The following is a 144,179-nucleotide window of genomic DNA, read 5'->3' as shown; positions in this document are numbered from 1 at the left end:
CAGCTGTTCCTGCTGCGGCCCGGCGCCTCCATACCGCTGCACGTCCACCCGGACATGAATGGGGATCCGCACATACTGCCAGCACATCCAGCTGGCCCGCCGCATCCGCGGACACAGAGCTTAAACTGCTGCTGATCCACTGACTATGTAATTCAATTCAATGTGGAATAATCCAAGTATTCAGAATATGTTACTCAGATTAGTTAATGTAACGGAATACGTTACAGATTACATTTTTTGGCATGTATCCTGCATTCTGTAACAGAATAAGTTTTGAAAGTATCCTTCCCAACACTGGAAATGTTACTGACTTGAGAGCAGTAAGACACCTATATTTAAAAAAAAAAAATTGTCAAGATAGTAAATTTGCACACACTTTTTAAAAAGTGCATGCCTCGTGTTTATACTTACAATGACTTTGACAAATAACTTAAATGCACACCGATTTGTTATTCTGGTTTCAGCAGTTAAATAAAAATGTCGGAAAGAATGTTGTACAGTATCTAATATTGTGTTGGTCATATTTAAATCATTCATTACGTTTTTTTGGGGGGGAAAGAGAGGATAAAATAAAAGAATCGCATATTAAATCTTAATCGCAGTATTTGGGGGGGGAGATCGCAATTAGATTATTTCCCCGTATCGTTCAGCCCTATTCAAAAGTCATAATGACTGGTTTTGTTATTTTCACTTTACATTTACACTTACAGTTTAGTGCAGTGTAATGATTTCCCGTGATAATTAAATGCCAGTGTGACTATAAATGACAATTTAAAACCATACAAACTGTCATGTTTTACTGTACATAATAGAGGAGGTTTTCTTAAAAAGAATATGATCTGCCACACAAAAGCTGTCAGTCATGGCTGCTTTTTAACAGCGGTCCCTCGATAGGGAATGAGGTATCTGTTTCCTCTTCTGAGCCTATGGAGGTCACGTGGAAAAGGATCCAAAGACTCGTACCCGGCAGATGAACGAATCGTTCACCTCACGACCGTGTCTTCGGATCAGTGATTCGTTCATCTGCCGGATACGAGTCTTTGGATCATTTTCCATGTGACCTGCAGCAGCCTATGCAACAGTCCCGATGCGCGGCCACGAGAAAATGAACGAATCACTCTTTGAGAGGAGTCGTTACTCCCGAGTCCTTGTATCGTTGACGGACGACACATCACTAGAACAGAGCACACAGCGACGGTCACATGCCGGTCTCAGTCAATTCCAGAACATGCTGAATACATTACAAAAAGATTTCACATTTTAAACATAAATAAAAATATAAATATAATAACAAGAATCCTATACAACAAAACATACCTGTTCAGAATACAGCAGAACAGAGCACAGCGTCGGTCACATGCCTAACATAAAGAAGTACACAGTTTAACAGGCATTCTTTAAGCTACAAAATGGCAAACACCTACGCACTTAAACAGAAACTTAATACATGTTTGCTAGCTTGCTGTAACACTCACAAATGAAAATTAACCATAAAAGAACAAACTTTACACATTAGTGTCGCGCTGTAAACCATACGTACCGGTCTCAGCCAATTCCAGAACCTTCTGAAGAACATTCTGCTGAGGACCACGAAAGTAAATATATATATATATATAAATATAATGACCACCCGCAACCTACAGAGGGCGCCAAACACACAAAACACCCGATACAAAATCATTAATTAACAAAAACAGAAGGATTTCTGGTGGAATGAAATAAAACTTTAATATCTGCTACAAATACATTTCATACAGGGAAGGTTTGAAATGTGTAGCTGAGTAGAAGTGCATTCTAATGATTGCATATATATGGATATATATATATACACATACACACACAACAAAATATACCTGTAGCATCAGGCACTGTTATATATTTGTCAAGAAATAGTAATTTTTGTTATTAACATTTCATACTTTTGGAAAACAAATTAAAACTCACATTTTCAGTTTCAACTCCTCACAGACATTCCTGATGGCGTCCTCCCCTTTTTCTCGAATGATCCGTTTGATTCCCTCCACAGCCATGTATGTTGAGCCGTGGAGAGACGGCTCGTTTGCAGGAGACAAATGCGGTGACTCGGTTGATCTCAAGTTACTTACAAGTTCTGCTTTCAGAAATATTTCAGTAAAGTAGATTATATACAAGTCCATATCACTATAGATAGAACACAACTCGCCATGTATTTAAATAATAGTTTGCTTTTAATACAATATTATACAATGTTTGAAATAAAATCAAAGTTCTTTGTCTTAACAGGAGAAATCGACACAAGGTTTTCCTTCTGTGCTGTGGCAACACTGGCACTACTGGTATGTAAATTACTTGTTCTCATTTGGTGCATACACAATACAACAATAAACCTTTAACACAATAACACTCCTCTGTTCATTCTCAGGGCAAGATGGACAAAATAAATGTGGACAAAGCCGTTGAGTTCATCTTACAGTTTTTCACAATTGTTAACACACAAAAAGCAAAAATTCGGCACAATTTTCACAACCTTCACTTCATGTACCAATCGCTCGACCCAATTTGGCACTACTTCACACTCCCTTATCTGCATTTGACTCTGACTTTCATTCTTTACACTCTGATGTCAATTACACATCACCTTGTTGTCAAAACACTACACACAATGTTCAGTTGTTGCACACACTTCTCAAGCAAAATCTCAAAGCATCAACCTACAACACACAAATACTCAAATCTCTAAACATTCAGGTCTGTTGAGGAGTTTCACCACATCAACACAGCCCAACAGGAGACTGAAATTGTAGATATGGTTCGTGAGAACAACTCTATCACACTCAGACAAATAAAAACTAGGATCCTGGCTGACCATGCTACATTTAGAAACGTCCAGACCGTCAGCCTCTCTACATTGGAGCGTATTCTTCATAGGACTGCCATGTGGAGGAAACAAGTGTTCAGGGTCCCATTTGAACGGAACACAGGCATGAAGGAGTTACAGTGAGAGTTTGTGCTTGTAAGTACCAACATTCAGCTCTGACACATGCATGTATTGTACCTGTAATCCAATATTGTTCCTTTTCTACAGTGTCTCACTGTAGCCCACTGTGTTGACCTCTCTGTGTCCACACTGTAACCTGCATTCTCATGCTGTCTGTGTCAGCGGATCCAGGAGCATGACTCAGCTGATGAGTTGTACCAGTACATCTTTATTGAAGAGGTGGGATTCAACCTGGTGAAGAGGAGGCGACGGGGCAGAAACCTCATTGGCCAGCGGGCCATTGATGAGGTCCCCGGCCAGCGTGGTGGGAACATCACAATGTGTGCTGCAATGAATCACCATGGGGTCTTGCACCGTCATGCCCACCTAGGGTTCTATAACGCTGCCCGTCTCCTCGTCTTCCTGGATGGCCTGCATGACCTGCTGGTACCAACTGGCCCGGTAGATGACCCACAGCAGATCGATCACCTTATTCTCCTTTCCTGAATCCCATTGAGGAATTCTTTTCAGCTTGGAGGTGGAAGGTGTATGAACGGAACCCACAGAACCGGGTCCCACTGCTCCAGGCCATGAAGGAGGCTTGTGGCGACGTGAGTGTCGAGGCCTGTCAGCATTTTGTGTGTGAGGTTTTCAGTTTTCTGTGTGCAGTTTTGAGAAAGCCTTTATTGTTTTGAAAAACGTGTGTTAACAATTGTGAAAAACTGTAATTTTTGTGAAGGCCGGTTTACAGTACTGTACTGTTCTCTGTGTGTACCGAAATAAAAATTTTATGCTGTATATTTGTGTGCTGTTTTATGTTTGACTATGAAAAAAGTGAGCCTACAACTGAGACATTTTACAAAAGGAGAAATGGCTCATTCTCCAGAGTCACCGTCATTCATGTGGTGTGTTCCATTTTGATGATTGTGTTTTCAGTTTTGCACTTCAGTGTGCTGTAAATGCTTGGTAGTGTGCAAACAAATGCTTAGTTGCGTGTACTCAATGAATGGTATGTGTGTGTCATTTGAAAAAATGGCTGTGTGTACCAAATGAAAAGACGAGTTCCATTTTGTGAACAGGTAAGAGACTTGATGGCAAAGAGTCATCTTGCAAAGGGAGTCTCAGGTTTAGCATTTTGTGTGTGAGGTTTTCAGTTTTCTGTGTGCAGTTTTGAGAAAGCCGTTTTTGTTTTGAAAAACGTGTTTTAACAATTGTGAAAAACTGTAAGCTGTATGAACTTTGATGGAGGTTTCGGCTGCAGACCTGGTTCAGAGTCTCACGCTGGTCAGGTGAGTCATGCAGGGGGACACAGGACAGAGACAGATTTACTGTCTCAGCTCTTTTTAAACACAAGGACCAAGTTTAAAATAAAAAGAAAATGCTGCTGATTCCTCATAGTGTCAGTTTTATGAGTTATTATTCACAAATATGAGGCTGCAGCTCGGACTCGATGGAGTCTGACTCCACTCAGAGTAAATCCCCAACAGCAACAGGCAGATATGTTCTCACTCTGGAATGTGGCTGGTTTTACATTTCCCCTCCTCCTGAGTGGATTGTTGTCAAATCAAATGTGTGTTGTTGTCCCTTGTGTGTGTCAGATTTACTGCTGCACCGGCTTCCTGTCGCTCACCGGGCAGCTGCACCAGGTGAAGGCCGACCTGCTGGGCTGGTGGCTCTGCGAGAGGCAGCTGAAGTCCGGAGGCCTTAACGGACGACCTGAGAAGGTCTGTGCTGCACAGATGTCGGTGCCTCATGTTTTACTAGAACAGCAGCGTTCAGGTTCCTGATTACCTTTGACTGCTTTGATGCGTCTCGAGTTTTGGGAATTATTTTTGGAAGCATGTGGTCACAGGGGAAATTAAGCCTTTTGAAATAGGACAAGTATTTTCCTTTCACCATCCTTCACAGTTCAAGTTGGGTTTTCTGTTGTGTTTTGGATTAAAGGCGTCATCTCTTCTTCCCCAGGACAACCTGTTCCTAATTAAATAACCTGGGCAAACTATTAACTTTCTTCTCCTTATCGTAGAGCAGTCAAATTAACAATGTGCTCCAGGTTGTAATGGATTCTCCCTTGAGTCTGTCCCCTCACCACAGAATCTCACAGAAACCAGCTCAGTAGACTTTGAGTCATCCTGTCATAGCAGAGATAATCACGCGTCTCACAGCTGGAAGTACAAAAACGGGACATGTTGCAAATAACAACAGTTCTGTTAATGTCACTGTGATTTTAATAAGAAACTCTACGGAACAGAGAGATTGTTATCTAGGAAAGCATTGGAGGAGGGAGACAGGAGGAGCTGGAACACATGATGGTGTCTCATCATGGGATCGTTTAATGTCTTATCCACAGGCTCAGCTGAATTAAATCCACGTGGATCAGTGCCGGGTTGTGTTGCCACTGTGGGCAGAGGGCTGCGTTTGTCTTCACTCTGTGTGTAGAGGATTTCCAGTCTTATGTTTTGAAATATTTAACATTTATGAGCTTTGTCAAACTTGTTGATTTGCACTCGGACGTCCCTGTTGTTGCGAACAGGAAGTGAATCCGATATTAAAGCTTCAGTTCCACTATTTAACATTTCTCAGCCTTGTGTAAACATTGAATTCATGATTTAATCACATTATGAGGTTGTGGGTTTATACATTAACACCAATCAGAGGAGGTTTACTGGATAATAAATGACAACACAGTGAAACACTGGTGTAATAACATGAAATGTCTTCATAGAAGTAATACATGTTGTGTTTATGACTAACAATCATACATCTAAAGTGTTATAAACTAATTGTTAAACGCCTGATAAATATTATTGTGTTTTTTCGTTGCTATGCAGATTTGACACATGTCCAATGATCTTGGATTTGTGGGCTGCTATGATTGTATTCATGTTTGTTTATATTTTATTTAATTTATAGATATGGAGACTTTAAAGGATTACAAAAATGAGAATCTAATGATTAATAAAATTGAGTCTAATACAAAAATACAGCCATTTAATTTATAAATGAGAAGTAAAAATGTGAAATTTTATAAAAATATATCAATTTAACTATTAAAACCTATTGTTTAAAAATAATTCAACCAAATCTGATGAAGTATAACCATATAGTAATTACAAAGCATGTATAAATATGAAAAAAATGAATTTCTAATTTCTTTATGTAGGTATTTGCTAATGCTACCATTTGTTTTTCATATTATTTCCATACATCTTTACATGTATATATACATATCTTGGAGAGAGAAGCATCCTTCAGGTTAATTGTAATTGAATATGAAGATAATGTAGATCTTTGAATCCTGAAACTATCTCTGATACATTTTGATAGGATGTCTGTCTGGAGCTGGAGTTCTTCACCAGATACTGGAAATACCTGTCAAACAATTATATACAGTCATATTTAACAGTGCAAGATTATTGCTTGGACATAACCTAAATAATTGCCAATAAACTGAATCATCAGTAGATCACATGTCTCCGGTATCCATGTTCACAGTGGGTGTGTTTTTGGCGACCTGGTGGTCACGTGACCACATTATGCCAGACGACACCTCAAACATGTCATAGCTTCATAAACACACAACCTAGATACACACATATCAAAAGATGCTACAAATAAGAACTATATGAGGCCACAAGCTGCTGATACACTTTCAACGACACGGTGCTGTTTGATTGTTTGGGCTTCGACCACTAAACAGACCAAACGAGTTGAACCTGAGTCGTTGATCCTGAGGCGATGGCAGCTCATCGCTCAGCTGCTCCTCCTGATCTGATCACACAGGTCTTCTGACGATAATATGGGAACTTCCAACACAACTGTCTCAGTTCATCACACATACACACACACATACACTGAGTCCTATCCCCTATAAGCACCAAACCATGGAAAGAACAAATCATGAGAACAAGCTTTTTTTAAATACTTTTTATTGACTTTTTAAAAGAAAAGGTAAGAAAAAAGAAAACTATTCCAGATGTCTTCCTGCTGTAAGGAGGAGTTCTGCTCGGCCCTGTCCCCCGGGGGTCTCCCCTCCTCAATTTCCATGGGGCTCCGCCTCCCGCAGCCAGGTGAAGAAGGCTGTGACGGTCTGAAGGGCCACGCCTTTACCCAGCTGCTCCTGGTCTTTGCCTGTCCCAGACTTGATGCACGAGTCCTCAGAACTGACGTCCTCGTCACACATGCAGGTGAAGAACATTCGGAGAAGGTCTGGAGAACAGATACAAGTCAGTCATCGTTTCAGCTGTGACCAAATGGAAATAAATCACAGTTTTCTGTGAAGTGAGACCAATTCCTAATCTTATCAATTCAATTAATGAGATTTGTATCTAGATAGGAAACAAACAATTTATGGTTTAGAAATGACTGAAGACGGCATTGTGTTTTGCAAAACTGAATTGGAGTCGTAGTGATGTTCCTCAAATGACCAAATCAAGTTAATGTCAGTGGAGAACACATTTGAGATTCAAACTTTTAATCCAAATTGTTCCAAATGTCCTTAAAGTGCTTAAGAAATATGAAAATCTACAATTCCATATAACAAGGCGACGTTTCTTCTACTGATGAGAATCATGTGACAAGAAGCAAAGCTCCAGAGAAGCTACTAAATGGACCTTGGAGTGAACTCTGAAGCAGAACTTACTTGGGGGCCCATCGAGGGTGACAATAAGCTCCTGAAGATCTTTAAGAGCTTTCATCTGTAGCTCCTTCTCCGAGTGCCGGTCCTCCAGGACCACAGGCAGTCCCTTCTGCAGGAGGGCGGCGTGCACAGGACAGCTGGTGTTTTCTGCACAGTGAAGAAGCAGGAGGCAGAGTAAATTCATCCGCTCTGCAGAGAGTACATATTGTAATCAGCGGTGCGATTGGAGCAGAGCAGAGGAGTCTCTGCTCCGGCTGGTGGGGAGCTTACCTTTCACTGCTGCCTGACACACAGCCGTCATCAACTCCGTCAGGTAGGGAGACGAGGTCTTAGACGATGGACGGGGGGCTGAGAGAGGCGGGGAGGGGAAGCTCCGGTTCTGTAGGGGGAGTAGTGGCCTGAGCTTCCCCACTCTCACCGGGGGCTCCAGGCAGCACAAGCCCAGGTGAGGCAGACCTCAGACCAGCTGTCTGCAGCTGGTTATTGGGCTTCCTGCGCCTCCTCCGCTTCTTGCTTGAACCCGTTCAACTGTTGGGGGACAAATAAACAAAGAGTCAGGAAGGATGTCAGTGTAAATGAGAAACTCTGATCATCAAGCTTTTCACCCAATTTGGAACTTCTACAAATTATTATCACTGACCTAAACAGAAGTGAAACAAAACCCTAATAACTTAACTCATTTCTTTTTAAGTCAATGCAAACTAGTTAATCAGAGTTATAAATATCCTGCTAACATGAGAGATACATATCAGAATCACAGAGACACTCTCCTCATGTTTCAGAGAAACCTAACACAGAGAGGATCCTTAAAATCAGACAGCGTTATCATCTCATACCTTTCCAGAGTTCCCCTGGCTTCAGAGCCTTGGTTCTGTTGAGGAGTGGGAACCTGTGCAGGACTAGAGGCCTGGGGCTGGAGTGCAGCCACGGGGGCTTCAGGCAGCACAAGCCCAGGGGAGGCAGACCTCAGACCAACGGGCTGCAGTGTTGGAGCATCATCTGGAAGAAGGAAAAGTACAGATGAAAACATGTCTTCAGAATTCAATCAGCAAAAGGTAATATTTGTATCAAGAACTACACTTTACAGTTCTTCACATATAAGTAATGTAATAAAAAAATATAAAACTGTTTACAAGCTGTGACATTTTGTGACTGTGACAGCTTCAAGTTCAACAAGCCTCATCATTAATGGAGATGTGGGGTTTCCAAGTTTATAATTTAGGGGTTCTCTGACTTTGACTGGTCATATCAGATTCTAAACCTTAAAGAGGATTTAGACTGCAGGCCCTTACTTGGCTGTATCTTGGTGTCCTCGGAGAGCAGTGGCTGCTGCACGCTCCTTGGCTCCTCCTGATCCTCAATCGTTGCCTCGTTGTGGATCTGCTGAACGGGTTTTGGATCCTGCCATGTTCCTGGTCATCAAACAGATCGGTGAAATAAATCTCTGTGGTAAAATCCATCTTACTTTGAAGAATTTGAATGTTGGACTCTTTACAATTGTGCAAATGAAAGGAAAATCAAGACCCACTCACCGAAACCAGGTCTATAGTATCCTGCAACATATACCGTATCCGAGGGGACGTCTTCCCCTCTGTGACGATATCTTCCATAGAGTTGAAATAGTGATCCATCTGAGAGAGGTGAGACACAGAGGGAGAAAGACGTTTAATTGGAGACATGAAGGTCATGTTCAGCTTGACTCCATTCAATCCATCAGACAGCAGGTTGCAGAATCACCTCTTAAATCAATTATCTGACACGTTCAGAAGAAAACATCTTGGTGGGATGAAAGCAGAGACATGAACTGATCTTCACTGCACTAATGTCAAAAACACTGCTGACAAAAAGTTCACATCACATCTTCATCCCTGCAAACAACGCATTTCTCTGAATATATAATTTTGGAAATGGAAACCAGCCGCATATAATCCTGTAGATTATATTCAAAGACAGCGGCTTATCAGCAGCTTGCGAAAGTTCACTGTCTTTTGTGGTTTGTCAGGGGTGGGCACTGTGAGCTGCATGTGAACAGTAAGTGGAATGAAGTCAATAGAGAACATAAGCATTCAGATAATATAAATAATTTGTTTTTATATATCAACAAATTAACATTTTCGTATCTGGATTATTTTGATTTTACTGACTAATATATGTAAGTGTAACCGGTCTCTCTCTGGTGGTGATTTTCTCTGCGTTGTGTCTAAAAATGGATGACCAGGACTTGTTCTTTCCTTAACACAGGACTTTTATTTCTGTTCAGAGGTTCAGCAAAAGAACAGAAATCATTCATCATTTGGTCACATGTCGATCTCAGCCAGATCTAGAACATTCTCGTGTATAATAAAAACAAAAAGACCTATATAAGAAATAATAAGTTCCAATTTAGTCAAAGTATTCATAAAAATAAATATAAAAAACTATAATTTACAATTACCTTTGAATGTCTCACATTCAATCAAACACATCATTCAAATAATCAAATCTTATATTTCCAAAATCAACACGAGTCTTATGCAACAAAACATACCTGTTCAGAGGTTCAGCAAAAGAACAGAAAACATTCATCATTTGGTCACATGCCTAAAAAAAGAAATACACAGTTCAGAAGGCATTCTTCAGGACACAAAATGACGGACACCTACGCACTTACACAAGCAAGCTAGCAAACTTAATACATGTATGCTAGCTTGCTGTAACACTCTGAACTAACTCAAAAATGAAAATAAACCATAAAAGAATTAAGCAACTCGACTAATATGATCGTATGAAACACATGACACATTTTAAACAACTTACAGATTACCTAAATTACAAACTTTACACATTAGTGTCGCGCTGTAAATGATACGTACGATCTCAGCCAGATCTAGAACATTCTGGTGAAAACCGGGAGGATAAATACAATAGCGACTCGCGACCAACAGAGGGCGCCAAACACATGTGAAACACAGTACAAAATCATTAATTAACAAAAACAGAAGGATTTCTGGCGGAATTAAATAATACTTTTAATACATGCTACATTAGGTTATGTTATCAAATGATGGCAGAGAGAAAATGTAATAGTTTTCCAGAACTCTTGTTAATAGAGTTCATAATTAAGGATATGCACGTTTAATAAATTGTGTTTTTTTCATTATTTGTGACAGATTTTCAAACTCCTTAATAAATAGTGGGTGTCGTCTGGTGTAGACTCTAGAGGCATCAAAACAATAATACCTCATCATCTCACTGTACTGAATTGTGTTGCTTTTCACAGCATTATTCTGCATGAAGGCAGAGCTGAATATGAACCAATTGATCCATTTGCTGCATAAACATTTAGCAAGTTGTTGACTGCATATTGACACACTTCGTGCACACCCCTCCGATAGATGTTTAAAAGATTACACCTAATTCCTCCATCGTTTTTTGCATCTGATGAATTTAGAGTTTAGGAGAAAGCTATATTTATGTACTTCTCCAAACCCAATTCAAACAATTACATTACAAACACAAGACTCTCGTTCCAAAGTCGACACACTTCTCTTCTCAGCTAAGCGATCTGCTTACCGTGGCGAGGCAGTTGCATATCTTCGCGTAGGCCACCAATGAGCTGGTCTCGTCCATGGCTTTCTCAAACAGGAGGTCCACGACTCCTTTGAGCTGCTCCTCCGTGTCGATGGGCGAGTCCTTCACCTGCTTCACCAGCTGGAGGAACTTCTGAGGCGTCTGCCTGTTCAGGATACTGCGGACCTCCTTGAACAGGTCCTGAGGGGAATGAGGGGAATGAGGGGATATAACAGGTGTTATATCTGACTCTGGTTCCGCTGGGAGGCTTACCCTCTTCATAACTGGTTTGCAGGCATTCCCTGAATTCTTTGGCTGAACATCAGGTGGCACAAGCCCAGGTGAGGAAGACCTCAGACCAACGGGCTGCAGTTTTGGCTCATCATCTGGAAGAAGGAAAAGTACAGATGAATACAGGTCTTCAGTATTAAATCAGCAAAAGGTAATATTTGTACCACAAACTACACTTAACAGTTCTTCACATATAAGTAATGTGATAATTATTCTGTTTAAAAACTGTGACATGTTGTGACTGTGACAGCTTCAGGTTCAACAAGCCAACCAGGGACTTTTTTTTTACGGCAAAATTTGTGTGTGAAACCGCCGCAGGAAGACCGATAACATAACGTACTATAAAAGGTTCCTTCTAAGTTCAAGGAGCCCTGCTGACATCACACTTTGTAGATAAGTAGTGTGTAGTGATCGTAGCAAATTGCTCTTTTGGGTTATTTCCAATATTTGTTATCTGTAAGTCTTTAACTAGATAATGTCCTGAGCGACAGCCAACAGACATGTAACAGTTTGGAGTCATGGTGTTCTTCTTATGAGAAAGTGAGACGTGTAAATGACACAGGCGCTGTGCCCTGTCTGCCACACACATGGTGAAGAGCTGGCTGGTTGGGCAATCGTGAGAGAGAGAGAGAGAGATATAGATAGAGAGAGAGAGAGAGAGAGAGAGAGCCTGACCTGTTGTTGGGTGGGGCGAGAGGAGCGGTGACCTCCAGGAGGAGATGAATACCTGCTCCCTTGACCCTCTGCCATGATCTCCTCTGGGTCGTCCCTGCCACGCTGATCAGGGTCCAGGTTACGGATCTGGGAGGACAATGACACAATGTGTGTGAGCCGTCAGCTGTGTTTCACACTGCTAAGAACTTATACATGATGTATCAAATCCACTAACCATGGACATGAACTATAAATTGAAATAAAACATAAATACAAGAAAATATATAGAAATTGTATTATCGTTTTTCCATTTTTCATTCTGTAAAATAAAAGCAATATTGATATGTCTATGAAAGGCTCTTATCAGCTGACATCATAAGCAAAACAATAAATGTTTCTATAGAGATAAGATGTTAATATATTCAACTTAACATCTGAACTCAACCTAAATGAACCATTGAGCTCAGCTGAACCATTTGACCCAACTGACCTCAATTCTAATCTATTTAACTCGAATCGAGTTGACGACTGAACTGAACTGAACTTAGGAATGTAGTTCCTGGAGCGGCCAACAGGATCTCCTAAGATACTCACCCATCTCTCCGCAGTCCGGGATGATGGATATTGTTCTGGGTAGTGAGGGTGCCTCCCCTCTGGCCCAGGACGAGGTTCGTAGGTGCGATGGTCCTGATACTGCTGAGGACGTCGCACATAGGGTTTTCTGTCGCGATACTGCAAGTTAAGAGGAGAAGGAGAAACTTATTATCAACAAAAAAAAAATGAGCACATTTCCCACATATTCCACTATTAACAAGTATATATACATTAACATGATGATAAATGAATTGCAGAGTTCCCAACCATTTTCAGTTTCCAATCTGCATCCACACCCGTTTTACCAGACAGCTGATTAGTTCCTCCACAAAGGAGGTTATGTTTTATTGTTACAGTTTCACGTTCAAGAATCTAGATGTTTAGAGTGGTAATTTCCATAAACTGGTGAAATCTAGTGTGGATCCAGATTTTGTGAATCAAATTAACTATTTTTAGGGAGGTGTCATCCCTCAGTTATATCAGAGAATGGTTATTTTGCCTGTGTTTAATGTGAGTCGTCCTTACTACTTATGTGTGAGTCGTCCTAGTACTTACCATCTTAACGTAGACTACACTGGTTGAACTATATGAGATTGACATTACAAATCAAATTTATAACTTATAACATATAAAATATCTACAGTCAGCACAGAAACCCTCCATTACGGACAAAGTCCCAACTCTCAACAACGGTTATCATAACAATCATAACAGCTGGTTGCTCTGAGGTGGGTGAGCTGTAAATGAAACACCGGAGGGACACTCGCCGGGCGACTGTGGCTGTGCATTTATTGGCTGTGTCTGGGGAGAGTCCACTAGAAAGGGGGAGTCAGCATTTTGTCCCGGGTTGTAGGAAGACTGTGAAGAGAGGAGATGGACAGAGGGAGACGGCTTGTTAAACACAAACCAGGAGCTGTGCTGCAACCTGTCACTCCTCATTTATTCTACACAAGTCACACTTTACAAGAAGACATTATGCACATACTCAAGTTCATAATGTTACATTACATTATTACATTACTTTACATTTCATTTAGCTGACGCTTTTATCCAAAGCGACTTACAATAAGTGCATCAACCCCGAGGGTACAGACACAGAACAACAAGAATCAAGAAAGTACAATTTCTTCCAATAAAACAAAATTACAAAGTGCTATAATTAAGTGCCATTTAAGTGCTACTAAAAGTGTTAGTTTCAAAGAGTTGTTAGTGTTGTTAGACACATTGCATCTATGGAAGCTAAGACTTCTGATGGAAGAAATGACCCATGACAAGGGTTTAAATATGTTAACATACGTCTGATGTAAGGGTTTAAAAGGACTAACTCTAACATAGCCTAACAAAACTTTTTTCCCAACTAATTGAGGGATGTAAACCTTTCCCTCAATGGCTAGCCTCGATTTACCAGCTGGTCTTCTGTATTTAGTTATTTCCCCATCCAACCTGCATCATATATGGAGGCCATTGTGGTTACAAGCAGAGAAGACAGTTGCCTTTAGTGTAAACTAACCAAACCTCTACCATTTATGGATTTGAGATCTTGTTTAAATTCAACCGAGAGCTTCTGCTCTTATAGTCCAGGCAAAGTAGAACGGCGGGGGCCTAGAGGCCAGGCTTAAAGCAGCTGTGCCATTACCCATTGGCAGAAGAATGATTGAATGGAGATTGGGCCGATGTATTTGTCATTCATATGAATGGTGTTACTACCTATGCAAATTGGGACATATTCAATAAGTGTGGAGCACATATGCATATTAAAATGTATTTTCGAAGAAACTTGTAATACAAACAAATTTACTTTTCATGGGTACTTTCATTGTGTAAAGTTTCATTTTGATAGGAGTAAAGGAAAAGATTAGCCCCAATGGGGTGTATTGTTAGCTAAACTAGGAAGTCACCAAATTGACTGAATTGTAGCTCAAATACAATATTTTCTAAAATGTAATTTACCTTTTTTATTTGTGTTGCCTTGTGTAGCTAGCAGATACAGCTGCTTAATGATTTGGATATGTTTTTGTTGCGCACAGGGTCATGGATGTGGCTGGATGAAACCATCTTGGACTACACCAACTGGGCTGAAGCTGAGCCCACTTCTTTGTTTGGGAACCTCAGATGGGTGGTACCAAATGGGATGAGCAACCATACATCTGTAACACTCCTAAAGGTATGATCATCACACCCACACAGTTTAAAACATTTTTTTTTAATAATTACGTTACATAAGCCAATGCAGTAAGACAAAACAATAGAAAACACTAGCAAAAAGCTAATAAAAAACATATTTTAGATTTTAGGAGATATTTGCTTTTTAGCCGATATTTGAGGATATTTATTTCTGAGCACAGGGGATGTGTCAAGGTCACGCCTGAATTTATAGGTGCAGAGCCTCACTACTTTGCCCATCATCATGGAAAAAAAAGACCTGGATGTAGGGGTGGAATAGATAAAAATTACAAATATTCCGTGAGAGATTCATTATGTAACCATTCCTCTCCTCTTCCCCGTCAGTGATGCCCACTGATCCAGGCTCAAAACCTGGTAAGTTACACATGATCCCCCTTAATTGAGTTTCAGCTGAGTTGACGATGACTAACCTCATGGAACAGAATTTAGGCTCTAGGATGTCTCAATGGGAATAATTAGTATTTTACTTTTTCTTTTTTGATGTATGACTGAATGTATAGGAATGTCACGTTATGCTTATGCCCACTAGATGCTGGTCATTGCTTTTAATTTGAAATCTCTAAGCCTGTTACTGTTAAAATGAACATTAAACTTGGCAAAAAACAATAAATCTTCAGTTGTTGCGTTATTTCTTACTCATTTCTTATCAGGCAATCAATGAATTCACTTTGGCTAATGGTTACTGACTGGTAGGTACTAGCATTTCAATAAAACCTCCGCTAGCTCAGGTGTACAGATACAAATCTAAGACATTAACCATTAACCAAATCTGACTCACGTTATTTAAAGTCAAAGTCTATCCTCTCCTTCCTCCATTTGGCCTCCATGTCATAGAAGCTCCTGGTGTAATTCAAGCTGTGTTGTTGACAAATCCCCTGTCAGACTCCATCATTAGCATCTCAGCAAGCTAAGCTAATGTTAACTCATCCGGTAATTTAGCGAAATGTGAGTTGTTAATTTTGTAAACTTTGTTGTGAGGCCATCGTGTTTCCTTCGGCCATAGACAGTAGTTGGTAAAGGTGCAGTACCGTTTTTGTCCACACAGGCTGGCTGCGGAGAGTTACCTTGGGGGCGCTGTTTGACCCGTTTACATGAAAGGGCAGTTATATTGTTTTCCGTCCTTGGTTTGTTTTATGATTATTATTATACTACAAAATTTGCGGTTTGAATAGTAAAAATCAAGGCAGGTGCTGTTATCATCAAATAAATGTCATTATGGTCTGAATAATAAGTGACGTAGGTGCAATTATCCCAAAATAAATGTCATTAAACACATTGTCTTTAATACTCATTTATTTTTCTGAATACTATTGACTGTGGCAGGTGCTTTTATCTTAAAATAAAATAAAACTTAACACATTCTTCGTTTAACATATTTAATAATTTGCACCAACAGAATGCATATTTGTCAAAATCAAGGTCTGAATGCCGTACAAAACACACAAACAAGCAAACAGAACATAAATATTTTACTGAAATGAACTCAAGTTTAGACCAGACAGGGCAGCCAGCTCTCTGCTTCTCCCTATACTTACCTAACAAGGCAAATAATAAAGTATGTAGAAATGCATAGAGATTGAATTCAAGCACTTTATTTTATCACAATTAGATGCATAGAGGATCCAGCATATAACACAGGTCAGTGTCCCCAAAAGTTTATTCATGCTTCCAGACACAGAAAATGCAAGTCAATAAATATGATCGAACACCAGTTTTAAAAAGTAGGAAGCAAAGAACGACTTCCCTTTGGAATCAAGTGGAAAAATAGTTGGACTTTCAGTACCAATGTTAAACATAAACAATTCACTTCTGAAGATATGCATCTGGTAATAAATAAACACACAAGTCAATCTCACATATGTGACTTTCTAGATATAAAAATCATAAAATCAATGTATGGAATGTAAGAACAGACTGAATGATTTAACTCTGTCATGTGATTTAATTATTTGATGACCTTTTTTAACATTAGTTTCTCTGTGCTGAAACTAATGTTAATAACATAAATGATAGAAAATGTCAAAAAATTCTGAAACGGTACACATTGCATGATGTGTGGGACCGACAGTCCTAAAACAAAGTTAAAGCACTTTCTAATGTTAAGCATTTGTGCTCGAAAAAAATCTATAATAGGCAATCATTTTTATTATTATAGTAATTTATCAGCCTCTTCAGCCAGTTATTGACTATGGAGGACCATACATGACTTAATTAAAAATAAATAAATGTATAAATAAATACAGAAATAAATAAATAAAAAAGGAAATAAATAAATTAATACAGAAATAAATAAATAAATATGTTAATACCAAAAGAAATGTCTTAAATATTTTTGCACATTTATTTATTCCCTGATACATTTCCTTTTCATTTGCAGTGTCCTTATGCTAATGAGAAAGGCGGGCCTAACCGCAGTCTCATGCAGGATTGGTCACAAGAGTGTAATGATCCAGCCCTACTACTTCTGCCTCTCAATGCTGACTGGTGTCCAGTAGCTGTTTGCAGCGTTGAGCCAGTTCACACTTAAAATGAACTAGTTCCAGTTCAGATGGTGAGTTAAGGTTATTTTTTATTGGGATGATTCAGGTGTCAGTAGTCCTGACTGTGAGCGTCACGTCTCGTGTTGTTCTGAGTACAAGGAGCGAGCAGAGAGGAGAAGGAGGAAACAGAAACTCCAGCTCGGTACAAACCACCTGCAGCTTCTGCTCTGATCATGAAGCTGCTGATCTCTGAGCAGATGTGACCAGAGAAGCTCTGTGTTTCCACTGTTTCCACTGTTCTACAAAGTCACTAACAGGCTGTTTCATGGTGAAGAGCTCAAGTCTCAGTCACTGCCCGTGTCTCTCAGCGAGTGTGTGGCGCAGCGCAGGGGCTGTGTGTGTAGCTCAGGTGACCAATCCTGCTCGAGACTGAGGTTAGGCCCGCCTTTCTCATTAGCATAAGGACACTGAAATCGAAAAATAAAAGTTGGAATAAATGTGGAAATAAATAAATAAATGTGGAAATAAATGCAGAATTTAATGAATCAATGTCTTAAACTTATTTCCACATTTATTTATTTATTTCCACAATTAATCCAACTTTTATTTATTCCGTGATATATTTCATTTTCATTTTCAGTGTCCTTATGCTAATGAGAAAGGCGGGCCTAACCTCAGTCTCGAGCAGGATTGGTCAACTGAGCTACACACACAGCCCCTGCGCTGCGCCACACACTCGCGCAGAGACACGGGCAGTGACTGAGACTTGAGCTCTTCACCGTGAAACAGCCAGTTAGTGACTCTGTGGAACAGTGGAAACAGTGGAAACACAGAGCTTCTCTGGTCACATCTGCTCAGAGATCAGCAGCTTCATGATCAGAGCAGAAGCTGCAGGTGGTTTGTACCGAGCTGGAGTTTCTGTTTCCTCCTTCTCCTCTCGGCTCGCTCCTTGTACTCAGTACAACACGAGACGTGACGCTCACAGTCAGGACTACTGATTCCTGAATCATCCCAATAAAAAAATAACCTTAACTCACCATCTGAAATGGAACTAGTTCATTTTAAGTGTGAACTGGCTGAACGCTGCAAACAGCTACTGGACACCAGTCAGCATTGAGAGGCAGAAGTAGTAGGGCTGGATCATTACACTCTTGTGACCAATCCTGCATGAGACTGCGGTTAGGCCCGCCTTTCTCATTAGCAGAAGGACACTGCAAATGAAAAGGAAATGTATCAGGGAATAAATAAATGTGCAAATATATTTAAGACATTTCTTTTGACATTTCTTTTGGTATTAACATATTTATTTATTTATTTCTGTATTTATCTATTTATCTATCCTTTTTTATTTATACGTTTTTTTTTATTTTTTGTTTTTACTTAAGTCATGTATGGTCCTCCATAGTTGACAGTGATTGTGGTGTTGGCCAACGCAGCTCTGACTTGGGAAGGCAGCTGACGCAGGAAAACTTGGATGAAAAGAAATCCGATCTGTGCTCATCTAGGAGATCCAGCATATGGTGGCTTGTTGTGTCGCTTCCTGCCCTTCCTGCCCCTTTTGTCAGAACTGCTAGGACTGGTGGGGGACGAATAAACAAAGAGTCAGGAAGGACGTCAGTGTAAATGAGAAACTTTGAATATCAAGCTTTTCACCTAATTTGGAACCTACTGCAAATTATTTTCACTGACCTAAACAGGAATGAAACAAAACCCTAATAACAAAACTAATTTATTTTTAAGTCAATGGAAACTAGTTAATCAGAGTAATAAATATCCTGCTGACAGGAGAGATAAATGTAAGAATCACAGAGACATTCTCCTCATGTTTCAGAGAAACCTAACACCAAGAGGATCCTTAAAATCAGAGAGCATTGTCATCTCATACCTTTTCAGAGTTAACGGGGCCTCAGAGTTTGGGCACTGTGGAGGAGTGGGATCCTGTGGCCTCATGTCATGGCCTGCTGTCTCCAGCTCAGTCCTGGTCTCTGCCAGGCTGTTCAAAGCCTCAGGGGCTGCTACAGACAAGGCAGTGCTTGGTTCGTCTAAGAGAGGCTCCTCTTTGGTGGGAGGGTTAGGTGGTGCCAAAGAGGGTGTCACAAGCCCAGGTGAGCTAGACCTCCGACCAACTTGATGCAGTTTTGGCCCATCAACTGGAAGATGTAAAAGTACAGATGAAAACATGTCTTTAGAATTAAATTAGCAAAAGTTGATATCTGTATCACAAACTACACTTAACAGTTCTTCACATATAAGTTATGTAATAGAAAAATATAAATCTGTTTACAAGCTGTGACATTTTGTGACTGTGATGGCTTCAAGTTCAACAAGCCTCCTAATTAAAGGAGATATGGGCTTTCCAGGTTTATTATTAAGGGGTACCCTGACTTTGACTGGTCATATCAGATTCTAAGCCTTAAAGAGGATTTAGACTGCAGGCCTGACCTGGCTCCTTCTGCTCTTCATGTGCTTCCTTCTTGTGGACCTCCTGAATGGGTTTTGGACCCTGCTCAGCTTTTCGAGACACCAGGGTTGGCTGAAGGAAAAATAATGTACAGAACCACAATGACTTCAAACCTGAATCAGACAGATTCTGTAGTGTAAAAAAGATTTCTTTGCTCTTTATCTTTGACAGATCAGAGAATTTAGGAGCATGTGTGGGTTTTATCACACAGTGCTAGATTCATTTAGGCATAAACAAAGGAATCAGTCAATCATGGGGGAATATTCTATGGGGACACAATGATGAATTCATTAAAGATCAATAGTTATCACGTCTTCCTTTTTTCCCTGTTCAACGTTTCTATGGAATTTTCTTACATTTCTTTGCCATGATCTATGTATCTATCTATATCAGTCCTTCTAAAAAGCGTTAGAACTCCTTAACAACAGCAGTGTAGATATTCATTAAACAAAATATGACCAGAATATCCAGTATCATGTTCCTGGTCATCAGACAGATCGGTGAAATAAATCTTTGTGGTAAAATCCATCTTACTTTGAAGAATTTGAATGTTGGACTCTTTACAATTGTGCAAATGAAAGAAAAATCGAGACCCACTCACCGAAACCAGGTCTATTGTGTCCTGCAACATATAGCGTATGCGAGGGGACGTCTTCCCCTCTGTGATGATATCTTCCATGGAATTGAAATAGTGATCCATCTGAGAGAGGTGAGACACAGAGGGAGAAAGACGTTTAATTGGAGACATGAACGCATTTCTTTTAATATTTAATTTCGGATATGGAAACCAGCCGCAAATTATCCTGAAGATTATCATGAAGAAATTTAAGATTTATGTAAAATGTACGACCACCAGCTCACCTTGGTCTCATCACAATTATGGCCCTTGCTGATGGTGTTGAGCAGGATGCATAGACATTCTAAAGCCACTTCGTTGTTGTTCCTGAGCAGCTTCTCCAAGCAGTCATGTACGATGAAGGCATTAAGCATCTTGTGCTTGAACAGTTCACAGAGTAACTTGATGTTACCAATGAAACGTTTCTGGGTAATGTCCTTGGCTTCCTCGGGCTCTGCCTTGAGTCGGTCACGCTTCATCTAATGGGACCAAGGAAACAAACCTCTTGAACACAGTTGAAACAGAAACTAAAAGAAGTTTTGGTAAAGATCCGCGACACACTTACCAATGCAGCAGAGTAAAGCATCTTCGGCTTCGTCTCAAATGCCACATCATCCACCTTTTCTTTCTGAAATTCCTTCTGACAGCGTCTCAGCAGGAGCTTGTGAAAGTTCACTTTCGCTAGGGAATTCTCAGCTGTGGGCACTATGAGCTGCACATGAACAGTAAGTGTAATTAATTCAATAGAGAACATAAGCATTCAAATAAAATAAATAAATTGTTTTAATATATCAACAAATTAGCATCTTCAATTCTGGATTATTTTGATTTGAATGACTAATATATGTAAGGTTATGTTATCAAATGATGGCAGACGGAAAATGTAATAGTTTCTCTAGAGCTCTTGTTAATAGAGTCTAAAATTAAGGATATGCACGTTTAATAAATTGTGTTTTAAAGGATTATTTGTGACTGATTTTCAACCTCTTTAATAAAAAGTGTGTGTTGTCTGGTGTAGACTCTAGAGGCATCAAAACAATGAACACCATTATTCTGCATGAAGGCAGAGCTGAATATGAACCAATTGCTCCACTCGCTGCATAAACATTTAGCAAGTTGTTGACTGCATATTGACAAACTGTGTGCACACCCCTCCAATAGATGGTTAAAAGAATACACTTAATTCCTCCATTGTTTTTTTGCATCTGATGAATTTACAGTTTACAAAAAAGTAAACTCTCCAAATCCAATTCTATCCAATTCAAACAATTACATTACGAACACAAGACTCTCTCGTTCCAAAGTCGACACACTTCTCTGCTAAACTAAGCGTCCTGCTTACCGTGGCGAGGCAGCCGCACATCTTTGCGTAGGTCACCAAGAACCTTGGCTCGTTGATGGCTCTCTCATACAGCAGATCCACGACTCCTTTTAGCCGTTCTTCCGTATTGATGGTCAAGTCCAACAACTGATTCCTCAGCTGGAAGTACTTCTGAGGCGTCAGCTTGTTTAAGATGCCGCGGACCTTCCTGAACAGGTCCTGAGGTTAATAAATCACAACATGTACTTAAACTCTGAGGTCATCAAGCAGTTAATTATGTTAATTATGAGAAAAGTCTGTATAGGAAATTACTATACATGTCCAGTGCTTTGTGGATTTTAGTTTGTGTATATTTGGTCGTACCTGTGTTATATATGATTCTTTTTCCGCTGGGACGATTTGCCTCCTCATAGCTGGTTTCCAGGCATTCCCTGATTTCTTCACAAGCCCAGGTGAGGAAGACCTCTGTGCAGCTTGCTTCAGTTTTGGCACATCAACTGGAAGAAGGAAAAGTACAAATGAATACATGTCTTCAGTATTCAATCAGCAATAGGTAATATTTGTGCCACAAATTGGCATTGGAGTCAATGACACAGCAGTACAACTTATTCTAGAGGGATCTAATGTTACATTTTTACAATTGAGTCTGTGATATGCCAAATTTGACATATCACAGATCATAATTAATGGAGATTTGGTCTTTCCACCTTTATTATTTAGGGGTTTGACATCATATCTCCATTAACATGAGCAATATTTCTCATATCATGTTAAAAGCTCTGGAGTTAAAACTGCTGTTAGATTGTTAAGAGTGGCACTCCTTCCTCTTAGGACTGTAGAAATAGTTTAAAAGAATGTTGAGAGTGTTGGGTCAGACCTGGCCCTGGTTTGGTGTCGGAGGCCCCTTTTTTGTTCATCAAGATAGGCTGAGTAGTGGGGTCGACGGCTTTAGGAGTCGGTTTGCCAGGCCGTTTGGAGTGCTTGAGACAAAAGAGACAAAAGAGCCACAGTGCAGGTTTAAAGGAGAGAAGTGAATGAGAATGCCGGACCCGAGTGGATTCCGTAGAAGCATACACACAGTAAATAGGACATCTACTGTAAGAGACAGCGAGTGATAAGAAACAGTGACAGGAAGGAAGAAAGTATCAAATGAAACACAGTACATTGAATTTACTGTACAGCTATAAGGAAAAAGAAAGTGAGAAGTGCTTTTTCAAAAGTCATGGCCTCTACCTACAACTTGTTATCAGTAAGTCCTTAATTAGTTAATTTCTTGAGCGACAGCCAACAGACATGTCACAGTTTGGAGTCATGGTGATCTTCTTATGAGAAAGTGAGACGTGTAAATGACACAGGCGCTGTGCCCTGTCTGCCACACACATGGTGGAGAGCAGAAAGGATTAGAGCGGAGCGCTCACACTGCTACCAGGCAACAATCTCTCCATCCCTCAGCTAAAGATCCAGGCTGATGAGCTGCCGCTCACTCTACACTACCTCTAACTACTTTTGGTGAGATATTTGGGCAAAGGTGAGCGTGTGAGAGAGAGAGAGAGAGAGAGAGAGAGAGAGAGAGAGAGCCTCACCTGTTGTGGGCTGAGGTTAGAGGAGCGGTGACGTCCAGGAGGCGTTGAATCCCGGCTCTCTCGAACCTCTGACATGACCTCCTCTGGGTCGTCCCTGCCACGCTGATCAGGGTACCGGTCATGGACCTGGGAGGACAATGACACAATGTGTGTGAACCGTCAGCTGTGTTACACACTGTGAAGAACTTATACATGATGTATCAAATCGATTACCATGGACATGAACTTTAAATTGAAATAAAACATAAATACAAGAAAATATGGAGAAATTATATTATCTTCTTTACATTTTTTCATTCTGTAAAATAAAACCAATACTGATATGTCTATGAAAGGCTCTTATCAGCTGACACCATTAGCAAAACAATAAATTATTCTATAGCTTTGTGTAAGAATATGTAGATTTTGCGTTGTATTCATAACATTTTGTGTCAATTAAATCATAAAGTTAAACCACATCTATTCAACTAAACATCTGATCTCATCTGAAATGAACCATTGAGCTCAGCTGAACCATTTGACTCAAGTGACCTCAATTAGAATCTATTCAGCTGGACTCGAGTCAACGATTGAACTGAACTGAACTCAGGGATGTAGTTCCTGCAGCGGCCAACAGGAACTCCTAAGATACTCACCATTCTGTTCGCACCGGAGTACACTGGCCGTTCTGGGTAGTGAGGGTGCCTGCCCTCTGGTCCAGGACGAGGTTCGTAGCTGCGATGTTCATAATACTGCTGAGTAGGCCTCACATAGGGTTGCCTGTGGTGATACTGCAAGTTAAGAGTAGAAGGAGAAACTTATTATCAACAAAAACAAAGTGAGGGAAATACAAACATTATACAGAAATGGTGCACTTTTACAATCAGTGGTATGATTTTATCTTATAACATAAAAATTAAATTGTATTCATTTAATTTAGCACATTTACCACACATTCAACTATTAACGAGAATATATATACATTAACATGATGATAAATGAATTGCAGAGTTCCCTAACATTTAAAGTTTCCAATTTGCATCCACATCCGTTTTACCAGACAGCTGATTAGTTCCTCCACAAAGGAGGTTATTTTTTATTGTTACAGTTTCACGTTCAAAAGATTAGAGTGGTAATTTCCATAAACAGGTGAAATCTAGTGTGGATCCAGATTTTGTGAATCAAGGATTAGAGCGGAGCCCTCACTCTGCTACCAGGCAACAATCTCTCCATCCCTCAGCTAAAGATCCAGGTTGATGAGCTGAAGCTAACTCTACACTACCTCTAACTACTGTGGGTGAGACATTGGGCAAAGGTGAGTGTGTGAGCGCTTGAGAGAGACAGAGAGAGAGAGAGAGCCTCACCTGTTGTGGGCTGAGGTTAGAGGAGCGGTGACCTCCAGGAGGAGATGAATCCTTGCTCTCTCGACCCTCTGCCATGACCTCCTCTGGGTCGTCCCTGCCACGCTGTTCAGGGTACCGGTCATGGACCTGGGAGGACAATGACACGATGTGTGTGAACGGTCAGCTGTGTTACACACTGTGAAGAACTTATACATGATGTATCAAATCTATTAACCATGGACATGAACTATAAATTGAAATAAAACATAAATACAAGAAAATATATAGAAATTGTATTATCTTGTTTACATTTTTTTCATTCTGTATAATAAAACCAATACTGATATGTCTATGAAAGGCTCTTATCAGCTGACATCATAAGTAAAACAATCAATGTTTCTATAGAGATCAGATGTTAATATATTCAACTTAACATCTGAACTCAACCTAAATGAACCATTGAGCTCAGCTGAACCATTTGACCCAACTGACCTCAATTCTAATCTATTTAACTCGAGTCGAGTTGACGATTGAACTGAACTGAACTTAGGAATGTAGTTCCTGGAGCGGCCAACAGGATCTCCTAAGATACTCACCCATCTCTCCGCAGTCCGGGATGATGGATATTGTTTTGGGTAGTGAGGGTGCCTCCCCTCTGGCCCAGGACGAGGTTCGTAGGTGCGATGGTCCTGATACTGCTGAGGACGTCGCACATAGGGTTTTCTGTCGCGATACTGCAAGTTAAGAGGAGAAGGAGAAACTTATTATCAACAACAAAAAGGGAGGGAAATACAAACATTGTACAGAAATGGTAAACGTTTACAATCAGTGGTATGGTATTATCTAATAACATCTCAGTTAAATTGTATGCATTTAATTTTAGCACATTTCCCACACATTAAACTATTAACAAGTATATATACATTAACATGATAATAAATGAATTGCAGAGTTCCCTAACATTTAAAGTTTCCAAATTGCATCCACACCCGTTTAACCAGACAGCTGATTAGTTCCTCCACAAAGGACATTATGTTTAATTGTTACAGTTTCACTTTCAAGGAATCTAGATGTTTAGAGTGGTAATTTCCATAAACTGGTGAAATCTAGTGTGGATCCAGATTTTGTGAATCAAGGATTAGAGCGGAGCGCTCACTCTGCTACCAGGCAACAATCTCTCCATCCCTCAGCTAAAGATCCAGGCTGATGAGCTGAAGCTAACTCTACACTACCTCGAACTACTGTGGGTGAGACATTGGTTAAGCGTGAGCATGAGATAGTGTGAGAGAGAGAGAGAGAGAGAGAGAGAGAGCCTCACCTGTTGTTGGGTGGGGCGAGAGGAGCGGTGACCTCCAGGAGGAGATGAATCCTTGCTCTCTCGACCCTCTGCCATGATCTCCTCTGGGTCGTCCCTGCCACGCTGATCGGGGGACCGGTCACGGATCTGGGAGGACAATGACACAATGTGTGTGAGCCATCAGCTGTGTTGCACACTGCTAAGAACTTATACATGATGTATCAAATCCACTAACCATGGACATGAACTTTAAATTGAAATAAAACATAAATACAAGAAAATATATAGAAATTATAATGTCTTGTTTTCATTCTGTTTTCATTCTGTAATATAAAACCAATACTGATATGTCTATGAAAGGCTATTATCAGCTGACATCATTAGCTAAACAATAAAATATTCTATAAGTTTGTGATAGAAAATTAAGTTTTTGCTTTGTATTCATAACATTTTGGAGCAGTCAAATCTTAAAGTTAAACCAAATCTATTCAACTTAACATCTGATCTCATCTGAAATGAACCATTGAGCTCAGCTGAACCATTTGACTCAAGCGACCTCAATTAGAATCTATTCAGCTGGACTCGAGTCAACGATTGAACTGAACTGAACTCAGGGATGTAGTTCCTGCAGCGGCCAACAGGAACTCCTAAGATACTCACCATTCTGTTCGCACCGGAGTACACTGGCCGTTCTGGGTAGTGAGGGTGCCTCCCCTCTGGCCCAGGACGAGGTTCGTAGCTGCGATGTTCATAATACTGCTGAGTAGGCCTCACATAGGGTTGCCTGTGGTGATACTGCAAGTTAAGAGTAGAAGGAGAAACTTATTATCAACAAAAACAAAGTGAGGGAAATACAAACATTATACAGAAATGGTGCACTTTTACAATCAGTGGTATGATTTTATCTTATAACATAAAAATTAAATTGTATGCATTTAATTTAGCACATTTACCACACATTCAACTATTAACGAGAATATATTTACATTAACATGATGATAAATGAATTGCAGAGTTCCTAAACATTTTCAGTTTCCAATTTGCATCCGCAACCATTTAACCAGACAGCTGATTAGTTCCTCCACAAAGGAGGTTATGTTTTATTGTTACAGTTTCACATTCAAAAGATTAGAGTGGTAATTTCCATAAACAGGTGAAATCTAGTGTGGATCCAGATTTTGTGAATCAAGGATTAGAGCGGAGCGCTCACACTGCTACCAGGCAACAATCTCTCCATCCCTCAGCTAAAGATCCAGGCTGATGAGCTGAAGCTAACTCTACACTACCTCTAACTACTGTGGGTGAGACATTGGGCAAAGGTGAGTGTGTGAGAGAGAGACAGAGAGAGAGAGAGACTCACCTGTTGTGGGCTGAGGTTAGAGGAGCGGTGACGTCCAGGAGGCGTTGAATCCCGGCTCTCTCGACCCTCTGCCATGACCTCCTCTGGGTCGTCCCTGCCACGCTGATCGGGGTACCGGTCATGGACCTGGGAGGACAATGACACAATGTGTGTGAGCCGTCAGCTGTGTTACACACTGTGAAGAACTTATACATGATGGATCAAATCTATTAACCATGGACATGAACTATAAATTGAAATAAAACATAAATACAAGAAAATATATAGAAATTGTATCATCTTGTTTACATTTTTTTCATTCTGTAAAATAAAACCAATGCTGATATGTCTATGAAAGGCTCTTATCAGCTGACATCATAAGCAAAACAATCAATGTTTCTATAGAGATCAGATGTTAATATATTCAACTTAACATCTGAACTCAACCTAAATGAACCATTGAGCTCAGCTGAACCATTTGACCCAACTGACCTCAATTCTAATCTATTTAACTCGAATCGAGTTGACGACTGAACTGAACTGAACTTAGGAATGTAGTTCCTGGAGCGGCCAACAGGAACTCCTAAGATACTCACCCATCTCTCCGCAGTCCGGGATGATGGATATTGTTCTGGGTAGTGAGGGTGCCTCCCCTCTGGCCCAGGACGAGGTTCGTAGGTGCGATGGTCCTGATACTGCTGAGGACGTCGCACATAGGGTTTTCTGTCGCGATACTGCAAGTTAAAAGGAGAAGGAGAAACTTATTATCAACAAAAAAAGGGAGGGAAATACAAACATTGTACAGAAATGGTAAACGTTTACAATCAGTGGTATGGTATTATCTAATAACATCTCAGTTAAATTGTATGCCTTTAATTTTAGCACATTTCCCACACATTAAACTATTAACAAGTATATATACATTAACATGATAATAAATGAATTGCAGAGTTCCCTAACATTTAAAGTTTCCAAATTGCATCCACACCCGTTTAACCAGACAGCTGATTAGTTCCTCCACAAAGGACATTATGTTTAATTGTTACAGTTTCACTTTCAAGGAATCTAGATGTTTAGAGTGGTAATTTCCATAAACTGGTGAAATCTAGTGTGGATCCAGATTTTGTGAATCAAGGATTAGAGCGGAGTGCTCACTCTGCTACCAGGCAACAATCTCTCCATCCCTCAGCTAAAGATCCAGGCTGATGAGCTGAAGCTAACTCTACAATACCTCTAACTACTGCGGGTGAGACATTGGGCAAGCGTGAGCGTGAGATAGTGTGTGAGAGAGAGAGAGAGAGAGAGCCTCACCTGTTGTTGGGTGGGGCGAGAGGAGCGGTGACCTCCAGGAGGAGATGAATCCTTGCTCCCTTTGCCCTCTGCCATGACCTCCTCTGGGTCGTCCCTGCCACGCTGATCGGGGGAGCGGTCACGGATCTGGGAGGACAATGACACAATGTGTGTGAGTCGTCAGCTGTGTTACACACTGCTAAGAACTTATACATGATGTATCAAATCCACTAACCATGGACATGAACTTTAAATTGAAATAAAACATAAATACAAGAAAATATATAGAAATTATACTATCTTCTTTTCATTCTGTTTTCATTCTGTTTTCATTCTGTAATATAAAACCAATACTGATATGTCTGTGAAAGGCTATTATCAGCTGACATCATTAGCTAAACAATACATTATTCTATAACTTTGTGATAGAAAATTAAGTTTTTGCTTTGTATTCATAACATTTTGGAGCAGTCAAATCTTAAAGTTAAACCAAATCTATTCAACTTAACATCTGATCTCATCTGAAATGAACCATTGAGCTCAGCTGAACCATTTGACTCAAGTGACCTCAATTAGAATCTATTCAGCTGGACTCGAGTCAACGATTGAACTGAACTGAACTCAGGGATGTAGTTCCTGCAGCGGCCAACAGGAACTCCTAAGATACTCACCATTCTGTTCGCACCGGAGTACACTGGCCGTTCTGGGTAGTGAGGGTGCCTCCCCTCTGGTCCAGGACGAGGTTCGTAGCTGCGATGTTCATAATACTGCTGAGTAGGCCTCACATAGGGTTGCCTGTGGTGATACTGCAAGTTAAGAGGAGAAGGAGAACTTATTATCAACAAAAACAAAGGGAGGGAAATACAAACATTGAACAAAAATGGTGCACTTTTACAATCAGTGGTATGATTTTATCTTATAGCATGCAAATTAAATTGTATGCATTTAATTTAGCACATTTACCACGCATTCAACTCTTAACGAGAATATATATACATTAACATGATGATAAATGAATTTCAGAGTTCCTAAACATTTTCAGTTTCCAATTTGCATCCACATCCGTTTTACCAGACAGCTGATTAGTTCCTCCACAAAGGAGGTTATGTTTTATTGTTACAGTTTCACATTCAAAAGATTAGAGTGGTAATTTCCATAAACAGGTGAAATCTAGTGTGGATCCAGATTTTGTGAATCAAGGATTAGAGCGGAGCCCTCACTCTGCTACCAGGCAACAATCTCTCCATCCCTCAGCTAAAGATCCAGGTTGATGAGCTGAAGCTAACTCTACACTACCTCTAACTACTGTGGGTGAGACATTGGGCAAAGGTGAGTGTGTGAGCGCTTGAGAGAGACAGAGAGAGAGAGAGAGAGACTCACCTGTTGTGGGCTGAGGTTAGAGGAGCGGTGACCTCCAGCAGGAGATGAATCCTTGCTCTCTCGACCCTCTGCCATGACCTCCTCTGGGTCGTCCCTGCCACGCTGTTCAGGGTACCGGTCATGGACCTGGGAGGACAATGACACAATGTGTGTGAACCGTCAGCTGTGTTACACACTGTGAAGAACTTATACATGATGGATCAAATCTATTAACAATGGACATGAACTATAAATTGAAATAAAACATAAATACAAGAAAATATATAGAAATTGTATCATCTTGTTTACATTATTTTCATTCTGTAAAATAAAACCAATGCTGATATGTCTATGAAAAGCTCTTATCATCTGACATCATAAGTAAAACAATAAATGTTTCTATAGAGATCAGATGTTAATATATTCAACTTAACATCTGAACTCAACCTAAATGAACCATTGAGCTCAGCTGAACCATTTGACCCAACTGACCTCAATTCTAATCTATTTAACTCGAATCGAGTTGACGACTGAACTGAACTGAACTTAGGAATGTAGTTCCTGGAGCGGCCAACAGGATCTCCTAAGATACTCACCCATCTCTCCGCAGTCCGGGATGATGGATATTGTTCTGGGTAGTGAGGGTGCCTCCCCTCTGGCCCAGGACGAGGTTCGTAGGTGCGATGGTCCTGATACTGCTGAGGACGTCGCACATAGGGTTGTCTGCCGCGATACTGCAAGTTAAGAGGAGAAGGAGAAACTTATTATCAACAAAAAAAAAACATCAGCGAGGGAAATACAAACATAGTACAGAAATGGTGAACTTTTATGATCAGTGGTATGGTATTATATAATAACATCCCATTTAAATTGTATGCATTTAACTTTAGCACATTTCCTACACATTAAACTATTAACAAGTATATATACATTAACATGATAATAAATGAATTACAGAGTTCCCAAACATTTTCCGTTTCCAAATTGCATCCACACCCGTTTTACCAGACAGCTGATTAGTTCCTCCACAAAGGAGGTTATGTTTTATTGTTACAGTTTCACTTTCAAGGAATCTAGATGTTTAGAGTGGTAATTTCCATAAACTGGTGAAATCTAGAGTGGATCCAGATTTTGTGAATCAAGGATTAGAGCGGAGCGCTCACTCTGCTACCAGGCAACAATCTCTCCATCCCTCAGCTAAAGATCCAGGCTGATGAGCTGAAGCTAACTCTACACTACCTCTACTGCGGGTGAGACATTGGGCAAGCGTGAGCGTGTGAGAGTGTGTGAGAGAGAGACTCACCTGTTGTTGGGTTGGGCGAGAGGAGCGGTGATCTCCAGCAGGAGATGAATCCTTGCTCCCTTGACCCTTTGCCATGACCTCCTCTGGGATGTCCCTGCCACGCTGATCAGGGTACCGGTCATGGACCTGGGAGGACAATGACACAATGTGTGTGAACCGTCAGCTGTGTTACACACTGCTAAGAACTTATACATGATGGATCAAATCCATTAACCATGGACACCAACTATAAATTGAAATAAAACATAAATACAAGAAAAAATATAGAAATTGTATCATCCTTTTTACATCTCCATTCTGTAAAATAAAACCAATTCTGATATGTCTATGAAAGGCTCTTATCCGCTGAGATCATTATTCCAATTAAATTGTATACATTCAACTTTAGCACATTTCCTACACATTAAACTATTTACAAGTATATATACATTGACATAATGATAAATGAATTGCAGAGTTCCCAAACATTTTCAGTTTCCAAATTGCATCCACACCCGTTTTACCAGACAGCTGATTAGTTCCTCCATAAAGGAGGTTATGTTTTATTGTTACAGTTTCACTTTCAAAGAATCTAGATGTTTAGAGTGGTAATTTCCATAAACTGGTGAAATCTAGTGTGGATCCAGATTTTGTGAATCAAGGATTAGAGCGGAGCGCTCACTCTGCTACCAGGCAACAATCTCTCCATCCCTCAGCTAAAGATCCAGGCTGATGAGCTGAAGCTAACTCTACACTACCTCTAACTACTGTGGGTGAGACATTGGGCAAGCGTGAGCGTGTGAGAGTGTGTGAGAGAGAGACTCACCTGTTGTTGGGTTGGGCGAGAGGAGCGGTGATATCCAGCAGGAGATGAATCCTTGCTCCCTCGACCCTCTGCCATGATCTCCTCTGGGATGTCCCTGCCACGCTGATCAGGGTCCAGGTTACGGACCTGGGAGGACAATGACACAATGTGTGTGAACCGTCAGCTGTGTTACACACTGTGAAGAACTTATACATGATGTATCAAATCCACTAACCATGGACATAATCTATAAATTAAAATAAAACATAAATACAAGAAAAAATATAGAAAAATTGTATCATCCTTTTTACATCTTCATTCTGTAAAATAAAACCAATTCTGATGTCTATGAAAGGCTCTTATCAGCTGACATCATCATTTTAATTAAATTGTATGCATTTAACTATAGCACATTTCCTACACATTAAACTATTAACAAGTATATATACATTGACATAATGATAAATTAATTGCAGAGTTCGCAAACATTTTCAGTTTCCAAATTGCATCCACACCCGTTTTACCAGACAGCTGATTAGTTCCTCCACAAAGGAGGTTATGTTTTATTGTTACAGTTTCACTTTCAAAGAATCTAGATGTTTAGAGTGGTAATTTCCATAAACTGGTGAAATCTAGTGTGGATCCAGATTTTTTGAATCAAGGATTAGAGCGGAGCGCTCACACTGCTACCAGGCAACAATCTCTCCATCCCTCAGCTAAAGATCCAGGCTGATGAGCTGAAGCTAACTCTACACTACCTCTACTGCGGGTGAGACATTGGGCAAGCGTGAGCGTGTGAGAGTGTGTGAGAGAGAGACTCACCTGTTGTTGGGTTGGGCGAGAGGAGCGGTGATCTCCAGCAGGAGATGAATCCTTGCTCCCTTGACCCTTTGCCATGATCTCCTCTGGGATGTCCCTGCCACGCCTGTCAGGGTCCAGGTTACGGACCTGGGAGGACAATGACACAATGTGTGTGAACCGTCAGCTGTGTTACACACTGTGAAGAACTTATACATGATGTATCAAATCAACTAACCATGGACATGAACTATCAATTGAAATTAAACATAAATACAAGAAAATATATAGAAATTGTTTTATCTTGTTTACATTTTTTCAAACTGTAAAATAAAACCAATTCTGACATGTCTATGAAAGGCTCTTATCAGCTGACATCATCATTTTAATTAAATTGTATGCATTTAACTATAGCACATTTCCTACACATTAAACTATTAACAAGTATATATACATTAACATGATGATAAATAAATTGCAGAGTTCCCAAACATTTTCCTTTTCCAAATTGCATCCACACCCGTTTAACCAGACAGTTGATTAGTTCCTCCACAAAGGAGGTTATGTTTTATTGTTACAGTTTCACTTTCAAGAATCTAGATGTTTAGAGTGGTAATTACCATAAACTGGTGAAATCTAGTGTGGATCCAGATTTTGTGAATCAAGGATTAGAGCGGAGCGCTCACACTGCTACCAGGCAACAATCTCTCCATCCCTCAGCTAAAGATCCAGGCTGATGAGCTGAAGCTAACTCTACACTACCTCTACTGCGGGTGAGACATTGGGCAAGCGTGAGCGTGTGAGAGTGTGTGAGAGAGAGACTCACCTGTTGTTGGGTTGGGCGAGAGGAGCGGTGATCTCCAGCAGGAGATGAATCCTTGATCCCTTGACCCTTTGCCATGACCTCCTCTGGGATGTCCCTGCCACGCTGATCAGGGTACCGGTCATGGACCTGGGAGGACAATGACACAATGTGTGTGAACCGTCAGCTGTGTTACACACTGCTAAGAACTTATACATGATGGATCAAATCCATTAACCATGGACACCAACTATAAATTGAAATAAAACATAAATACAAGAAAAAATATAGAAATTGTATCATCCTTTTTACATCTCCATTCTGTAAAATAAAACCAATTCTGATATGTCTATGAAAGGCTCTTATCCGCTGAGATCATTATTCCAATTAAATTGTATACATTCAACTTTAGCACATTTCCTACACATTAAACTATTAACAAGTATATATACATTGACATAATGATAAATGAATTGCAGAGTTCCCATACATTTTCAGTTTCCAAATTGCATCCACACCCGTTTTACCAGACAGCTGATTAGTTCCTCCACAAAGGAGGTTATGTTTTATTGTTACAGTTTCACTTTCAAAGAATCTAGATGTTTAGAGTGGTAATTTCCATAAACTGGTGAAATCTAGTGTGGATCCAGATTTTGTGAATCAAGGATTAGAGCGGAGTGCTCACTCTGCTACCAGGCAACAATCTCTCCATCCCTCAGCTAAAGATCCAGGCTGATGAGCTGAAGCTAACTCTACAATACCTCTAACTACTGTGGGTGAGACATTGGGCAAGCGTGAGCGTGTGAGAGTGTGTGAGAGAGAGAGAGAGAGAGAGAGAGAGAGAGAGAGAGAGAGAGAGAGAGAGAGAAAGACTCACCTGTGGTGAGCTGAAGATAGAGGAGGGGTAAGTACGAGGAGGTGAAAAACACCAGCGCTCTCGACCCCCTTCCATGATGTCCTGTACGACGTCCCTGCCAGCCTGATTGGGGTTCAGGCTATGGATCTGGGAGGACAATGACACAATGTGTGTGAGCCGTCAGCTGTGTTACACACTGCTAAGAACTTATACATGATGTATCAAATCCACTAACCATGGACATGAACTATAAATTGAAATAAAACATAAATACAAGAAAATATTTAGAAATTGTATCATAATTTTTGTATCTTCATTCTGTAAAATAAAACTAAATTAAATTGTATGCATTAACTTATAGCACATTTCCCACACATTAAACTATTAACAAGTATATACACGTTAACATGATTATAAATGAATTGCAGAGTTCCCAAACATTTTCAGTTTCCAAATCGCATCCACACCCGTTTTACCAGACAGCTGATTAGTTCCTCCACAAAGGAGGTTATGTTTTATTGTTACTATGGTTGCAAAGGGGCGATTTTTTTAACTTTCCCAAAACTTTCCATGGTAATATTCAGCTCGGGAATTTTGAAAAAAAACACACAAATTAAACGCAGAGCAACAATAACATCATTCAAAACTCTTTTTTAAAGATGTATGGAATGCAGCACACACTGCACGTTGAATTTCAACCCTGCACTGTGCATTTCTCCATCACATGTGCAAATAATTCTCAGCATCCTTCACACTACAGCAGGGCTATTGAGACCTGCTGTAGTGTGCAGGACTAGTCAGGTAAGTTTCGATGTTATTACTGGGGAAAATATATTAGCGTGCTGATTGAGGATTGTTCATCTAGCCTATTTCTATTCATTTATCAATCAATTGTAAAATATTTTTAAATATGATTCCAATTGGCCAACTATTTATATCTCTGACATTGCTTTAGTGTTTTTTTACAAGTTTTTTTCTCATCTTATTCTACAGAGGAATGCCAAGTGTACTATCTCATGGGTGGAGACATTTCACCCCAGCCAATGTAGAAGGAAAGGCTGTGGACATTTGCAAATACTGTGCAAAGACCTATGTTAAGAATGACACAAAGAAGCAGAAGCATATAGTCAAGTGCCCAAAGTTTCCTCAGGGCTCAAATCAGCCTATGACAAAACAAAATGTGTATAGTTATGTCTGTATATGACAAGGTAAATACAGTTAGTATAAATTATCCACACAATTTCCTGTTAATTCCTGTTGATTCCTGTTAACTCCTGTATATTCCGGTATATTCCCATTAATTTCCATGGAAAGTATCCAGCTTTGAATATTCACGGAATTTTGCAACCCTAATTGTTACAGTTTCACTTTCAATGGATCTTGATGTTTAGTGGTAGATTCCATAAACAGGTGAAATCTATTGTGGATCCAGATTTTGTGAGTCAAAATAAGTATTTTTAGGGAGGTGTCATCATTCGGTTATATCAGAGAATGGGTATTTTACCTGTGTTTAATGTGAGCCGTCTGCAGAACATATTTGAGTACATGCTACTTATCCTAAATATGCAATATAGTGATAACATGGAAAAAGGGTTCCCCTACCCCTGAAAGAGAGCAAACATTAACTGTGAACAGGTCAGTGTGTTTTCTTTCACCTGTGGGAAGTTGCTCTTTGCAGCCTTCTTGGAACGGCAAGGCTTGGGCTTTCTGGAAGGCATATTCGTGGGTTAGACGGATGTAAGGAATCTGTGAGTATGGAGGTTGTGTTTGTCACGATGTAGGGCCTAGCAGTCTGTATCTGAGTCCTCTGGAATTACTGTAGGTAAGATGGGAGAGAAACACTTGATTAATTTCTGATCTCTTTTTTTGCATGCAGGTACCAGCAAACTGATATGATGGTGAAAGAACAGAAGCAGGAGGGAATTTACAGTTGGGTAAATTACCTGAATATGGGTCAGTCGAGGTTCTGTAGCAAACTGCTTGGTTGTGAGGAGATGTCCAGAGTGACCCTGACATAACTGTGTGTTTAGAGACAGTTCAACAAAGGAAAATGCCTATAGTCACTACATTTAAAGGCAGATTTAAAATCTGCCCTAAATCTTAAGCAACAATATAGGAAAAGGACTCTGATGACATAGATCATCACTCAGGATCAAAAATCTGCCTATAATCTTAAAAAAAAAGCTGATGCGACATTTATTGTGATAATTCTTGATATATCAACCAGCCCTTGGACAATGTTTATAATTCCAAATTGTCAATAAGTGATAAACAGATATAAAAAAAAAAACAATTCCTGCATGAGTGAGGGTTCTGACTCAGGTCTTGTTAGTCTTGCTCTCTTGATTGAAAGGAACCAATCAATATTAAGTGTAATTAAACCAAGAATGTTGGAAAATATTATATTTGGATACTTCTTACTAGGCTTGTTGCTTTGGGAGATTTTGCACAAAAGGTCTTAATGTGTTACTAGTACTACCCATCTTAACTTAGACTACACTGATTACACTACACAACTACAACTACATGAGATTTACATTAAAAATAAAATTCATAACTTATTACATATAAAATATCTACAGCCAGCACAGAAACCCTCCATTACGGACAAAGTCCCAACTCTCAACAACGGTAATCAATGCAATCACCACAGCTGGTTGCTATAAGGTGGGGGAGCTGTAAATGAAACACCGGAGGGACACTCACCGGCCGACTCTGTGGCTGTGCATTTATTGGCTGTGTCTGGGGAGAGTCCACTAGAGAGGGGGAGTCAGCATTTTGTCCCGGGTTGTATGAAGACTGTGAAGAGAGGAGATGGAAAGTGGGAGACGGCTTGTTAAACACTAACCATTGTGGTTACAAGCAGAGAAGACAGTTGCCTTTAGTTTAAACTAACCAAACGTCTACCATCTACGGATTTGAGATCTTGTTTAAATTCAACCGAGAGTTTCTGCTCTTATAGTCCAGGCAAAGTAGAATGGTGGGGGTTATACCCCTGGCAGGTACCACCAAGCCAGGCAGTTTTCAGGTTAGAGGCCAGGCTAAAAGCAGCTTTGCCATCACCTATTGGCAGTGGCATGATTGGATTAAGATTGGGCCAGTGCATTTGTCCTTCATATGAATGGTGTTTCTACCTATGGCAATTAGGACATATTCAATAAGTGTGGAGCTCATAGGCATATTACAATTCATTTTCGAAGAAACTTGTAACACAAAAAAAGGTATTTTTCATGGGTACTTTCATTGTGTCAAGTTTATTTAGATAGGAGTAAAGGAAAAAATTAGCCCCCTTTGGGTGTTTGGTTGCCTGGCCTTATGGCTCACATTGATGAGAATTAAACATATTTCCTCACCTAGGATTTCTTAGGACTTTTGATATCTTGTTCTGGACACCTCATAAAAATGATCTATGCCTAAAAAAATTATTTTACAATTACAATTAGTTCGATTTTTGGCTCCAAAACGAAAGACTTTGCCTGGACTGTTAACTCAGATGGGATCCAGGATTTCACACCCACAACTCCTTTATTTACAACTTTCTATTTTTAAAGAGCTTCAACACAAAGAGTAAAGGTCTGACCATGAAGCGGCAATGCTTAAACATGTTAGGTTAATAATGTTGACGCTTTTGTTTTAAACCTCTTTCCCTCTGAAGCCTTACAGTGTGTTTAACAGACCAATGTGATCTGATCTGAGGTTGAGCTACATCATGACCTCATGGTGAAGTAGCTGTCGTGCAGAGTAGAACAGAATATACAGAAGATGTATGTTGATGGTGCAGTATTCAGAAGTTGTTCTAGATTTTGAAACAAAAACACGATCATTTTGAATTTTAAAAAAGGGTAAAAATTCCTACATTGTCAAGTTTTGGTTAAATACAAGTTCTCATTCATTCACACGTTTAAACAAGTGAAACAATATATGATTTGAGTCAATTAGGAAACAATAAGTTGAGGTAATAAAGTGACGCCCAGACCTAACACAGGTCAAACAAACAAAGGAGGAAAACTGACAGATAGAGGATGAATATGCAGAGAGGACGACACAGTGACTGTCTCACCACCTCTCCTTGTTTGGTAATAAAGGTTTGATTTCCTCTGCAACCTGATTCTCTTTGCAGTAACGGGTTAAAGAGCGTTGACAAACAATAACTAAACCTATTTATTATATATTTTATTGTGTTGATTGATGCATATTTATGTTTTTGTTCAAAGTTGCTTTGTGGCCTTGGAAATTCAAAGAAAAGGCGAAACTAGCACTAGATGGCAGCGTTACCCTTTAAAATACAATCCACCTTCATTTAAAAGAAAAAAAACTGATCATAATGAAGTTGAGTGTTTATGGGATTGAAAGAAAAATAGGGATAAATGGAAAATATTGTCAAGTCAAGATGACAAGTGAACTGAATTTAAGGCATATTTTTTTTAATCTAATCACTTGATGATTTATTAATTTAATATTCTCTGTATTTTACATATCGTTTGTTATTTAAACAGTTTGTGGTCTGAAAAAGGGAAACACTAAACTCTTGTGTGTATTGTCAGAACTTAAACATCACATCTGCATTGACTCCTGCCTCGGAGGCTGAGGTAATAATCCCGCCACGCTCCCCAGAAACGCCACGACTGATGGCGAGTGAGAAACGACGTGTCATGGCTGCGGCAGACTGTAATAACACCGCCGCCTGAAGATGGATGCCTTCTGTCTGAGTAATTAGAGGCAGATTATTCTCCTCTACCTGTTTTCCCTGCATGTAATAAAGATAAGGACTTTCTCTACAGCACAGCCTGATAAGAGAACGACACTCTATTTGGAACAACTTGAACAACTGCTTTTCATAAAGTGTCAGACTCGTGGTGACGTGATAATAACGTGGAACATTATTATCTCTGCACTAATTACTGCTTCATGACAGTGGAGGCCCTTTGAGTTCCTCTGGGTGGGTTGAGACACTTTTAGAAAGACAACAGGCAAGTTTTTAATACAAAATAAAGTGTTTTGTTTATTTGTGGCAATAAAATGAGAACAAAAAAACAGTTACCATCCATTTAAAAATAATACCAATAGATAGCTGCTGTTTGGACCTGCACACATCAGCCTGCAGGCATGGAGGGAGTCTGAGACTGTGGGATTCCACCTCTCCTTCACAGGAGCAAGACGCCCAGAGGCTAAAAGAGACGCACAACTGCAAATGATGCAGGTGTCTGTGTGTTCGCTTTGCTGCTTTGTCGTTGTTTTCGCACCGATTCATCCTTATGCATCTGTTTGGGGTCTTTTCTGTGTCTGTTTGTCATCATTTAGCATCTTTGAGTTGTCGTCTAAGTCTTTTTGCAGTTGTTTGTGGTCACTTTGCTTCTTTCTGCATCTTTTTGTCTCTTTCAGGAGTTGTTTAGGTCATTTTGTGTGTCCTTGGATTAGTTTTTATCTTTGTCATCATTCCACGTGTCCTTGTGATCATCTTGTCTCTTTCTAGTCTTTTAATTGACAGCAGCTCAGGGGCCTGTGCTCCTGTTGATGCATCCGTGATAGAAACAAAGCCACCGCCTTCAGATAGCGGTTAATGGGTGAGGTGGGCAGGGGCGTAGGCAAAGCAGGTAATTGCCTTCGGGCTGAGCTGAGAAAAGGCCCCCCCAAGAACACCTGATTACATTCGTCTGCCCGCTGAGAAACCCCACCGGCTCTCATTAGTGAGGAAGATGACGAGGAGGACAGAAGATGGAAGTGAGGAAGAAAAACAAAGGTGTGAACGAGAAAACCATAAAGACAAATAGAAGCCGAGAGACAGACGGAGAGATTCACAGCTTCCACCCCTCAGTCCTGTTTGTTTGTGAGGAAAAGCCTCAACCCATTTCTCCTCCTCCTCTTCCTCCTCTTCCTCTCCTCCTTCCTGTCACCCTCTTGTTATCTCTCAACACAGAACACAGGGGATCAGTCCTGGCCAAAGGGGGCTGCAGCCAAACCACAGGCAGACCATCACTTAATAAATGTTTCACCCAACCACTGCAGGGCCGGGTGAGAATGTGGAGATTACTCATGAGTTTGGTGGGAAGTTTTTTTTTTTTTTTTATAAAAGTTCATGGAACAGATCCATGTTCAACGTTTTACCCGGTTTGTGGTTATTATTAGTTTTTTTTATTTTTCACCTTCTGCAGCCGCGGTGGAGATTTTTCAGCCCAACTCTGGTTTTGGAGAAAAGTTTGTTTCCAGGGAATTCACCATCTACCTCCCGTCAGCGTGGAGACGGTTTCATCCATCAGCTTCTCCACTTTCTGCTGACGGGGCGGAGGCTGCTGGTCAGATGTCTGATTAACTCTGACAAACCTGGCACAAAGAAAATATCGATTTTTTTTCAAGTCGATTTATTTATTTAAAACAGACGACTGAGCAAAGTGCTGCACGGTGAAAAAAAAATAAAGTATAAGAAAAGAGTCAAATAATACAACATGATTGAATTCAAACCCAACATGAACTCAATCAAGTAAATGTGAAGACACAAAGGCTTAATTGTCGTATTTAGAACGTTATCAAGGAAATAAAATTCTATATAATAAATTTCCTTATGTTATCTCGTTCTGTCAATACATATCTAAATGTGAAAATATAAAATTAGAGTGAAGTAAATAAGGAATACAAATATATACTGGGGTCGTAAACCTCACAATCCAACTATATAAATATTTAAATACTATATAAAAAGTTCTAGCAATAGTTTATAGCTGAGTAACAGCAAACCCTGCATTTAAAGGATAAGTTACACATTCCAACTCTATTCCCCTTAAAATATTCACCTTTTTTTATTAAATAAAAAAGTGACACCTGATCATGTGACACAGGGCGGCTGTGGTTTAGGGGTAGAGTGGTCGTCATCCAACCTGACGGTCGGCAGTTCGATCCCCAGTCTGACCCATCTGCATGCTGAAGTGTCATTGGGCGAGATGCTGAACCCTGAATGCCCCCCCCATAGAATAACAAAGTGCTGCGAATATATGCACTGTATAAATGTGTGTGTGAATGGGTGAATGTAAAACTGTACTGTAAAGCGCTTTGAGTGGACATCAAGACTAGAAAATCACTTTATAAATACAAAACCATTTACTAAACCATTCTTTGTCTCCCATCAACTCTGTGATAATCACTGAAATGTATTAAAGCACAAGTTCTGTCAGAAAGAGAGAATCAAATGACCTCAAAGCTCCCTGAGGGCAAATGAAAGAGGAAAATTAGATTCTTAACCCGAGGACCGACACTCCGGCAGATTACATATGTCAGTCATAGTTCAACTTACAACATGAATATAAATGAATCGTGAGTTTTAACACGACCCCTTACATGCATTAAAAAAATGACACCACGTCCAAGGACACGTGGTAATTAGATTTTCATTTACGCTTCCTCTCAGCAGCAGGGGAGACACATCTGTCACATGGAGTCGGATGATTCATCCTCGTGAGCCTCCCTGGGAAGCAGAGAGGATCATGGGACAGGAGCTCAGCCGCTGCTTCTGTAGCTGGAGGCCATGGGATGTGACCAGTGCAGTGAGAGGATACCTGTGTCCCAGCAACACTGTTTCCACAGCTAAACCCTGAATGATTCTTTAACAGATGATCATTGAATTTATTAACAGGAGTCACATTCAAATAATCTGTGGGTTACACTTTTATATATGATTCCTGCAGGTTTATCTAAGATTGACGTACAGTTCACTGGTTGTTTGAGATCTATATGGACGCCGTTTGAACTGGTATTAATTGTTTTAACTCCTCCCACTGTCATCACATCACATCTCACTCATCTTTTTGAGAGAGAAAAGTTAAACGTTTGAATTCACGTGTGAAATAACGTCATGTGCTGAAGCAGATTGTGAGCTGCTTCCGACAGCTCCACACAAACTCTCCCAGCTCCCTCAGGACCAAACCTTCAAGCCATGAGGACAGTGTGCTGCTGCCCTCATCATTAAGGACTCCATCACTGCACCGCACCCTCAACTCGTGACTGTGACATCTGAAGTTTCCCGAGGCCGGTAATGGTGCACACTGCTCAAACGGCCAAGTGACACAGATGTTAAGGTTCATATTGCATATTAAAGGTGCAGGGTGTGGGATTTAGTGACATCTAGTGGTGAATAGGTAACCTTCCCTTTTCATAAAAACTCAAAAGGTGTTTAGTTTGTCCAGGACGTACTCCCAGTGTAAATATAAAGTATTTAAATATAACGGGTAAAGAAAACATGATTCTTATAAATTCAGATGAATATATTCCCCCCCATCTTCACGGACAATGAGAAGCCACGTTCCTCCGTCAGCTGGGAGCCTTCACCGGCGTCTCTGTGTCGGCGTCTCACAGCGGAGGAGCACTGTTTCAGGGAGCAGAGAGGACATCATGTCTCAGGCCTCTGAACCAGACCAATGCTGACCTTCAAACAAAAGGCGCCCAGCTGCTCTGAACCTGGAGTCAGAGCCCTGCCTCTCTGCGTGGCGCCCAGGGTTTCTACACAAAGGCTCAGAGGTAAAAACGTCTGAGCTGAATCCTCACTGCTCTGCACTGTTCTCTATCAAACGCTGTGATAAATGAGGTGAGCCTGAAAATCCGTGCTCCTCCGAGCAGCCTTATGTATTATAAAAAGTCTCTGTGTTTCTGTCCTCACTCACATTGTTAACATCTACAAAAAGACACGGCAGTTGTAAAAAAAAAATGCAATTACAGTTTGAACCTTTGGTCTTTGAGCTATTTCGTTTTCACACTTTTCATCGGAGAGGGATAAAACATTTCCAAGGGAACGTTTCTTCCTCCGCACTGTGTTCAGATCCTGGTCTCTCATCTCTGCAGGTAATTATTCATCAGTCGTTCAGCGGCGGCTCGGTGAAACGACAAAGCAGAGACACTTCTGATGAGTTCATTTGCTCGTCCCGTGAAGGTTCTTCTGGGTTTTGAAGAAGTGTCGACAAAACCGTCTCAAAGTGTACGTGTGAAGAAGGGACTGTGGATTATTAAGTGTTTTAGCTGCTCCAGATTTTAATGGAAATAGAAATATCTCAGTCTTACTGCTAATCCATAAATAAAAATCATCAATCAACGCATATGAAATTCCATGCAGACATTCATTGTCCCCTGAGGATAAATCTCTGTTATTTTATCCATATTTTAATGAATAAGCACTTTGAGCTGCATTTCTTGTGCAAAAGTTGCTTTGCAAATACAGTGTATTTTTCTGTAGCGCCACCTGCAGGTCAAAGTTGTCTCATCTTTGTATCTAATGGACACTAAAGATTTTACACTTTTTGGTGTCGACATTAGTTTTGTGAAGTTGCTCGTGACGATTCAAGGTGAATGATCCACAGGCAGCGGCACAATGAAAAAGTAATTTACAGGTTTTAATTGAAGTGGACACATTGGGTGGAGAGGACAGAAGAAAGGATGTGGAGAGGACGGCTGAAGGTGAAGGAAGTCGTCTGATTGGCTGCTCCGTGCGGAAGATGAAGGCAGATTCAGTGCGATGGAAACGTCTCAGATGTGAGTCCAGGGCCCCGGACGGCACCTGGTGAGACATGATGGATGTTTGCACCGAGGGATGAAGGAGGAGATAGAGGGGGGGATGAGGAAGATGAGAGGATGAAGAGAGGATCAAAAAACCACATGTGATCAGGGGTGTGGTCATGTCGTTTCCCTGCTCCCAAATCTATAAGTTAACTAGTTAACCCTAATTAAATACTAGTATAAAGTATATATTGTATATCGTTAACCTACAGTAGTTAAATACTAGTATAAAGTATATATTGTATATCATAAGTTTTTAGTATAAATCTTGTTTTGAGATTGGCGTCTGATTTTTGAAGAACACGCTCAAATTCTGTTGATTGATGGATGCACCTGATGTAAACCTGTCTGTCATTAGATCTTCCATCTGACACAGGAACGAGAATCGTGTTTTATCTCACAGGCGTCGTGTTTCCTTCTTCTTCTCTCCTCAGGATTTCACCTTATCAGATTCCAACAGGTTAGAGAGTCTCATCCACAGGCTCTTCATCTTCCTAAGGTCGTTCCAGATGCACGCTATGCAGACGACCTCGACTTTCAATGCTCCACCGAGAGTTTAATCCCTGCTGTGGCAAACTCAGAGTTTGAGGATTACTCTTTTTTTCTTCTGAAAAGCTTTTAAAGAAGAGAGTCTAAGGGAGGGCGAGAGAGAAAGAGGGAGAATTTGGTGATAACCCCAAAAAGAGCCATTTATTTGTCGAGAGGACCCGTTTCCCAAATCAATGAGCCGACAGCTAATCAGAAGGAGTGAGGCGTGCCAGCTGCCTGTGGTCACTTGTTTACTGTGTGTGTGTGTGTGTGTGTGTGTGTGTGCCTCTCCTCCACCAGCACATGTTAGCACCTCATTGGATTCAAGCTTGTTTGTGTCTCAGTAATTACAGTTGGTGTACCTCAAATATTTTTGGAATATGAAAAATTCAGATTGGTTTCTTTCATTTGCAAACACGACTGACGTCTTGGAAAATTCCTTTTGACACAAGGTGCCGTGTCATCTGGCTGCAGCTGAACTTAATCACAGCTCCTCGCTCCGGCAGCACAGACACAAAGGCAGCGCCGGAAAAATGACAAGAACACAAACGGGATGTTTGCACATTTTCTTTTTCTCATAAGTTTCTGTAGAAATACTGTAGAATTACAATAAATATCATAAACTAAATCATTCCTCCAAATACCTGCGATAGAAGCAGGTCAAAGTGAAATACAACGTGTGGTTGTGTATGTGGCCGGACTCAGGCTGTTGTGTACTTGTCTCACACATTTGAATCGATTTCTCATCGGACTTCTTCCACTGTGTTCTTCTTCCCACTGGGGTCCAAGAGTCAAAGTCTAGTCCTCTGTTCACAATCACTTTCAATCTAATTTACTTGAGTGGTGAGATTCAGAGCTAGAGGTGGTGAAGAATGGATGAATGTATGTTTGGATGTATTGATGTATTTTTAGATGGATGGATGAATGTGTATTTGGATGGATGGATGAATGTTTATTTGGATGGATGGATGTATTGATGTATATTTAGATGGATGGAAGGATGGAAACATATAAATCTGCTTCATAGAGTTCACTTCCCTTTGTCAATGTAGAACTAGTTGAACTCTATGTGCAATAGCTTTTAATGCAACTGCAACATGGGATTTGACCAATAAACTCAGAAAATAATAAGGACCAGGTCTCTTCATATTTCATCGGCTAATTGAATGTGCTGCAGCTCCTCTGTATTAAGATGTGTATCATAAGAATAAGATTGAAAATGTATTTTAAATCATGTTTTTGTGTAAAAAATGTCATGCAGACGCTTGTTATTGCTTAGAAAAATAACATTTGCAGACCTGTTATGAATCGTGGAGAGAAACTACACCAAGCTGCAGTAAAGCAGATAGTAAAGGCACAATATGGGATCTGTAGTATTCTCTTCAGGACCGTTATGGGAATATTATACGAGGGGCGATAAAATATTATAAAGTACAAGAAAGTCATTAAAACTCAGCTCACAGCGGCTCCACGGTTTGCTCCACACTTTAACGCTTCTCTGAACCTGATCCTCTCCCCTGGATTCTCCCTGTGTCGTGCTTGGACGTCCAAACTGCGACGGCTCCAGTTTCCTCCGGCTGCTCTAGTTTCTGACACAATCCAAGGACACACGGTGTAAAAGGTGGATTGGATTCAGTCGTCAGAATGAGATTTCCCCCGCAGAGCGTGAGACAGCGGCTGAATCCCTGCTCTCACCCTGAAGGTGGCCTCTAGTCCGAGGCTCGTATTCATCAAGCGTCTGAGAATCACACTGAGGAGACGCAGCAGCTAAACTAATGGAAGAGTAGAAAAGTATTTCACTGAGTGGGAACAGTAAACTTTATTTACTCCTTCTTTTCAGGTGAGATAATAGATTAATTTGAATTACTTTGAATTTCTGGAAAAAGCAGGTGAAATAAACAACAATCTGATAATAACATAAGAATCACATTTATATATTCATTAGTACTCAAAAATATAAAAGTAGGGATTGAATGATATGCAACCCTGTGTTGGTGGATGAGCTGAATTAAAGCAAACTATGTGAATGTGTAATTTAACACAACGCTGAAAAGGCAATAAAAAAATCAATCTCATATTTATTCTTGTTTATTTACGCCACAGATAAATGTTATTATCCTCACGTGCGTTCAAATTAAGAATAATAGACTAAAACTGCTCTATTGTTGATTTAAGTACTTCAGCTAATGTAGTATTGGTATTTGGCTTTTTTACTTTACTGAACAGAAAAACATATCCTTATGCAGCATATGAGATCAGATTGAGCAAATTTGTATTGATTTATTTTTAAATTAAACCTAAACCAGTTTGAAAAACACAGTATAGGGCCAGATATGAAAGAAACAATAAAACAATAAATGTGTAGACTGATAGAAATAACTAATTAGGCTCATTTCATCATTCAATATAGTTTCACAATTCCAGCCCAGAATTCAACTCTTAGAGTCACAACATTATTTTTCTGTTCTGTCCACTCTCTGTATTCAGGTGACTCCAGCACTGGGTGGAATCAGACAGTAAATCTGAGCCGAACTCATATCTCTGCACACCGTCTCCCCACAGGAGAAGATAACATCAATATTCTCCAACAGGATTCATTAATAAAAACAGAGCTGACGTCCCGCAAGCACAGAAGAAAAGTATTATACTGAGAGAAAAGATGGCCAAACAGCGATTGTGACTTTTATGGATTTATAAGGTTACTTCACTGGTACTATATGGTTATGTTGGGTTATGGGGTTGTTGTTTTATTTGTGGTCTGCACAAACATTGCGGATGATTTAGAGATGTATAAAAACAGGAGCATTCAGCTGCTCAAGAGCTTTTTACTCCCTCAGGAGTTGGTAGAGACCAAAAACGGAGCAAAAAGAGACTGAATGTTGTATCAGAGCAAACTCATCTCCAGATGAAGAACAAAGTTGTTCTATTAATACAGAATGAGTGAGTTTGAGAAACATAAACTCAAAAGCTCATATGTGAACTTTTGTTTATTATTTGTATTTGGAACATTTACGTGCTTATGACCAATAGCAGAGTGGCACAGTGAGCAACCAGCTAATGTTAACATCTCCTTCAGGAGTTGGTGGAGACCAAACATTGAGCTAAAGAAAGTAATAAGTTCATCAGATGGCTACACTACCACACTATCATCTTTTCAAAATAAAAGATAATGCTGCTCAGCTATGCAGAGACTGTGAGTTAGCAAAAAGAAAGTCCACAATCTATTTTGATTTTGATTATTGTGTTTTAAAGTTTTTTTCGTGCCCAAAAAAGTACTTTATTGTAACAAAAATATCAACTGTTGAATTTTGTCTGAGGAGTTTACATGAGCAAAATTATTTTCATCTTATTTCTTAGGAGAAGTCTTTATAAAAAAGTTTTTACCATGTTATGTCTAATGATTTTACTTGTATCATTATCATTATTATCATTATCATTGTTTGAGTTTCATACTGTTTGTTGTTACGCATTTTCTTACTTGTATTGAAAAGTGCCATACCAATATAGTTATGATGAAGATGATGATGATGAACACTATTATAATAATATCAATATTTGTAAACCTTCTCAACTGAAGAGCTTCAGATTCCTTCCTGTTCACTTTCCACACTGTAACTTCAATAAACCAGTAGAACACAGATGAAGCACGTTGTGTTGATGAACCATCTCCAACTCGCTGACGTGATGAAGAGGCTGGAGCTAGGAGGAAACCAGCGGCGGTCATGTGACTGGGAGGGGGCGGGACTGAGCCCTGTGCCGGCCAGTAGCGTTGCAGCGTCGCTCCTGGTCCCGGCTTCTCCACCCGAGGAGAAAAAAAAAAAAATCCCGAGAGAGGCGACGAATAACGGGACTCACCGACATCCATGGAGCCGATCACCGCATCTCCGCTGCCCGCATCCGCGTGTCTTCCTGCGGGGCGCGCATGACTCCGTGCGTGAGGAGACGGACGCGGTGATCGGTGTGGTTTTCTCGGGGTGGTGGTGGTGGTGCTGCTGGTGGGGGGAGAAGCTGAGGAACCCACAGCGGTCCACCATTGTTTGCATAGAAATAAGAATGGCCTGGTTGTGGAAGGTGAGTGGATCTCTCTCTCTCTCTCTCTGTGTCTAACCCTCATGTGTGTGGACAACGGGAGGAGAACAGGAGGAGGAGAGGAGGAGGAGAGGAGGTGTTGACGTGGTCAGACTGAGACAGATGTGAGGAGGAGAAGCAGACAGAAGCGGAGCAGCTGGATGATGCTGCTGCTCCTGGAGGAAACCAACCCTCCCTCTGCTTCTCTGGCTGTTCTCCTGCTTTCACCCTGATTGTGTGGTTTAATGTGTGTGTCTGTGCAGAGGAGATGTCAGACAGGGGGAGCTGGGCCTGGTGTGTGCTGTGCATTCAGCCCATGTTTGTGTTTGCAGATGCAGGCCAGCATCCTTCATGACGTGTTCAGGTGTTGATATGGTGTCAGGAGTTTTAACAATCCTGCAGAGGCGTGTTCACAGATGAGGAGAAAGTTACTGAAGAGTCCCTCACACCGACTCCCTCTCTCCTCCTCTTTGCTTTGGCTAATGTACAGATTTACAGATGTGGGCGTACACACATTCTGCCAGATGTGCCCTACATTAAACACACAATGTTGGATTAGCTGCAGCTGCAACTAACAACTACCTTTATGATCAGTTTATTTGTTGAATAATTTATGGATTTCCAAGATTAAATGTCATAACATAGTGAAGGAATGTCTCCGGAATTCCATTAGGTTCAAGTTCAATGTTCAAATAGTTTGTTTCATCTGATCAACAGAAACAAAACATAAGAGTAGAAAAAAGTGTCTGAGAAACAGTTTTGTCTCTAAAACCAAAAAATAATGATGATGTAATAATCTTTTCTATGAATTAAATGATTTCAATGTACTTTCTTACTTCACTGTGTGTGTTCACACATGAGGAGAAAGTTAATGAAAAGTTCCTCAGTTGTGTAGCTCATCACCAGCTGCAACTATTTCCTACATCTGTCGAATAATCCGTCACTTCTTTTTCATTAATAATGTCAAAAAAGGGAAAAGTTGAAATCTTCAGATAGTTTGTTATGTCTGATCGACATTACAAAAACAAATGTATTAGATTTAAAGTGATACGAGAGGAGCAGCACTGTTTCAAACTGAGAAACTGAAAATCAGCTGAAGATGATATAATAGAACGATTTTAAATTACTTTCTTGTTTCACTGTGTGTGTTCACACATGAGGAGAAAGTTAATGTGAAGTTCCTCATGCTGACTCCCACCCTCCTCCTCTTCCTCTCTCTGTTTTCACTTCATTTAATTGAGGTATTTTACAGATCAACAGATGTTGACATCCACACACGCTGCCAAAGCCAGATGTGCAGTTTATTATACGTGACACAAAACACTCCATCGTCATTATCCATTAATCTGTCGAACGATTTCTCAATTACATGTCAGTAAATTGTTAAACAGGTCTCCTGGGTACAAACAGTTTGTCTGTCACTGTATAAAAACAAGTATATAACATTTATAGTGATACAAAACAGAGGAAAGCAGCTTAATTTCAAAATGAGAAACTGGTTTGTTGCTCAAACTACTGAAAAAAATACTTAGCTAAAGACTTTGAAGTTTCCATCTGAGCTGCTGAGAGTCTCTCAGGTTCCTTCAGAACACGTGAGGTGAGCCGGTGTCGAGGATGAACAGATCACAGTGTGACTGGACTTTCAGGTTCTGCCTCGTTTCAACGTTTCACTTTGACAGGATGATTTTTTTAAACTTGTGAAGCTGCTTTCTTTTTCCCCCTTTGGGCCAAAAATAATGCTGGATTGTTGAGGATAAAAGTTATTTTTATCTGCAGATATCATGAATATATTCTTTACATATGCAAATCATAAACTGAACTTTCTTTTGATCGGTGACCTTTATATTTAGATTATTTCAGCTACAGAGTTGAGCTCTGTAGTGAAAGGGACATCTCAATGTGGAAAAGCTGTCTTGTGTTTCTGGTTCTTCCTTGTGGACAAAACCACGGAATCGTTAGCATTTCAGTCACATCGCTGTGGTTTCTCTTCTGCATCTTCTAGATTCTTGTCAGCTGGAATAAGTCTCTGTACCAGTAATGAATTGTTAAAGTATGTGCTGATGACTTTGACTTTACTCTTCATCCCCCAACTCAAGGCACAATTTATAAACTGCTCCCTGAACTAACTTAAATCATTATGTGTTTCAAACACTGAACTTTGGCATCAGGGATTTTCTTTTATTCACAAAGTTGTATTTTCTCTGACTTAATCTCAATATTTATCAGTTATATGAGAAGTTATTCAGTTCTATGAACTCACCAACCTGCTTTTGTATAATTCACGACACTGAGAGAAGCTTTGCTCGATCTCTGCCTCTGAGTCTGACGTCTTTAATTGGAGAGATAGAGGCCAGCAGAGGGATGCCCGACTTGCAGGTTCCCCCTGTTTGTTAGCTTGTGTTTTAATTGGCGGCTGCTCGTGCGTTAGGATCTGAGCTCGAGCTGGAAAAGGCTGCGGCCGGCGTCATTGTTCAGGATGAGCTCCTCCATCGCTTCTCATCATAAGTCTGTTTCTCCCGTAACCACACATGGCAGAACAAGGCCAGAGTCTCTGTGCCGGGTTCACACAGGTTCACAGGAGCAGAGAGCGCACACAACACAAACTCATACACACAAAGAGGATTTCTGATTAATTCATGCATGTTTACCCAAAGACACAGTCATTCCTGAGGGTCGGTCACGGCTATGGGGGAATGCGGTGAGTGTCCCGGTTGTTTAGAGTCCCGGGGATGAATGGCACCTCTTTGAATACCTCGTTGTTCCCTGTGATTGTGTTACAGCAGAAGAGCCACTGATAAAAAGTGCCCTGCCACAGTTTTAGAGAAAGCACGGACAGGATGTTGAATAAGCTGGTTTTCATCACATCCCCTCTCAGATTTCCCTTTGTGCCCCTTTATCTGTTTGACCCTGTTCACCGAGGTTTACATGAGAAATGAGAGAATCCATAGTTTTAAAGTCTCAAAAGAGTTTTAAGATTTTTTTTACAAAGTTACTGTGCAGGAGTGAGGAATAGAGGTCTGTATCGAGTCTAAAGCCCAAATTCCTGCTTCTATGTTAAAGCTACATCATAGGTGTGCACAGGGCGAGCATTCACAGTTGTGCGCAGGTGTGTGTGTGTGTGTGAGACGTGCTGCAATTACACTAATAAAACACTAGTGGTGGTAGAGTTTCGTTGTTGGTGTTGTTTGTCTTTTGGTTTCTGGCTCATTCCAAACTCTCTGGCTTCTCTGTTTACTTCAGAACAATGGTGAGTGTTGCATAGCGGAGCATGTTGGAGGTGGAGCTGATGGATGTTGATTAACACATCGAGGTGTGTGTTGCATCATTGGGCCAGTGAACTGTCAAAAAATCCAGAAAGTTTTTACCAACCCTGTAGGTCTCTTTACCGACCATTTCTGTGTTCCTGTTGCTCAGGATGTCAATCACATCCAAGGTTCAAAGACGAAGGCCACATCTACAAAGTAAACTAAATACTACTACTTTGTACGACTTGAGTAACACAACCAAATAACTGAGTCGTGCTTGAGGACAAATTACCTCTATGGTTTTCAAGTTGGAGTTTTGTTGCTTTGGCCATTTGGGGGCAGTAGAAGCAAGTTGATGTATTATTCCCCACTGTGTTCTCCAGCTGGTTGCTAACTGTTTGTGTGTCGGCTGTGTGGTTGCACAGTATGTAGTGTACACTGGGTATTTATGGCTCTTTTGCTGGAAGCAGCCGCAGATGAAAACAATGCTAAGAAAGTCTTTGTCTTTTGCTCGGCTGCGGCGATCAATTCTTTAAAGCCTCTGAGCCAACAGGGTACCATTTGAGCGTGCAGCTGCTTTGTCATGGTAATGTAACCTACATCTGTTGTGTAGCCACATTCACACACAAGCTTGTGCGAAGGGTTAGTGTATTTATAGTGGTAACCAGGGCTGATAACCTCCCTTCAGATCTGGCATTAATCCACCGTGGAGGTAGGAACTGGGCCAGAGGGCTGACCCCTTCAGTCACACTGGGAATGTGGTCAACATCTGGGAGGACTTAAGGCTGGACTTGATCCCACGATGTGTTTTAGGTTGGATTGTTCAGGTGCTCACTAATCCTGGTTGGTTGGATCATGTGCTCGCGGCCTGTCAACTGTTTGGACCCCGATTTGGACAAAATACAAAGTAGAGACAAACCAGAGTTTAATGAAAGAGCTGATATGGCAACCTACAAATTAAGCTCCACTCTGTAATTGCAGTCCTGGTCAGCGGAATCAAATTACATGTCAGCGGCCACAAATAAACAACTGGGGAAATTGCTCTTATTTTTTTTACTGTACTGTCGCATTCCAACAAGATCTTTTTATAGCGATGTCAACATGTTATGCTCAGATTAGTCCAGAGCCAGAGGGACAGAATCAATACTGATGCAAGACGAGAGTTGTTAGTCGTCCATCGAAGTAAACACTTGCTTTTTTTAATTGTCTTCTCAAGTCCTTTGGCGTCCAAACTATTTTTAAACTCAACTTCCACTAAAGTAATAAATTAAACTTTTTACAACTTAAGAGACGTTATCAATATTGTTTGATGTTGTGTACCAGCCCTGATGTTTGACTAAACAAACAAACCAAACTATTCAACTTGACTTTCTGGTTTTGGTGAAAAGAACTGGAACAAAAAGATGATGTTTTTATTTTTCATAGAGCCCATAGTGATGTCTTGTCAAACATCACTATGTGATAGTTATAAATATGATAAAGCAAAACCTGATTAGAAGGTGAAACCAATGAATCTGAGTTAAGTTGAAGATTAATTTGTCTTTCATCAGAGCATCATCTCTGCTCATGTTTTGGAAACAGAAGAATATTTGTCTTAATCATTTCATTAATTGTACAACTCTGCTTCCAAATGATCTTCAATCTCTGTGAAGTGTCCAAACAGAAAGAAATACAGTCGAACTTTTCCTCCAGCACCACATTCTCCTGGCTCTCGTGTTATCCTGAGTGTGTATCCATCTGTTTGGAAGGATGATAATTAGATAACGAGGCGGCCTCAGTGTTTGTTTTGAGCTTCACCTGTTTGTACACACGTTCAGCCTCTCGCGGTGCTTCTTCTTCAGGGATTAAAAGGTCACCCGCCCTTTCAGGATTAAGGCTGGCCTCTTTTACACCTCACTCTCCGCTGCGATGTGAACTCCTACTTGTAGATAAAGACTGACGGGCTGCCTGAGGGCCTTCACGGCAATCTGCAAGCCAGAGCTGCCAAGGCGGCAGATCGCTGTTGGTCAGATGGCCTCATCCGGCCTTGACGAGCATGTGGATCAAACCTGGAACTTGATCCAGGAGGCGATTTGCCAACCGACTGCAGCGCGGAGATGACAAACACCGGATGGACCTCACAGGGCGTATGTATGACGGAGTGACCTGTGGTTGGTTAGTCTGTGTTTAATGAGATGTAGGCTGACGCCCCGTTGAACCACTTGTCTGTGTGTTTGGGTTGTGGTGGAGTTGGGGACTCATGGGAAATGCTCATTAGATCTTCAGATGTCTTGTTGAGTCTGAAACAAATGATGATTGGTTGACAGAGATGTAAAGAAGAGGTAAGTTTAGAACATAGAGTTTTCATGTACTTGATTTGCTTTACACCTTTTAAAATCATAATTAATAAACTGTTTCTCAAACGTAAGGAACAGAGAACAGCATTTTATTATTTTGGATTGTTCCTCAGAGAAAGTAATAAAGGTGTCTTCTCTGCCTCTAGTAAATTATAAAGAGCATCTTCTCTAATCTCTAATATGTTGTATTCCAAATCAAAAGGACTTGAATTGAGAAAGTCATCTGCAGATGAATTGATGATGAACATATTTTCTGGTTGCTGCTTTAATCGAAATACAGACGGTTCATTTTCTATGCGTTTACATTTTAATTTACTTTTTTGTATCATAGAGAAGAGAGTAGTAATATTACTGCATTCTAAAAGAAAATACTCCACTATATAAACTAAGACTTTGTATGAAATATATCCGGCTCAATCCTTTCCTCCCTGTTGCACTCTCAGGACCCGCCATCACACATTCTGACTTTTACAAGCGTTTATGTTCCCGGTTTGTTTTGATTTCCTCACATGAAATATTTACAGAGTCACACAGCTCCCGGCCAGTTGGACTCATTTGAGGGGTTTGCACCATTGCTGGATTACATTTGGCAAGTCCTCCCCCTGCACATTGTAAACTTGGCAAGGCCCGAGAGCTTGATGTACTCCTGGCAAGGCCTTACTGCTCGGTTGGCACCGGGGTGATCCAAAGCCCCAGCAGAGAGGGAGCAGGCTGCAGAGGCCATGTTTGATAAGGAGTTCTGCTCTCCGTAGACTCGGATGGGGTTTAGAAATGCTGTGAAAATAAGTCGTACAGAATCAAAAGGGGCAGCAGGAGGTGTCAAGAGTCACTGGGATTACTGGGCGTAAACTTGAAGCAACGGTTTCAAGTGTTTGCTCCGTGTCCACACTGAATTGTCTGGAGCTGGAGGAGAGCTTGTTTGGATGCACCGGGCCGTGTCCTTTCAGCTCCTCGTCTCGGCCAGGGGGGAAGGTGAACTCTTTCTCTGGAGCCTCAGTTTTTAGTATCACATTTTTTTTTAAATCCTGTTGTGGAGCGTCTCGGTCACATCTTCCCATCTCTGTCGTCTCTCAGGAATGAATTTTTGAGCCAAAGTCCAATTCCATCCAGGCAGGGACGCATCAGAATCGCAGAACATCCTGGATCCCTGCTCTAACCTGTTATGCATTTCCTCACTCAGCTCTTCCAGACAGCGAGGCTCCTGGTTGTTTCCCCGACTCACGGCTGAATCTCTAGCGCAGCTCGCCTGGAGCGTTCCGCACTCCGCCCTTGAACCGAAGCCTGTGAGCAGGCAGAAAATCCCCGTAATTGCATTAGTGTTGTTCCACTGCAAACTCTGCCGCGCCGGCTCCCTCCGGACCGGCTTCTCCACTTTGATTCACTGCCTTGACATGTTTGGATTTATTTTCATCCCCGTCGCAAAAACTGCAGACGACAAACACAGCATCAGATATCCCTGACGAATACCCGGGGCTTTGATCCACTCTCCTCTCCTCTCTCTGTATTGAAGTGTCAGGTTGTGATATAGAGTCGGTGACGTGCTCAGTGGGATCTAGGTGTGGTCCTAGTGTGGGCCCCGTCCTGAGGCCCCGTCCTGAGGGCTCTTGACCAAGCCATGTAATAAAAGGTTTCAGTGCCAGTGTTATTACCCCCCCGGTGGACGCCTGGCAGCGCTCGGGGGGCCGGCACCGGGAGTCTGATTGCCTCTGTGAACTGAAGAGGTTGACAGACGCAAATAGAGCCTGGCGGTTAAGTGAGGGCATTAAATAAAGTGCGGTCATTTTTTTTCATGGAATATAATCCCCCCCCCCCCCCCTATCTGCTTTGATGCTCGCCTGTGCCCTGGAACTTTGTGTTGTTGTGTTCATAATGAAAATAAAAGGGACTGAGCAGCTGTTCAAAATGCCACAGTGCACTCTGGGTGATTTTGTATCTGCTCGGCGAGCCCGCTGTTGTTTAGAGAGGAGCCTGTGCTGCTGTGAGTCACCTGGTGTGCTGCTCTACGTGATGGTGCCGTCGCTCCACATTCACACTTTGGCATCTTATTCCTCTCCCTGACGGCCGCAGGTGTTTGTTGTTGTTTTTGTTTGTGTTGTTCGACGCTGACACTGCTTCCACCTCCCCGGACCCTGACCCACACAAAACACATTGAACTTGCCAAAACAGTGCAGCAGCACCACAGAGGCAGAGTAGATTCTGCAAAGTGTGCGTTTTTTTTCCTGAGAGAACACGTGTGCAACACAGCGGATGGGGGGGGGGGGGAAACTCTTCAGTTTCATAATGCTGTTATTCAAACCCTCATAGAGAACTCTCCCACTCTCATCTAAGGATTAAGGGAAATCAAAAGCTTTGCTTCCAAATTAACGCAACGTTTTTCATTGGAAACCTCTAAGAAAATATCCCCAGCTCGGACCAAAGATGATTCAGACGACCATCGTGTTGCGGTTCAAATGAAAAGTCCTCCACAGATGTTCTCTCTTGTGTTTGGCTCTCGACGCCTTCTGATCTCATCCTGACACATTATCATCGGGAGTGATTTGTCGACTCGTGTGCTGGGATTCATCATTAATCAAATCAAATCATATCAAATATACTTTATTGTCCCCATGGGGAAAGGTTTCCCCGGCCGAAGTGCTCCAGCAGCTGCAGAATTATGAGCTGCAGCTGCACTGACTCCAGGTCTGTGGCCGTGCAGCTCCACCACATGCATCATTAGGGAAAAGACATGTTTCTATCTAATTAGGGACCAGTGACAAGTATACCAACAATCCTGGCAGGGCCGCACCTAGCCTTTATGGGGCCCGAAGCTGAATTCATTAGGGGTAAATATATAATAATCATCCTCAATTGTACTGGTTGCGGTTGTGTTTGTCTACCAGTGACAGTAGAATCAGCTAAACCAGCAGTATTAGAAATATAATAATATATTGATACAGTTCAAGCTCTCCTGGGGTCTTATGTCGAGGTCTAACTCGGGTTCAGGTTGAGAGGTTTGGTTTCGTAGACATGAAGGCATCAGCAGTTACTAGGCAGACATGGTTCTAATAAAACACAACCCAGTTGCATTATGGGAACATTTCTGTAGCTTGATGAACTACGTGCCCAAAGGTCAAGATATCTGAGGCTCTTCAGCTTTAATTCTGACCTTTCCTTTTGGCCGAGTCCGGGAATGAGTCGGTCTTTTGGTTTCTCTTCCACTTTGATGCAGACTGAAGTATTTTAACAACTTTTGGTTGTATTGGACTGAACTGATGTTGATGGCTCCCAGTGGATTAATCCTAATACCAGTGGAGCTCTCTGACTTTTCCTTCAGAGCCGATATGAGGTCAACGATTGGGTTATTATGCAGTTTTGTGCAAACATTTCTTTCTCTCTAATGTCAGATTATTTGTGTAATTTTATTCCCATCAGCCTCAGCTCTACACTACGTTTCATGCTAATTAACAAATATTGCCATATTAAAATATGCTAATAGTGAGCATGGTTAACATTGTCAGCATTATCATTATCTTGGGAGCATGTTAATGTGCTGTTCATACACGACTTGTATTGCTGGCCTTTCTTTATGTCAGTAAAATACTAAATATCTGGGGTGTCCCTCTAACTGTTGATTAGTCGAGTAAAACTCATTTATTTGAACAATAGTTTCAGATAAAGGTCGATCAGTTTGCAAACTCCTTCGTTTCTCTTTCTTCTTCCGCTTGTGAACTTTACTTCTTTGTTTGTCTCGCTCCTCTGCCCCCCCACGTCTTCCTCCTCTGTTGAATGAAAAGACCAAGAGGTGTTTTTGTTCTAAAAAATAAAATGAAATAAGTGTCTTGAAAGTGTCTCTAGAAGTCACAGAAGTCGAAGAAGACAGAAACAATCTCTCCAGTCAGAACAATGTGTCCTTGACTTCGAGGTATCTGAGTCATCACTTCTCTGAGGCCTGAGCTCCAAACAGGACAAAGTCAATTTATTGCTGAGTCACGTCTGCTTCCTGTCTCACGCTGCCTTCAGGAAGACTTTCTTTATTCAGACACATTTGTTTAACAAACAGCAGCTTCAGGAGAATCTCTACTCAGACTGTTTAGTCAAGTGGAGAAGGAAATTGGTGACGCTGTTTTGCAGATGATGGAATGCATCTCTCTGTTTTTCATGTCTAAGCCTTTAAGACGCTGCAGTTTACTCTGGTGATATATATTTAAATCTCTCTGTGTGAGCAGTCGTGCTATGTGTAATCACTACCAATGAGACGGGGCTCTGTTACGGACTTACGGCCTGATAACCGGGAGTTTCAGGGGAAATATCAGCTGTTAAATGTCAGTAATCCTGCTCCGGCATTTGGCAAATTGAAATGGATTTTCCCTGTTCAATATCCCCCCCCCCCTCCCCCAACAACAATTGTTATTCTGCTGTAAAGTTTTGAAATAAAAAAAACTAAATGTGCAGTATCTGCTCTGTATTACATGAACCGCAGCCTTTCAATCAATTGTCTTTTATTGTTTTACTAGTTTTGTACTACTTTTTTATGCAGTTCAAATTCCTCCTTTACAGAAAACACTGATCCTAAAGCTCCTGAAAGGACTTGTTGTTTCAGCCAATATTTCACGCCTCTTGGCTGCTCTGGCCGGAACCCTGAGACGATTCAGAATAAACCTGCTGGTCAATTAGAGCAGACTGGGCTTGATCGGGGGGGCTTAAAGAGACCGGGGCTAAAACCAATTGTTTTAGACAGAGGCTGAAAAGAGGAGCTGCAGCAATGTGAGAACGGTGATGCGTTACATGCACAAAAGAGCATTTAAACCTTTTACAGTAAATACAAATTTGGAACTCGTCTCCTTTAAATCTCTCTGGCAAACTGGTCGTCTGCCATGTTGACTTGTGGCCCAGTGAAGACACCTCTGGTGGATGAAGAGCAGCTGGTTTATTACTGTACAGTAGCGTCGTCCTTTGCCAGCCGTGCGGTCTCTTCTGACCGTCGGCCATCTGCGTCTGTAAGAGCCGGCACTTAAAAACTCTGATATTACAGTACGATAAAGCTTAAACTGTTCTTGTCCTGAGTTTATAGCAGAATTAATTTCCTGTGAATGGGCGATTCGCTACGAGGCATCTCTGCTGTAATCTATTTGGCAAATATGAGTGGAGGAAGTGGAATTGTCATTTAGAGATCCAGAATAAACCTGGGGGATTGTACTTTCCGGTGGTTATGTGGGTCACACATTGTGTTATCTGAGAGAACGTTATCCCGGGAGAATCAAATGTGTTAAGTAACTGGCAGTCAAGATAAAAGTCTGTGTGTGCTTTGTGTCTGACAGGTCGGCTCACAGGCGCTCATCTTCCCAAAGTGCCACAGACAACAGACTTTTTCTCTTTTCTCTTCTTGACAAATTCTTCGCTTTCTCAAGTGCGCGAGCATCATCCTACGCAGCCGAGCGTACAAAGCTCCTGCGTCTGTGAACATATGGTGCCACTTCGATACCCCCATACCCCCCATGCACCCAAAAAAGTGAGCTGGATTCTGAAGGAGAATAGAATATTGCAGAGTGTTGTACTTGTGGGGATTATGTACCATTTGGTATCAGATATGCATTAGTCAAATGGGTTTTGGAAGCTTTCGTCTGTCGTGGTCACACATGTGCTGACACAGACACACACACACACCAAACACACACACACAAACACACAAACACACACACACACACTGCATATCTGCACCATTTGATAAAGGCTGTAATGTGCAGCACTGATACTTGAATGGTTGACAAATGTGGCTTCCTCCTTATTGTTTGAGTTTCAGCTGCATGAAAACAAACAGATTTCACATTAAGATGATGCTCTGGACCATAATGATTCTGAATCGTGCCAACAGAGCAGATTAGTGCTTATTTGACCTGGATTGAAGGATTTTCTTCTCATGTGTCACCGGCGATAAGGGGGGCACCACAGAAGGAGCGTTCACCAAGGGCAGCAGCTTTGACAGATTCTGTTATTGTGCTGGAGAAAGGAAACGCTGCCCATTATAGGACACAATTCAAATTGATTGCAAGGACTTTTAAAACAAGGACATACTTATGAATATCTATTATTTCTAAAAGAAAAGGAAAGGAGCTTTGTTTATGTCCTAATTGATCCCTCCTTCCTAACACATAACTGAAGTTAACAATCCATTGAAATGAAAGAAAGATTAAGAGTCAAATGATCTATCATTGTATATATATATATATATATATATATATATATATATATATATATATATATATATATATACTATTCATATTGCAATTTTGATGTATTTTTGCAAATATATGGGAAGCTCAAGGATAATCTCACTGTGAAGTCCATGCATTAGCTGACATAAGGATTCAGCGTAAGGAGTTATTCATTTGTTCCAGATCTGTCGATGTGAACTGTTCAGAGACTGAGATGTCAGAATTAAAATAATCCATCACATTAGAAACCCGGCAGATCAAGAATTATCACACTGATGCGACAATTAAATACAAATCCATTATTTCCAGAGGGCCGTTGTTAATTGATTTGCTTATTTGCTCACAAGGGTTTTTTAAGTCATAAATAAGTAAGAGATAATTGCAGTGGAATAAATATCACTACTCAAATTAATATGGATCTGAATACAGCTGATTATTGATAAATGATTGATCAATAAATCTCAGGATAATACCTTTCACAGTTTCCCACAAACCAAAGTGACGTCTTCAGTTTGTCTTTGAGCAAGAGTCCAAAACCTGATACTTGCTTTGCAGTGAGAGAAAGAATAAATCATCATATAATCAAAATTGTGGACGATCATATTTTTTATTAGATTATTCAATCAGTGAAGTTTCTCATCTTTTTCTTGTTAAAACCCCTGAACATAAGGTCTTGTCTTCCGGCTCTGTCTGAGTGTCTCCTGTTCAGTTTGCTTGTGATAGAAGGTCCTGCAGCTTGTGTTCACTCACTTCATCTTGTTATTAAATAATTAAGTGCAAGTGATGCTGGATTTCTGGTTCTGTTAGTCTGCAAAGGTTTTAGCTGTTATATTCAGGCGTCGCTGTCACGTTGGATCAGACAGGATTCAAATGTAACTGTCATATTTCGTGAGAGGTGGTTAATTATGAGAAATGTGTTGTTGTCTAAGCACTTGCTGGACCGTTTGCATTTGCAGAGTAAACACTTAGACATCTCTGCTGATGTCGGTTTGAAAAGAAAGTTTCTGAGATCCTGTGTTTTAAGACGAGAGGTTCGAGTCCCCTGTGGTCCGCCCGCTGCCTCATGACAGCTGTGTGGGGGGACTGCCCCCTCTGCTGGGCTCGATAGGGATCAGCAGGATACACACCTCCCAGATGAGAGATTAACTTCAGCATCTGTGTGCCTCAGTGAACACATCATGTTTCTACTCTGCCTCTTCTTTGCTTGTGTTGTTCAGATACTTCTACTCAAGCATTGTTCTTCTGTGACACTATCTTATGTCTTAACTCCACTAAGGAAGACATACACAAACTGAAACGTCTGTTTCTCACCCTCTCTCATTGCATCTTCTTGTGGGGAAGTATGAATAATTGTACTTCAATAGGCTTGTTTCAAGATGCAGATTCAGGTTCATACTTAAACACGCTGGTAGTAATGAAGATGAAGAAGAAAACGAGGAAGAAGAAGATGAAGAACAAGATGAAGAACATGAAGAAGAACAAGAAGAAGAAGACGTGGAGCTCAAGAGGGTTCAAGTGGCGCTAAGGAGGAAAGTGAGGCGAGCTGGGCCCCCCCGAGCTTTATCGAACCTGTTGCACCACCCAGATTACAGATACAGAATACAGGGGGGCGATGATCTGCTAGTGTGGGAGGAACCACCTTCACCAACATGGCTGAGACCAAAGAGAAGTGTGTGTTCTTTAATTAACATCCAGGACTGTGAGGGTGAGACGTGACGTCCACCATCAAGGACCTGGGAGTGAATGTGGACGACCAGGACACTGACATCTTTTCCATCTGCAGCAGAATCCGTCTCCGCAGCTATTTACTTTGAGTTAAATGGGATTTGCACGATTTAAATTCACTTCTACCTGAATCTTTTTTTTGGGCTATTACAACGTTTAATGGAGTAAATGATTTACCTCACTGGCAACTGAAATAGAAAGAAAAACAAATATGTGCTCATGTGATGAGTCGAAACCCAATAGACTTGTGTAAATAGCTCCTGAATGGAATTATTCATATAGTCATAAACCTAATCTAAATTCAATAATATCTACAAATTGCATTAAATCTCTCCCACAGTTCTCGTGGCACTCAGAGCTCCTCTTGGGGAACTTGTGCACGACCGTGTCGATTCTTCCTCCTCCCGGGAAAAGAGGAGTTTGTTATCTGGGACTTGTGAAGTGAGACCTTTTCTGGGAATGTGACATGAATGAAGGGATGTGTCCGAACCCCACTCTTCATCTCAAGAGCCCAGATGTGTTTATGCTGCCGTCTCAGGGCCCTGGAGAGGCTGATGCTTGAGAAGGGAGGAGGAGGAGGAGGAGGAGGAGGAGGAGGAGGAGGAGGAGGAGGAGGAAGAGGGAGAAGACTTGGTAAATATTTTCTCAAACACCTTAATTGAAATTGGATTTTAACTGCTCGGTTGGCCGTGGTGGGAAGAATCAGGTGCCAGGGAAGCAGAGCTTTTGCATTGCAAATGTAATTTTCCATTTTTATTATTTTTTATTTGCCCATTGCCCAGGAGACACTTGAAAATAGCAGATATGATTTTTTATGAGCCGTTTTCTTCAGGTTGAGCCTTTTCATTATTCCATCGTGATTAGCTTTTCGGGTTGAACCACAGCGAGGATCGTTGTTACTGAGCTGCAGCGCCAGGCTTTGTGGGAAATTGTCTTCTCTTCATGCCCAGATGAAGCCTGATGGAGGTGAAACTTTGATTGCACATTATATACGAGGAAATAAACAGCTAATTTGTTTTGCCTTTTCATTCATCTCACAAATGAACGGAGCGCTACTTGCTGATTATTCTGTAATTTTCAAATTTATTGCCTATTTGCTGTACATTAGGTATGAAAACTGCTGCCGTGATTGATTTGGAAGGTGATGTTTAGACGGTTAGTTTCCGATTATCCAAAGAAAAGCAGAAAAATTTCATAAAGCAAACTAAGCATGCTGCTTGGAGGAAGCATTCAGACCTTTGACTGGAGTTAGAGTAAATACTGTGAAAATTACAACCAGAAGTCTCTGATTGAAAGATTTGCTTTAGTAAAAAAGTATTTTTTGTTTAGTTATTTTAGCAGCTTCTATCAGACATTAAGGTCATGTGATCTCTCAGTTTCCTCACAGTTCAATCAGGTCACAGCCCCCCCCCCCCCCCCACATATGTAATCTGCACACACAGGCAGGAGAGAAACTCTACGGCTCCCTGGTGTCCCGGCTCCCTATAATCCCACAGTCTGTCTGGGAGCTGGGATCGATTCATGCTCAGAGTGGGTTTTAGCACCTTTCCAAACAGCTCCCTCAGAGATCTTTGCTCAGGGTGGGTGAGATGGAACGACCCGCGGCTGCAGCCCTAAGTGGCCGTGCAGTTAATGTCCATCACTGTCTGATCTGAGGGTCACAAACAAGGTCACTGCGGCCGCGTACGGAGTCATTTTCCTCCAGCTAAAATTTTTAGCTTTGACCGAAAGCTCTGATGTTAAAACTTCCTAACTGCTCCGCTGCCCCCCTGCTGTTAATGGTCCTCGTTCCCCGGCTCGGCCGCTGTTCCCCCGACTCGGCCGCTGTTCCCCCTCCCCGACGTGGAGCTCCTCAACCCCTCCGTCAATTGCTCAGCGGGCCAATCGTCCTGATGGATGAGCGGACGAGTGGAGGAGATTGAGTCTCACACTGGAGCCCGTGGAGGTTCGGCGCCCGGCTACGCCCACACAGAACCAGACTGCCTCCAGACTCTGACACATCATTTCCTCTGTGATTTGTGGCCAGATTGAGGTTGAAGGAGACAAGGACATTTTGTCTGTCCTCATGGGAACAGATGGATGCTGCAGCTTGTTTTGTTTCCGGTCCCAGAGAACCACAGAGCTCTGTAAGGGATCGGTTTCATGCTCCGTAATGTACTCTTCATGACTAGCTATTACAGGACACTTTCAGAAAATGACCAGCCATTTGTTTTCTGTTGCTTTGAGAACAACTAAGAAAAGACTGACTTTGCTTTTTCGGAAAAAGTCACGACAGGAGAGAGGTTTTGTTCTTTAACAAAAAATGTAAGTACAGAAGAGCAGCAGAGAAGAATTTCACATGTGTCGTCTTTGTGCTGCTTCACACGAGATCGGAGTGGAGACCCTTCTGTTTGTGATCAAAGATGAACAGTAATGTCATGAAATGAGGCGTGATGCAACGTGCGTGCAATTGGTAGAATGTGATTGGCCTGTCGAGGGCAGCAAATGGTCACCGTCTTTTTCATCCGCCCCCCCACATGTTTGATCTTGTCTCCGAGCAGCGAAGCCCCCAGCTGTTCCCTTGAGACGTTTGATGTTGGAGATCAGAGCTTCTGATGGCACTTTGTTTTGTGGGGGGGCTTCGCCATTACGTCACGCCCGGTTCAATCTCCTCGCCATCAGATAACTTCAAAGAATCTCGGATAAACCACCTTCCCCCTGAAGGCCTGGAGTTTCCCACCTGTGTTGCCGGTTAGATCAGAAGCACGTTATCAAAGTTTCCTGAAGAAAACTGAAATCCATCTTCACCTCAGGCTCTGAGATGTCGTCGCACAACAAACTTCTCATCTCTGCCTGATTCTCTCTCTCTCTCCTCTGAGCATTGATCTTGGCGCTGTCCTGCCAATAGCCTCTCCTCTGTGAGACCTCTCCTCGTCCTCTGTGTCTTATCCATTATTCATCCCTCTTAGCTCGGGCTGTAATACCTCTCACCTCAAGACGACCACTTGGCTGCTTCGCAACATTTTCATCAAAAAACTAAACAAAATAGCCAACTTGACAAAATGTATGGTGTTGTGACAGGAAGGAAGGGTATGGAAGTTATTAGCAGCCTGTACATCACCTGGATTTACTGCCCGGTCCCTTATTATAGAGACCAAATAGGGGGAGGGGGGGGGGGGGGGGAGTCTCCCTAATGCATTGTGTGTAACTGCAGAGAGAGTCTGGACCCAAATCTCTGGAGGTCCTCCGCAGGTCACGTCTGAAAACGGCGTTTGACTCGGTCATGTTGGAAGTTAAAGGTCCATTGTGTAGAATCTAGAGACGCCTAGTGGTGAAGTTGCGTGTTGCAGCTGACATGACAGAGAACCTGTGGTAGCCCTCTGTTTTCATACAAACTCAAATGGTGTTTAGTTTGTCCTGTCTTGGCTACTGTAAAAAACATGGCAGCCTCCGTAGAAAGGACCCGCTCCTTATATAAATATAGAGTTTTTAAATTTAAAGTGTTAAAGGGTTGATTTAGATGAAACACTAGTGAAAACATCACTAGGATTATTTTATATTCCGTTTCTGCCAATAGATCCTTTCTCCTTAATCTTACACAATGAACCTTTACGGATGTTTACTGACAGAATTTCTCATCAAGTTTTATGCGTCTCACATTTCTGCATTTTGAAGCCGTCCAATAAACACAGTGTTTTCCACAGAGTGATAACAAATCTGTGGAATCTGTGTAATACATTTAGAAGCAAAAGTGTCTCATAACCTTTATGTGTAGAATAAAAAACAAAAATCATCTTACTGGTTCTTGCCTGGTTGTTATGTTGTATATTTGTTTTTACAGCCAATATATATCGTTGTAATTACGCACTAAATATTCTGCCCCACAGTAATTGTCAGACGTAGCTTCTGGCAGATTTGTGTTAAAGCTGGAAAGCCTCAACTTGTTTTTTACACTTTGAGCTGTTTAACTATAACACTAAAGAAACACTGGTTGGTTTCTCAGACTGGTCTCACTGGTGCTGTCTCTCCCCCCACAGAGGAAGTCGCTGATCGCCACCAGTCTGATCGTGGCGGTGTCGCTCTTCGTGGTCGTGGTGAACTACTCGGAGAAGCCTTACTTCCTGCTGCAGCCCGTGTTCGGCCAGACGTTCAGCAGCCACTGGATGTTCTCCAAGCAGCCGTACAAGGCCTTCAAGCCTCACCTGGGCTACGTCAGTATCCCCAAGCAGACGGTGCGGGACGCTCAGTACAAGAGAAGCTTACATGAGCAGACACAGAGTTGATTTCAGTTTAATTATGTCTTTAAACTAGAAATATGTCACTTTATTGTACTTCTGTCATCTGCATGGATCGTCACTGATATAAAACTGAACTAGAAATTAGCTGTGACTGAAAGGTGAGTTTAGATTCTGGGGAATAACAGAGCTAGGATATGATATGATAGATTTCTGTCTTGTTCTCATTAAACTGAGGGAAGTTAGAGAAGAAGTGGGCCGAGAATGGAGCCTTGCAGAGCTCCACTTAAAAAATCTGCAGAGGAGGTCACTCATCACTCTTAAGAGAGCTGAGTCCGTGCTGAGATTCTAAAAAAAATCTCTGGTAAGAAAGAAATCTTGGAAATTGGCCCTAAATTATTTGTAATAACTGGCTCCAGACCAGTTTTTGGTCGAACTGGCTGAACTATGCTGTCATTAAACAAGTGGGACCTTCTATCAAACAACAACCCCTCGATAATGAGGCTGTGCTCAAATGCACTTTTACAAAAGCACAGCATGTCCTTGAGGATTGTTTTTATCTATTTCATCAAATTCTGCATGATTGATCTGAACACGTCCGTCTGATGTCTCTCGTGCAAAGTATTTCTTTCTAATTTCAAACACACAAGTCTGTAATCTGATTCTCCCTCCTTTCGACTTTCGATATCGACTCGTCTGCAGTTGAAGTTGCGACGGGTGGAACGATCTTTCATGAGAAGAGTGCACCTCATATCCAGCAGGCTGAAATTGGCAGATTAATGGGGAGCGTCATCCCCTCTGCCTTTGGAGAGTTTCATCCACACAACACGGGCCCAGAGGCAATCACGTCTTCCGCCCGCCTGTACGTGTGCCCCCCCCCGTCTGCCTTCAGAGGAGACTGCATAACTCACCCCCCTCTCCTCGTGGTGATTTATGCAAAGCACCGCACAGGACCGGCGGTTCCTGCAGAATTAGACATCTTTTCAGCTCAGATTAACCAACCAGCGAGTTTTCTATCGCAAATCAGTAAGAGCAGTGATTGGTCCGAGCGTGGGAGTCAAGCGAGGTTCTCTGCTCTCCTGAGACATCTTGACAAAGTGAGGCCAGACTCTCGGAGGTCTGGTGGAGACGATACTGGTGTGCCGCGTGTCCTAAGTGATTACGCCGGGAGTGAGGTCCTGCTGTGTGAGCTGTCAGCCTCTGTTAAATACACAGCAACAGCTAAAGAAGCATTAATATGTCTGCTGGCCAGTGAGCGTTCGTTCCCGATCCGTGGTGAGGCGTCATTTTGAGGTGTTATTAACCCCGGGCAGGCTTTTATAATGCATAACCCTGCAGCGTGGAAGTGCTCGGCCTTATTTCCCTCCTCTGATTGCGTCTGTCTCCAGATGTGATGAATGGCTCCTGCTCTGCTTTTCAGGAGAAATAGGAAACATTTGTCTTGCGGCACTTTACATTCAAACCTCTGCTCTTTCACAGCCAGAGACAGAAACTTGACATTCTCATTTACAACAGAAAACGAACAGGGTCTTTGAAATGTACACATTATATAACACGAGGGGACAGGGCTTCTGTTTGTGGATTATTTAAATGGGGAATCTTCTGGGTCTGGATTAGGTTGCACCAGCTGTTCATCTATTATTATTATCAATTGTTAAATCCTCCTTAATCTCCAATTAGCAGCTTTCCAGTTTCAAACGATGATTTTCAATATCAGGTTGCGTCATTAATACTGGAGGAGCCTCTCAGCCAGTAAAGGCTGTGATGATATGTAAATCAGGAGCACGGAAGCCTCACTAGTGCCTGATCAAAAGCAATAAACTGTGGAACCAGAAAATCCCTGTAGCTTCCCCGCGACGTAATGTTCAGAAACACGAGGGAATAAATCACGAGACAAAACCGACCTGTAAATTAAATGTATGGTTTTGTTTTAGTCGCTGAAGTATACATTTGAATTCTAATTAATGCAGATTAAATGAACTGAGTTTTGATCGTAGACTGTATATAAAGACGGCCGACATCTGGATTGCCCCCTGGTGGCTGGCTGCAGTATAGGACATACACCCTGCCTCCTCCATGTTAGCAAGTAGGACATGGTTTTAAATAAAAAGCTAAAGTCAACCTCAGAAGTTTCTCAGAAATTGTTTCCTCGTATTTAGGATGTACTGTTTAATCTCTGTGATATTTAATAGAATACCCAGCCAACCAGAGAGCCACGTTGCTTATGTGGATAAAAACTAATTCCATTTTCTGAAATGACTTTCCAGGTATAAACTTTATTCTTCATGTTTGTTGTAGGATGTGTGCATGAAGCCTGGCAGGAGCTTTTAGAATAAATCACTCCTCATCACGCAGACAGCTTCAGCTTATCAATGAATTTTTTAAGCAGACGGATTTCCCAGTCCCAGGGAGGCATCTTAAACTGGGACTTTAATGTAATAATTATTGCTTATTAATTAATCGTGTTTAGAGCATTTTAATGAACGCCAAGGTTAAGTTCACATCCCAGCGCTATAATTTAATGAAGAGCATGTCCCCGGAATTAAGCCAGCATTTTTTTTTTAATAACCTACTTTATTTTTTAACTCACTCGTGCATTAAAATCTGAGGCCGGGAGATTTTATACTTATCAGAGAGGAGCAAATTTATTGGGATTATAAAAGCACTCTCTCTCACTCTCTCTCACTCTCTCTCTCTCTCTCTCTCTCTCTCTCTCTCTCTCTCACTCTCTCTCACTCTCTCTCTCTCTCTCTCTCTCTCTCTCTCTCTCTCTCCCTCTCTCTCTCTCTCTCTCTCTCTCTCTCTCTCTCTCTCTCTGAAACAGCACCGCCGTGAATATGAAGCCCAAATGAGAATCACAGTTGAGTGGAGAGCGAGGCCGTAACAGTTTTATTGATTTACAGGATGTAATACTTATGAATTTGTTCGGCAGCTAGATTCCAGCTCTACGATACACACTAAATAAAACTGCTTCAGTGGGATTCTGTGTTATTAGATAGGCTCCTGTACACTTCCTCTACGCATGTAAACGTGATTAGTGTTCAAGAGAAACCAATAATGTTCACCGTCGCTTTTATTGCCGGGACTCTAAACTATCCAGATGCCTGTTTTTATCTTTGAATGAATCTGTTTAATAACAGGAGCTTCACGCAGCTTGTGTGTCTGTCTTGTGGTTATTGTCACTGAGCAGCTCTACTGAAGCAGCTGTGTGGTAAATGCCTTGCTCAGGGGCAGGCGGCGGAGCGAGTGGTCAGGCCAGGGGGAAATATTTGTTCTAAGTTTCTTGAAGTACACAAAGAGCAATTTTCAAAACTAGTGCAGCTCATTCACTTTGAAGACAAACTGACAAACAGGAAGTGATTCTATGAGAGACCACGACTGTCTGTCGGTCCGATACAGGGAACAGTAATCAGATTAATAAGATGATGCAAGTTCGACTCCCCACCCGTCGCTGTAGTTTAAGGACGTAGAAGAAGATTTAAACGGGGCCGCAGACTGACTGATCAGAGGCAGCTTAGTCAGTTTTTATTAACCTTGAATATATGGAGAATCCAAATTGGACCAAAATCTGAATAGGAATACATCTGCCATGTGTGAGGTGGATTAGATGAACAGTTCATGAGATATATATGAGCCACATACACCAAGACGTTTGTCAAAGCTGTAGAGGAAAGAGCAAACGTGCATCTTACTGAATCAGGAATGGTGCGTCTTGATGTTGGACGTATAGTCGACCCCTCTGGTTAAAGTGTGGCCCCTTCATGGCCCCTGGTTGAGGCAGATCCCAGCTTCACCACTGCTCAGCATCTCACCGGCGAACCAGCGTTTCCAGCAGATCCCAGAACAACCTGTGTCTGCTGAGAGGCGTGAAGGAGTTATGAGAGGGTCTGAGTCCAGCGGGCGATGATGGACGAGCCGCTGACAGCTCAAGGCTGCTGGGATGTGTCTCTCAACCAACCCAGTAACTGCAGAGCGACCAGCTCAGGTCCGGGGATCATGTCTTGACCTGTGATTAAATCCATTCACGAGGAGGAAAAAAAGAAATAGCAGGTAGCTCAGGTCAGAGTGATTGACGTCTGGCAGGAAAGAAAATGCACAGATCTGGTGTCATTTCCTCTTTTAGCAGTCGACCCTCTGTTGTGTTGCGTGAGCACAACGACAACACGAGTGCTGATAAAGTGGTTGTAATAGAATTCACCGGCTCGTCTTGCAGGATCGTGTTTGCACATAATAACTCTCATGTTGTTGATTTAACAGGGAACATGTGAGGGAGAGGTTCACGTCCTCAGCACCAACACTCAGCCGGAAGGCAACACAAACACAAATTTGTATTCACACGGGCGATATAACAGATAGTCTCCATTAAGCACATGATCAAACGGGACGCAGTCATGACACACAGCATTCCCCTTTCCTAACTCTCCGTTCTCTTGAGTCAATTTAATCTCATCAAAGCAAACTAAGCGTATTATCTCAAATTAGGTAAATCTCTCATTTCGCATTCCGAGGAGTCTTTCTTCTCTCTTCTTCTTCCTCTCTTCGCAAACTGTAGCGAAGAGCTGGTGTTGAAGAAACATTTCAAATGGCCTCGCTCCACTGGAGTGTAATAAAGACACACACACACACAAACAAAATACAGTTAGATAAATGACCCAGCTTCCTTGCTTCTCTGCCCTGCGTTGTCCCCGTGTTGTAACTCTGAGGTCTCAGATTCAATTAACCTAATCAATGTTAGCTCTGGGCACAGCGACATCAATCTTAGCGAATAAAAGAAAATGATTTAGGGCTGTAAAACCCCCGGTGAATATTTTTATATCTAATTACCAAATGCATTTTATTTTATGTTGCGATCACACAACCCAAGTTGCCAAAACCGCACTTTAATATCATTGCCTCGACTATAAAGCAGATCACAAAGAACGACACCGTAAAGAAACACAAGAGGCTGTATTTTACAGAACCACTTCCAGAGGTTAACATTCATATGGGAAAAATATGATATCAAGTTTGATTAAGGTTAATTAAAAGACATGCTTTAAAACTCTCCAGCTACTTTCAACTGTCTTGGTACTAATTTGAATTTAATTTCTGCAGGAGTCAACAGTTACCTCACCAGTTAAAGTTTCTTAATTAGACATTATATCTTAAATTGAAGACTTCTCCAAGTTTTGTATGATGTATGAAACATGTTATATTAAATGGTTGCTGCATATATCTCGGGTCTTAATTATAATGAATAACACGTATATGTGACATCTGCTAGTTATTGATGTTTTATACTCTTGGAAAATTGGCAATCAGCTTAATTTTAAGACTTGTATCTTTAGCTTGGCGATGATTAGTATGATTTATTAAACACGACATCCACAACATAACACACACAATGTAATAGAAACAGACATTTGGGGAGTTGTCTGTTTTGACACGTCAACTGGTTATTCAAAATATAAGGTTCTAAATATTTTCTTTTCTGTATTAAAAGGTAGTATACAACCTACTCACATCCAGTACAACACTAGCACTCAGGCTTACAGAATAAAACCATCACCTTTCTTCCACAGCTCTGACACTGAGCACTGGTTTAATCATGGTTCCCCCCCCCTTCCAGCCCCTGAAGCTGCACTGTGAGCTCTGCAGCATCGTGTCCAGCTCCGGCCAGATGCTGGGCCAGGCCGCCGGCCCACAGATCGACCGCTCGCCCTGCATCTGGCGCATGAACAACGCTCCGACTCGGGGGTTCGAGCCCGACGTGGGCCGCCGCACCACGCTGAGGGTCGTGTCCCACACCAGCGTCCCCCTGCTGCTGCAGAAGCCCCAGCACTTCTTCGGGCAGGGCAACGACACCATCTACGTGGTGTGGGGGCCGCTGCGGAACATGAGGACGGACGGGAAGGGCATCGTGTACAACATGCTGCGGCAGGCGGCGGAGAACTACCCCCACGCACGCATCTACGTCACCACGGAGGACAGGATGAACTACTGCGACATGGTCTTCAAGAAGGAGACGGGGAAAGACAGGTGAGTGAACGGTGTGTGTTTGTTGCTTCTGCTTTTAGTCGGGCAGAACTCGACCAGTTCACCACTCAGACCTGTGACACGCTGAGCTGCTCAATGCTGAATGCTGACTCTCCCTTTCATGAAGCCTTATCAGAGCCAGTTACTTAACTTCCCCTCTTCCCCTACATGTCGCTGGAGACAATCGGCTGAATGGAAGCTTTGCTGTGTAGCCTCAGAATGACACGTTGCCGTTGGCTGGTCTGGGGAAAGTCTGGTTAATGAGGTAGCAGGATTCTGGCAGCGTCTCTAAACCCTCCAGTAGCAGCTGGTTTCACAACTTCTCCAACAGCTTCTGTGGCAGGTTCTGAATCTGCAGAAAGTGTGTCAAACTGCAGATGAGCAGAGGATCACCTGGGGATTGGTCTGCATGTTGGTTTGGTGACATGGGCATGATGTGTGTTTGTTGCAGAAAGGACAGTCAGTGATGTTACATTACATTACATTACATGTCATTTAGCTGACGCTTTTATCCAAAGCGACTTACATTTTTTTTTTTTTTAGAACACTCATCATTTTATGAGGGGCCATCTAGGGGTTCAGTATCTTGCCAAGGACACTTAGGCATGCAGATGGGTTAGAGTGGGATTCGAACCGGCAACCTTCTTGTTGCAGAGCACCCGCTCTATCCCCTAGGCCACGCTCTCCCGTTGTATAGACACACCCACCTGGCTATTCCCTTTTTCCTTCACTTCCCCAAAGAGAATCACAGGTTAATGACTAGAAGAGCCAATCTGGGCGCCGCTATTGTTTGGGATGAACCTCATTCCTCGGAGCGGCCGTCACTCGTTTCCGCTGAGCTCCTCGCCCCTGTCTCCTCCCGCGTGTCATCAAGACCTCTTTTAACTTCTTAAGAGGATTAACATGTTCAGTAATAGGCACAGCATCCATTCAATTTCAGCTCCATTGTCTCGCCGGCATTCAGGATGGCAGGGTTAACACAGAATTTCATGTCGGGCGTCCGTGTTCTGCTCGGCTCAGCACTCGTGAAGGTACACGGAGCGCAGATAGAGACGTGGGATTAGGGAGGGACGCTCGGGGGGGAAGAATCTCATTACAGGACACAACGCTCCTGGGTGAGACGCAGCACTTCAATCATTTCTGATTGGTATGAGAGTCTAAACTCCGGCTGCAACAATGAACCTACTGAATATCTAATGAGCTCTGAGAGGATCGACTGTACGTCTGCGCCTGTCTGCCATCGTGTGTGTTTGTTCAAAACGTTGTTGCAGCAGTCGCACAGTAGGTTTGACTGAAATCAGGGGGAGGAGAGGAGCAGTTAGTGTTATTATGTTGAGCTGTTCCCACTTGCTATGCAAAGTATGAGTCCACAGCGATGTGACAGTCAAACATCTCAAAATAAACCCTTCTTCCCCCCTAAGCCATTAAGCCCCGCAAAACACATTTATTAATGTCTAGAAGTCTTTTAAAACACTGTTTATATATAATAACCCGTCATTTGTGTGTGTGTGTGTGTGTGTGTGTGTGTGTGTGTGTGTGTGTGCGTGTGCAGGTTTACTGTCAGTGCTGGATGTGAGGTGTGTGGGCTAATCTTCATCAGCCAGTACTATAAAAAAAAGTGTCTGTCAGTCATTTCTGGGCAGAAACTTAAAAGATATATAATTTGTGGCAACTTTCCATCAAAACGTCTAAAAGCAACTAAATATATGTAATATATATTTAGTTGATCTACATTATCCAGAAGGTTTCCAACAATGTTTAAACCAAGAGAAGAGTGTGATGTGTTTCATACAACGGTGGTGAAGAAAGATTCCATCTTGAGAGAGAGCAGCGGTTATGCTGTTATTATAATGATTAGTTCAAATAAAGCGTTTTGCATTTTGCACACAATCTCCTTCTTCACTTTTTCAGTTCATAAACAATATCAACGTCGGCTTTAAAATTGCTTTGTATCACGGAACAGGGACACAGTCAATTACTGCTGCTGCTCAACACATCCCCTTAAAGGAAATCAGGGAGCGGGGGGGAAATTAAAACGGACAGTGGTAATGAAAACAGCTCAGAAATCACACAAACAAGTGCGACAAGTCTTTGGGGGAAAAACTTGTTTTTCTTTTTGTGGAGTGTTGCTGTGAAGTCAGAGTAATTGTCGACCCTCGGGAAAACGATAGGATTGTTTCTTAAAGACAAAAACAAACAGTGAAGTGCACTGGTTCCTTTCATGTCATCTGCAAAGAGAAAAGCAGACGAGGAAAATGTGTTTGTGGAAAGTCAAAACCAAGCAGGTCCTCGAAATAACAAGGAGGGGTTTTCCTTAGGAGATACAGGGATGTAATGCTTTTTAATATCCAGTTATTGAAAACACAGTAGACTGAGAATCATCTTTATTGAAACAGGAGCAGGGAAACAAATCTGTGTTTTCAAATAAAGAGAAAAATGTTTATCTTGAAGCCAGATGTTCTCCAAGGGCCCGTTCAGACCCACTGTCAACATCTGTCCTGAGAGGTGAGATAACAGGTGGTCAACTCACACCTGTTGATAAGATTCATCCTGAGAGAGAGAGAGAGAGAGAGAGAGAGAGAGAGAGAGACAGAGAGAGAGAGAGAGGCTGAAATAATTAAATAATGTGAAGATTTAGTGGGAACGAACAAATGTAAATATGAGCATTTTAAAGGAGTAACGTCCCTGGGGTGTCCTGGATTCAGACCCAGCCACAGGCCTCTCTCTCTCTCTCTCTCTCTCTCTCTCTCTCCCCCCCCCCCCCCCCCCCTAGTCCCCCTCATCCCTTCAGTGATCAGCCCAAAAGCAGAAATAATCTCAAAGATGTAAACAGAAACCAGTCGGATTGATACCAAAGCCGAGACAACGTACCGAGATGTAGATGTGTCCGACAGCAGCTTCAACCTGTGTCATGGCACACTGCACACTGCACCAGGAAGAGGCTGCCGGGCCGCCCCTCTCTCTCCGTTATCTGCTCTGCCTCCTGAGCTGCAGTTGTTGGCTGTCGGACGGAATCTGCGTGGCCCTGTTAGCGGCGGCAGATAACAGAGCGCACCACGACACGGGACTTAAATCACACTGTCACTTTACAGCTCCGCCACCTGGGCCTGCGTGACCTGGGTCCGTGCTTCCAGCTGCTCCTTCACAGCACGTGCACAGAGTTTGTGTTTGTGTGGAGGTGGAAGATGTTTCCCACCACATAGAAAAAGGTTAATTTAACAATCTGCGTTGGTGGTTTTTATACCATCTTGATTTTGTTTTGTGCCTTTGCAATAGCAAATGTTTCTCCTTTCTTTTATCATGAAAACATGTAAGAGCTTGTTCAAATATGTTGAAATTGAAACTACAGCCCATGTTCTTCTTATTCTTCATTGGCTCATTCTGGTACTAAATAAAACAAAGCGCTTCATCCCTGACGTGTTCAGTCCAAGGTACAAGTTCCCCGGTTTAACCTCAGCTTCAGGTTGGAATGCGCTGAATATCATGTGATGCACAAAAACGCAGTGTCCACATCCAGTTCACATTTCCAGTCACTTCTGCTGCCGGAGTGAATGTTTGTCCCAGTTTTCCCAGAGCTTGTCCTGGACATATGTGTCCTCGTCCACAGGAGGACACCTGAGATACAAACAGTAAATGTCCAGTTCATCAAACAGAACCACCACAAGTCTCACTTACTGTCGGCTCACCACTCATTTGCATTTCCCTCAATTCTAATACAAATCTCACAGCATCCGAGTAGATTAACATTGTATAATGTATTTTGCATATAGTGCACTTTCAGAAATGTTCATCATATCATGCTCATGTTTGAACAGGAGATGGAACAGTAATAAAATACACTAAAACAGCACTTAAAGAAATGACTCTTCAAACTCGTTCTAAAGCTTATTATGTTTCTCCAGTTTATGTTTCAACCAATCAAAATGCTGATGTGCACTTATCAATAAAATTACCATGAAACTTTAGTACAGATCCAGAAATATATTCAGGTTCGTTAACATCGTGAGATAGAGCTTTGTGAGCTTTTGGTGTATTTCTAAAGTAACTATGCAGAAATCTTTACGAAAATGAAATCAGGTATAGTCGTAATATGGTGAAAGTTTGAGTTTGGTGCAATATGCAATATGGTGATGAAGTGGCCAAGCAGCCTAAAGTAGGGACCACTGTTTAGAATTCAGTGATTTGACATCAAGAATCTAAGATGACCTTATCTTCTTTGGATTATTTTTGTCGTCAGATGAGCAACTCGCAGATTTCTCTGTTTCTTAGATTTAAGTAGGAAACCGAGGAGCTGTGACTCAGAGCTTTGTTCTTTGTTTTGAACAATAATCTGAGGAAATACATTGTTTGAACAGAAGCACAGATGTTATCCTTAAACGGCTCGATGATCCCTCTGGTGAAATTTTTTTGGCAGGGACCAAAAGTTGATATTTCATCTGCAATTTATCATTAAGGGAGAGTCGGTCTAATCGTAGATGAACCAAATAGCAGATGCTCCTCTCTCTTGGGCCCCGGAATATGTGGTGAGTTGTATTTTAATCTCTTTTTATTAGCGTGAATGTCACAGCTGTGTAATCATGCTTCATAATCTCCAGCCGTCCACTTCATGTGAGTGTTCGTGCCCCCGGCTCTCCGCGCTTACTCATCCTAAAATAGTTTGAAAATGAAACAGCGTTTAGTTCAACAGCCTCTGTGTTGTAATCACAGCCTGAGATCCTGTTCCATATTTGTCGGTGTGAAGTCGTGTGCTGCAGATCGGGGACATTTATTTAGCGATGTTATCAGATTGAAATCAGAAGACGTCCCTGTGGATTTAAAGCTCAGATGGATTATAACACAAAAGTGTGAGTCAGGCTTCTGGTTGTTGTGTGAAAGAGCTGCAGAGACTTGTGTTTTATCAGATTTCATTTTCACCCCCCATTCAGGGATTCTGTTTGTGGTGTGGGAGGCGACGTGGTGACCAGCTCAAAACTACTGACCAATAAGATCTCTGGAAAACCAAAGTCATCGTTCCTACAGGATCCTGACAGGGACAAAATAAAGTGACAAACAATAAACACCATAGAATGAAGAGCTTTTTGAAAAATGTGTTAAGATCATCTAATAAATGGAGGGGGAACGAATTCCACTAAATAACAAGATAATAGATATTATATCTGCATTTTAATTGGACGAAAATGTTTTAATTAGTTCATGGTTCAGGACAATGTGACTTTTAATTAAAGGCCACACCTTGTTCATATGAAAACACTCAGTTAAGCCAGATAACTAAAACAAAACCTGGATGTGTTAAACTTCATAACACAACGACAGGAACTTGTCTGGTCCCTGGAGCTGAGGTGGGGAACATGGACTGAGACGAGTGGCCGGGGGGGCGAAGTGAGGACCGGACTACCACAGATAGAAATCTCTGCTCACTGAGCTCTGTCCAATCTGAGTCACAATATGGCAGAGAGCAGTCGGCGGCTTCGATGTCAAATGACTCCCCACCTGAGCATCGCAGGCTTGTTTACAGCGGGCGCCTCAGTGAGTGTGTCTGTAATTGCTTTGTGTGTTGGACGTCAACAGAAGAAGAAAGTGCCGATAGCAGGAGCGTTGCTTGTTGGCTCGTGTAGGAGATTACAACCGGTGTTTGCAGCATCTCACCACAAAGCTTTAATTTCATGCTTATCACTGCGAGTGGTTTGAAGAGAAAGAGAGCAGGAGGGTCCGTTGTGTTCCTCTCCACATGGAGCCGGGATTCACTGAACGAGCGCCTGGATCTCCAGTGTGTCACTGACAGCGAGCGTGTAACCACATCACATTGTGGCGCTGAGAGCTGGTTATTGCCGTGAAATTGACGTATTAAATTAATCCACGGGAAACACTGGCGTTTCGGGGGGATGGCGGGGGGCTGTTGAACAGGTCAGAACTGGAAAGTCACCAGTGTCCGCTCCCAGAGGAAGAGGGGACCAGCCACCGGTTGTCTACTCTATTTTCATGACCTTGTTTTGTCTCAAATTAAGTGATTGTCGGAGGAAGAGGAGTTAAAGGTGAAGAGCAGTTTTCCTGTTCGGCCATTTTGCATTTGATGTTATGATCCTCAGAGAATGGATGTCTAAGATGAAGAGTAATTTCATCCTCTTATAGCCTCCGTTCAGACTCTGTGTACATTTTAAAAACTAAAACAACATGTGGTATATCCATCCTGCTCTGAATAAATATCCAAACCTACAGATTAGAATAGAATAGAACAGATTTATCATAAAGTACATGATTCCAAAGCGATCCCAAGGCCCAACAGTCCCTGTGAATTCAACCAAGCCTCAGAGCTAAGGTCACATTACATTATCTCACCTACACGTTGGTGCTAGTGGCAAAGCTCTAGCCCCATTATTTTTAACATACAGATAAAAACTTAACCCAGCACTCTATGAAGCCACATTTAAACAAGCTACATCTAGTTCTAGAAGATTTGCATCAAAGTGATCACGCTCATATAAATCGTTCCCCCGAATATCCCTGATGAGGATTTTTATCTTCATCCAAACAGAGGTGATAACATAACCTCCTCAACGAGGGTAATAATGTGCACAGGGGTAAATTCTGAATATATATCATTGGGTTAAAAAATGTGTCATAAAACATGTCAAGTGCATATTTACATACATGTAAGGTGTTGTTAGATGTGAGCGTGGATACACATGCATGCACAGTCTGTGGTTTTGTGTGGACTGGGCGTCGCTGGAGATCAGTGTCAGTGTCGCTGGTCTGTACTGTTCACTTCTCTTCTAGCCTCAGGGCTGGAGGCTGTTTTTGAATCTGTTTGTGATGTGATGAACCTGAAGTGTCCGCCAGAGGGTAGAGGGGCCAGAAGATGGTGGAACGTGTCATGTCCTCGCAGGAAGGACCGACATGCAGGCCCGGAGGCTGAGGCAGGGGAAGTTGGATTTAATGAAAAACACAAAGCAGGCTCACAGTGGCCTCATTAACATCAGGAGATCACAAAACTCAAACTAAGTTCAACCAATACGGAAAACTCAAGCAGCAAAAAATAGGTGGAACCAACAGGACTGAACTGAACAGTATGGGTCCTTCAGAATAATGTAAATACAGTGAGACATTAAACTCATAGTCGGGGTTCCAGTTCATCTCAGGAGGTGTTGGCTGGAGGTCAGAGGTCAACAGGGAAGTCATGGTCTTCCACATCACAACAGAAAACTCTTTCTTTATAGATCTGCCTCCGTCATGTTGACACAACTGTCTCCACACTTTTCCTGATATAAAATTGAATGGTTTGATTAGAGAAAATAACAACAATTTGAACACAAACAGGAATACGTGTTTGTCATGACCTCCTTTTATAGGTTTTTTTCCGCCAGCCGAGCAGTAACACACGTGCATCACGACACACTGGAGCAGCCCAGACATCTAATAAGCTTTATTAGATCCAATGTCTCGGTGGCTTCAGGAAAAATATCACAGAGACGAAACAGCCTCATAGCACCGAGCCGCCCAGTGTGTCAGTGCGTATTAACATTACGTCTGTGCACCAGTGTCACCAACACTCCCACCTTCTGTCTTTTCATCAGAATTGAATAGTCTGATAAATAGAGTGAGATTGTCCACGATCAGAAGATGGAACCTCGTTGTCACCGATTGAGAAGTTATAGCTCCTCCAGCAGAAGGTAATGAGAATCGAAAGATCCCAAAAAGAAAATTATCATACAAATAAACTCAGTAGAATATAAAGTAGGTCATAAAAAGAAACTGTATAAACAAAGAGAATTGTCACGCAATTGACAATAAAATTGAGAAAAGTGTTTTTCTGAGATTTTCCACCTTTTATATTAAATAATAAGCTTCACAGGCTTATTCAGAAAAAACACTTTGAGTCAAACTGAAACTATTTCTTCAGAATGAATCAGCGATTATTCTGTCAAGTTATTGTTTCGCTTTTCCTCAGTTTGTGAAGTGAGAACTTTTTATTTTTTTACCACAGACTGTTCATCAGGATTCGCAGGGGTCATCTTGGCCTTTAGGGAACCATGAGTCATTTTCTTGACATTTCTTAAATATAATAATTATCAGACTAACTGGGATTAATATAATTGGCAGTAGCAGCCCAAGATGTCAACAGCCTTATAACCAAACCTCCAAATACTAATCATCTGTCAGTAAAGTCCTGCCCTGAACCGGGTGATGTTAAATGTAATAACTTTCAGCCATACTAATGGTTTATTGCCTCCACATTAATCCTCTCTGCAGATGAATGTATTTACAGTTCACAAAGAAAGTTTTGTCCAAGCGCTTCCAGCGGAAAAAGAATTAATGTGACTTTGACTGAGCCAGTGGTTCATGCCAGTGTGTTTGTGTGCGTGTATGTGTGTGTGCATGTGTGTGTGTGCATGTGTGCGTCATATAGACTGTATATAAAGATGGACGTCGTGTTTCCACTACTTCAACTTAAAACGTCAGAAACATCTCTGAGTAAGAAAGATTTACTTTTTCATTGAAGGCTCATTTGGGTTTAGTGGTATCTCGTCTCTGAGTTCCAGGTTAATTATGAAGATAACATATTTTCTTATGCCGATAATCCTACATCTTACACAGTGGTCCTTTAGTCCATGTCCCATCCACTAACATGCAGGAGGTGGGATTTAAACCTGTACTGCAGGCTGTCAACAGGTGGTGATCAAGTTGATTTGGATACACTTTTTGCGAGCTATCGTGTCCTCCATCTTTACAAACAGTCTAATGTCTTCCTCAGTCGCTGGGGACAAACATCAGACTCAACACCAGTTAATTGGGGACATGTTGTCCAGTTGGGGACAAACGTCATGGTCAGGCTAGTGTAACAGAGGAAGTAGTCATGTTAAATGTGAGGTCCCAGGAAGTTAATGCAAAGTCTATTGCACCCTGTGACTGTGTGTGTTTGTGTGTGTTTGTGTGTGTGTGTGTGTGTGTGTGCGTGTGTTTGTGTTTGTATGTGTGTGTGTGTGTGTGTGTGTGTGTGTGTGTGTGTGTGTGTGTGTGCGTGTGTGTGTGTGTGCTTGCGTGTGTGTGAGAGTTGTGGCGTGAAGGTGAGAGCCTGAGAGTGTGTGAAACCCGGAGCTGTGGTCAAGCACCAGTGTTTCACCGTTGTAAAGTTTTACCACTTGCCACCCCCCCCCCCTCTTCTCCCAGCTCTGACATTTTAACTGCAGCAGGTTCTGAATCCTGAGTGTCCTGACCGACTAGATGACTTCCTCTCTCTCTCTCTCTGTATACACACACACGTCTCTGAGATCCTCTAACACCTTCTGACTTAAAGCAGCTTTCCTCTTGATGTTCAGAGCGGCTGAAGAGTCGTGTCCCTGTGCTCACTGTGCTGAGGTGTCACCGGCAGATGTACTGAAAACTACGGCAGAAACACGGACTGGTGATGAGCCAGATGAAGATGGATCTCCTGTGAGTGTCCTGATAAAGAAGAGCGAGTGCAGCCTCAGCTGTGTTGGCTGGGATGTCTCCTGTCAGATGCTCTGTTACGTGTGAAGCTCTGAATAAGACGTGAACCAGTCACTTCAGACTCTGTGTTGAAAAGGGGAGAAATCACCTCTTGGCAGCAGCATTAAAATCTGCTTCTGAACTCCTCCAGTCCTCATCTCTCCAAACTGAGCGACGCACAATGTTTCATACATTTTTTTGCTTCGCCCGACAAACACCAGCTTTTTCTTTTCAATCCGCCGACACAGCGAATTACTGCTTCACATTCCTCTTGACTCGGAAGATGGACTGACACACTAATCATACTAATCCCAGACAGAGCCTGACAGCGTCTGTTCTGGGGTTATCAACTTTAATAATATAGAGCTGGAGAATAACAGGAGTCATCTCAGGCAAGTTTTCATATAGACCAGGCTGCTGAGGCTGTTCTCTTATTAAAATGGATGACATTTATATGACGCTTTTCTATCAATCATCCAATCAAACTTAAATTGTAAGGCACCTTTCATACAGTGCAGTTCCAAATGCCCCTCAATGGACTGATGAGCCAAAAAGAAATGCTGACTTTGAAAAAATAATAAAACGGAAATTCAATAAGAAAATTATAATAAAATCTGCAAATGATCAAAAAGCCACACAAACATAAAGTTCATCATTGAAAAAGTAAAAACCTTCCAGCTGCTCTAAGGTCCTCGGGCTCATTGTTCCAGCAGTAGTGTTTATACTTTACCTCGATGTGTTGCTCTTCCTTGGCCTAAAACTTCAACCTCCACCAAGGTCGAACAACATTGGTTGTGAAGTTTTTTTCACAAACATTAGCGAAACACAACTTGCTTTGTGGAGATAATGAGAAAGTAGCAGTTCCTTGGAAGTTCAGATGTCTATGAATCAACGCTTGAATACTAGAGAAAACTTTTAAATGATGATTTTCCAGTGAGAATTGATGGACATTGGAGATAATAAAGTCCTCGGAGAGTGTCACACTGCAAAATTAAATTGTGTATCATGCGTGTGTGTTCGGATTTGAACTACGAATGAGTTATGAATAGTGTCGGCACACACAGTCGGAGCACGTAGAGGGATAAGGAGATCTGGCTTTGTGTAAATGTGTCAAATTACTGAATGTGTGATGTGTTAAAGGAAGAATAATCGCTCCATTATTCCATCTGTCACACCTTTCGGGTTTCTGATTTGTGCGCGGCATCATTCACCATCTTCATAATGTGGTGTGATGAACATGAAAATGTAAAACCATGGCAGCGTGTGCTGTAAGCCTCCTGTAAAACCAGGGGCTGTGCTGCGGCTGCCGGAGCGAGATGGGTTTTGCATATTAAGGCCGTAACACATTTCTTTGTGAGCCTCCATAAATCTCCTTTACTGTAGGAGAGGGGCTTAAGAGCAGCCTAGTGCTGTGGTTATTGGACTTTTCTTTTTTCAGGGGATTACTCCCCATTGTGAAGCTCTCACTCACTCAGCAGCACCGCTGAGATTAATTGATTATTGAGCTTTGAAATCAATGATGATAAGTAGATCTGTGTGTAATTCGGGGTCTCACGTCTGTGTTTCGATCTTTGTCTCTGGAGAAATCTCTGAAGTTGGTCCTCATCTGTTTCACTAATCCTTGTTTTCCCCTCTCCTGGTCCTGGACAGGAATCCCATTAAAATGTTGAACAGTAGATATTTTTGTGTACACCACTTACCTCTCTGTTTTTCTACTTCCTCTGGTTTTTGTTTTGTCCAGAAACCATAAAAATTACATATTTATTCATTCAGACTCCTGCTCACCTCTGCCGACCCCCCATCATTTATTATTCTGCCTTTTTCCAACAAAATAATCTTCATAAATGGTTTATAGCTGCCGTGCACACACACACACAGGGGGGTTGGTTTGTGAGGCTGGTGCCTGTCACAGCTCTTAGAGAAGGAAACTAAGAGCACAAGTCGGCAGACAGATGTTAAAGTTTAAAAAAAGCAAATAAACAAGGACCCAAAAATCCAAGAAGGGATGGAAAAATTCTGAAAACAGTTAAATACAAAAAAAGATTAAGTTAAAAACAGGAATGCGAAAGAACAGAGCAGTGGAAAACTGAGGCACAAGGCCCAGAGAAAACATGGCAGAGAGTGAATGGAAACAGGCCTGTATATATGTACATATATTTTTTGCTAAAAGAGATAAATAAATTCAAAAGACTATTGAGAGAGATTATGGACAATCTGTCCCCAGTTTCTCTCACCATCCAAAAATGAAGCCACAATATTCCGAATACAAAACGCTGCCATCTTGCTTGTTTGGAACCAGTCCCACCGATATCACACTCGACCAATCGCCAGTCAATTTCAGCTGTCAATCATGATACTTCGATATCATCACATAACAGATTAAAAACAAACTCATGAGCACTCTAACAAAACATCTGTGTAATAAGAACGAACTGAAATGACAGAAAACTTCTTGCTATCTTTTTTATTTGGTCCATGTCCCATCTGCTAACATGGGGAAGGCTCGGGTTCCTGACTTGTACTACAGCTAGTCACCAGGGGGCGATCAAGGCACTTTGGCTTCACTTTCAGAGACCAGTCGTCTGGGTCTATCTTTGGGTCTATTTTAAGGTAATATGTACATGTAGTTTAAAGCAGCAGTGATGTTAGAGTGTTGAGTTTGAGTGTCGTCTGGACGTCTGAATCTTGTTTCAGAGCTTTTTCCCACATGAACACAACGAGAGAATCAAAGACAGACCCTGAATCCTGAAGATACTCAGATTACTGACACGCAGCGCAACTGCTGATAACTACAAATACCAAAACGACTTGAGCCCGAGTGGGATTGTTCTGTTCCGCCCATTGTGCGTTTCTGAGGATTAGCGTGTTAGCTACAGGCCCCTGAAATGTATCCGAAGATGTGCCTGGTGTGTGTGCCTCACTTTGATGCACTGCTCAGCTCCAGTCGACTAATCTGGCATTGTCTTTTTGAAAGGAGAGAGACGGGGGTTATACAATCAGTCAGGAATATCTGCCCGGTTGTTTCCGACGGAGAGAAATCTGCTTTGAAGTGTTGAGACAGAGACGGAGACGGGGACAATTATCTGTGGGCGGTAACTGTGTGAGACGACTATCAGTGCAGGCAGACTGCGTTTGACTTTGACTCACTTTTGAAGCAGTCGAGTGCAATCAGTAAAACTCAGAAGAATAAATGGAAACGATATCACAAATCATACGCACATTTCTTCTGCCGTGGTAAAAAATATGTCTCTCTCCTCGGGGCTGTATAAAATTGGGAACGTAGTATTTTCTATTGTGTGTGAATTCGTCATAGGATTTGTCAGACTTTGGATCCTTTCAACAAAACTAATGGCACCAAGCACCTGTCTGTTCTGGGGGGGCAGGGAGTTAATTCTGATTCATTGTCAAAGCTGTAAGCAGCTAATGAATTTCACACTGAAAGGCTCTGAGTTATGAACGATAACGAGGGTTTAATATCATCCAAGAGGAATCTCAGAAACAATCCTGCCTGTGCTCGGGGACACAGAGGAGGAAACGTTAGATGTAAAACAAACAGCTCAGACAGATTCACCTCACACTGAAGGAAACAGAGAAAACTGATTAAGATGTGTTCTCTTCTCCTGGAGTCTTTGCCTCAGACTCACTGGGGTGCTGTGAAATTAATGACAGAAAACTGCTGGTGGTGGTGGTGGTGGAGCTGGTGGTGGAGCTGGTGGTGGTGGTGGTGGGCATTAAAGCATCACCATACCTCCTTCTGCTCTGAGAGAATTATTAAAGTGCTGGTTGCCAGTCGGAGATGAGATCAGTGGAAGCCCCTCGCCGTGAGCACAGATTTAGACACAGCTCCTGCCTGGTCCTGGTCCTGGTCCTGGTCCTGATCCTGGTCCTGGTCCTGGTCCTCGTCCTCGTCCTCGTCCTCGTCCTCGTCATTGCCTGGTCCCGGTCCTGGTCCTGGTCCTGGTCCTGGTCCTGGTCCTGGTCCTGGTCCTCGTCTTCGTCCTCTTCCTCGTCCTCGTCCTCGTCCTCGTCCTGGTCCTGGTCCTGGTCCTCGTCCTCGTACTCGTACTCGTCCTGGTCCTGGTCCTGGTCCTGGTCCTGGTCCTGGTCCTCCTCCTCGTCCTCCTCCTCGTCCTCGTGTTACGTTGGTTTTATAATTCACAAAGAGCTTCTGACGTTATTTTTAACCGCAGCATATTTAATTTAGCAGAATTAGAGCCGTGCTTAAAAGTTCTATGAATCATTAAATAACTTATGGAACTTTAATTATGACATGAGAAGAGTCTTTACCTCTGTGACAGTTATAGTTTTGTAGTTGATGAAGGAGCAAGTTCAGAACTATGAAAAATATTTTTTTTTAATTATTTGTGCGTAGTTTTAAAAGAAGTTGAAATTAACTAAATCGAAGCAACAATATTTGTGAGATTTCAGTTCTATTATCATCAGAATAAATCATCTCCAACACCCACAACTCATAATTAGACACATTAGACAGTGATACATTATTTTAAAGGGTTAAATATAATTAAGCAGTTGTGAACAATAAGAACATTCCAGAGAAAAGTGGATATATAAATAACTACAAATATGTGAATCTTGAAAAAAAAAAAAAATGAGCATATTCATTAATGGTGTATTTTCCCATCCTAAAGCACATTATCTGAATCACCCTCTTATTACAGTCATACTAAATAAATACTTCTTCAATCCAGAGGAAGAAGGACACAGTTAAAAGCTCATGACTCAATATTGCAAAGTGTAAAGTTGCTTCTCAAGTCGTGAGCTTAACTAAACGTTTGCCTTTATGCAGGTCTTGCCATTTTAAACCAGCGTGATACTAAAGACTGGTTTTCTAGTGTGGTTGCTCAGTGGTTTGTGTCCTGCCAGCAGTGTTTTTCCGACAGCACCAGTTAACATGCAGATCTGAGGGGTGTTTAATACTGTAAGTCAACTACAGAAGTCAGTGGAGCTCAGTGTCATCGCGCCCACAGCCGTGGACCTATCAAAGAGGCCGGTGTGGGAGGATGATGCTGAACAAATGGGAGACGTGGGCGTTGGTTGAGAAGCCTGAGGACAGACGAGCACTTTACACTCTGTGCAACCAGGACCTCAAACATCTCAACTGAGCGTTTTACATTTCAGGAAGAGAGACGGCCGGGGGGGGGGGGGGGGGGGGCGGCAGTGGTGTGACTGGTGCTCGTGTTTGTGTTTGATATGCTGCGATTTCTACTTTTCATTTTTAAAATACAAATAAATACTGTCTCTGTCGTCAGTGTTGGCCTGTGACGTGTGCGGTAATTTACTACAGGATAGAGACAAAGTTGAATATACTCCAACACACTATGTTGCACTCCATCAATGGGGATCAGGCTCAGTTTCAAACACTGCTTTCTAATATAATAACAACATTAATGACCCATGAAGCATCTGCACAAGGTGACAGGTTCATCATTTCATCAAACACATCAGACGTTACCAGACTGAACAGAATCTAGATTGTGGCCAGACTAATATTTGATATCCAGATTGGATAATATCTGAATAGAAATGGGATCTCACTTTAGAAAAAGCCTGAATAACATCAACAATCCTGCTGAATAAATTTATCATCAGCAGCCGCGGCTCACTTTGAGGCTCTGACATTTTTTCGGGACACTTGAGGGAATAGAATTCTCCTATTTTCATTGTATCACGGTTGTGTCAGCACCGAGTTTTGTGTTTGCTCCCTCCTGGTCTCCGTCATCTCTAAAGTGGAGCACGGATTGAGTGAGGCGGCAGAGAGCTCGCTGTTCCCTGGATTATTCAGCCGATACTTCACTTTACAAAACCCACAGTGCGATGTATGAGTGCGGTGTCACGGCTGTCGGCTGTTTGCTGGAGCGTCTGCCTCCACACGGGGAGTTAGAACCTCTCTGTCCATCCCTTCACCAGCCGTCTGTCCTCCGTCCTCTCGTATATACTGGCATCTGCTTTCTGAGGCCAGCGAGACCGTTAACTGGGAGGAGTGGGGAGGGCAGAGAGCAGAGGGTCGGAACAGAGAGAGCGACAGAGAGAGGAATGAACAGAGCAGGAGGTGAAGGAGAAGAAGAAGAAGAAGAGTTGACATTGTGGAGGGAAAGGGATAAAAGTGTTTGAGATCGAGTGTGAACGGGAGAATAGAGAAGAAGGAAAAAAAACATTTGACAATGAGAAAATTTGAATGAATATTGAACCAGAAACAAAGACTCCCGAGAGGAATAGAAATCCAATATCACGAGGCCCCGAAGGACGGAGGCAAGAATGACTAATCCCTGAGAAAAGAATACATTATTCATCACAAGAAGAAGAAGAGCGATTGAACGAACCTCCTTTTAAGATCCTTTAAAATAAAGGCGATAACTGAGGCTGAGTAAAGCGCTGCAGAAGCAGGTTAAGGATTTTTTCTGAATGAAGATATTGATTGTAATGTCTCAAACCCTCAAGGAAACCAAATGGTTCACACACTTAACACAAAGTCGAAGACAAAGAGAAAGAATTAAAATAAGCACGTGCATTTCCTCTGGATGGAAAGGATCCTGTGGTGCCGACTTCCCAGTGACTTTTCCGATGTTTGAAAATGTTTTGTCGGGATGGATGGAAGGGTAAGATCTCCATTCCTTTATTTCAAGCACAGAAATCCCTGTCGTTTCTTTTATATTAAGCTTTTAAATAAATCATCAATATGTTAGAAGTGCTAAAAGTGTTCAAAGTGCTAAATCCATGGAGAAAAGCCCACATATTCAGAAAGTCGCCTAAAACGAGGCGTCAGGACTTTAGTGAGCTAGTGACATCACAACTCGCTCACTCACGGTTCAGGGATGAAAATCCAGCTCCTGGAGTCAGAGCTCGGGAAGAAAAGTATAAGCTGCTCGACGGATTTGTCTCCGGAGCCGCTGCTCAGGTCAACATCGGCCACTTGTCCCAACAATCCCATTAAAAACTGCTCCCTGGCTGGTGGTGATGGAAAGGTAAACGGGTCCTTCTACTGCTAATCCCCCCCCCCCACCCCCCCAGATGTGTCTGCATTCATAAGCAGAAAGCTCGTTAACAGAGATCAGCCAAAGAACCTAAAAAATCTTTAAAAATTCTCTGCTTGTGTTTAAAAACTTGAGACCCGCGGATCCGTTGGTTGACGTTTACTTCTCTTCAATGAACTGAGTTTTCGCTGCTGTGACCTGATTCTCTGGATGCCCTGGACCTCTGTGTGACGTTAGAGTAAAAAGCTTTTGTTGCCATTTTATAAAAGAAAGCAGCAGAATGTCACCGGGGGCTACTTCGGAAAAACAGGTTTAAAATCCAACTCAGGACACAAACCGATAAAAGATGTTTTATTTTGTGGAGTCATAACAGAAGTGAAGTCTGAGGCAGTTTTACTCCATTGAGAGGAAACGGCTCTGAGAGGAGGCACTGCACTGAATTTAACCTTCGGAGGAATTTAAGTGAAAGTGTGACAGAGCTTAAACGTAGAAGTTGTGTGTGTTCACCCGGTAGATTCTGCATCCTGCTGCAGATCCTGTTTGTCTGGTCTGGAAACGAAGCTTCAGAATTCACGAGGTGCTGTTAGAGGGAACGTGAAGATCACTGGAGCTTTTCTGCTTCACAGATATCTGTCTCAGTTTCCAGTAAAGTATGTAAAACCATCGTCTGGAGAAGATGCAAATTTAAGAAATTGTCAATGCCGCTGTTTACTTCACCACTGGCTGATATAAGCAGATTCAAATCTCCATCTGAGGTCCTGGTTAAGGTTTGGATCACTGCCCATAAGAAATGGAAGACAATGCAATGTCCTCATAACGTTAGTTGCACAAATGTGTGTGTGTTTAAAATGTGTTTTCCATTCTACACGTCGAACTAATGAAGTAGGTTAAAACTGAAGAGCAAGACAGGAGCTGAACGTCAGAGTCATCAGAGCGAAAAGCAAAAACAACAGCAGCAGCTCAAAGGAATTAACATCGAGCTTCTCTCAGATGTGACATCGCTCAAACGAACTGTGCATCTTTACTGCCTGGTTTATTATTGTTTTACATACTGGTGCAAAAGTAAACACAACCAGACTTGAGGAACGACAAATGTCTTCGGGGGCGTGGGTTGCAGAGGTCCCCCCCCCACCCCCCCACCCCCCCATGCTTCATGTTGGCTCTCGGCAGAATCAGGAAATGCTTCAGCGAGCTCACACAGCAGCGTTGCTCATTTGAATCATTAAAATGAATTGCTGTGTTCCGTGTGAAAAGGAGAAATGTATTTAGTTTTTTTTAAAGCTGCTTTCTCCTCGACGCTCCGCTCAGGAGTTTGTCACTGGTTTTGTCCCAGGGCTCCCATAAGCTGGTTCTGCCTCTGCCCACAAATGGTAAAGACTTGTCTGGTGACCTGATCTTATATAATTAAAAGTTAAATGTGCTCATATCTGGAGGATGAAAGAAGCAGGGAGGCAAGTTCATGTTGCTCAGATCAATTTGAAAGCAAAAAATCTAATGAAGCAACTCTGAAGACAGTGGTTCCAGGGTTTGTGTGTTACATCAGACAATGTGCAACTAGAGCTCTGCTCCACTGGCAGTTTCTTTGAGGCAGAACAGAAGAGGAACAGATGAAGAAGGAGGAGAGAGAGATGGTTGATATCATGTCCACTGTCTTCTTAAAAAGGGAGGAGACGCTCGAGCTGGATTGAAGCTGAAGTAAGTGGATGTAGGACAGAAGCTGAAAGAATGTACAAGGAGGTACAGCTCGGATTTGTCACAATTGAACAACAGCATTAATAAGAGTAATGGAAGGAACATTGAACCATTAAAACCATTAAAAACTCCTGTAAGTAGGGATGTGAAAGCAAAAATTCCCAAAAGGACGATAAATACAAAACTATTTCGGTTCCTGAGCTTTATACTGAAATGGCTCAGGCAGCTTAAACATCCACACATGTGTCCAGTTAACATTAAACTTAACTCTGGTGGCAACAGTCCACATGTCAACGTCATGCTTAGAGCTAAAGGATAAATTATACTTTATAATGCAAGTAAAGCAAAAGTAGAATCTAAACGTGTGAAAATGACTTTCTTTGTAATAAGCCAGTGATTCAGCAGCTTTTTAAGGGAACAAAGCAGAGGCTGAACACAACTCACTTAGTATTAATCAGGAGAGAGAAGTGAGGCTTAAGAGTTAATTGGAAATTAATTGATTTGCTGTAGTAAAAAAAGAATAGATATGTGATGAAGTTCAGTCGTTAACATATCCTTCAAACTGTGATCGTTTGAAACCTAAATAAATAAAGACTTCTGCCAGTTTTTTTATTGAGTGTTAAATAATTTTCAATAAAGGAATAATTGATTTTTAATCTGGAGTAATCGGAAACTAAAGCAGAATGAAATGATCCTTTTTGGCCACTTGAGAGAAACATAAACATTGTCAGCTAATAAAGTTGACGTGGTGAATATTCTACAAACTTCCAGAGATCTAGAGCCACATTAGCTTTCATTAGTTATGTGTTTGTCCTCCAGATAAAATCTATGTTCAATATTCTCTCTGATTTCATCTCTGTTTCTCCCCCCCCGATCCCCACCCTGCTGCTCAGCAGCTGCTGTCTGGCGTTGTGTGTCTGTTGTGTGTTTATTAGAGTTTCCTCAGTGAAAACATCTGTGTGCCGCGACTTAGACTGACACTGATCAGAGCAGCGAGAGTGAAGCAAGACCACACGGAAGGTGGAGATAATCATCACCAGTCATCAGTCTACAGAATCCTGATGGGTCAGTAGGTGGCGATAGAGGACTGAGCCAGGCTAGCTGTTTTCCCTTGTCATCATTCTTTATGCTAAGCTAACCTAGCTGGCTGTAGTCTACACATATGTGAGTGATATCCCTCAATGACAATGTGGTTGCCTGCAGTGTAGAGTACCATAGACCAGGCCTCCTCCATGTTAGTAGACTGGACCAAACTTAAAAGTCAAACAACACATCAACTTTATGTTTTTCAGGTCGTACGAAGTTATTCGATGATATAAGAAACTGATTGAGACGTCATGATTGACAGCTGAGACTGACCTGCGATTGGGTTGAGCTTGTGTTTCGACTCAATCTTGATGTCACCAGCACAAAATGGCAGCCGTTAGATATTTTGGCTTTGATTCTGTTAAGTGGGAGGAGACGAGTCATCCATCTTTACACACAGTCATTGGTATCAACCTTTTTATTCTGGGGCCTCTGCAAAAAAGCAGATGAGGGACAAAATGTAAAAGGTTTAGTTTTTAACTGTTTCTGATCAAACACTAACATGCTGGTGTCTTACTGATTTTATGGAAAAAACGTGCATATCTTTCTATGACGTCATCGTTTACTTTTGTCTTACATACAACGACACATCCGAGTCGACTTACTATCCACTAGTTGTTATTAATAGGCGTCGTTTCATATTTGTGCAGCTGCAGAGGCATCGTAAAGTGAAGATCAACTGATACACTCGTCAGGGTTGAGTTTCTTACACACTAACACACACATGTGAGCGGCTGACCTGCTGTGAATGTCAAGAGCGAATTATTGAACAGTTTCGTCTGCAGCAGAGACTCTGGCTGATCCAGGGCCAGTTCTCCACGGCTCTTTAGCCTCTGGCGCTCGGCAGGTAAAGCACAACAAGCTCCAGCTCAGTCAGACTCGGGGGATTATTTACTTAGACCCCTCTCAGAGCGTCTGACTTCATTTCTCAAACACCCTTCACTTCCCAGCACCGCAGCAGCCGAGCATGTCAGTCCCAATCACTCCCGCCTCACTTGTCTCCGGCTCGTGTAGCAAGGAGCAATAACAGGGATTGATCCGAGCTTTTTACAGTCTGTTTCTCTGTTTCTCGCCTTCTGGTCTTTTTTCTTTTTTTCTTATCCAGCTCGGTTTTTGAGCCCAAACACAATTTATTTTGTTTTATTTTTCAAGCAGGCTGTGGCAGCGGGGACTATAACAGGCTCGGTGGAAAGAAGCCAGGCTGCGCCGTGCGAGACCTCATGACACCTTTGTTTGCCGTCTCTGAGTAAAAAGCTGTTTTTTCTGCTTTAATAAAACAAGCAAATTGCATTCCCTTTGTCCTCGGGCCCTGGTTGTTATTCACCGCCTGCCGGAGCAGCTTCTCCCCGCTGCCTTATCTCTCTTTTAAATTGGCCACACAATAACAACGTCCCTTTTCTACAAACGTGTTCCCATTGTAATTTTCCTGTAGGTAAACACGTCTTCTGTTCCCCGTCCTCGACGCCTGTCGTCGTTCTCTCCACGTCCACTTCCTGCGTTGAGATGTTGGTTATCAGGTCAGCAGGTCCCGCCCACTTTTATTTACTCCAGCAAGCTTTTCTGCTCCAGGACATTCAGCTCTCCACTGGGGATGTTTGTGTAGATATGTGTGTGTGTATCTGTGTTTGTGTGTGTGTGTGCGTGTGTGTGTAAGAGCCTGGGTGTCTGCTGTTAGCGTGGCAAATGGCTAATGAATAATGCAAGGTAATAGTGATGTGTTGACAGCTCTGACAGCTGAGAGCTGCCGAGCTGTGTATCAGCGATAATGTGCCATTTCCCGCCTGTGCCCCTCCGCTCCCTTATTACGACAAATTGTAGTTTCGGAAATTTTGCCTCCCCGTGGCCCCAGTGTGTGTGTGTGTGTGTGTGTGTGTGTGTGTGTGTGTGTGTGTGTGTGTGTGTGTTTACTGGTCCATCCAAACTCAAAAGCCAAAGAACCCTTGAAGCCTTAATCAAACATTTAAAAGTAGTGAAGTTTTTAGTTTGCTGATTGGATTCTAAATTAATTTCTGGTTGTCCCAGTGTGGTCATGTTAATGTCCTACTGGAGATACACAACCAATGTAGGAACAGACCAAATCATAAAGAATATTTCGCTCTTAATACTTATATTTAATTGTAAGAACAACATCTACACGTATTTAACATCGATTTGAATTCTTGTCCAACTGTGACTCTACTTTTTAGGTCCTGAGGTAAAACGTGTCTTTAGCTGTTAAATGCTTTAATGTCCTGTAGTATCAAACTGTTTGTCAGCCATATGGTGCAAGTGTGCAGGAGGTTTTTATGATTTTTTAGGAGGAACACAAAGATGTTGAAGAAAGTGGAAAGAAATCCTGGATCCTGCACCAAAATCTTCTGGTTTCTTTCCTTTCCAAAATCCTGCCCCTAGATTCCATTGTAATCCATCTAGTAGTTTTTTTTGTAATCCTGAAAACCAACGAACAAACACAGAGGAACACAACCTCCTTTTGCGGTGGTGAAAATACAAAAAAAGCACCACCTCTCAGACTCCATCAGCTTTGAAAAAAAGGACAGGAGGACACCACTTGACCGGTGTCTTAGAATGCAGAGCAGATACAGTGATTACTGCTGAGCACCGGAGACAGACGTACTTCACAAGGAAGAGCAGCAGCAGCATCAAGGTGCTCGTGTGGTTCGAGAGACGGTCCGTCCTCACAAAGTTCCCTGGTTCGATAACCAGCTTCGTCCCAGTGTCCTTGAACAAGAGGTTCCTTCTGCAGCTGCTCGTTGTTGAACAGCAGCAGAGACACGAGCGTGGAACCGTCAGTGTGTAAATGATTCTTCTCCTATGTTTGAATTTGACCCGTTTGCTTTCACGACGCATGTGTTTGCATAAAATTTGCAGCAACTCTGGAATAAATTCAAAGAGGTCAGAGCAACATCGTGTGTGTGTGTGTGTGTGTGTGCGTGTTTGTGTGTGTGTGTGTGAACCCGGTGAATGCAATGTTTAGACTTTTTTGTGGCATTTAAGTTGTTGGCCTACTGAGTGATGTCAGTACTGGTGAGATTGAAAACTGTAACGAGAGGAATTTGAAATGAAAGCAGATCTGAGTCTGTTTTGATGGCCTCATGTTGCTGTAACTTTTATTGCATTTTAAAGATTTTATTTCTGTTTTTATCCGTCTTGGGTTTCACCGTCCGTGGATCATGTTTTAATCATCGCATCTTAAGGAAAAATGGGTTTTTGAAGACACATAAATAAATCAAACCACATTAAATATATTGAGAACTAATTTCTCTTCTTCACTTTTCGGTTTTGAATCTTCTGCACGTGTTGTTGTCATAAATTACAGCTGCTATCGGGTCATTTTAATTATAGGCTTGCAATATTTTAGACACAGAAGTTAAAGCAAATTCATTAATCCATTCATACACCCCCCCCGCCATCTTTTTATCTTTGCTTTCATTAGATTCATGCTCATAATCGCTGATAATCATAATTCTTAATTGTATGTAAATTGAAAAACTGGTATTAATGGTCATTTGACAAGAGGCTAGAAATGAGGTGTCTTCTCCATCATCTCTGCTACACAACACACACAATGAGGAATGTCGAGGAGACACAACACACACACAATGAGGAATGTAGAGGAGACGCTCCTCAGTGATTAGGAGAGTTGAACCATGAGCATCTGGACTGAGCAACGGTCTGAAATTAACCTTCAGTTGTTCAAACCTGCATCAATCTTTCTGCTTTCAGCCGATGAGACAGAAGTTTATGGTTAATTATTTGTGATTCATACATCCGCCCATTAACCATGAAGCTTGTCCTCTAAAGACAAGCTGACACAGCGTGAGAGCTGGAGGACAACATGGACGGATCGCCAGTGGTACAGAAAGAACAAACATTCACTTTCACACCCACTGCAATGTAGAATCTCCAGTTTGTTTACCCAGAGAAATCCCACATGGGCATGAGGAGAACATGGGTTCAAACCCAGAAGGTCTATTCTCACCTTATTTGTTATCAAAATGAAATAAAATGGATTTACCTCACAACTGTGGGAAACAGATATTTGTGCTCAAGTTAATGTGAGTTCACTGTATAGCTCTGAAGTCTTCTCTATGGCTATGACGACAACCTTCATTGGTCAGAAGATAAATCTGGGTGAAATCAAAAAGTCTAAAATGTTTATTTAGATGATCTGAAGCAAGTGTTTATGTTGACCGCTGTCCAAGGTGCTGATCCTGGGGCCGGCAGCAAGTCAGGAGCTGTCCATGGTACTTCCCACAGTGACAGACAGGATTTACACCTCATTGCAGTTTCTTTGGTTTGCTGTTTCTGGGAAATACTGTGGATTTTTTTTGGGGGGGGGGGGGTCATCTTTTATATGGAGGAGCATTGAGGCCTAGCAATTCATTTATTTTTCTAAAATTACAATTCACTACTTTTGATGTTTCTAATGGTTTCCTGTCCAAATAGGTTTCAGTTAATTCAGAAATTAAACAAACAATTTACATAGGTTGATAACTGATCTTCCCTTTTTATTAATTTTGACCAATTAACTGATGGTTAATATGTTAAGTTTAAAATATAATCCATTTGGGTTTTGACTCTTTAAATATTATAAAACACAGATAAATAGAAAGTGTGATATTTTGTTTATATGTAGCTTAGATTCATTTTAGAGCTTTAGCTAAACTGATCTAATTATTTGTCACTTTCAAGTTAATGTGTTGTTTTATGGTGTTTTTATTTCATATGATCATAAATCTATAGCATCTAAAGGTTTGTGTTGGTTGAATGAAACAGTCGGTGTGAACAATCCTCCACCGTGGGAAACGGTCACAGCCCCCCCCCCCTCTATAGACAAAACCATCAGTTAACCAGATAAACTGCAGGTCGATAATGAAACCAATCACTCGCTGCATCCCTAATTCATATGTAATGGTTTTGTAAATGTTTTTAATCTTCCAGTTAAATACCAGTCGATATAATAGTTTTACGTGGCTCCTGTGTGTTCCTTCATAATCTCTACATGTCGATACTGCACCACACTGTCACTTCTCTCCCTGCATCATTATCAGAGTCATGCTGTGCACACTCTGTTATTAATACCAGGTCTGAGGCTCCGGCTCCTGATAGTTTTCTTTTTATTACTTAGAGGCAGGGCCCTTGGGGAGTGAGGGGCCCTCTGCTCTGCGGGGGCTTGGGGGGGGGGGCTTTATGACCCACTTCAGAAGCTACAAGTCCAGTTTTCTTGATGCGTCTCCCAGCGGCGTGTTGTGTAGACGATCAAAGCTTGTGTTTGTTTCACTTTGATAGGTCATAAAACTGAAACACCACGAGTCTGAGGCTGATGAAAGGATTAAACATGTTCTCATTGATTGGCCTACTGGGTTCCTGCACCGTTCACTGGGGATAACATGCTGCTGTTGGCTTGTTGTGGTGAGCTGTTCACCAGCCCAGTGAAATGTTTCTCTCTCATATCGAGGAGGGAAGTTTCCTCCATGCACACGGCCTCTTGAATTATTAATGTTCACAATCGTAAGTGGGTTCTGTAAATTAGACAAACTGGAAGACGCCTGGTTTGTGTTTCTGATGATCGTCTCAATGTTCTTGAGGAAAATCTCTGTCTGTCTGCGGCTCATCTGTCCTGAGAGACGATCATTTCATCAGGGTCTAACTTGGTACGTGTGTTGGTAAAGGCTCAAGGGTGTGCCGGGTGGAATCTGGTTTTAAAAACTGTCGATATCGATGGTGACCGGTGCTTTGTAGCTGTAGCGCCTGGGACTCATGACAACAACTGATTCTCCGATCAAGCTTAACTATGAAAGAACAGGTGAGCAGCTGTTTGTTCAACTGCTGTGGAGCAGCTTGAGCAATCAGAGAAAGCTACGTCCTGAAGGCAGCCCTGAAGTTTTGAAACTAAACCTGCAGCTCTTAAACTCTGGAGTCATGTGGACGTTTCCAACTGAACAGCGATTTCTAGAAGAGTTCAAACAGAAAGACAAACGTTTACCTATCTCACAGTCATCGTTCTGTCATCCTTTAAACCCACTGAGGTTATTTTGAGGCTGTTGCCCGATCATCACGTTGTATAATAGTTATAACAATACACTGTGTGATGTCACATTAAAACTTCTGCATTTGTGTGTGTTTTCAGGATCCAGTCCGGCTCCTACCTCAGCACCGGCTGGTTCACCCTCATCCTCGCCATGGACATGTGCAAAGAGATCCATATCTACGGCATGATAAATGACACCTACTGCAAGTAAGACACCAACCATCACCCCCCCACCACCCCCCACATCTCCGCTCACACCCCCCCACCGCCCTGATTCCTGCTCCCTCCCATGTCGGGATTAAAAATGCAGATATGCCCACACAATCTTGGAGGCTAGATTCACATTCATTGCAGCCGTGGCCAATCACAGCCTCCCATAACCGCGGACGACCCTGTTGGAATATATTTCCACTGCCTCCATTTGGATTTAATGGCTGAATTTCCAATGCTGAAATCCATACTGGGTTCTCTGTGCCGTGAATACCATTAGGTGCTCCCGCCTCGATCACCCAGCAGGCTGCAGAGTCTCCGCTGCCGCCGCTGAACCCAATTCCCCGTCTGAGCAAAGTTTTATTTGTACGTCGGCCTGTCACCTTCCTTCTGACTCCTGGCTGAGTGATTACAGTCTGGCTGAGAGGCTGCGGGGGGGATGACAAACAAGATGCTGTTGCTGTGCTCACGGCTGCTCAGTCAGTCGTCTCGGCCTTGATGGGCTCCTCCCTCTTTCCCCCCCTCCCTGCGTCTGCCCTCCGCTCTCTCAGCTCCTCAATCCCCTGAATCCAACGCTTCTACCTAAAGCCTGGTGAAGATCCAGCCTTTTAACCCCCCCCCCCCCCCCCCCCCCCCGTGCTCCCCATGCAGGAGCTGGAATAAAAAACTGCCCACGACACATGGCCCCCCGAGAGAGAGAGAGAGAGAGAGAGAGTGATAATTCAAGCAGCGCAGAGGATTTTATAATTCAGTGAGGCAGTTAAGGCCTCCTCGCTCTCTCTCTCTCCCCCTGTCACTCACTTCCTTTCCGTGTGCGACCGGAGGATATCGAGTTCCCCTGAGTTTCCAAATGGACAATTTAGTGTCACACAAAGTAGTGTTGGCAGTCGATTGCTCCGGCACAACGAGAAGAAGTGATGTTTTGTGTGATGATGTTCGAAGCTTTAGTCCGAATTGACCTCAGCGATTGAGCGGTAATGGGACTTCAACAGGTGCAGACGAGGGAAATTGAATTTATTTGTTAGTGTTGGTGCACAGAGCCGTGTGACACCGGGGGACGAGCGGCAGCGGCAGAGCTGTGCGGCGTCGTTCACTGGCACTGAGCCACCGTCTCTCTGTGGACTCACCGGCTGCTGCTCTGCCTCTCTCTCTCTGTGGACTCACCGGCTGCTGCTCTGCCTCTCTCTCTGTGGACTCACTGGCTGCTGCTCTGCCTCTCTCTCTCTGTGGACTCACCGGCTGCTGCTCTGCCTCTTTCTCTCTGTGGACTCACTGGCTGCTGCTCTGCCTCTCTCTCTCTGTGGACTCACCGGCTGCTGCTCTGCCTCTCTCTCTCTGTGGACTCACCGGCTGCTGCTCTGCCTCTCTCTCTCTGTGGACTCACCGGCTGCTGCTCTGCCTCTCTCTCTCTGTGGACTCACCGGCTGCTGCTCTGCCTCTTTCTCTCTGTGGACTAACCGGCTGCTGCTCTGCCTCTCTCTCTCTGTGGACTCACTGGCTGCTGCTCTGCCTCTCTCTCTCTGTGGACTCACCGGCTGCTGCTCTGCCTCTCTCTCTCTCTCTCTCTGTGGACTCACTGGCTGCTGCTCTGCCTCTCTCTCTCTGTGGACTCACTGGCTGCTGCTCTGCCTCTCTCTCTGTGGACTCACCAGCTGCTGCTCTGCCTCTCTCTCTCTGTGGACTAACCGGCTGCTGCTCTGCCTCTCTCTCTTTGGACTCACTGGCTGCTGCTCTGCCACCGTCTCTCTGTGGACTCACCGGCTGCTGCTCTGCCTCTTTCTCTCTGTGGACTCACCGGCTGCTGCTCTGCCTCTCTCTCTCTCTCTCTCTGTGGACTCACTGGCTGCTGCTCTGCCTCTCTCTCTCTTTGGACTCACCGGCTGCTGCTCTGCCTCTCTCTCTCTCTGTGGACTCACCGGCTGCTGCTCTGCCTCTCTCTCTCTCTCTCTCTCTCTGTGGACTCACTGGCTGCTGCTCTGCCTCTTTCTCTCTGTGGACTCACCGGCTGCTGCTCTGCCTCTCTCTCTCTGTGGACTCACCGGCTGCTGCTCTGCCTCTCTCTCTCTCTCTCTCTCTCTCTGTGGACTTACCGGCTGCTGCTCTGCCTCTCTCTCTCTTTCTCCATGTGTTCATTCTGCCAGTGAAATTGTTTCTAGACTCGTTCTCTCATAAAGCCGTCACTCGCTATTAGAAAGCAAACACAAAATACAGAACGAATCTGTTCCACTGCACCTGGTTTTATCGATACCATGTTGTTATTTAATGGTTGGAGGATTCAAACTGTAAACAGAGCGACTCATGAAGTTCAGGTCCGAGTGGAGATAACTCTACGACTGATCATTACTCACTTTGGCTCCGAATAGAACTGAATCTCATCTCGATGTTTTATAAATAAGTGAAATTTGGTCAAAGGAGTGTTTATTGAACACTGGTCACCAGCAGCAGCTTCTAATTGACAAACCCTGCTGTGGTAGAGAACTTTTCACAGGTAATAACCAAGGTTTGCTTGTTCTCCCCGTGTCTCGGGAGGTTTTCTCTGGGTTCTATGATTTTCTCCCATAGTCCAAAGACATGTAGATCTGGGTTAGGTTAATTGGAAACTCTTAATTGACTAGTTATAGGTAACGGATGGATAGAATATGTTCAAATGAGTTAGAATGATGACTGGGATATGAACCTTTCTCTCCTCTGCTCTCTCCCCTGTAGGACGGAGGGTTACAGGAAGGTTCCCTATCACTACTACGAGGCCGGCAGCCGGGACGAGTGTGCAGAGTACGTGCTCCACGAGAGCGCCCCCTACGGAGGACACCGCTTCATCACTGAGAAATCGGTGTTCGCCAAGTGGGCCAAGCCTCACGCCATCAAGTTCTTCAACCCACCGTGGCAGCTGTCGTGACCCGGGCTGAACCAGCAGGGAGATCCAGCATCTTCATCATCAGCATCGTCGTCAAAGACCGACTGAGTCTCTACACCGACAGAGAGCAAGTTTCCTAATGGGCACAAATATCAAATTCAGCACTTCGTTCACTCCATATCTTTCTCAAAGCGTTTTGTTCAGGGCTGACTGGTTTACGGTGGTGCCTCCTCAACCCAGACTCTTCTTGTGTTTGACCGATTTGAGGTCCGACAGAGAAATCACATCTCCTGCTTCTTGAACATTTAGTCCTTTTCTCCTGCAGCTGAGAGCTGAGGGAGGAGCACAGCAGCTCTGCGCTGACTAATCGATCCATTCGCTGCTCTGTGAGTTCAGCAAAGGATCGCTCCAAGACTAACTCCAAAAAGAAAAGAAAACCAGCATGAAGAAGAAACAACCATCCTTCAACTCCCAGTGTCCTCGGCAGCTCAGATGTCCTCAGGCAAATGCTGCATTTACATTTTCTTTCTGCAGGACGCTGGTGGAAGAGGATCTGAGTCCCGTCGAGGTCTGACGAGCTCGGCCGCTCTGTCTCCTCTGGGTGACGCTCTCCTGTCAGGCTGTAATTAATCTATAACCAGTATAACACAGGCCTTCATCTCTGACTGAGGGAGTATGGAGAGCAGATTGTCTGTCAGTTTTCATTCTCTCCGCTTCATTTGAAGACGCTTCGACAAAACAAGGTCATTTGAAAAAGATAAATCCAGAGTTCAGTCGTACTCCGAAGGTGAAACCGAGGTGTGGATGTAAATCTGCTTTTCGCTGTGTCTCGACTCGCACAGCTTCAAGATGTCAGCTTTTTTATACAATGCTGTGAAAATTGCATTTCAAGAGACATGTTTTGGCGTTAACTTGATGTCCAGATGGTTTTTCTTATTTATTCCGCACTAGGGACGAGTCCCCGGCGCTTGCTAAGTGAGCGTACCACTGACAGAGCGACCATCACAGCATGTAGAGCCACGTGCAATTAGAAAGCCCATCCTTCCGGAGGGAGGAAAGTCATTTGTGACCCTGCTGAGGGAGAGATTAATGTGTGCGGTGGAACAATTCGAAGTTAATTGCATTGCATTATCATTTTGTGCCTGTAATATACTCTGCAGTTTGTGTGGGGGACGGGAGAAGGTGTCCACACGCCGGTGTCTCGCTCATCTCCTCGTCCAGCTTCGTGCCTCTTTGTGAACACATCGTCCCCTTTGTCTCCGGACACAGCGAGCGTGGCTCCGGCTCCGGCTGTTTAGCATTTGAATGCGTCTGTTCCAGGACAGTGAAGAATCATCTTTGAAGTGCTGAGGTGTGCAGGTTGTCTGGTGGCTGAGAGGCTCAGGCTGCGTCCGTGTCTCCCTCTCGTTCCTGTGATTAGTGTCCCGCTCGGAGGGAAGGACCGGAACTATTCAACGACTTCTTAATGAGCCGACGTGATGCACAGGGTCCCTGAGGACTGTGATGTGCTGCGGCTGAGCTTCACCGTCTCACTCTGCACTAATTAACCTCCACACACACATTTCTCTGTAAGCACTGATTTGAGTGAGTTAAAGGACAGAAGGTATGAAGCATTGTGGGTAAATTAAAACACGAAGGTTCATCTTCATCAGAAACAAATGTTTGACAAAAGTTGTTTTTACATTTAGTTACACTTCACATTTCAGAGTGATCCGACCTACGCAGTGAGATATAATGTTTAAAATCAGTTTGGACATCTGAACATAAAACTTGTCAGTGCAGAAAAGTATTGTGTCTGATATTAATTAATTACTAATATTATTTCCACTTTACCGAATCTCGATGGATTTTACAGCTACAGATGGAAAAACTGTGCAGTTTGACTTTCTGAGTTTGTTTATTTCCTAATTTTAAACATTTAGAGCAAATTTAGTTGGAACAGTTTTGTCAAGCTGCTTTTTTTCCTTCTTGTCAAGATTGAACATCTGCGTGCACTTTGCAGACGTTGTTAAATTGATATGCATGGAGCATACATATCAATATGCATCTCGATGACAACTGAGCAAACTCCTCACAGACACACAATATAAAGACTCAGATGAAGCTGCTCACTTCAAACACATTTAGTCTAGTTTTAGCTCAGACGTCTCGACGCACTGACCTGAACGTCACCGGAGTCGTGCTCACTGGAGTTTTGTGTGTCTGCTGCATATTTAGAAACGTTTTTGACATCTTTCAAAATCAAGAGCAGAAAAAAATCTGTTTTTCTCCAGCGACACAACCCTGATAGACTCTCCGACCGACTCACAACTCGACACCCGTCCGTCCTGGTGTCACCTTGTCGCTCGCTGAGAGTCGACCCGGCTGACAGGAGCATCAGCAAAATGTAAAACGTCCTGTTTTAAATTCCCCCCCGGTGTCGCTCGGCAGATCGGAGTTGGCCGTTACACGTCGCGGGGTCACGGGGTCGGATCTCCTCTGGGACGACGTGCACGCTGGAGATGTGTTCGGTCCCAGGATCAAGGTATCCGACCACATGATGGATGCAAAGCTGAAGCTTCTCACACAGTTATTTCTCTCGTGTCCAGGAAGCCTGACGATCCGAGCCGGGTCTCAGGGAAGAGTTTGAAACGATACCTGAGGAGACTGACACGTGAACTCACACAACCTGCTACACATTCTACACACTTTTCACACACATTTCCCCTCAGCCTGTGATTGTGCAGTCGTCTGGCAGCTTCCCACCGATCAGCTTTTACCTCTCACTGTACAGAGAAGCCACCGGCACACACCAGCAGAAGAAATGAACGATTGCGTGAAGAAACATTTGATCCGATTTGTTTAATGTGTTAACTGTTGAACTCACAACTGGAATAAGAGCACTGTGTTCCCTCTGTTCATGCTCTTCTTTTTGTCGTGTTAAATGATGGTTGCTGTTTTTTGTTGTTCTTTTTTGTCGATGCAGTGCTTTGTGTGCAGCTTCCACATTCTGCTGCAGGTTGTGTGTTGCCAACACATTCTGCTGCTTCAGGCACACTCACTTAATTTCTGATCAACAAACAACTCCCATTGTTCTCAGAACACACTGCGGGAATGTGTTACAGTGGATATTAAGGTGGATACGCCTTCTCGTGTACGCTGCCATGAATCATTCATGTTTCACACATTCGCTCTGTGACACCCGGTTGGGAACTGTGTGTGTGTGTGTGTGTGTGTGTGTGTAAGCTAAGCTAACCGGTGCCAGCATCATAACAAACTTACAGACGTATGAATGTTATCATCAATCCTCACATATAACTTTCTACCAAAAATTGATTAAGTGTACATTTAAAATTGTCATATTATTCCTTTAGTAGTAGAAAATATCTGCTGGAACTTAACAATCATTCTTTCAAATGGAAAATATCCTTTTTTGCCTCCGTCTCAGTTCACACTCACAGGGATAATTGATTATTCAAAGTAAACGTGTGAACAGCCATAATTATATTCCTAAAAACATCAAACTATTTCTTCAAAGGAAACATATTCTGCTCATTGTCAGTTTCATAATGTTCATGTTATTCCTTGAGAAGGTTTTCATGCTCTTATGTTCAGAAAACACATCACGTTGCTCACAAGGCTGCAGCTCCTCTTTTCAGCCTCTGTCTCAAACACGCTCCTGTCTCTTTAAAGCCCCCCCCACCCCTCCTGATGAAGCCCACTCTGCTCTGATTGGTCAGCTGGCCCCGTCTGTTTGTGATTGGTCAACCTTTAACGTTTTTAGACAAGTTTATATTCACTAAACGCCTGAAAAAGCATCAAATGTCTCGTTTAACATGTTTTGAATTGTTGTGAATCTCAGATTTTGTCTTGTTCTGTTTCCACTCACACTTTGTACTGATCATTAAATGATCTCATCTCATGCTCCGAGCTCTGAAGCTGGTTTCAGCCTCTCAACCCTCGGAAGCAAACTTTACTCTGTCCCTCCTGAATGCAGCGTCTCCGTAGCTGCTTGGGAACCGAGGTGGAACGAGCTCCATCTGTTTGAAGGTCGCTTCACTTAAAACAGAGACTGTTACTGGAACTTCTGGAACTCAAGGACAGTGGAAACGATTTCACAGTTTTTTCAAATGCCCTCGTTGCTTCAGCTCTTTTTCCTGCTGTGATCAGTCGAGCTAATTTGGAGCCGGCGAGTTTCGATTGTCTGACTCCAGATCGAAAACCTTTCAGGTCCCGTTTGACTCGTTCCCCCCGACTCTCCTACTTGTTGCCATTTTTGTTTCAAATGTCTCAAACTGTTTTCTTGCATCGAGAACTTTGTTCCGTTTTCTCCCGTGTGCATGTCTTACTATTATCATTTGTGTCGTGAATCACTTTCCTCTGTTGTGTTCTGGTCAAGTGTCCTTGTGAAACCTGTAACTTTGGGTGTGTTTGAGTTACAAAGAATGTAATATAACACCGAGGTTGTTATAAACTATCAGATAAGTAGTTTTTTTGCTAACACGTCTAACAAGCTCCTTTTTTATTGGTGGAAAAATTAAACATCCAAAAGCTGCATGGATCGTTGCAGGTTATTGAAATGTAAACGTTCTGTCGAAACAAATAGTGATTAAATGTGTTGTTCCGTATAGATGTGACTGTTTTTTACAGATGTGGATTCTGTCTCCTGTGTCTTTTACTCACTGTGGGGATTAAAGAAAACCTGAAAGCCCTTCATGTGATCAAGTCCCTTTCTAAACGAGTTAGAGAAAGCAGCGTCCTGTGAGATGTGCTCACGTTATGTAAACGGAGCTCGAGCTGAGCTGTCCTCTCCAATCTGGGGTCTCATGAGATTCTTCAAACATCGGTGGAGCAGCAGCCATGAGCCGACTTCACGCAGCTCCACGGAGTTTGGAGCTTTTTATGTAACCTCTGCATAAATAAACACCGGTTTGAAATAATAATACCTACATCCATGGCTTTTATGCTACAGACATGATAAAGAATTAAAAGGGGTCGCTCCAGCTTTTCACTTTGCTACTTTTATAAATTTCTATCCAAGGTCAAGCTCCAAAAACACACGAATGATGTGAGTCGACTGTAGATTATTCTCACTCCCTCTCTGGTGTATTCCCACTCGTTTCAGCTCTATACCTCAATACACAGTGTGTTTAGGGTTGGGTATGAGGTTGGTTAACAGCAGGGACTATAAGGACATGTTTTTTATCCATATCTGTATTTTCATGGTTTTGGTTTCAACAAGTTAAATTTAAGAATTAAGATTAATTCATGAAACTCAAGACGTATGTCAACTAGGATAGATATGAACGAATATCGAGCTTGTATGTGTCTGTGAGAAACAAATGTAGACATTACAAACTATTGAACTGAAATATTTCTCTAAAAAAAACTAATTTTTAAGTGCAAAGTAGAGTATAATGCACATTAACTGTTTTAGACCTTCAATTTAAATCCATTCAAGACATTTGAAGGCCTAATTTTGCGGTTAATGGAATTAAAGGACCCTGGGAAATCCTTCACCACGGAGGTTAATGTTTTCACTGGCGTCTGTTTGTTAAAGTTTTCACAGAATTACGTAGAAAAGTACCAAAGTTATTTCTACCTAACATTGGAGAGATGGAGCCATTGAAGTAGAAGCTTTTATGTTTAGGTGCAGATCTGGTCAAAGGGGCAGATACAGGAATTTATTCTATCTTTATATTACAGTGAAAGATATACGTCCATTCATCAGGAATCAAACTGTGGATCTTCTTGTACAAAACAGATTTATTTGTGTATCATGAGCAATGAATTTGAACAACTTCCTTTTCCCTTTTAATCTTCTTTTGAGAAGAATGACGGACGTGTGTGGGATTGTTTGGCCTTGGCGGATATCTGCCCCAGTGTCATCCCAGTTCTACAGTGAAATTAAAACCAGCTGTACAGAAACATACATCTTAGTTGAATGGAAAAAAAACATTGCAAGTGAAAATATTCCACACGGCAATTATAAACCTTTTGAAATATACTGAGTGAACGCCCCATAGCATCCTGACAACAGAATCAGGACCATTTTTTCAAAACTCCTTTAGAAAAACACTTTATTATAATAATAATAACTAAACCAATAGAAAGATCCAATTCTTCTTGACGGCTGTTTGGTCAGATCGAAGGGAACCGAGTCAAGGTCCATTTGACTCGGTTCCTTTATAATTGACCCACTTTCAGAACTGCTCTGGTTCTGGTGGTAAAATGTATCTTTTTCTTTTTCTCCATCGAGGTTTCAGAAAATCCTTTATGAACAGAGTTTTAATCCTGGAACCAGGTCGACCAGCTGGGAGATGAATCGTGACCGTAAATATTTAATTCGAAGCAAAATAAATTGTAAAAAACGCTGAATGTACAAGGTTATCGTAAAAAGTACATAATCTTTTTGAGAGTGGAGGAGCCACACATCCCATAAACCCTTCATAATGATTTCCATCGACCTCCAGCGCTTCTTGAATTCACCTCTTTAGACTTTCAGCCGTCGCTATCTCACCTGTGGAGCGTGGGAAGTGTTTCTCATAAATACGTTTTTCTTTAAATAATCTCATAGCTTGTAGTAAGTCTACCCTGGATGGTAATAATATTACGGCTGAAAATCTAAATCTAACTGGAACATTTCATTATCCCAGTGATTACTTCCACACACAGTAACCACCACCATATGAGCCGTTTCTTGAATGGAGCCCTGAGATGCAGCTCAATCACCAGAGTCTGGATCTTTCCAGCCTCAGCATTAACTAAGGATGCGGCTGCACAGGGTTTATTTAAATGGCGAATCATCTCTGCCTCATTAAGAAAAACACTCCTCTCCCCTTCACGCCGCTCCCAGGAGGACGCCAATCTCATCCTCTTGTGAAAAAAGGTTCCAGGGGCACGGGGACAATATGTTTGGATTATGTCCTCACGCGCCTTCAGGCTTAATTGACGGTTTGAGCTGCAGCTCAGTGACTTGGTCCCTGCAGGGGCGACCGGGTCCAGCAGCTCAGACACAAACACCAACATGAGACTGTCAGACACCAACAGGCTCCTCCTCCGTGAAGGCCTGACACTCAACAGAACAAGGACCTGGCTGATGTATTAACTAATAACTTAGTAGCTGGGAGCTGCTGGTGGAGCCGCACTGGGACCTGGATGTCTGAGCATTGGGAGGAATGGACATGAGGCAATTTGCACGAGTTACAACAACAGAGAAACTAATGAGCTGTTGGATAAAGGACGAAAAGAAAGAGAAATCAAATCTGCTGCAAGTTTCCTTCACCTCATCTTAAATTGCAGCTTTATCCCATATTTATTCTGGTTGGTTCTCAGCTCGAGTCTTTTCCTGTTTTTGCCGGCAGCTGGCACGCGTTAGTGTTTTCCTCTTATGTGCACAGATTAAGTGAGCAAGGTCACAGAGCCAGCTGGAGCCTTTCACTTCAGCGTTCACACATTTGTTTTTTCTCGCAGAGTTTTTTGACCTCAGAAACATATTTGGGAGGAGATGGGCTCCCGAGGGCCAGATGGTGCGACAATATGCAAAAGCTCCGGTGCTCAGGGACACGTCCTGGTGATGAAAAGAAAAAAACAGAAGGAAAAGAGGGAGATAAACAAGGTAAATAAAAGGAAAGTGCTCATTTCAGTTGAAGCAGATTAAGCCCTTTAATGATGTCATATGTGCACCTCATCTTGCTGCCATATAAAACAAAGCTTATAATAATAATATAAATAAGAATCCTTTAAAATGAATAGTGTCATTATGAATACAAGCTGTGGGTTAAATGTCTGCATCGAGAATTAAAAGCCCTGGAAAATTATTCTTTTTAATTGTGTCAAGGTTCTTTAATAACTTGATGTTGAAAAGTTAAATCCCAGCATGCACTTTGTCTCTTCAGTGAATCAATCAGTCATCCTCCATGTGCCTGTTGGTAAAAGCTGTTCTCTGTAAAGCCTGGGAGAAACACGCTGACACACGACCTGCACACATCCCCACCTGCATCACATGACCGCTGTGCCGTGAATCCCAGAGTTCTCTAACGTCTGATGTTTCATTCAGTCCACGTCTGTCTGCTCTCTCAAAACAAAAACTCACAGCTCCTGATTTGTTGCTCTAATGACCGTTTTGTAGTTTGTTGACAGACGCAGCCAATTAGCCAGGTGTACGAGGGAAACATCACAACACACCACCTCCCCCCCCCCGAGCCGCGGCCTCCAGCTGTGCATGCCGCTCAGACGCCCTTTGTGTTTGTTTGTTTGTTCTCTGAATGTTTTTTGCAGCCACTCATTTGCATGTTGACGGCTGTGGACCGAGTGAGCGCCACCACCACCGCTTTGTTTGGACTCCATCCTCCGCTTGGCACTTGTCGTCGTGTGTGCAGCCAGTTCCTGTTAATTGGTGTATTTCACTGGTTTCAAAGTGGCAAGACCTGTTCAGAGTCAGCAGCGTGACATAAATGTGGGACTGAGCTGCCAGGTCCTGTCTGGTAAACTTTTCAAACCATTCTCTCACATTGTTAAGTGCATGGAAGATGTTGTGATTGGTTCCAGTCAGGGTTCTCAGAGGCTCTTTAACAATAGATCCCTGTAGCTGCTCCGGAGCCTCGTTAATGACATCGCTTTGATCGTTTTTACACCAACCTCCCTAAAGAAATATGAGTGCTTTAGTAATTGCTTCATGTTTATATTGATTACATCCGCCTCCTCCTGTTGTCACTCCCCCCCCCCCCCCCCCCCCCTCCTCACTCTCTCTGAGCATATTGAGCCTGTCAGGCGTCAGGAGCAGTGGAAGGATGAAGTGAACACACAGACACTGAATGTCAACAGTTTTCATATTATCTGAGGCAACATGAACACATTCGACCGTGACTAATTGCAATCGGTCGGGTTTTTGACTAAATAAATCCCGGCACTGTCACGGACAGCCGAGTTTATTCTTTTACCGAGTCTGCGTCTGGAAATGTTCCTCGATGATTCCGGCAGTTAAACAGCAGAACTGAGTGTTGTGCATCCACTTGAGAAAGGATCGTGTGAAATATGACCACCAGCTAAATAATGTTTCACTCGACGAGCCTGTTTACGCCCTTTCATCAGCTCTGATGTGATCAAAGTTGAGAGCATCCTCCACTTCCTGTGTGAGCCTGCAGGTAATTGAATTGCTCTAAAAGGTCTCATCTGGAGAAAGCCTCCCCTGCGCTCATCTCAATCAATCACCCCCCCCTTCTGATGCCTCTTTATATTCCTCCAAATACATTAGCTACAGGTTTTCCTTATTCATTTCCAGTGCATTTGCAGTTTTAATGCTGCTGACGTCCCGGGGGGGCGACAGGCGACAGGAAGTGATTGACTGCTCTGTCAAACACGCCGCTGAAAGGCGTCGGCTGCTTTCAAGGTGCATGAGGATCAAGGGGAGCGCTCGGTGACAGGGAAAGTTTGGTGGGAGTTAAACACTTTTTCCTTTTAACACACCGTATCTCACACTCCTACTTTCTACACACAGTCTCCCCCGGGAGCTGCAGTTCACCTCCAATCTGCTGCTGCAGGCGGCTGAGCAGCACCAGGAGGCCCAGCAGGTGGGCACCACTTACTGAAGTACAGATCTGAGGCTCCGCTTCGTGGTTCAATGGAAGTAAAGTACTTTATTACGTCATTATATTTATTCGTTTTTTTACATCACATTACATTGCATTGCATTTAGCTGAAGCTTTTATCCAAACAACTTACAAGTGCATTCAAGCATGAGGGTACAAACCAAGTACTGCAAGAATCAAGTATAAGTACATGACTGAGATCTATGAGTGGGGGGAATTTGGTGCACATCCAAATATAAATCTGGAGGTAGTGAATTTAAATGTGGTTTTATGTCTTGCCATTTTATTTCAATTATTAAATACATATTTTAAACCTCTGGAAAGGGCCATCGTTCATTATCAGAACTATCTTTTAATGCTTAAGTACTAAAAGCTGAAAACACTGCACTGCACAGTCTCACTGTAGAGCCGACTCAGAACAACAGGAAATTTGGAATCCTGCCGCTGTTTGACAGAGTTAACAAGTCAGTCTCATTTTGTTTGGGTTAAAATAACCATAACCGATTCATACCTAACCCTAACCATGACCCAGCCACGGTTCTAATCTTACCACTAAACCTTAACCAGGATATCAGAATTTATGTTTCACCTCATTACGACAGAACTTTGGTCCCTGGGAAACAAGGTCACTGGGAAAGTTCCTCAAACCAAGGTGTTTGCCTGCCCCCCCTCCTCGAGCCATTTGATTGGAGGTAATGTTCTTCCTAATTGGAAAAGCTCTCGACTCCGTGATTTGACCAATTACTCGGTCGACTGTGCAATCAGTCACCAAGTTCAGTATTTTCACCAAGGGCACTCGAGCATGTGAACTCTAGTAGGAGTCACACAACCACACACTGCAGCTGAAGGGTTAGAGCAACACAACAGTGGTTATCATTTTGCTCCTTCTAATGAAAGACTTTTCATTTTCCAGTCCACTCCACCTACTGTACATTCACGGGCACCGCTCCAGTTTCACAAACCAGCTTTGCCAGCCGCTCCACCACAGCCAGGTCAGGGTCTGTCTGAAATCAGATAAGAGCTGCCTCCAATTACCTGAGTGATGATTTGACAGGCGCTGGGAGGAAATGTTCACAGTGCGTCTGCGGCCGCGCCCCGGCAGCTGAAGGCATGAGGGACTCCACCCACTGTGCTCGCCAACGTGGTGAAGCGCTGGAGCCCACTGACAGTTTGATGAATCCCTGCTCTGCTGGAAATATGCTCCCGGCTACAGCAGCTTTTTCCAGCCCTGAAGCAAGCTAACGAAATTACACACAGCCACACACAGCCGTTGTCCTTCTTCCTGAACTTTACTGGAGCAGGGTCATCATCCCTGAGTTAGAGACGCTGAGCAGTTGTCTTTGTCTGTCCGGTCCTCTGAGGCAGCTCGGATCTCTACGGGGGATTCTCGCTCTACAGAAACGGAGAAGCTTTAAAAAGCCTCCTGATACATTAGACCTGTCCGAACCAATCACTGAGCATCCTGTGAGAAAGCCAAGCGATGACAGGACTCGTGGTTCTTCAGCTTCAGGGCCTGTCTCTGTGTCTGTCCACTGCCTGCAGGTATCTGAGCTGTAGTTCATCTCAACTGTGAAGCTGGACAACAGGAAACCACAGAAAGAGACGACTCAGTTGAAAAGTGAACAGCACCTTTGTGATGATTGATGGTTGAATGTTTTCTTTGTGTTTTCACCCACATTACAAAACACATATTTTCCTCACTTGTCGAAATGCAGCTTGTTTTACTTTTACCTGCATCAGCAAAGTGTTTACAGATCTGAGAGCAGTTTACATTGGAATTACTTGTTTTTGAGGATAAATCACCTTTGAAAAAACACAACATAAAGGCTTATAAAGAGTAAAAGGGAAAATTTGAAATGTCCTTGATAGATTGAAACAAATTAAACTGTGAATGGTTGTTCCCTAGAAGAGTGGTTTATTAAAGACTGAGGAGTTCGGATGAAATTTACCTCTTTGCTCAGATAAAATAAGCTTTTAGGAAACATTTTGTCGTTTAGAAACTCGATGTTGAGTGTCAGCAGGAAACAGGAAAGAAAAATAGAGAGATCCAAATTTATCCTCATCATCATAATTTGAACAGCTGGGTTCTTGAAGTGAAGAAGGGATTCTGTCATAGTTCCTCATCATCACAGGGGACACTGGATTAATTCTGTTTGTCACTGATTGATAGAAACACAACTTTGTCCAGTGCACTGTTAAGGCCTTTATGGGTTGTGATACTTAATTTCACATGGACACACACCCTCTTCCTGACCGATGATCGACGATCCCTGGACAGAACCACTCCTCCTGTGACGAGTCCTCAGCAGCAGAGATCAAGGACTCCACCTGAGCGAAGCTGGTTTCATCCATCTCCTGCCGTTCAGAGGAAGAAACGAGTGGAAGAGACGAGAGCAGCTCGGCTCACTGAGGTCAGATGACAGCGTTGGTTATTAGAGTGAGAAAAACATTTACAAACCAGATTTTAACATATTCAGAAACACGTTTCAGTTTGATATGTTTCCTGAAAGAATGACTGCACTAACCACCTTGGGTTTTCCCGCTCTCCTGACAGCTTTACAAATGGTTCCACGCTCTCTGTTCTGCAGCTCTTCACTCTGACCTCTGATAGCTCCCTCGTCAGCCAGGAAACCTTCCTGAGCATCTGGCCCACTTCCCCCCCCCCCCCCCCCCCCGCCACAGGAGTAAGCATGTCGGGGCAGACGACTGTGCCTCCCTCCGGACCCGGATGATGAGATGGTGCATTTACATTAGCCCAGTGAGGCAGGAGCAGTGGCCCGCTGCCAGCGCTGGAGCATGGAGCATGCATCCAGAGCATCTGGTGAGTTTGTGCTAATGCAGGAGCCGCCCCGGTTTCGCCTTCAGACAGACTCACCGACGAGGCGCGGGCCCGGCGGGCAGACACACTGGCACACAGACAGATCATAAAGTCAGATAAACAATCATATTCAGGGAGTTAATTAGCCATTACTCGTTCAGCCAAACCATTTATCAGCCAAAGAGGGAGACAGGCTCCTGGCCCGAGCCTCAGTTAGTTCGAACCAGGGAGAGACATTAGAGAGGAGATGGGACGGCTTCATTTAAGGGAGTCTGGACTTCAAGCTCTTGGCTCCGGCGGCAAGGAGACCAGGTTGTTCTGTTCAGAGGGAAATTAGGTTGGAGGAAAAACTCATTCTGTGTGGAAATTGCTCTGCGCACAATCTGCCACCGTACCACTGCCCATCGAGGGGGGGGTGGGAGTTTCTTTGGAATTCAGCACGACTTTCAATAAAGATTCAAATGGAGGGGGTGGGGAATGGGACATTAGAGCCGCGAATGTGAATTTCCATTAGCGGAGAAGGAGAGTGGACAAGTTAATGGCGGTGAGCACCGTAACGATTTGGGAAAGGTTGCATTACACCTTGATGGGATGTAACAGAGAAGAGGATAATGCAGTTCTTTAGGTGAATTGGGTTTCAAATGGCCGTGCACTATAGCTGAGATAAGCAATAAAAGTAGCACCAATAAGCATTTATCACATCCCACGATTCAGCCCGAGCAGCAAAACACAGAACAATATGTTCCAAAGCTGAACAGAGAAGGAGAAGGACTGGATGTTAGAGAGTACGACTCCCTGACCTTTCTACCTTCTTGTTCCTTCCTACACACCATAGTGTTTCTAGATATCTGTATATGTATGGATATATATGTATGTGTATATGTATGTACACACATTTATAATGTAATGGGCTTTTTGTAGAGTTACACAACCCCACAAAATATAAACATAATCTATTTTGTCTTCTGCTCGTATAAGAAGTTTGTTAATCAAACTATTAGAAAAATACCATTTATTTACCAACATACAAGAGTAATATTAGAAACTAGAATCCCAAAACATTATATATTATCAATGGATCTCAGATACCTTGTCCCAATTTTTTTTTCAAAATTTTTTTGACCAAGAATTGCACAATTAATTATCAGAAATTCATTTTCAAACCATGTTGATATAAACTCATATCAAATTAAATCATAGTTTCATCGACATATATGTGAAAGCCTGCTATTTTACATGATCCTGGTGAATCACTCGTATATAAACAAGAACAGAAGTGGACCAAGAACAGAGCCCTGTGGAACAAGCACTACTTCAAAATGCACTGAGTACTTTCATGATCTTTTAAACTGATCTGTTTTCCTCCCTCTTGTCTCCAGGTTGGGAAACATTGCCCCACAATTTCAAATAAACCACTTACGTTTACCTTGAGGTTGGTAGGCTGCCTGCATTAGAGGCAGGTGGGGGGGGGCACTGATGCATCACCACCGAGCTGCGATCCCATTTGGCGAAGTCACACTCGGAGTGTTTGTCTCACCTCCAGCAGAGAGACGCAGGAGAGACGGCGCCTCACACTGCGTTGGTTTCTCCCCGTGTGCCCGAGGCCCAGTCACCCCTGAAACTAGATTCCCTCTTCCATCATGCCTGAGGGAACAATTTAATTAAAGGCCAGCACACCCATCACCCTATTCTTGACATGTCCACAGTCAACAAATATGGAGAGCACATAAATGCCCCGTTGGACCCAGCGCTGGCCCTGCTACACTAACCGTAAACACACACCAGCAGATTGTGGCGCGAGGACTTTAATTTAAGAGGCAGAGTTATTTTCACGATCACGCTTCGGCTCAATGGCGTCGTCTAGTTGAATCCGGTTCAGTTTTCTTCTTTCCCGACCTGAATGGGCTTCATTCTTTCTTCCAATCCGGTTATACAATACATAAATTTCCCTCTTCCTCATGTGTCAGCTGTTTTCATCGTGGTAACAATGTGTGTGTCCGACAAAGACACAACAGTGTCTCACATTCCCTCAGAGACGAGAGGGGTCAAACTCTGTTTCAACTCAATGGAGACTGTGTCCGAGAGAAAAGGGACAAACCAGGGTCTATGCATGTTCTGCTGAGGACGAGGATGTTTCCACCAGGGGGGACTGGGTGGGATGGTAAGAGCTGGTTGTACTCTGGGTTTTGTGTTACGCTGCCACTAAGATGCATGTGTGTGTGTGTGTGTGTGTGTGTGTGTGTGTGTGTCCACTACCTGGTCGAATCTGGGCTCTTTCGCTTCATTCATGTTTCATTTCCTTCATAATCTAGTTGCTAACTCTCTCTCTGGTGTTTGGTGCAGTGAAACAAACAGAAGGTTAATAATAATAAATGAATATCTCTACTTCTGGATCGGGAGTGAACATTATTTGTCCCTTCACGCTTTAGATTCATCTTTTGACCCTTTGTGAAAGATAAATATATTGTTGAGAGTGAGGTTTGTGGATAAATGCCGACTGAAGGCTCACCGTGATGAATTCGATCAAGTTCCCAGCCTCTGATAAATAATTCAAACTAAGTGATTTAAATAAATGGAATGAAAGTTAATAAGTAGTTCGTCCAGATGATTGACAGATATTTAAAAAAAAGAAAGTCCATAAGAAACTATAATGATTTGCAAAATGTTTAGAAGACTTGTATAAAATATGCATGATTCATGACAAGTGGGCTGATGCATAATGCAAAGTGACTCCAGTCCTTTAAATCCTCCCTTCATGTTCAATCCACTGGTGAAACATGCAGATGTGTTCTAAGTGGGAAGTGCGAGGGAGAAATAAAAAATCTCTGCCACATTTTTCTAAGATGGTTTGATAATTAAACGACTTTGTGATTTTGTCCCCTGACTCTTGTGTTAGAGTCCACGTTGAGAGCAGGCGTCCTCATCATCTGTCTCTGGGCCCAGGGGTAACGAGCAGGGGGAATTAGATGTACTCTCTAATTATGGCGAGGACAAAAAGCCGGTCGGACTCCCTTGTCAAGGTCTCGTTCCGGCAGCACCACAGGGAGCAGCTCTCAGTCATAAATCAGAGGTGGGATACAGATCTGCCGCAGATTAGAGGGAACATAAAAGGGAGAAATATCGTCCCTGTGCGGAGCCGAGACAATCAACCATGTAACGGCCCAGGACGGGCGCTAAGTGGGGGCCGGGGCCCTCCTGCGTGTTACAGGCATCGTAAACACCTGCTGATCAGCAGCCGACACGGCCACGTGCCCGGCAGCCGCCTCATCATCATGATCGTCACGTCGGCCCTGACAATCAGCCGCTGCATCCTCAGTGTTACAGGATCCATTTCCATCGATCCACGTGCTCCCACCCCCGCTGCTGCCTGCATGGAGATTGCATTTTAAACCAGTATGACGGCTCGTGGCCCAGTTGTCATGGTAAGACTGCACAGAGATGAGATGCCCCCCCCCCCCCCCCCCCCCCCATGGGTACTCACACTGAAGCCTGGTTTTAAAATACCCGGAGTTAAGGTTGGCTATAAGTCGGCTGTTATCCTGAGTTTTTGTGCAAACTGAAGTGTTGAACAATATATCATCCATCGGTCTCTATACTGCTGATACCTCCAGGGGTCGCCGGGGGCTGGAGCCGATCCTAGCCGACATTAGGCGAGAGACAAACAAACAGACAATATAGAGTCTCTGACTAACCCCATGTCTTTTGGCAGCGGGAGGGAGGGACACAGTAAAGACCTCGCACAAGCTAGAATTCGAACTGGGAACCAGCACACCACCGTGCCGCCCCACAATATACCAGTGACGACTTGCTTGCTCTAATTGCAGCCAACAAATTTGGTCTTCCACCACGAAGCAACGGAGGCTCTACCAGGTGGATCCTTCCAGGCCCGAAAAACTGTTTTTAAAGAGGTAATGGCGTCAAGAAGGAGGCGAAAACATCAGAAGAACTAAAACGGCCACATTGTTGCTTGTGGCCGGAGGTAAGGGACGAGATGGTGATGTAAAAAGTTCGATTTCTGGCCAGTAAACTTTTGAACTTTTGAATTTGCTTCCGTTGTTTGGTGTGATCCTTACTTTGGAGTCAGATTCTGGTTTATTACAACACCACACGACCCAATTCAACGTAGACACATTCAGGAGAATCAGAAAAGATATCAGGCGGCGCTTCCTCATTTCCAATATTATATTCTCCAAAGTTTGATTGCCTTTTTCTATTCTCCTTTCCCCGTCGAGGGACCGAGAGATAAAACCCAGCAGTCGATCTACTCAGGGGGAATTAGAGTTCAGGTGTTGCCACGTTCAACTTGTGTTCTCTTCTCGGCGCTTGTTGAACTTCTGTTAAACTCTCGTGCTGTTTCCAGGGAGAAGCTGTGCAGCATTAAACAGACTGTGTTCTCTGTCAAACCCTCGGAGGCTGAACGGTCAGCTGACTGGGTCGTTGGGGGGGGGGGGGTTAAAATCCTTCCAGTACCAGTGCACATACATAAATATATAAAGATTCATGCAGCGGTTACCTGAAGAGGTCTGTTCTTGTCTAAATGTCCCAGGTAGAGCTCAGGGAACCAGGAGCTCTTTCACTGCTCTCCACTAAGTGCACACTTCAAAGATGGCCGTTATTTTAAATTGCTTTTGTGATATGCTGCTGTTGTTGTCGTTGTTATTGTCGTTGCTGTCCAGCCTCTATCGCACATTATTCCCCAGTGACACTCTGATGGCGACAGTGATGTGGATTATTACTCCTGGGAAGTCTCCCTCTGTCCCTCTGTCCCACGAGGACCTGGGTTTTATTTTAGTTTTTCATGAGCAGATTAAAACACAATCACTGGAAAGTGGGGGTGAAACATGCGGCAGCTTCAGATTTGTTACAGATTTTTTCCTATCGTTTATAGAACTCATTAAATCAACAGATTCTGCAGAGAGGAGCCGTTCATGTCTTTGGGTGTGGGAGGAAGCTGAAGAACACACATTAAAGTCCTGAGTGCAACCAGGGTTCAAACCGTGATTCCTTCTCGCTGTGAGGTGACCCAGCGCTGTACCACCGTGCCAAACCGCAATCATGGTTAGACGGAAAAGATTTGAATAAAGTTGTGGAAATATTTAAGAGGAAATTAACCACAGGCCGCTGATTGGAAGCTTAATTCAGTCTCCTACATGAAAGTCATCCAACAACCTCACCTCCAAAATACACAGTGGACAGTAATTCCTACTTTGGCTTTGGATGTGGGGGTGCTTGCCAACGGAGAGGATTTAACACAATTTGTAGTGATACTGGGCTGATTAATATTCAACACCCAACCAGTCTGAAAATAGATAATACAAATAAAACAAATTAAACACCATTAACTCCTGTTAATGCTGAAAGAACTGCACTGTCCAGCAATTAAGCTGAAACTGTAAATGTATATGTTTTAAGAAGATTAAAGATTTAGAGTGTTGATCTTGAAACCAGATTTAGATTTCCTCTTTGTGATGAGGTGCATCATCATGTTGGAGGTTTCTATTAGAAGATGGTTAACTGTGGCCATGTTGCAGAGGAACAACACTCAGTTAGACTATTATAGAACCCAAAGTGTGCGAAGAAACCATTCCTCACCTCATTACACCCCCAGCAGCATCAGTCTGGACTGTTGACACCAGGCAGGTTGGGTTCATGGTATCGTACAGCCGATGCCAGATTGTGACCCGACCATCTGCAGCCTCAGTGGAGATCCAGAGTCATCGGAGCAGGATGTGAGTTCAGTCTTCATCCGTGCTGCGCTGGTGAGTCTCTGTCACTGCTGCCTCCGATTCCTCCTCCTTTCTGAGAGAAGCAGCTCGTCCACCACGAGGTTCAAACAGTGAGGGATTAAGTTCCTATAAAGAGTCTACGCTGCTCAACATTGAAGGTATTTTTCCTCGGTTTTCAGCTGTTGACGAAATATGTTTCCTAGTTAACCGTTTATTTCATTGATTCATAAATAGATGATCATTGTCTGATAATTTCCTAGAAGTGGCCTGGAAAACTCGGTTAATCGTTATTACGTGGAAATTAAACCCACAAATAACTAAATAATTAACATTGATTCATTGATTTACTTTTGAGCAACAGATATGAACGTGTTTGCCCAAGATTAGTCATAAGAAGCTCCCAAGTGTTTCGGAAGACTTCAGATCCACACGGCCAACGTGCTGAAGAGAACTCAAGTTTTTCTTCCACCTTGGAAATTCATACCGTGAAATACTCACTGCTTTTGAAGTATTTGAGGAGTATTTCATTTTTCCTTTGCTTCCGAAGGGGCTGTTATGTTTGAAACTTGTCAGCTTCAGCTCGAAATACCAGTTTGTGCCAAATCCCATAAATCTTCCTGGTAACCTTTTGAGAAACCGTTAAAAAAAGAATGTAAAATAGATCAACTGATGTGTTAGATGTTGTAAATCCTGCTCGGCTCTCTCATGGTCTTCAGAAAGTCTTTGTTCAGTCTTGTTCTTGTTGGTTTTCGGGGGGGGGGGCTATTTTTCTCTCTGTGCTTTGAAAAATGCTCTGAACATAAAGTTATACAATCTGTGGTAAACTGAAACATAAAACACAACTTTCAGGACACAAGATCAGAGCCGCACATTTAAAAGCAACAAAGTGACTGTGATGCTTTTGTCCTGCATCATACAGGACAAACACAGTTGGCTACAGCAGACACACACACACACACACACACACACACACACAGAGAGCTATATGTTGTTTGTTTGGTTAAATCCCTGTTTAGTTTCATTCTGAGGTGGCTGCAGCTAAAAAAAGTCAACTCAACCCAAAAAGACATCTAGAGCTTTTTATTTGTATTATCAATTAGTATTAATGAAACTCTTACATTAAAATGATTAATTAAAGAAATAAAACCATATCAGTTTCCCTCAGTGGTTTTTAATGCTGGGTGGTTTCAGTACTGCAAGCAGGCGATCCACATTTACATAACACTCTTCAGTATGTAAGACAATGAGAGATTAAAAACGAGGGGACTGAATGTACGAGAGGAGAAACTGGAAAACCAGTCACAATAAAGAGGAAGAGGATTACATGATATTAATCCGGTGTTAAATCGCTGCTCTGGTGGAATTAAAACCAGCAGCTGTGATGGAAACTTTCAGATATTTAAAATGGTTAAACCACTGCAGGTAGAAGGAATCCAATGAAAATGATCATTATGAAAAATACAAACACAAAAACATATTAGTTATCTACAAAATAAATTAAAATAAATGAGTACATGCTGAGCCCCTGAGTGTTATACTAGTAAATACTTACATTTATGATACCACAGGAATGTTTTAGCAGCATTTCCATGGTCAAGGTGAAGCTTATATGAACCACAGCACTGGTTTCTTTATGTGGATCATCAGCTAGACTGTTGCATGGTTTAAGGACGATGGAGTATTCAGGCCATATTGATGGGTTTCGTGAATAAAGTCAGAATTGAAAAGAGAGTCATAATATTATGAGGAAATGAAACATTTTACCAAATGAGCAGCCGCCTCTGGTCACGGGAGTTGAGCTCCTGGATCCAGAATCTCACATTCAAATTGAAAAGGCTCCATTTACACCAAGTGTTCAGCCTGGAATTCATTGTTATCCTGATATATAGTTGCACATGGATATTTAGACTAAAACACGGTGTGAATGACCTCGTTTCCAGTTGAATGTTGGGTCTGAGGAATATGTCTCCATTTACTTCAATTGTATTAGATTTGGCTGCAACGTTGTTTCAGCCAAGTCAGAAGTGTTTAATGGACTCAAACACTTCAGCCCAACTCCTCCATCGACATAGAGGTTAGTAGATAATGTGAGAGTGAACTAACTTATAATTTATGAATATGGGCTCAAATTTGATATTAAACAGGATATAACCACATATATATATATATATATATATATATATATATCACGCCCATGGTCTCTTAGATCTCATCAAGCAGATCCCCATCACATGCAGGTCTCCAGGCTCTTGAGTGATCTGGCTCCTGAGCTGCTCGGGCACGTGGAGCGCGGGGGGCGTTAAGACCCAGCAGAGACACGGGATGTGAACATCTGTCGCTCGCTCTCCTCCGCACGAGTCGCGCTCGAGCTCCGGGTCTGGAGACACTGAGGCGGCGGCGGCCGGGCTGGAACGAGCGGGCACGGAGCGCAGTGGACCCGGGATGCTGGAGGATGCGGAGCCGCGCTGAGCCGCAGCCGTGAAGACAGCGCGCGGCACCATGAAGACCCCCATGGTAAACAGCGTTCTGCGTCGCAGCCCCGCGGACAAACTGTTTGTTCTCCCTTTGAAATGTTGCATTGTTTTAAGAAGTGACGGATCAAGAGATTAGGACGCGAACAATGGACGTCCCGCTGTGCGCCCTGCGCGCCGCGGACGCTCCGGCTCCGGGACCGCGGCGCGCTGCATGCTGGTTTTACACCTGCGCGTAAATGCAGAGGAGAGAATTCTATCGCTTTAATAACACTTTATATTTGAGCACCAGCTGTGTGTTAATATTTAAACATAACAAGTGTCAGGAGCTGCTTATCTTCCCCGTCTGTAATTTAAAAATGGATTTTATAACGTGGAGACTCGCACTGATTCCAATCACGACTTCCAAGGTCAGGATATCGATCCGAACTTTTTTACTGGAGCTCTGTGCGTCCTCCCGAGGTGTGGCACTTCTCTGTGCAGATGTTCTCCTGAGCGCACCTCCAGCAGTGAGACACATGCAGAGTAAGCAGCCGGAGGGTGATCGTTACCACCCTGACGTGTTGTCAATGTCATGAATCCACCCATCCACAGTGAAGTGGATCAGAGTTAGGGTCAGTGCAGTGGTCGGTTTAAACCCTGGCTGTTTGGAAAGAGCTGCTTACTCCTGCTGTGGTGATGCTGGTTGCATCTTTCCTTTCTGTCACTGGTAAAGTGACCAGTGGAAAGTAAAGAGCGACCTGGGAACCACAGAACCCCGGAGCCTCCACACCACTGCTGCACATGGAGCTGCTCACCTGTTCATTCAAAGTTCGGTGGAGCTGGACTCATCAGAACAACAAACTGGAGAATCCTTTGTCGTTCTCGTGAATCCAATTCACCCCTGACCTCCCCGGGCATCTTAATAACACAAGTTTCCTTCAAATATGTGTTTCATATACAGACAGAGAGCGATTTCTGCAGTTGTTGGATAAATGTACCATGATTTACAGGATGTTGTCTTTTCTCTTTTCACAAGCAGGCTGCTTCTCATCTGTTATTGAGCCTCTAGGTTCAGCTTGAACCCAGTTCTGTGCAACCGGACTAATTTGTCAGCATCTGCTTGTGTCTTCTGCGTCAGCGCCATGGGGTAACCGTGCTTCTCGTGCTTCTTCTGTGCGCCAGCTTGGTCCTCGTGTACAACGGAGGCTTCAACATCGCTACCAGGGACGCTAACGACACCCGCACCCGACAGCATGAGCAGCTGCGGCGGCCCACCGAGGCCCCCCCCGCCGCGGTGGCCCTCAAGCCTCAGCCCCCCGTGCTCCAGGGATACAGTGGGATCATCGACCATAAGGTAAGCACGTGCATTTCAAAGCAGGCAGGAGAGCCTTGGAAAGCTAAGGGAGTTTTTTCATTAAGGACTATTTTCGTGCTACATCTTAACTCAACACCTGAGGCACACAAACACATTTCCTGCTGTCGACCGACCAGCAGTCCTCCACCTGCACAGCTCTTTAGACAGGGAGCAAAGAAAGAGAGAAGAAAGAGAGAGAGAGAGAAAGAGCCTCCCGTCATTTATCACAATTTTCTCCAGCACGGGTCTCGGCGCCCACCTGTCGTTACCAATAACAGCTTAGGCTACAAATGAAATCCTCGGCTGCATTCTTACTCTCTAATTGATAAGCCCGGGAGACCTGCAGCCAGGTGAACCCTGACGTCACTGTGGGGGGTGTATCGACTTCCATCTATTTACCAAGGCAGGAGAAAACAATCAATGTGAGTCCTGGGGAGCGAAGGCGCTGTGTGTTAAGCAGACCTAATCACCCCGTAAAGGTTTTTCTTTTTAGGCAACAAACAACAGCAGCTTGCTTCTCTGCAGGTTGATGACAGTTTGTGAAGCTGTGGGCACAACTGACCCAAATAACAGATCTGACACTCCTCCCAACAATTAGATTGAAGAAGTTTAGTTATGGAACGTTTAGAGATTATGAGACAGCATGGACAGGTCCTTCACTCCTTCTAAATGCATGATTAACTTTGGAACAGTAAACCCAAAACACAGTTTTTGCCCAGCTAGCGTTTCCAGTTATACCCACATGACAAGAATCTGTGAATGGCAGCGCAATCAAAACTTCCATCTCACTTTCTTGGAAGATATCTGCCGGCGTCTGGAAAAACACGATTTAAAACCTCAGATGATGTGATTGGTTGTTTGGTTATGAGTAATCTGTCAGCCGCCTCCCTGCTGTTCCTGTGTGGACGAGAGGAATGTGCAGCGTGAACGGGAATCAGGGAGAAGAGTTTGGAAACAACACATTGCTCTGGAGCGTCAGAAAATCGCGCCTGCTTGGCAAATTCACTTTTGCTGAATGAAACACCGGGGACTCCGGAGAGTCACTTCATCTTAACGGCAAAGCGATGCAAGTTGGCAACAGAAGGTGAAACTATTATTCATTAAGAGAAATCTCACGGGTGCACAGAACGAGTGTGGGAACATGTTACGCTCTTTGCTGACGTCTGTGAGAAGTTCAGCTGGCCGAGTCTTCGCTGGAGAAACACTGTTGATCTGTTAAGTTTCCCCTGAAGACGTCCGCATGTTGCAGAACACGCTGGTGATCTTGAGATACTGGGCTGAGCTGCTGCATGTAGCTGAGGCAGTTTCATGTGAATGTGAGAAAGATTCTTTGAATAGACAGGAAAGAGACGACATGAAAACTACAGTTTAAGGGTTAACTCTAGGGTTCAGGTTAGGTTTAGAGTTTTTGGGGGTTTATCAAATGGTTGAGATGAGGCACAAATCAAACTTTCCACTTGTGCACGGCTGGAAGCATCAACATGGACCATTTGCATGTCTCCAAAAAAAAGGAATGACTGCTCCGACAGTGTGTGCTGACAACCATGTGTGAATTTACCCTCTTGTGAATCAGCATCAGCTCCGGCCCTCAGGCTCTTTGGGGAAAATGCATTTATTTTGTTTTGTCGTTTTTACATTTTAGAAGCACAACCACACATTTTGCGACAAACATGCTTCTGGGAGTGCAGTGGACGTTTCACACGCACACAACTTTGTGTTTTTACTTCCAGATAATTGGGTTTTAGATATTTGGTTTAAGCCGGAGATTCTCACAGGCCATTTGTCACTCGAGTTGCATTAATTGACTCATTTGTGGAACTGTGTGAAGTGTGGCTGCTTTCCCCAGACCTCAGTCATTTAGCAAGGATTTAGAAAAGATGGTTGTAACAATTACAAAATCGTGACCAAAATAATACAAAAATGTGGATAAAATGGACGAAGAACGAACATTTCTAATGATTTGTAAGAGCTGCGGTCAATGTGCCGGACGTTCGGGTTGTGGTCTGTGGATATTGCACAGCTGAGTCACGCAGATCTCTCCAAAGATGAGTGGAGCACAAATAAATATGATATGAGTCAGTCATATTTTAAGACAGCTGATGGGCCAAGCAGCAGAGACAGCAGCAGCCCCCCCCCCCCCCCCCACTGCCTGAAATGCCAATATTCAGTGACCGTGTACGTTTTGATTTCACGAGGATTTGTCTGTAATGCATCAGTAAACCCAGCTATGGATGGGAATTGATTTTCTCCCACTGACGGGAGCAGTCGAGCATCGTAACTAAACCACCAATTTATATTTTTTTCTCTTGGCAATAAACTTATTGACATTTCGGTGACAGGGGACTTCCATTAAGGCCCCGGCTCCACTGAACATCCTTTATGCCTCTTCCAACCTGCTATTATGTCACCCTTCACATTCTGCCTCCGCAAGCGCCAATCAATACTTTATGATTTGAATGCTCTTTGCCACTACAGCGTGTGCTGGTGCATAATGCAGAGCAACCTTCAGATGGGTTGCATTCAGTTTTCTGGGCCATTGTGTCGTCCCCGCGGCCTCGACACCACGGATGAGCTTTGTGTGCGTGTGTGTGGAGAAGTATCGAGTGTTGTTGCCTTTGCCCGGCATTTGTTCTACTGCAGCGCTGAGTGATCGGTGCTTGGAAGAAAATACTCTGACGCGAGCATTTGTCTCCTTCATCGTTGCTTGCTGACCTCTCTGGCGTATTGATCTGTGGAAGATATCAGCCGCCTGGTACCCAGTGTGCAGGGCCAGGCGGCCTTTGACCATCTCACTTTATCTTCCACCAGAGTTGAGCTCACTGCAACCACAGAAAAACATTGTAAAGTTTTCTGCAGAGGGATTTCAGCCAAGATACTAAAAACAGTTTCACAATCATTTCTTGAATCATCCCTGTTGGGTGATAAAGCAACAGTTTAAATGTTTTCTGTGGTTTACAAACTGTATTTACGTATCTGCAAACACATTAAATCAAGTTAAACAAGCATTTTCAGAGCAGCGTGCTTGATTGAGGTTGGAATAAAGGCGAATTTATTTCAATCTATGCAGCACCACTGGTTGGACTAGTGCTGAGAAGACTGCGGAGGAGGAGGAGGACGAGATAAGGAAGCAAAGAAAAAACATAGGACAGAGATGAAAAGGGAAAGAAACTCTTGCAAAGTAAGGGCAAAGAGAACGAGGGAAGAGGACAAAACTTGGAAAGGGTGAGGATGGAGAGAATGATAAAAGAGAATAGAGGACCCAGGGAAGGTTCAGCCTGAGAGAGCGAGACAAGAGAGGGAGGAAGGAGAAGCCAGAAACAGACACGAGAGTGAAAGATGAATGAAATCCCAGAGGATTTCCTTTCTTCTCGATCTCTCCTGCTTTGTATTTTCTTGGCGAGGAGGAGAGGAAACCGCACTCCTCTGTCTCTGAGGCGAAGGAACCGTCTCCTTCTGATTGCCTCTCTGACACCAGAATCCTGCAGATCCCTGACTGATATCCTGCAGCCAGGTGGAGGCGAGGTGATGGAGGAGAGACGAGGAGCGAGGAGCCTTATCAAACATGAGGGGCACCCTGGTGTCATGGTGGAGAGGAATGAACCGGGAAGACTTTTCCTGTTTTGACAAGATACCAGATACTTTTTAATATGATTAACAATCCAACATTTTACTCCAACTAGTCCTCAGTGACACTGGCAGCTCGGTCAGACGGGGCTTGAACCAAATTAGCATCGCAGCTCTAGATTCAAGATTCAAGATTCAAGATTGAAGAAGATTTATTGTTGTTCCAAAACCTGAGTGGGAACCAAACTAAGTGCTGAGGACCCGGTGGGCAGCTGTGGTCTTTAAATGCAGCCTCCGAAGCACGAGGGCCCTGAATTGGGATACAGCGAGAGATGGTGTGTGTTATACCAGCAGTCTCTGTTGTGTAGCCTTGTGTGTGTTCAATCAGAGATGAAGAGGGAGCTACAGAGGTCTGCTCGCTTCTTTCTCCATCCTCAGATTTTTTTTTCACTTTAAAACTTGTAGTCTTTGAAGATCAAACTGTGCAGACCTGACTCTCCTCCCTCTGAAGCCACAAACCGCTTCATTCTACTTTTTGAGTCCTGATTCAGGCACAAGATGAAAAGTCAGAGAATCGCCAAAGTGATTATGATCCAGCCGGCCGGAAGCATCATCGTGACACGAAAGAAAAAGTCAGGAGATCGTTGCTATCATGGTCAAAGGAAAAAGCCAGAAGCTGTTGTGCTGCTGCGGACGAGATGTCAGAGGAAACGTACAAAGCAGCCTCTTCTGCACAGACTCTGGATCAGTTTTAGACAGATCTGGGCTGGAGATATTCACCGACTAGGTACACTTTGCTTGAAGGCATGAGCCGAGGAGAAGGAAGCCATCTGTGCCACGGAGACATGACAAGGCATCCTTCTCCCAGCCACGGCTTCGGTGACAGCTGGAGAAGTGAGATGTTTAATATTTCATCTCAGAGCAGCCACATCTTCCACGGCTTCTCTCTGAGCAACAAGGCCATTTCTCACCGATCATTAGGATTTCACGATGCAGTCAGCCAGCTGGAGAGCGAGACAGAAAACTCCCCAATTAGGCCGTGATGGCCAAGGACTCTGAAGTCATTTTATGCGAACTAACACTGTTTGTGAAGTCTGCAGGGCTGTGTGTCTGTGTGCATGAATCCGTGCATGTGTGTGTGTGAGGTCCATTCTCCTGTTTTGTACCATTAGGACTTTTTAAATTATGAGAACTGCGCAAAACTTAACGACAGATAACCGCTACTTTCAGACAGAGACCTTGTTAGAATGCTAAAATGCTTTTTTTGACCGAAGAGAAGAGAACATTGGCTTCGTTATGCCACAGTGGTCCCAATTGGGCCATAGTCTTGGATTTCAACTTATCTCCTGTGCATTCTGCTCCAGCCAAACATAACAGCTCCCGGCTCTGTCCAACGCACGCCTGGAAAGCAATTATGGATGAAGAAGGTAGGGTGGGGGGGGAAGCTGCCTCTCGATAAGCATTCCCTTGGCGGAGTAATCTCACACTCGGTGCCTTTTGGCATTCTGTGGTCTGGGAATCACCGCTGGAGTCATACATTCAGAACATAAAGGAAGTGGAGGGAAATGTCTTGAGGCTCGCGAGCGGGGCTGAATGGTGATTTCACGCTTCTCCGTGTTTTAACCTTTGGTGCTCGGTAAGTCTGAGCCTGTGGGGCGCTCTCCTTATTTGGCCCCTGAGAGACCTGTGAAGGATCTGAAAAGGTTAAACCAGGAGAAATGGATGATACCTTATGGCACCGCGTAGGGAGATAGATGATGGTCGCCTTCCACGTCAGAGAGAGCGAACACAAAGAGACAGCTAGAAAGGAAGCACAGCAATAAAACCCAATTTCTTTGCAACACGGCTACAAGGCTGCATTCTCAGCTCCTTAGGCGTGATTAATGAGCACGTCCTCCATGCTGGGAGAGAGGAATGATCATACTGCTATTTGTATTTTCTGTGTGCCGTGAACACCCCCCCGCCCACACACCCATACACATAGATTAGAAACATATTGGATGCCAGGGTTATTAATTATGTAGGCCTGAGGTACGAAAGCAATATTCCTCTTGGCCAGGAAAGGGGCAATGGAGCAGTTGTGTTAAAGTTTTGATGTAAAATAAGACATGACAAAGCTAAAGTCAGAGTCAAGGAGAAAGAAACTTTTGAAACTTGTAGCCTTGTCGTGTTTTGCTGACGTGACATAAAATCGTTGCCTGGCCCCACGTTGTCTGTCCTCAGCCGAAAAACACTCCCAGTTACAGAGCGGACTTTGATGTACATCCCATCACCACCCAACCTCGTGTCATGGAAATCTGTCGAAGGTTCTTTGGTCTCCCACTGACAGGCCTACTGATTACACCTTCCACAGGAGTAAGCTTTTTTTTCCTGGGCGCATACAGAGTCGCTGCCACTTTTCTTTTTCTTCCTCTCTGCTGGAGACCACTCATTAATTCAGGTTATATCAACAGCCGGGTCTGTCTGAGAAGTTATATTCAGATGAGGCATCAGAAACCGAGTTGAACCCTGAGCCAAGTTGTTCACACGAACAACAAATGACTGGTAAAAGGAAAAACCTGATAAATAAGTGGTGAAACCAATGCGGGGGTGCAGGACATGAGCAAATCCGTATGGACTCAAGATGTTGTGAAGTTAACTCAACACCAAAAGGGAGATTTTGGTTAAATGTGTAAGACAACACTTTGAGGGAGGTTGGTTGGTAGAGAGGTTTAAACAAAAACTACCTAACGAGTTTCCTCAAAACTTGGTGGAAGGATGGGACATAGGCCAAGAGAAAACCTGTTCCATTTTAATGCGGATCCAAGAAGTTTTGATCACTTCCCCTCACAAAGAGTGAGAGAAATAGATCCGTAGCAGCGTCAAACACAGGATCCTCTCTCATCTGCACCAAGCTGACAGGTCAGGGTGGGACATGAGTGAAGGTTGGATCTTCAGGAAGTCCCAGAGATGGTTCAGACCCAGGCCTCCTCTCATCCGGACCCTTCACCAGCCTACAGAAGAAGCCCATCACAGCCTCCCCCACTTCTTTCTGATGTTTAATGAAAAGGTGGAGAGACTAACTTAAACTTTCCACACTGACAGAGGGAAGAAGCTGAAAATCACCCAGGATACATTTGAATCAGTGATTTCAGGACTGCTCAAAATGTTCTATCACGTAAAGTGAAGTATTGTTCGTGAGTCCTTGTTCTGTTGTGCTACTGCAAAATGCAAAATGAACATTTGTTGGAAAAAAAGATCAGATCCAGTAAATTACAGCTTCTTTGTAGAATCAGTGGATTGTGTTTTGAGATAATTTATTCATGTTCACTAGGAGTCCGCCGGCCGTTTACTTGAATATAAAAGAAGCCACTTTAATTTGTTTTAAAACGATTAGAATAAAAACCAAACACATTGTTTCCCAGCAACACAAAAGCAGCAGAAATTAAGTCCTCATCAAACATTCTGAGCGGCACTCGTTTATCTTCCCGATCATGTCAGCGGAGATTCACTATTTGTTTTCCCGAAAGCAGCTCGACTTGTTTGAGGATTCTTCTGAGGCGAGTGAAACAAACTGGAGTCAAACTGCAGTTACTTCTGTCGAGATCCACAGACGGAGGAAGTCGTCTCACTTTGAGGGAGCAAGTGGTTTTTGTGGAAACTCTGTTATTTCAAATCACCAGCAAAACAACCAGCACCTCCCGTTGCTGCTCCTTCAGAAGTTCCCCCACCCGCTTGTTTGTCTTTGTGTTGTATCGTCCTGTGACGTCAATGCTTTTTATTGTGCATCCTTACTAGAGGAAGTTCTGCAGCTGCCCCTGAGCCAAACCACAGCTCCATCACTTTGTGGAGTTTGGTGTCATACCGTTACCGGCAGACATTCATTCCATTCCCTCCTCTCCTCTTCTCTCCTTCGTCCTATGCATGAACACGAATGTCCTCTGTTGCTGACTGGCTGTAAGAGTAATGTGTGGAGCCACTTTGTTTGTTTCCCTTCTACAGAGACGGGGTTGTGAGGGCTCTGAACACACTGAGTGGAAAGCTAACGGATCAGTAGACATTTTACTGAATCAGACAAAGTGGATTGGATTCAAATCGCAGACTCTTCCTTTAATAAGCCACTGAGACGTCCACAAATAACCACATTTACTCCTGGTCACGTTGAAACTCCACCAAAGTTAGTTTCCAAACTCTGAGCTGAGTAGAAAGTTTTGTATTTAAAGAAATGATGTACCTTTTTACACAGAAGAAGAAGAACGGCATGAGGACCATTGTTCACAGCTGATAAAATGAACAGATGCAGAAGCTCCTATAAAGATGTGGAGGATTACTGAGTCTTTTTATGAGCTGAAGATTTTCCTCGGCGTGTAATCACAATGTTAATTCTGTGTTCCATCCTCACCTCATTAATAATGCAACAAACCGCCTTACGATGATGATTATTAGGAGGAGGAGGAGGAGGAGGAGGAGGAGAAGGAGGATAATAAACAGTTAGTAGTACATCCAAACTTTCACATAAACAGAAAGGTGAGCAGTTCTAAATTTATCGGTTGTTCAATAAAACTTGTCCGACAGGAGCCTTTCACACACAAACACACCTCAGTTTACATTTGATCAGATTTATAGTTATTTATAAAGAGTTTATAAATAAACTGTAAAATATTACGCCTTTGATTCCATTTATTTGTGATAATGGTTTAATAACAACATCTTACGGCTCATTGATATTTAAAAACATAATACTGGGAGCTCGTAGGGTTCAATCCCATGATGGGATCCATTGAACAAATTTTGTAATCTCTACTGTAATGGAAGAGTATTTATCAGGGAAAGTGATGGAATAATGTAATATATAATACATTAGTGTGAAACTAAAGGATGTTTTATTGTAGTGAAGTATTTGTCTGTCGCTGCACTGATGCTCCTGCTCAGTAAAGACTCTGAATTCTTCCTCCGCCTCTGCAGCCGTGAGAGACTCTCACCTCCTCTTCATCGGGAGATAACGTGAACGGGCTGGTCGGGGCTCATTAAGTGATGAAAACAGTGTGGGAGCCTCCCCGCGCCCCCCCCCCCCCCCCCCCCGACAGAAAGCTGTTAGCATGTGGGCCTTGTTTGTGTCTCTATGCATTCCTGCTAGACAGAATCCACTCAGGATGAGACTAATGAGCCCTGTGTTTGTGGGGGAGGCTTATCACCTTGAAGAAAGGTGAAAAAAACAAACAACAACAACAACAACAACAACAACAACCCCTAAACAGCCATTTACTGATGTGATTCATATCCAGAGCCGCTGGCAGGAATCATCTCTCCCTCCGTGAAGCTCAGTCTGTGTGTCTCTCACATGCATGTTCCTAATCACCAGTTGGGCTATTATCGCATCTCAGGTGCGGATCCATTAAGTAAATGAATAGGCATTACCTTGGCACTAAACATTAGCATTGTGATTCATTCATTAGTGCCCTTCTATTGAAAGTCTGTGTCTGTGGGACTGCAGCGTTTAAAAAGAAGAAGCATAAACCAGTGTCTCCTCCTCTCCCTGAGTTCCACCTGCAGGGGAATCGGGCCGGACTCAGAAAGCTCTGTCATGCAGACGGGCTTCGAAACATTACTGTTAATAATTAGTCGTTGGAGTTTGCAGAGTCAGCGCGGAGAGAAACTCAGATCCTTTAGTTAAACAAAAGTTTCTACGGTGTAAAGATGTTCCCCATAAAAGTAAATGTTCTCAGTGTATTCAAAATGTTTGCTCTGCAGAAATGAACCCATGAGACTGATATATTATTGTAAATGGCCTTTTTCAGAATGTTAAAGCTGACGTATCAAAGCAGAAATTTAATACTGTAGTGTCTGAACTCAATTGGGTCAAAAGGTTCAGGCGTCACATGATGAATCTGAGTGGTTGAGATGATTAACGGCTGACTGACGAATAACAAAGTTCTGCTGAACAAATCTGCATTTTCTGGACTTTGAATCTTTGCTTTTTTTTTGGAAGTATCGGATAATTTACCCCTTTGAAGATTCGGGAAATCACTGTTTGAAACAACAACAACAACAACAACAACAGCTCATTAGTCAAGTTTCCATCCAAGTGTGGAGCCAACTTTAACTGAAAAAAGGGAAAAAGAATATCTGTGTATAAATATAAGAGAGAGAAACATCGGGATAAACAACTGGTGCGGCAGATGTTTGAGTCAGGTGCCATTTAATTATACTGCATGATGATGTCATCAAACGAGCACTAATCACATTTTGTTTCAGGTATTCATTTGAGGGACAATACTCTTTTGTTTTTATTGACAGAGTGCAGCTAAGAAGGCTCCAACGAGAGTTTGAAAGTAGAAAGAAAAATCCCGGATCCCCACATTTACCCAAATCAACTCCAAAAGGGACTGGGACCTTCTCATTCCAAACCCGCTGACACTGAAAACACAACCTCCTCTGAGGAGGTAAAATGGAAACACTACTATCTGAACTTTGGAGAAAGTTATATTTAGTAATTGTAATTATTTAATTTCCTCCTTTCACGGACAAATTAATGTCTCAAAACAATGTGCACGGGCACAGAGATTGAAAGCATCACTCCGTTGTCCTGCTCGCCAAAATTAAAACTTTCTCCTCCCAGGAGATTCTCTCTGCTTGACGAGTGTTGTGACTGCCAGCTGGTGTGTTATACACACACACACGCACACACACACACACACACAGACACACACACTCACCCATTTTGGTTACTGTTTCTCATTATCCTCCGTTCCAACACATAATGGACACACTCCAAATAGAATATCACTATGGAAAATGTTTTCCGAGGGAAGCTCAGCCCCCCCCTGGCACAGAGACCGTAGTTTTATTGATGTGTTATTGATGTCTACTTTCTGTTTTTGCACGGGCTTGTTGTGATATTGCGAGAACACAACAGTAATTGCTCCGTTGGGATTAGGTTCGACGGGATTTATTACACTTGCACTCCAAGATTTAACAGGCAGTCTCCAGCCTGGGAGACGGGAGTTCTTGCGTTGGTGTGAAAATTGCTTGTTTGCCCTTGTTCGTGGTAAACTTGTCATCTGGAGTTTGACGGTTAGCAGTGTGTCTGAATGCCACGTTCAGATTCCCCCCCGCTGTCCCTACCCATGCATATATACTCCTCTGCACCGTGATCACTCTGCACCTCTCATCTCCCAGCTTCCCTCTCGACTTGTGTCTTGTGCAGAGAAAGAGACTTTTGCAGACGTGATGTGAAAAATGAAACGATGGCACACACACCTGGCGCTCAGACGTCTCCTCCCGAGTCATTACTCCCACCAGATTTCTCTTAACGAGGTTCATCTGCTGGTTATCGATTGACTCCATTGTTTAGCACGCCGCGGCCGAGCGCTAACCGTGCCTCGCGCTCCCGACAGCTGATCGGAGAGGATTACGTGAACATATCAGCTCCTGCAGATCGATAAGAGACCTGCCCTGATGAAGACCTGCCCTGAGCTGCCTGGTAGATGTGAAACACAGAATTGACTCTGGGCGTGTGGACGCAGAGAGCTAGCTGATGTTCTAATGATGTTTGCGAGGCGGCGGCTGTGTGTTTCTCAGAATGACCCAATCAGAACCCATCGTGTCGCTGCGAGGCCGTGAAGAAGAAAAGTGTACGACTCAAAGTTTTCCTCATCAAAGCAGCGTGTCCCTGTGAAGGTCCCGCCCTACATCTCTTTACTGCTCCTGTCTCTGACAGCCACTCCTTTTCCTTGCTCCTATTTTTCACATCAGATTGCCTTTCATTCCACTCCCCCCCCTCGACCCGCCTCTGTCTCTCACTCCCTCCAGCTCCTCTATCTCTTCTTTACTTTTCCTCCCATCGTTCTCCGAGCCCCCTCCTCTCTTCCTAATGTCCCTCTGTCATTTCCTCCTGGCTCTCTCCTCCTCTTATCTCCTTCGCTGGTCTCCCACGGCTGCAATTTCAGAGCTAAAAAAAAGGAGGGGGGGGAGGAGAGATTCTTTGAAATTGCACCTCATCTTCTGTATTCATGCCAGAGCAATCATACCTGCAGGGATGTGTGTGTGTGGCTGTCTCAGCGGCCGCCCTCCTCCTCTGTTTGGGCGGAGGTTTCAGGGACAAGCAGAGGCTGCACCAGCGACTACGAGTCAGACATGGAGCCAATTAAACCAAAGGAGTTTGTGTTGCAACAAGCTGCAACTCCATTGTCTACACGCTCCCACTGGCTTGACACGTTGGCCTGCCGGGCTCCGATCCTTCCAGCTTCTCATACTAATAGAAAACTCACAGCAAGAGGAGCTGTTTTGTTCTTTTCTCCGGGTCACCGACACCGGGCGAAGGTGAGGAAGAAGAGGAGGAGGAGGAGGAGGTGGTTCACTTTTTTATCCAGGAGAAGAGAGAGAGAGGGCCGAAAGGAACAAGGTGAAGCACGGTTCCTTTCACCTTTACTGTGCAGGCGGTGAGGAGAGCTCTGGTTTAATGACGCAGAGCCGTGGCCTCAGGGCTGCACACCAGCTGCAGAGGGGTCTGGGAGACGAGGGCATTTCTGATTATGGGAGATGAGTGTGAGACAGAAATCCAGCAGGTGATTCAATGTGCGTGGACACAATAATACAACACCTGTATCTGAAGCACGGAGATGATCATACAACTCGATTTGTGATGTTCTCTGTTTTTTATCTTGAGTTTTTTCCCCGCTCACAAAAAAAGAATCAGGAGAAATAGGATCTTTTGGATCAGTTCAGGTTCTGGGTTTGAATCCCTCCTCCCTGTGTCTCTGTGGGTTTTCAGATCAGAGGTAAAGAGGATGAATGCACTGGTGGTTCAGTCGTTCTCATTAATACTTCTTGCAGTGGAATAACACCGCCCCAGGTCTTTACTGCTTAACATTAACAGCACAGTCTTTTGTGAGCTCGTGAAAAGTTTGTGATTTGGAGGAGCAATGATCAGATGTTTTATTTAAAGGATGGTGATGTAGTTCAGTGTGATTTCTGCGACCAGGGGCAGAAGCTTGTTACATGAACAAATGATCGGGAGTATAATTTGACCCCACAAGGCCACTTATCAGATAGAAGCTACTGTTGTTTGTGTAAAACCTTCACGAAGCTCGACTGTTGATTTCACGCTCTATGGAAATGCCAGTTTTATCTCCACCAGAGGAGTTATGTTCTCACCCCTGGTCCTGGTTGTTTCTTTTGGCAGCAGGATCACGCAGAAATTACTTCATGGATTTCCAAGACAGAACTAATTACATTTCGGGAGATGATTTCTCTTTCACTCTCGTTAACGATATTTTCTTGGTCATTTTTAATGAACAATTTGTGATGAAATTAAAAGAACAGGCTTATTTACAGGATGAGTCAGTGCAGTTCGGTGCTTGGTTGAATTCAAGGGAACAGTCGCTTTGTGCGTCACTGACTGTTCTTTCTAGTGTTACTTCTTAATTAACTGACAGCTGCCTGTCATCTATCTTTCACTTCCCTCTTGGGTTTCCATCAGTCTGATTGTGTTGGATCAACTTTTTCTTCTGATGTGAACTGTACAGTGTAATTTTCTCTGTAAGAACAAGAACTACTCTCTGTGTTCTGTTTGCACTCTGTAATCTGCGTCTCACATTTCACTGCTGCGATCAGTTGTATGTCTGTTCTGTGATCATTGATATCTCCCATTGGAAATTAAAAACAAGGTTCAAGACCCATTAGGGAATGCATCACTGTTCCTGTGTCTCTGGACACCTCGCTGCAAAAAGAACTCTGTCTCCTTACACGCCGATTTAGACATTGATCTGCTTATCTGACTGCAGAGTCGTTTTAAATGTCTGCCGGTGACAGCTGTATCATTTTTATTTGACTTTTAGACTCGTCAATGTTTTTGTTACTAGGTGTGAACAACAGTCCTCCTCCGCACTCATCTGTAAATGAACAAAATTTTCTGAATGCTCTTAAAATTTGTCTTTGATTTCTTCTGGTTGTGAATTTAATTGTACGATGGAGTTGGTTCCTCAAAAGTTGCAGATGGTATTTTGCTGCAGTGTGTGTGTGTTTGTGTGTGTGTGTGTGTGTGTGTGTGTGTGTGTGTGTGTGTGTGTGTTTGTGTGTGGTTGGGTCTTTGAGAGAGAGACTCAGTTTGATGTCCTCTAAACTGTTGCATCCCTCTCCAATGGCAGTGCACTTTTACTTTGATCATAAACGTGCAGACACACACACACACACACACACACACACACACAGACACACACAGACAGACTCACACAGAGTGAAGAGCCCTCTTTACACTCCTGCCGGCTTTGAAGATCAGAGCTGCGCTGCCTATCTCTCCTCCTCTTCTTCAAACGTACTTGATGATATCAGCTCTTGTTTCAACCAGTGCCCTCTTAACTACCCTGTCAGCCATGCCACTTACCGCCCCCCCCCCCCCCCAAAAAAAAAACAAAAACAAAACAAAACACACACTATCAACCTCCATCAATGAGCTTTCATTAACTTCTTTTGGGGTCAGATGTGATTTTTAGATAATTGCCTCCATCAAAGACGCCGCCTGCTCAAGGTGCTCAGAGAAAACTCTGCCCTAATTAAGACCAGAGCATCGGAGCAGCAGGAGCTGTCAACCTGGTGCAGGACTGCTGACCGCTCCAATCCCTAATTGCCAGTGTTTCCAGATCCACTCCCTCCCTCTCCCTCCTCTCCCTCCTCTCCCTCCTCGTCCTCCTCCTTGTCCTCCTCCTCGTCTCCTTGTCTTCATTAGTCCTCAGCAGCTCCCTCTGATGACTGGTCAAACGTGCCTGCTGGACAAACAGCTCCAAATAGGCCTTCCTCCACTGACTCTGCCCTGCAGCACTCAACTGCCAGTGTGTGTGAGTCATTGTGCGTGTGTGTGTGTGTGTGTGTGTGTGTGTGTGTGTGTGTGTGTGTGCATCGTAATGCTCGTCAGCACAATAGAAACAGTTTGATTATTCTGCCACTGCAGTTGAGTTTTTATCTCTAATTGGTCGCCGCGCTCTTTCAGCCCGTTCCCATTCCCCCTCCGCCGCCATCGACCTTAATTTTGTTTCTTTTCATTTTCATTTTCTATTAATTCACTCTTTTACTCTTTATATCCCTGCATTTCTCCTTTCACACTTCCCCCCCTCCCCTACACCACCTCTCCTTTCTCTCTTTTAATCATCTCATATCATAAATTGCACATTTGGGCTCTCGCAGCAGGGAGCAGCTGAAGAAATTAACTTTTTCCACAGGGCATTTTTGTCCCTTAATCTGATTTTAGAGTGTTTTTTAATGGTCCTTTTTTACATGCAAATATAATGAGTGGAGAAATATACACTCGGTGAATCCCAGTGAGATGGGTTTCGACTTTAAAACACCATTAGAACCATGAGGCTTTCCAGAAGATTGTGGTTGTATTTATTTGCTTATTAAATCGATTGTTGTATTTGTTGCTCCAGCTTTCAATTGCTGTTGAAGATCTTTAGCCGTGCAAGGGGTCATGGATCATGGTCAGTTGCTCTGTCAGTTGATTTGGTCCAGTTTCAAATTTACCACAGTTTCATAATGATCCACTTCTCATTAAAATGTAAAAGATCTGTTTTAATCGCTTGGTTTAATATTGTAGAGTTGTATTCAGCGATCTTTGTCACTCTCTCTCTCCAGGTTCAAAGCCATTCAAAACATCCATAAAGTCTTTACCCTCTTCTGCAGGATAACTCCAAAATAAATATTTTTCTCGTTTCTGTTGTTTGTGTATATGTTGCAGTTCTGCAGGCTGTGTCTGTGCTGCTCTGCTTTTTCTTGTATAACACAAGAACATATGACCCATCAGTCAGCGATGGCCCATGGAGGACAAAAGCTGTCTTCATAACAGTTGGCATTCAGCAACAGAAAGTTTAAATATACATAAGGTCAGAGTTTCCCCTGCAAGGTGCCTCCAGCCACTGTTGATTTCTGACCGTGGCTAGAAGCCGTCTCTCCGAGGAGAAAATAGAAAACAACGATTTCTCTGACAAGCCTAAAGGTCATCCTGGAGGAGGGGGGGGGGGGGGTTGAAAACGCTCTATTCTGCTGTGGTGTCTCTAGACAGAGCCAGACAACGACCTGCTGGGCCGGATGATTGCCGCCTCTCAACGCTCGCACTTACCAGCCATATCCTCCATATCCTCCATTTCGCTCCCTCGAAGAGACCCAGCGTCCTCACTAAGCCCCTCGCTCCATCCTCCTGCATGTGGCCCGCACGAAATCAATAACAACACTCAAACGCTATTTCTCCTCTCAGGAGGAGTACGGCATGCATCAGGCGTAAAGGTTCACTGCAGCGTAAGTATGGCTTTTTCCTCAGGGGGAAAAGGCGGTTGGCGAAGGAGGTGGGGGGGGGGCAGGGTGAGGAAGTGAAGCTGATTTCGTTTTAACCACCAATTATTGCCCGTGTTACCCATGGGCGGTGAAGGGGCTGACCACGAAGCCAATCAGGCCGGCCGAACTGCATGACCCTTCCCCAATTACAATCACATGGTAACGATGGGTGATTATGTGAGTCCTCCAGGGCTTTGATTCCTCCCTGTTGTTTAATTACACACTCTACCACACACACTCTACCACACACAGTCTCAGTAATCAGAGGCCTCTGATGTCCCAAACAGCCTCATAACACTGGAGAAACTGTTTAACTGGCAAAACACCATCTTTATTCTACACTTGAATCGACAACCCCCCAAGGAACCACCCGCCCACCCCGTTGCCCTCCTCTCTCAAGGATACAGCCTCCTCAGGTGGTGTGGGAACGACCTCCCCCCCCTCATCCCCTCCACTATCTCTCAAGGTTAATCCCCCCCGCTCTGACAGCCATGTTCTCCCCGGGTCAGGGAGTCAGGCAGGCTGCGCAGTGGGCAGCCGGCGATGGTTCATGACGCCTGATGAAGGACGAGCTCAAGCAGAGGAAGCTTCAGATGCCGACGGAATGAGGAAACAGAAAGAGGGCGGACCTCAACGTCAGGGCAGACGCGACCTCTTGTTTTGTTCTTTACTAGGCCACCGTGGATGGATGGATGGGCCGAATGAAACCAGGGCAGGCTCCGGGTGTTTGCCACAAGTGGGACAAGGTTACTCTTCATCTCTCTCAGGCTGAGGATCTCACTGTGAAACGGGAAATGTAGCTGAGCTCATTTAAAGTTTCTATGTTCATCAATACTGGGACAACATTTTTAAAAGACATCTTCAAACAAGAATCAAGAACTGAAGCATTTAGTGGTTTGATAGATATTTGAAATAATCTGCAACAATGTCGACAAACAGCTCACACACTTTTTGGGTGGGTAATTTTTTATGTTTTAATATTTTTTACTTGATACTATTTACCTCTGAAATGTAGTGGAGTAGAAGTATCAAGTGTTGCATAAATACAGTACTTGAAGTATATTACTTGAGTAAATGTACACAACAACTGCAAGTGAGGCAGGTAATAGATAAATCTCCCTCTCACTCTATCTCTGAATCCATGCAACCCGTCTTCACTCCGTCTGTAGAAGAAACACAGAATCCTGCTGCATGTGGATAATTGGTTTACACAATGGAAAATTGCTCCTCAAGAACATTTCCTGATAACTGCAATTTCCTTTTCCTCCTTATATCTATTTTTAAAACCTCCAGTAAGAGAAGAAGAAGCCCAGCTGTATTCACGATGTATTATTAATCTGGAGAAATCATCTGGTTCAAAGCTTGGCTCGTGTGTCGTAACGAGACAAACTGCTGAATTAAATATAAATTAAATAAAAATAAAAAAGACTCAACACTCACAGTTTAGATGTGAAAGATCTTTTCATTTTGATCAAAGGTATTTTTCTCAGTTTTTGGAGAGAACAAAGCCAGCAGATCCAAATACATAAATGATAGATGTGTCTTATGAACCATTTATTGCATGAATCATTGAGCAGAGCTCGGTTTTCCTGGGAGGTTTGTTGAGGACAGATGTGAGTTTTTTAGGAATCTCTCCGAGCCGCTGCTGAGGAAACGCTGCTGAGGAAACGCTGCCTTCTCTCTAACGGCCTCGACCTCGACTCCATTGTCTCGACCTGAGCCGCCATGTTGGACGGGTCACATAATTCCGGCTGGAATGGAGAGCCTTCTCCAGACCATCCGGAGCATTTCTTGGTAATAGCCTGACCAAGCTGCCTGAAGAGGCCAATTCTGGCCGGCAAAGGCCCACTTAAATTCTCCGTGAGACGGGAGGAAGAGAGAATCGGGTCTGAGGAGACACTTAAAAGCCCCTGTGAGAAAATGGGATTTCTGACCTGCTCCACTGGTGCCGTAGCTCTGCTGCCAGATTGGCTGTCAAGGCGCTGCCAGGTGGGAGAGGGAGAGGCAGGGGGAGGCTGGAGGAATGGATGCTGCTGCTGCTGGTGTGGTGTAGACCGCCAGGACCTCATTAGCTCAACATTTCATCAAACACTGCGGCACAGAGGTGGCTCTCACCGCCTTTATATATATATATAACTCCATCCTTTCTTTCTACTCGTTTGTATCACTTCTGTCACTCCTCCTTTTCTTCTGTCTGTCTCCCTTTCTCTCCCCGTCTCCGCCCCTCCATCTCCCTCCCCTCCTGCTCCTTGAAGACTCATTAACCAGATGAGTCTGTTCTGCTGGTAATCGGCCACTAAGTCAAAGTCAGATGAGAATGATAATGACACAACTCCACACACACACACACACACACACACACACAAACACACAAACAGACACACATACACACATGCTGCTATAATCATTTGTTCTTGTTAATGCAATGAAAATGTAAATTTGTTTTTGCTATAAGACCATAAATAACCAGCATATTTCTGCTGGGGGGGATTTCAAGGCACATTACAGGGCTCTGCAGTCCTGGTATGTGTGTCATTGATTTTTGTGTGCAGGGGTTTGTGTGCAGGCACGGAAAATCCCAGACACACCCACATGATGCACACAAGACCATGTTTGTGTGCAGGCGCCTCACACACAAACACACACACACACACACACACACACACACACACACACACACACATGCAGCACCAACCGGCAGAGCAGTTTAACACAACACAAATAGGTTTGTTTTAATGATCATCCTGAAAAAGAGGTCACAAACTGAACAAATGAACCACAACTTAGATGTACAAATGTGAGACCTAAAATAAAACTGAATAAACAACAACAGCCACAAATCTCACTCTACAGGTCTGGTTTTCCTTTAACGATCATTTTCTCACAGGACTTTTTGCTTTTTTGCATAAAATCATAAATTATAACTCAACTAGAATAGCACACTATCGCTTATACAAAGGCACAGATTAAACATGCTCACAGAAATCAGTCTAAATATGCCTGATTTATTTCATGAAGATCCATGAATTATTCCCTGGGAAATCGTGAGGATGTCAACAAAAAAAACGGCTACTCTGCCAGAGGTGGAGGTATATTTCCCCTTTCTCAACTTATTGGTTTGTCATTCATCTTTAAGGCTTCGTCTTCTGGGATTATCTCATGTTGTTTTGTTATTTCAAATTAATTCTGATGCATTGATTATTTCTAATCACCAAAACATGATAGTACGTCTCTTTTATAGGATAAGAAAAGAAAATCCCTTTTTCTGGAAAGGATTTGCTGGGATTTAATTCACATTTCCATCATGTATCCAGTATTGTGGTATAATCAGTATAACATGATCCAATCAGCAGCTTCAGTTAATGTTCAGTTCAAACCTCATGATGGTTTTTTTGGTGGGATTGTTGATGCTGGTTTGAGTATTTCTGAAACCGAGCTCCTCCGTTCACAACAGGCTCCAGAGGTTTGACTCAGAATTGTGCAAACCATAAATATAAATCCATCCTGAGCAGCAGCAGCTGTGCAGATGGAAACGCAGTGTTAGTAATAGATGTCGGGGGAGGATGACCAGACTGGTCGGGGCTGATAGAAAAACTACGGTAACTCAGATAACCACTGATTCCAATAACACAGCTTTGAATGTGTTACACCAGGAGATCGACGGCCTGAATGTGCAGCAGACAGTTCTGACCACAGAGAACTGAGCCAACAGAGGCTCTTTGGTATCAGTGTGATGTTCCTAATAAAGTGGGCAATATATTCTATGCTTAATACTTTATAGGATCATATTTAATAAGCATCCAGATGATTTGTAAGCTGTAGTTCTGGAGGTAAACACACACACACACACACACACACTCTCTCTCCTCTGTTGTGTGCGAGCTGGAGAAAGATTTAAGGTGAATTTTTGGAAGACCTCGGGGTTTCTACCAATCACAAAGCAATATGACAAGCTACACACACCCAGGAGGCTCTGTCGGTTTCCATTTGTCAGCAAAGCATTTTCTGCCTCAAACACACAGTGAAGCTTTTCTACCAGAGTTCCCTTAGGTGTGCATTTCTGTCTGCCTTTGCATATTCTGTATAAACCGGGGATAAACACAACTTTCTGAGCATTTTTGACTTCTGAAAAAAAGTCTGTGGGTTTTTTATTATAAATCTGATGCAAAGCTAACATAGAAATTCTCCTGGCAGCGCTGCCTCGAGGGATCGGGAAGCCAAATATTTGGATGTGCAGGAGCTATTTTTTAAGAGCAAGTGTATTTTTCTTCTGCGGTTTCTTATTCCTTGTTTTTCTCTCCCCCTGTCGTCTGGGATCAGCCTCTGCGGATGCACTGCCAGACCTGCGCCCTGGTGACCAGCTCCGGTCACCTCCTCGGAGGCGGGAGGGGTGAGGAGATCGACCAGGCCGAGTGCGTCATCCGCATGAACGACGCGCCCACCGCCCGGGGGTACGCCCGGGACGTGGGCCGCCGCACCTCCCTGCGTGTCATCGCTCACTCCAGCATGCAGAGGGTCCTGCGGAGCCGCCACGAGCTGCTCAACGCCAGCCAGGACACGGTGTTCGTCTTCTGGGGCCCCAGCAGCTACATGAGGCGCGACGGGAAGGGCCTGGTGTACAACAACCTGCGGCTGATGAACCAGGTGCTGCCCAAGCTCAAGGTCTACATCATCTCCTGGCAGAAGATGCTGCAGTTCGACGAGCTCTTCAAGAAGGAGACGGGCAAAGACAGGTGAAGTTGCTGCTCCAGTACTTTGTAATCCTGTGAATACACTGGCTCTAGGATCAGAGTTTTCTCAGGTTTGAAGTTTCTGAGGGATTCGTAAAGTTTCTGCTCCTGCAACAGCTTCTCCCGAGCGTCACAGGGTCAAAGGACTCAAAAGATGGAGTTCTCACCCCGGCATTATTAGAGCTCAATGAAAACACCCCCTCACATCTACACATGCACAGTGTTCCCTCGTGGAGTCTGAGCCTTTGTGACTGAATCAGGGGGAGAATTGCAGAATAGAGGATTTGGAGAATAGCTCAGAAATCCATCGTTCTGAATCTGCCCCTCCAGTCTTTGGTAAATAGATGTTTCCAGTGAGCGAGCAGCTTCTGGTCATTTCTGCTCCGTTGAGCTTATTAGAAAAGAGGAGTAAGACCCAAATCCTTTTAATCTGTATCTCTCTAACGTTTAAGCAAAGTTTAGAGGAGGCTAACAGCGTGCAAAATGAGCTGCACCTTCAGCAAACCACAGCATCCTTCACCTAATATTTAAAATGACTCCCGTTGTCTTCGAGGATTCGGATCCTGTGGGAGAACGGCATTAAAACCTGTGAGTTCCTGGGCAATCAACCGCGTGATCGACAGCCCTGCAAGCATGTAATTGTAATTATGGGTTATGCCATTTCAGTGAAGGTAATTAAGATGGTGGTGGGTGATGCTGCATCCACCCATTTTAATCACAGTGGCGGAGGAGCAATGAAAAGCAGGTACCCCTCTGCAGCCCCGGTGTTAAATTGCGGAGCAGGAAATAGCTTCGGCTGGTGATTAGAGCCAAATGAGCTTCTGAAACGTTCTCTTTCCATTCAGCGCTTTATGTTTTGGTAACGCGTTATGATAATCACCAGCAGCTCTACTGTGGAGCACTGGTTTTTACTGAGTCGTGGTTTGGTTTGCAGGAGGAAACTGTCACAGGTTTGATCCCTTACACAGTAAATCTATTAAATAGAATCTTCTCAGCTC

The 144,179-nt window shown here is 43.0% G+C and overlaps 3 protein-coding genes across 6 annotated transcripts in view; 2 read left to right on the top strand and 1 right to left on the bottom strand.

Moving 5' to 3' along the window:
- Positions 1-7,901: 7,901 nt before the first annotated feature.
- Positions 7,902-11,528, bottom strand: LOC133968063 (eukaryotic translation initiation factor 4 gamma 3-like). Of its 4 annotated transcripts, XR_009924083.1 has the most exons (7): positions 11,148-11,528; positions 10,123-10,175; positions 9,333-9,613; positions 9,128-9,226; positions 8,888-9,007; positions 8,432-8,594; positions 7,902-8,123 (listed from the first exon to the last, which is right to left on the bottom strand). XR_009924083.1 is itself a non-coding variant. In XM_062403879.1 (2 exons), the coding sequence occupies exons 1-2, from the start codon at positions 11,424-11,426 to the stop codon at positions 10,047-10,049; spliced, it is 408 nt and encodes a 135-aa protein (XP_062259863.1). In that variant the 5' UTR covers positions 11,427-11,528; the 3' UTR covers positions 9,620-10,046. The 4 variants fall into 4 exon arrangements, 1 of the variants encoding a protein (XP_062259863.1); XR_009924084.1 differs by lacking the exon at positions 9,333-9,613; XR_009924085.1 differs by lacking the exon at positions 10,123-10,175.
- Positions 11,529-48,391: 36,863 nt separating this feature from the next.
- On the top strand, positions 48,392-105,271 carry st6galnac3 (ST6 (alpha-N-acetyl-neuraminyl-2,3-beta-galactosyl-1,3)-N-acetylgalactosaminide alpha-2,6-sialyltransferase 3). Its single transcript, XM_062403859.1, has 5 exons — positions 48,392-48,611; positions 66,122-66,316; positions 71,928-72,337; positions 97,700-97,807; positions 100,517-105,271. Exons 1-5 carry the CDS (start codon positions 48,594-48,596, stop codon positions 100,704-100,706), a joined length of 921 nt encoding a protein of 306 aa, XP_062259843.1. The 5' UTR covers positions 48,392-48,593; the 3' UTR covers positions 100,707-105,271.
- A 15,876-nt stretch (positions 105,272-121,147) lies between these two features.
- The window catches only part of st6galnac5a (ST6 (alpha-N-acetyl-neuraminyl-2,3-beta-galactosyl-1,3)-N-acetylgalactosaminide alpha-2,6-sialyltransferase 5a), a 34,867-nt gene continuing 11,835 nt past the window's right edge, over positions 121,148-144,179 (top strand). Inside the window, exons 1-3 of the mRNA XM_062403845.1 lie at positions 121,148-121,291; positions 122,369-122,584; positions 142,772-143,184. Coding sequence (XP_062259829.1) covers positions 121,277-121,291; positions 122,369-122,584; positions 142,772-143,184 — 644 coding nt within the window. The 5' untranslated portion in view covers positions 121,148-121,276. The remainder of the gene's footprint in view (positions 121,292-122,368; positions 122,585-142,771; positions 143,185-144,179) is intronic.

This window comes from Platichthys flesus, chromosome 14 (genome assembly GCF_949316205.1).
Source record: "Platichthys flesus chromosome 14, fPlaFle2.1, whole genome shotgun sequence".
Taxonomy (NCBI): domain Eukaryota; kingdom Metazoa; phylum Chordata; class Actinopteri; order Pleuronectiformes; family Pleuronectidae; genus Platichthys; species Platichthys flesus.
This window is presented reverse-complemented; position numbering and strand designations above follow the sequence as displayed.

Excerpts from the sequence above, each read along its gene's own strand:
- LOC133968063 (XM_062403879.1), bottom strand. The coding sequence starts at position 11,426 with ATGAAGAGGGTAAGCCTCCCAGCGGAACCAGAGTCAGATATAACACCT. Across the intron at positions 10,176-11,147 it reads TATGCAACTGCCTCGCCACG|GCATGTGACCAAATGATGAA; the intron begins GTAAGCAGATCG and ends TTCTTTTTTTAG.
- st6galnac3 (XM_062403859.1), top strand. Across the intron at positions 72,338-97,699 it reads AAGGAGACGGGGAAAGACAG|GATCCAGTCCGGCTCCTACC; the intron begins GTGAGTGAACGG and ends GTGTGTTTTCAG. Across the intron at positions 97,808-100,516 it reads ATAAATGACACCTACTGCAA|GACGGAGGGTTACAGGAAGG; the intron begins GTAAGACACCAA and ends TCTCCCCTGTAG.